This window comes from Miscanthus floridulus, chromosome 16, assembly GCF_019320115.1.
Source record: "Miscanthus floridulus cultivar M001 chromosome 16, ASM1932011v1, whole genome shotgun sequence".
NCBI classification, from domain to species: Eukaryota; Viridiplantae; Streptophyta; class Magnoliopsida; order Poales; family Poaceae; genus Miscanthus; species Miscanthus floridulus.
Window position 1 is genome coordinate 15,914,748 of NC_089595.1, and position 144,179 is coordinate 16,058,926.

At 45.5% G+C, this 144,179-nt stretch overlaps 3 protein-coding genes across 3 annotated transcripts; all 3 read left to right on the forward strand.

Annotated features, from left to right (window-relative positions):
* Positions 1–10,299: 10,299 nt before the first annotated feature.
* On the forward strand, positions 10,300–90,612 carry LOC136512678 (glycine-rich protein A3-like). Its single transcript, XM_066506653.1, has 4 exons — positions 10,300–10,313; positions 86,481–86,519; positions 89,254–89,558; positions 90,060–90,612. The coding sequence occupies exons 3-4, from the start codon at positions 89,270–89,272 to the stop codon at positions 90,365–90,367; spliced, it is 597 nt and encodes a 198-aa protein (XP_066362750.1). The 5' UTR covers positions 10,300–10,313; positions 86,481–86,519; positions 89,254–89,269; the 3' UTR covers positions 90,368–90,612.
* LOC136510327 (uncharacterized) lies at positions 62,378–63,004 on the forward strand. The gene has a single exon (XM_066504817.1). It carries the CDS (start codon positions 62,378–62,380, stop codon positions 63,002–63,004), a length of 627 nt encoding a protein of 208 aa, XP_066360914.1.
* A 13,255-nt stretch (positions 90,613–103,867) lies between the features above and the next one.
* On the forward strand, positions 103,868–104,457 carry LOC136510328 (protein argonaute 14-like). Its single transcript, XM_066504818.1, has 2 exons — positions 103,868–104,148; positions 104,241–104,457. The coding sequence occupies exons 1-2, from the start codon at positions 103,868–103,870 to the stop codon at positions 104,455–104,457; spliced, it is 498 nt and encodes a 165-aa protein (XP_066360915.1).
* Positions 104,458–144,179: the final 39,722 nt, after the last annotated feature.

Genomic DNA, 144,179 nt, shown 5'->3' on the forward strand with positions numbered 1-144,179 from the left:
AATTTAATAATTTCAATTAAAGTCTACATTTTTGCATTAACGAAAATAGTGAGTATTAGTTGCATTATGTTCAACATTTATAATAAAAAACACAATAGTTTAGGTCACATATTTTTTTTGTGCAGTAAATGAAAATAAAGTTTATTACTTTTTCTAAAAAAAATTATGCCGAGTATTGAATTTACTGCACAAATAATAAGACTTAAACATTTAAATACAAAACATATATAAAATAAACTGATCTGCTTAAAAGTTGGCGGAAAATGAAAATGTAGCCCACCTTTAGTCCCGGCTCCTGCCAACAGCCGGGACTAAAGGTGGGCTGCATTTAGTCCCGGGCGGTGGATGGAGCCAGGACTAAAGGTGCTTTAGTCCCGGGCGGTGGATGGAGCCAGGACTAAAGGTCTCCCCTTTAGTCCCGACTAGTGGCAGGAGCCGGGACTAAAGATGCTTTAGTCCCGGGCAGTGGATGGAGCCGGGACTAAAGGTCCCTCTCGTATAAACCGCCGCCTCCCTTCTCTCTTCCTCCTCATCGATCGTCTTCGTCTTAAGCGTGTCCCCAGAGCTCCGCCGCCGCCGATTCGCCTCCCCGGCCACCCCCGATGCCGCCTTCCTCACCGGAGGGCACCCCGAGGCTCGCCCACCTCGCCGGAGTAGCCCCGACACCACGCCCATCACCGAGGAGCCCCCAACCGCCCTCGACGCCACGTCGCCCCCGACGCCGTGCCTTCTTCCTCACCGGAGGGCATCGTCCCGACGCCCCCGACGCCGCGCCTTCCCCGTGACATCCTGTTGCTCGTAAGCTTGATCATTTTCCTAGTCGTAGCCCAGTCACGTCAGAGTGTGTCTCACCACCGTGGCCGCCATGGCTAACGTAGAGCTTCCTCCGGTGCGTCTGCTGCTGTTCTGGGTGTCGGGGTAAGTTCACGGGGTGGTGTTGGTCATGCTGGTGCGGTCCGCCTCGCCGGAGCCTCGCCGCCGACGAGTTTGGTCGGCCAGAGTCGGCAGCACCGCTGTGCGCTCTGTTTGGGTCGCTGACATGCGGGGCCGGGTCGTCAGTGAGAGAGAGGGAGAGAGAACAGGGAGATTTCTTATTTTCTAGATTTTGAATAGTGCAGCAACTTTGGAAATTCATAGGAAAATAATTACAGCTCCAAAAATTCTGAAAATTTGTGTGTAGCTTCTGTACATGTTCTATTATGGTTTAAAAGTATGAAACTTGAAATTTGAATAAATTTTTAATGTTCAAAAATTCAGTCAATTAATTGATAAATGTAATTTCCATGATTTTTGTAAGCCACTATATAACTCCAAAAATTATGAAATTTGTTTTGGTACACTAATTTGTCATGAGGAAGCTTACATAAAATTTTGAGGTCATTTGGAACAAGTTCGTTTTAAGCTTATTTCCAAATTAATTCAAAAATGGATAAAAGCAAACCCTAAGTGTTAGGTTTAGGGTTTGATCTTGTTTTGGTCATATTTCATGCACCATGAAAGCATCATGTTTACATTATCATCATGTTGAAGCATATGTTATTATTTCGTGTAGAATCCAAGAGTGAACCGATTCTAGTTGAGCAAGTTGTGGAAGAATCCCCGGTTGTCTCGGGATTCGATAATTGTGGTACTGATCCGGAACCCGAGATCGTCAACGAAGTCAAGCCCCAGTTTATGCATTAAACCATTACCTTGTTTACTTTAAAAAGTTTATCACCTATGTTACCTATTGCATTAAGTTGATTAATTCAAATGTTACCTACTTGATGCATTGCCTACCTTGTTAATTGTTTACCATCCTTGAAGATGATTTCATTTACAAAGACGTAGAATTGCTTAGTATGCTTTATGGTAGGCTTTCAAAGTAAAAGTTTCGATACAATCAAAGATGGCATACTGGCCAAAGAAAGAAAGAAAATAAAATCAATTGTGTTATATTCTGATACCATGTGGCCTATACCCTAAACCCTAAACCACCCTAAACCCTAAACCACCCTAAACCCTAAACCCTAAACCACCCTAAACCCTCCCCGGCCACCGACGCTGGCCGGCCGCCCCGCGCAGGCACCACCGCCCCGAAATGTGTATGAAATGTCTATGAAACCCTAATTGCATAATTATTGTTTTATAATTGTTTAGGCTCTCTATGGCCGACCCAAGAGACGATGACCTAGAGGTGGAAATGATGGATATTATCAACGCTGGCACTGAACATTGTGCTGATGTTGATAATGACCAGCAGGAAGACGACGGGAGTCAATTCTTGAATCTCGATCATGAAGATAATTCCGGCGAGGTATATATTTCTCAATATCTAGCTCTCATTTATTTATTATGCATACATGTAGCCCACTGGATCGACCTTCATTTTATAATACTTTTTGTGTTTCTATGCATACATAGCCGTCTGGATCGACGACGACGACGGGGAACACAAAGAATGTTCGAGGGGCCAAAAAGCCGTTGGAAGGCCGCTACATCATCTCAGAATTCAATGTGGCTACAGGCGAACCACTAGGACAATATGCATAGAAATTCATGTACCACTGTGGGTACCTTGTAAGGGACAAGCTCCCGATCAATGCCCGTGAATGGAAAAAAAATAACAATGCTCCTCATATTAGTTATGTCTCTGATAAGGACAAGGAGCTGATTTGGCAAGATGTTCTTGCACATTTCATGCTCCAAACAGATGATTATCATGAAGACATCACCCACGAAAGGTTGACAGAGCGAGTTAGGCACTGGACAATGAAGAAGATGGCCACCCAATTCCAATCTTGGAAGAAGCAGCTGTACAAATCATATGTCAAGAAGAACAAGACTCCAGATTGGAACGATAAGGGCCCAATCGCGAAGGCAAGGCCCTACTAGGAGGAATTTGTACAGTACAAGACATCAGAAGAGAGTGCGAAACGGATGAGAAGGAACTAAGAGAATTCCAGACAAAAGCAATACCACCATAACATGGGATTAGGTGGCTACGCGACTTCTGTTCCCAAGTGGCAAAAAATAGAAGCAGACCTTATTGCCAAGGGGGTCGTACCTGAATCAGCACCATGGCCTAAACACACAAAGCTTTGGTTTTTAGGTCATGGGGGAGGATTGGACCCAGTCACCGGGAAGCTCGTGCATGGCACAAAACTTGAAAGAGCAACAGAAAGGTTGATTCAAATTCTAAAAGCTAGAGATAGTGGACTATTCTGGCCCAACAGAGAGAAAGATGAACTGACATATTCCATCGGGACCGCTGAGCATTCTGGACGAACTAGAGGCAAAGGGGCCATTCCGTGGGTGCAAGGTTTCCCTGAATGGGTCGATTCATACAGAAGCCGCTAGAGACGGAAGGATGAGGAGGCAAAGAGGATCCGCATCTTGCAGCAATATGTTATTGAGTCACGGGAAGCGGTGCTTGAATCACAAAGGCGAGAAAAAGAAATGCAAGCGAAAATGCAAGAGGAAGTCACAAGGCAAGTGCAAATACAATTGAGTGCCCACGGGATTACAACAGCTCTAGGAATCAACATTAGCCCCCCCAATCAGTTGAGGAGCAGTTGTGCTTCTACGGAGCTGCCTGATGCCATAAAAGATGCAGAGCTACGCTTCCCCGTGGATGATGTCACTGAACCTTTTACATCATGCGAGCTGCACATTCCAAAAGATAATGGCACAGTGAAGGTGGCTATTGGTGTTGTAAACCCTATCGACCGTACCAAGACACCAAGAATCCATGGGGCAGTAGTACCAGCTGGATATGCTACCGTCTTGGTGGATAAAGCTATTGAAGGTTTTAGCGATGTGCCTCTTGACATTCATGGAGGTGACGGGGAGAAGACCGTGGGAGAAGCAGAGAAGTCATTCATTGCATGGCACAAGCGCTACATCAATATTCCCGGGAAGCCATTGCTGCACAATAGGTATGGATGAAAGTGAACAAAACAAATTTTTTTATTAATTTTATATTGCCTCTTAAATAACAATTGACTCATTGTCTTCTGTACGCACACAGCAGGGCTTCCCCCAACCTAAGTCCAATAGTACAATCACCAGACAAGCATAGTGCTCCGGGCAGCGGTTACGATGGGGTAGAAAACACGGCTGCATCCCCACCATCTCCAAGACGGTCTCCACCGCCACCGCCACCGCCTCCAAGGCGTTCCCCAACGCCGCCTCGAAGGTCTCCAACGCCTGTTCCCCCACCTCCTCCCATGAACCCGGGAAGACGGCTGCAAACAAATAAGCCATCCGCCCCGCCGGCGAAGATGACCAAGAAGGCCCCCGTGAAACCAAGGCCAATTCCACAGAAATTGCCTGGTGAAATGAGTAAAGAGGAGTTAGATGATGAGGTTAAAAAAACCGTCAAAGCATTCTTCTCAGGCATAGGGAAGAGAAAGCAGCAGGAGCAGAAGCACTTCCACCTATCTCCAGCTAAAATAAGGCGGATGGTGGAAGCTGAGCAGAAAAAGAGGCGGCAAGCTCGTAAGCCCTCGCCACCATCAGACTTTGACCACACTCTTAGCAAGGTAATCAAGAAAGCTGCTAAAGCAGGGAAAACTGTTGCACAACTCAGACAACAAGAATTGCAATCAGTCCCTCCTCTAGTTATTGCAAATGAATATGGTTCAAACATAGATATGCTGGATATGATGGAAATACCTGCTGATAAAGAAGTGGATATGATGGAAATTGCTAACTTTTATGCTATGAGAGGTATCGACCTTGGCGATTTCCTCTTCGAAAGTGCGCCGGTAGCGGATGAATGGCAGAAATATGAGCATGGCAGGAGTCTATGGAATCCTAAGACCATCAATGAACTGGGTACACAATTGTTCAAGCTAAACACCTTGTACCTCGACGCGTGTCACCGAAAAGAGTTCTATATTTCTATCAGAATAAAAGACGACCATTGGTTCCGTGGCGATGATGTTATGTACATTGAGTTTGCTGAATTACACCAACTAGTCCACCGGAACTCTCTCAACAAGACTCTCATCAGCTGCTATTGTCTGTAAGTGATTCTTTCTACTAATTAATAATAAGTCGCTACATATGTACATGTCTGTGTTTATTATCCTCACTTTATATATATGATGCAGGTTTGAGATGGGAGAGTGCAAAAAGAGAGGGTGTACTGATATTGGTTTCATTGATCCACATATCGTATTCAAAAACCCTAAACTCCATCCAACATGGAAAGCAGAAACGGAGGCCAATATCAAGATGTTCTTAGAGAAGCAACGTGACAAGAAATGTATACTCTTCCCCTACAACTTCAGGTAAGTGTTCATAATGTCGACGATCGTGTATCCATATATATATGTTCACTGTACCTGTTAGCTAATTAATGAGTGTTAATGGACATGGCAGTGAACACTGGATATTGATGGAACTCGATCTGGAGAAAGGTCATCTAGGCATCTGGGACTCGATGAGAAAAGAGCAAAAAGAGTTCCAAGAGATGATAGATATTATTCAGAGGTAATTGCAGTCTCACTAGCAAAACTATTTCAGTCTCTCTGCATGCAAATTAATGGTCCAAATATTTTTTATGTTATTTGGTAGCTGTTGGGAAAAGGTCTGTCAGGAACACCATATGAAACGCAAAGTGCCACTGAAAGTAGTGCTATACAAAGTAAGTACTATATACCTACCTTAGTTCAATTTCCCTATGCTCGGATGATGACGAATCTTTTTCTCGTAAAGTGGATTCTGCTGCAGCCCCAGGGGACCAATCTCTGTGGATACTATGTTTGCGAGTTCATGAGAGTGTGCTAAAAAAGAACTAGTCTAGAGGAAAAAAGGATAAGTGTACACATATATATATATTCTTCATACATATATATATATATATATATATATATATATATATATATATATATATATATATATATATATATAGAACTACTATCCTGTAGCTGGCTACAGAATAACTTATTCTGTAGCCACTTTGAGTTATGATAATTACTATGTTAATTTACGAGATTATAGTAACTCCTTACTAAGTGGTTTAATATAACGTTATGGTAAATATCCCCATGTGTTATAGTAACCCAACTATCGTAAATATGTATTGACATTATGGTAAATTAGTATATAAAATTATAGTAAATGGAGGTGGCTACAGAATAACTTATTTTGTAGCCGGCTACTGAATAGCCTCTCCATATATATATATATATATATATATATATATATATATATATATATATATATATATATTCGTGATAGATACAATTTATTTATCATTATTCTTGATACACACATATATATATACATACTAATATACTTTTTCTTTATCTCATATCTCAAATTGAAGACTCGTTGGTTGAAGGAAAAAACCCTGGACACACACCATCTCAAAGCAATCCAAGAGACAATAGGTGGATTTCTGAATGATCAGGTCTTAACTCCCGGCGGCGAGTTTTACTATGACCCAAATATGTGATGATGAAAGCCAAATTTCATATTGATCCAAAGAACATGTGATGATGAAATGTACAATTAATGCAAACTTTACATGTGATGATGAAATGCAATATTATGTTTTAGTTTACTTTTACTTATGTTGCTTGCGTGCATTGATCGAGCGAAAACTTTACAGTACGTGCGTGTATACGTATATTACTTTGCAGCGAATATTGCATATTCGAAAACCAAATTAAAACAAAAAAGAATCATCAATTGAAATAAGCAGGAAAAAAAAAAGACCCTTTAGTTCCGGTTGGTAATACCAACCGGGAATAAAGGGGCCAGCCCAGGCACTGGCGTGGCTACCTTTTTAGTCCCGGTTGGTATCACCAACCGGGACTAAAGGTCCACTTCTATTCCCGGCTACTAACCCTTTATTCCCAAACTCCTATTTCCGGCTGCGTAACCGGGAATAAAGGGGGTTGGCAGCCGGGAATAGAAGCCCTTTTTTTACTAGTGCACCCAAATTAGTATGAATGATATATGAGTCACATGTTTGACTACAGTAATAACAAACAGATATGTTATAATACTATACACAGTAGCATAAACAAATCTCTTGGTGTAGCACATAGACACAAACTTCTCTTACAACAATACAATATTCGGCTTTTCACGTAGCTTACCGAGATACTAGGATCGGCCGGAGCCAATCGGCCGAGTACCTCTCACTTTTGGCACTTACTATAATCCAGCAAATTATCATACATCAGAGATGAATTCACTTTTACACAACCTTACAATCATACATTTCAACCATTTCAAAGCCACACAAGGGCCACAAAGAGCCGAGGTATAAATATCCAATGCTAGCATGCGTAGCTAAAACTGGCTACTCTACTCAACTATAAATGCACAAGTGTAGATAGCAAATCAATGGGGCAAGAGGTAGACACAAGATTTATCCCCGAGGTTCAGTTACTTGCCAACAATCTACGTCCTCGTCGAGGTGAGTCTCAAAGTAAATGACTTTTGCCCTCTAATAAGTGTCTTAAGCTTGACCCACAACTCAGGTGCCACAAGAATCAACTCAACAAAGAGCACTCCAACTAACCTCTAGAATTTTGCTAAAGTTGCTCTTCGTGATCTACCGCCGGAATGAGCATAAGAGCCCCTCACAAATCAATCAATCGGAGGCACCCAACAATCACCAATAGGGTCCTCAACAATCCTCTAATCACCGAGCCATTTAGGTGGTGGCAACCACCAAGAGTGTAACAAGAAATCCAAGGCTCCAACGTTGAACTAGTGCAACTAGATGCCAAACAACTAACCAAATGAACTTAGATCTCTTCCAATCTCACTTTGATAAACAATCAAGCTACAGCGTGAGTAGGAAGGTTGCTTTAGATCTCAAAGGGTGCATCAATCAATTAGGGTGACCGGCTAAGATAGTGCGCAAGCCTGAGCAACTACTATTTGCCAATGTTAATCAGAGATGCCATGTGTAAAATCGAGAGAGGTCACCCGTCACAATCATCAGCTGACAGATCGATCCTTGACACATCGACAACTAACTATTTGCCGATTTTAATCAGAGATCAGAATTTAAAAATTTTATAGGCCCTCAAAGGAAGTCAAAGAACTCGATATTTAATCGTACCAACATTGATATATTAAAATTATTATATATTTACGAGTAAGAATTTTTCCTCTTTGCAAGGAAGGAATTTATTTAATTTAAGGTTGGTCCAAACTCAGTCAAGCAAATTTGACAAAAAAAATAGCTAGCACCACATAACAAATTGTAAGTACGATTGTAATGCACAAATATATTTGTTAGTAATATAAGAAAAAAAAGAGAGCCCTTACTTTTTCGTCTGTCAATGCATCCCACCGCACCTCACAGGAGTCGAGTCGAAAGCATCGCTGCCAACCAGGGGGCACGAAGCCACCTGCCGAACCCCCCCCCCCCCACCCCCCTCCCCCCGAGCTCCCCCGGCCTAGTTTGACCCAGTTGCTCCCTCGAGGACTCCAGGTTCTTGAGTTTTTGTTTTTTCTATTTATTTTTCCTCTTTCTTTTTCTTTCCTTTCTACTATTTCTATTTCCTTTTTCTTTTCTTTTTAATTTTTGTTGTATTCTATTATTCTTGTCATCTTTTATTTTTTTTATTTTTTCTTTCTTTTCATCTTTTATTCCTTTTTTTATAATTCTTTTATTTCTTCTATTTCTTTTTTCCTTTCTTTTTTTCATTTTTCTTATTCGGTGGTCTTTTATTATTCTTTTTATTTTCTTTTTCTATTTTCATATTTATTCTTTTTTATTTCCTTTCTTTTCTTTTATTTATAATTTTATGTTTCACTTTTTTTATTTACAGACACACGCGATGTTTATGTAGTATACATGTAATATTCAATGATGTATTTTTTGATGCCCGTAAGTAGAAATGTGATGTTCTACGATGTATTTTGTGATGTCTAGTAAGCATACATTGATGTTCTAGGACATATTTTGTGATTTTTTATTAGCATTTTTTCTTCTTTTTATTTGACTCTAATTAATTATTTCGCTAATTTTATTATTTTATTTTACATTTTCATGATATTTGTGATGTTTACGTAGTATACATATGATGTTTTATGCTATATTTAGTGATGTTCGTGCAGTGTTAATGTGGTGTTCTACGATGTATTTGTAATGTTCGGTAGTATACATTGATGTTCTAGGATATTTTTTGTGATGTTCGGTAGCATTTTTTCTTCTTTGTATTTGACTATAGTTAATTACTTCACTAATTTTATTTTTTAATTTTTTATGTTTCATGATATATGTGATGTTCACGTAGTATACATATATGTTCAATGCTATATTTAGTGATGTTCGTGTAGTGTTAATGTGGTGTTCTATGATGTATTTGTGATGTTCGGTAGCATTTTTTCTTCTTTTTATGTGACTATAATTAATTACTTCACTAATTTTATTTTTATTTTTTACTTTTGACATTTTATGATACATGTGATGTTCACGTACGATACATATGATGTTCTATGCTAGATGTTCATGTAGTGTTAACGTGATGTTCAATGATTATCTTTAAATATATATTCATCATGAGATAAATGTTCGTTAAAAAAATTTATCAAAATGTATCCATGAGGGGTTTTGTTTTGAAGAATTTATTGCAGGGAACACGATGGTGCAATCAGATTTTAATTTGGATACTTGGTATAGGAGCTATGACTTTTTTACTTCAAAAAGCATGGATATGTGATGATGTCAGCAATTTTGGATTTTACTACATGGCTATTGCCTAGTCTGCTGTTTGGCCCAAGAAAACAATTGAACTCGGCCCAATTTAGTAAAGCAAGTGAGGGAGGAAATTATTTTTTGGGAGGGGAGGGGGGTCGGCGGGATGCGCCCCTACCACCTGGTCGATAGCTAGGCGTGCCCATTCAGTACCTGGATAACAAAGTGTACTTTCTCTTTTTATTGCAAAAAAGGCATGCATGAATTCGTTTAGCACAATGATAAATGTGTGGTCTATGTAATTTTGAACAACAAAACATCGTGTTGATTAGAATGAGGCCTAACTCGGCTCATCCGGGACCTGCCCAGCAAGTCCACACAAAGAGGAGAACCCAATGGGTCTAGCCGATCTAGTCCGGCCACATTATGACCGACGCATGGGGCCCTTGACACATGTCAACACATGTGGATACCACACAAATATTGCGGTCTGTTAGCCTACCCAGGTCACTATGAGTTTGACCCCACTTGAATCCTCCCCCTCCTACCTTCTCGCCACGTTGCCTTCATCTCCTCAGGTATATAGCCACCAGTCGGGGAAGGGGAGCAGCCAAACCAACACCCGTCGCCCACAAGAACATCATCGAGATCGGCTACTTCTAGGCTACCATTGGGGTAGGGGCGGCTATGCCTAACCCCTGTCCACATAAAAAGGCTCAGCACCTAATTAGTTCGAGACCTTTATGTAAATTTGTGAACCAAATGGGGTAGGGAGGAAGATTGCCTCCTCCCACATCCCTTATAAATAAAACCCAAGGGGCAAGGGCAAAGAGGGTTGTGCTGATTTTCCCTTAACCCTAATCTTTTGGCACTTACTCTCTTTCATGTGCGGGCCTAGTTTCTGAGCTTTCCTCTCACCCCGGTGAAGGAACCTTCATCCTGGTTGGTGAGGGTCCAAGCGAAGGGTTATAACCCCACATAAAATAAAATTGATGTTCTGAGCAAGTTAATTTATGAAGAGTTAGATAAAATCATCTTATAGAATGTATATGCTGCAATGATGTAAGCTCCAATTGCTTCCTTCTAATATGTTTGTGTAGCATCCGGTTTTAAGGACAAAACCAGATACACACCATATGTGAGCACAGGAAGTCAAATCTCACATATAGCTACAAATAAGGGTAATATCAATAGACAATGCTCAATATATAACGTATTTAGTATAAAGAATATAACCTTAGATAGCAAACAGCAGAAAGACAACTCTGATCTTTGGGTGAAGACTCCAATTCCACAGGGACAACTGACTGGTTGATCACAAGCCTAATTTCTTCAAACTCTAGCAATATGGTACCCATCCGGGATTTTTCCAAAGATTTTAAAAGTAAAGCAAGCATAAGTACATGTCGTACGCAACAAATATAACATGAGTGTCGACAGAATATGCTCGGCAGTCCATTGAGGGGTATCCCACAATGGTAGATTTATCGGTGGGGGTGCGCGTAATCAGGAACCAGATGGTGACACAAGGCGCAGAGACAACGATTTAGACAGGTTCGGGTCGTCTGATCGACGTAATACCCTACGTCCTGTGTCTTTGGTGTATTGTATTGATCTAGACGCCCAAGTAGCTTGATGTAGCCTATCCGCTAGGGGACCCCTGCCTCTCCTTATATAGTCTAGAGAGACAGGGTTACAAGTAAAGTATCCTATCTGGTACTATACAATGTCTTACGGTGCACGCCGAGCAGCGCCGTACACGCCTTGATCTTGTGGGCTGGGCCACCTCCGATGGTGTGACCCATGTCTTGGGGGCCATACCCCCACAGCTAGTCCCCGAGCCTGATAGTAGGTGACGCAGTCACATGGTGCCAGGGTCATAAAGTAGAAGACTAGCTGAGCAGGTAGCTAGTCCCCGGGCGTAGCCTTGAGATGAGAACAAGCACATTCATCGCAAGGTGAAGTGTGCCCACTTAGTCCCTGAGCCTGCTGGAAGATGAAGAATGAATCTTGTAGTAGGGTTGAAGAAGTCTGAAAGCTTGCCAACGTCGTCTAACATGCGCGTATCAAGACCCTAGACGTGCTGCCCAAGATCAGCATCTTGATCTGAACAGCATGGAGCAGCTTGATAGCACATCAACGAGACATAGCAAGATCTGAGCAGCAAGGGAGTCCTCGGCGTTCCTAGCGATGACCGAGCATTGAGGAGTGAGGAGTCCCCGGCGTAGGCGGTGATGACTGAGCACCGAGGAGTGAGGAGTCCCTGGCGTCACTGGCGATGTTCGAGCACCGAGGAGCGAGGAGTCCCTGGCGTCGCTGGCGATGACCGAGCACCGAGGAGCGAGGAGTCCCCGGCGTCGCTAGCGATGACCGAGCACTGAGGAGCGAGGAGTCCCCAGCGTCGCTGGCGATGTCCGAGCACCGAGGAGAGAGGAGTCCCTGGCGTAGGCAGCGATGTCCGAGCACCGAGGAGCGAGGAGTCCCCGGCGTCACTGGTGATGTCCGAGCACCGAGGAGCGAGGAGTCCCCGGCGTCGCTGGCGATGACCGAGCACCGAGGAGCGAGGAGTCCTCGGCATCATTGGCGATGACCGAGCACCGAGGAGCAAGGAGTCCCTGGCATCGCTGGCAATGACTGAGCACCGAGGAGTCCCTAGCGTAGGTGTCGATGTCCGAGCACCGAGGAGTCCTCGGCGTAGGCGGCAAGGTCCAAGCACCAAGGAGTCCCCGGCGTAGGCGGCGAGGTCCGAGTACCGACGTAGCTGACGACGTCCGTGCGGTGAAGTGTGCCCACTTAGTCCTCGAGCATGAAGTATCCATGCGCCGAGGAGTAACTAGCGTAGCTAGTGATCAGTTCGATCAACTGGTCGACGACAGAGTCCATGAACCAAGCGGTCCGACTAGTTGATCGGTGGAGAAGTCCGAGCACCAGGTGGACAATGATCCTACAATACAAACATGTAGAACGTGTAGTACATGATGTAAAAATAAATGAACTCTGGAGAAAAATCAGCAATGGTGATGAAACGGCGTATGTAGTTCGGCGATCAGTTGGCGTGTAAATATATTTATGTTTAATATAAACTGCCCGAAAAGTTAGTGTGTAGCTGAGTCTCCAGCCCTAGCTAGCCCATAGTCCATAACGTCGAGCGCGGAGCCCGTGCACGTGTAGGAGGAACAGGCGTGACCAAGGAGCCGCTGCCGACCACCCATAACACAGAGGGCAAATGCTCGTGCACGTGTAGGGAGGAGCCGGAGATAGGGCCGTCTCTGGAGATGTCCGAGCATCAACAGGACTGTTCGGGTGTTCAGAAAATCGTTTGGAGAGCAAACATGGACAAAATAGTTTAGAGAAACATTATGGCGATATACGGAGATTGGTGAATATTTAGAAAAATATTAAAGCATGACTTAGCTTTGGACGGAGCGTCTGGTCGGCGACGTATGGCGTTATTGGGTCGACGTTGGTGGCGAGCACCTGGTGGGCAGTGAGTTGTTGGTGAAGATGACCTCGGAGGTGGTTTCGAGATTGGATCTACTGTCGCGGGTGCTGACGTAGCCAGCGATGAATCGTCGTCGTGGACCAGCATGGATCTCCATGAGATTGATGACGAGAACGCGTTATTGATTTGAGGTCCATCTGGCTCACCATGGATCAAGCGCACACCCCTACCTGGCACACCAACTATCGATAGAATATGCTCGCCAGTCCACCAAGGGGTATCCCGCGATGGTAGATTTGTCGGTGGGGGTGCGCGTAATTAGGAACCGGATGGTGACATAAGGCGCAGAGACAGCGATTTAGACAGGTTTGGGCTGTCTGATCGACATAATACCCTACGTCTTGTGTCTTTAGTGTATTGTATTGATCTGGACGACCAAGTAGCTTGATGTAGCCTACAATGGGGTTTAACTGCGATTAGCTTTTAATGGTCACAATTTTAGCAAAGGAGTAGCAACAAGTTTCTCACAAGCCCATATAAACACATGATCAGGTAAACATAAATAATGAATAGCATAAACAGTAATCATTAATCAACATCTTTATCATCAGTATCATCAGTGTTCATCATCTATTAACCATTAATGGTCATCTATTCTGTAAATGTTCCAAGGCCGCTCATGACCATGAGCACGGTTGATATACCAGTTTTACGCTCTGCAGAGGTTGTACACTTTCACTGTAAGTCATGGTTTATCCTTTCACCCGAGGTGATCAACCTCTTGACCCACTACCAAGGAAGGTCGGTAGGGTTCACTATGAAGCCTTTCAAAGGTTCGTCTAATAAGTTAGGGCCGCTAAAGTTTCCCCATCAATAAGCATGAACCGCCCTCCAAGGAGTGACTAACAAAATACAAAGAAACCAAAGTGCACCATCTTGGCTGGTCGAGATCATACAAATTGGAGCCCCACTTGTGCCGTAAAGGTAGCCACTAACAAGCTAGAAAAGGTCATCATACTAAGCTAAAGCTAGAGCCATATAGCCCGCACAGCTGTACTGTAAGTCCCGAATGATCACTTACAGATAAGTCCTTAGGGAGAGGAATCTAGAGCACCATAAAACAGCCCAATGCTCTAGCCCCCTTGTTCTATGTTGCTAAAAAGCATCTTTTAAAGTTTATTACATATACCATTAGCCAAGTTACATGATCATGGTTGTAGTTGAGCACTAGCATCATGCTACCCAATGCAATACCCCATAGGTATCAAGGTACAAGATATAAAATATCTAGGATATCCTTATTGGCAACATGGTAGACACATGCAATATGAATAAGTGATTAAAGGTGAATAGGTAACAAGGATGGTCCCATGCTATACTTGCCTTAAACTTAGATCCTTCTTCAAGTCTAAAACTTCAAAGATCTGCTTCTTGATCAACACGTAAAGCTCACCAACTAGACATGATCATAAAGCACCACACAAACATCCATGCAATCATACACAAAGCAAACAATGGATCTAAATTAGAACAATACATCAATCATAGAAAAATAAATAAAAGAGTTTGAAACATGATTCTACACATCACTATGAACACACAGTCACGAAAATCACTCTAATCGGAGCTACGGTTAAAAAGATACATCTACCGATAGATTTGCTTTATACATAGAAAAGAAAACTATAGGCTTCATTTATTTTAACTATATAAATTCATATATAAGATATTTTATAATTAATATAAATTTAATTAAGTCAAATTTAGATTTGAATTATAAAACTAAAGTAAAACAAATCATATTTTATTTAAAAAATCTAGTTGCATAATATTTATTCAAATTAGAGTTTAAACCATGAAATGCCAGAAATAGTGACATGATAGACATTGTTACTAATGGGTAAATCTCGTCGTAATGAATCTAGCACAACTTGAACAGATCGATTTGGAGCTAAAACGTAGAAGATATGAATTAAACAAGATTTCCTTTAGTAAAATAATAGATTAAATCTAACCTCAAATTGTAAAAGTTAAAAACATATCTAACAGTAGTATGAACATGTAGACAACATAAATATGAACCTAACGCAATTTGAACGGGTCAAATCAGAGTTAAAACAGAGATTTTATGGCTAAAACAAGATTAGTGGCAAAACTGTAAATATGTGAAAACGTATTTTGGATCTAAACCGAAGAAACTACGCTTTCAAAAGAAGAAAGCGCATCCTGAAAATACACTTTGGACCATGGGTTTGAAAATAGAAAACTGGAGGGGCTCTTTAGCAAATGTTCCAAGCCGAAAGGGTATCATGCAATCTCGATCGTCGGATCTAATTTGAATGGCTGAGAACAGAAGCAAGGGAGAGAGGGCACACGCCGGCCGCAATTGAGAGAGAAGACGACGACGCCATGGCCGAGGTATCGGCTTCTTGCTAGAACAGTGACTCTGGAGTCGGTTGTTTCAACGAAAGACTTGGGGAGGTGGAGAAGAGAACGGCGAGCTCACCTAGCCGCTTCTCGCGGACAAGAGCGGGTCCATGGCGGCTTGCGGCTCCATAGGACGATGGCAACGATAGTGCTAGGGTACGACAGCGGCGGTAAGGCTTGAGGCAAGGCGACTCGGTAGTAGTGGCTTTGATATTTATGAGGCCAGCTACTTGAGGTGCAAGGCAAGGCGCAAAGACGTGGTAGCGTGGGGCTCTCGGCCTGACGCGAAGGCGGGACAGACACGGCGGCGACGAAATAGTCCGCGTTGGGTATAAGCGGGAGGACAGGGATGGAGCTGATAGGGATGGCCCACCTATCGGCGAGTGTAGGAGCGGGACCGGCTTATCAGACAGAGAGAAGTGAAGGGAGCGGCGGGCGACATTGGTCCGGTGCGTGGCTGCGCAGGCTTCTGCTGGGCCGAACACGGAGAGAAGTTGGGCCTACACGCAGAGGAAACAGAAGTAGGCCGAGGAAGTGAGAGCGGTCGAGCTAGGCTCACGCGGGAGAAAAAGAAGAACGATGGGGAGAAGCAGGCCGACTGGGAAAAAGGAAGAGTTGGGCCTCAGGCTAGATTGAGAGAAGAGGGAATTTTTCATTTTCCAAATCTTTTTCCATTTTGTTTCCAAATTCAAATCCAAATACAAACCAAATCAAATTTGAATATGATTTGAAATACACTTTTTAACTCAAATAAAATGGGAAATTTTGGTAGGCTTTCAAAAATAAATTTTACAACTTTTTAAATTATTTTATTTTCTAATTTTCTTTTCTTTTATTTCAAAGCCATTTTATAAACATTTTAAATCCTTTTAAGTTTTAGTCAAAACCACTCATCTCCAAGAATCAAATGCAACAACATGAATGCACATCCATGTTGCTACCTTATGATAAATTTTAAATTAATGAAAAATTTTATTTTCCTTTGTTTTCATGAGCACATAAATTCCAAATTAAATCATTTTAGCTCTATTTCCAAATATTCAAATTTTAGGGTGTTACAATTCTACCCCCTTAAGATGAATCTCGTCCCTGAGATTTGGAAGATAGTGATAAAAGAGATATGGATACTTTGCCTTTATTCGAACCACATTTTTCTAAGTTATATCTTTCATTAAGAGCCATTCTAAGATCCTGGTTGGCTAATCTAAATAAGCATGATCGTCTCTCGTATTGAGATCCTCTAAGGGTGTTTGCTCCTTTACACTAACATCTGAAAACTCACAGTCCACATTACTATCCTCACAGGATGCACTTTCTAATAGGTTATTCTCGTATTCCTCAGGTGCAGGTTGAATACCCTCATACTCAATTCTTTCTCCTAACGGTGTGGTTAGAAGCACTGAACGCTGGGCATACTTAATCACTCCTTTACAAGCAGATAACCATCTATTTCCAAGGATAACATTAATGTCCCTTCACTCCAAGACTATAAGGTTTGCCTCAAAGTTCTTCCCTTTTATGTGAAGACTAACTTTTGGGCAAAAATGGTTTGCCTTCTTTTCTTCTCCTAGAGAGTTAACTATTAGAGGTTTCCTCATTAGAAGCATAGTTATCTTATGTTCTTCCACATATTCCCTAGAGATGAATGAATGTGACGCACTGGGGTCAAATAACACCATAGCAGTGTCTGAGCTTACTGCAATCAAACCATAAACGACCTCCTTAGCTCCATGAGTGGTAATCAGATCCACATTGTTCAACCAGCCTTGAATGTAGTTTCGCTTTAACTTATTGCATTGCACCTGCTCCTTATGGGCGTTCTGTTCTGACTCCTGCAGCTGTTGATTCTGGCTTCTATTACTCTCAGCAAACTTCTCAAAATAATCGTTCTTATAGTGTCCAATCTCACCACAATCATAACCTTCCTTACTAGTAGAAGTATTTGTTGTTATCAAGGTGATAGTGGTTGATGACAGACATAGCTCTTGAGAACTAAAATGCTACACTTCATCGTTAGGTTGATGATACTGATCTTGATCATTACTTACAAGCAGATTCATAGGGGGTGACTAACATTCTGGTGGTGTAGCAAAACAGAGACGAGTATTTCTTAACTGGCGTGGAAGGTCATGCTTTCTCTTCTTCTCTTCCATCTCTTGACGCTTGTTCTCAATTACAATTGCTCTATCCACTAATGTTTGATAGTCGGCATACACCACGGTCATCAGCTGTAGTTGCAAACCATCATTCTGTCCTTTCAAAAAGCGTTTTTGCTTTTTAGCATCACTATCCACCTCTTTTGGAGCATAGCGTGATAATTGAGTGAACCGGTTATGATACTCACACACTGACATAGATCCTTGCTTCAAGTTGAGGAACTCTTCTTGCTTAAGTTCTACCTCACCTAATGGGACATGGTAGGACCTAAAATTCTCTTTGAATTCCTACCAGGTGATAGCAGGAGCATTGTTGGGTCGCCCATACTCAAATGACTCCCACCAATCTTGGGCAGCTCCTTACAGTTGACCAGAAGAATAAAGCACCTTTTCATGGTCATCACACTAAGCTATGTCTAATTGTCGCTCCATAGCTCTAAGCCAATCATCAGCTTCTAGTGGTTTGCTTGTATGGGAGAATGTCGGTGGGCGTCCCTTCATAAATTCACTACACTTGTCAATAGGTGGTGCTTGATGCAGGTTGTTCAACATACTTTGGGCAATAGTCTGTAATAATTGTGTCTACGTCATCAAAGCTTGCTCTATAGATAGGGAATTGGATGGCGATGGACTAGGATTGGTAGGATTCCTTCTAGCACATTATGAAGCACTTCTCCTAGTAGCAACCATCTGTTATCAACATGTATGAATTAGAACTTAGTCGTTCATAACATCCTTAATTGTAGCTTCAAGAGATGACAAGATAGGATTGATGGCAATTGAGACCAGAGAACACCAAACCCTAGAGATAACTAATACTTCCAAATGAAGCTCTAGAATGTAAGAAACTTCATCTTATAAATTCTTCAACTTAGCTACCCCCTTAAGAAAAGATCACCTAGGGGACACAAAAAGGGTAGCTTGCACCTTCTTCCAGATGATCTAACTAGTAACAAGACGTTCTGACATCCCAATGATACTCTTGTGTATGGGCAAGAATAAGAAATCTGAAATTCCTCACAAGCAGGAAAACTATAGCGTAGTAAAACAGCTGTAACTCTCATGCTGTTAATCCAATGAAGTTGTAGATTATATTGTTAGAAAGCTTATAAAATTCTCCACAACTTCCTTATAGAACACTTTTCCAAATTCTGTAGTTTAGGTAGTAAAAAATAGTGCACAACAGAAACGGTTCTAGGTTCTAAACAGTACAGATGCATCGCCTTGTGATTTTCTTCACTCCATAATCCAAATAGCTATCAGGCTGATTCTTGCGCTTAGAGAAAGATATTGAAGTCTACTATTGTCTAGAATTTTCTCATGATTTATGATCGTTCAAAATCAGATATATAAGCCAAAGAGTGCAGGCTGCTCCGAAAAGACAGGATAGGGAGAATAGAAGAAAACTATAACCCAACTATTTATTTCACTAATCCTTATACCTTAGGCCTATAAGCTAAATGAAATTGTGGAAACACACAACAAGGTCATTGCAATCATTACAAAGATTCAAAGCAATCATTATGACAATTCAACAAGCAATAAAGGTGCACAACTCAATCATTGTCTCGACTTGCAATACTATCGTCCTTGTTGTACTAGGGGTAACAATCCTAAGACTCATCTTCAGATTACGTAAGAAGGTGATGAGGAGCAGTTCTAAAAGCATATCAAACCAAGGAGTGAAGATGAGAACAAAGACTTTAAAATAAATACCAAGGTAGAGATGAATAGCAAGGGTAGAGATATAGTAGAGAAGAAAATATCAAGGTTTATAGAACAAGGGTTTTTGTAGCAACTTCTAAACCTTAGAACGACTAGTTTCTACTAGGCTTGCGTCCTATAGTCAGCATTGCTCTGATTTCACTTTGTAGCACCTGGTTTTAAGGACAAAACCAGATACACACCATATGTGAGCCCAGGAAGTCAAATCTCACATATAGCTACAAATAAGGGTAATATCAATAGACAATGCTCAATATATAACGTATTTAGTACAAAGCATATAACCTTAGATAGCAAACAGCAGAAAGACAACTCCGATCTTCGGGTGAAGACTCCAATTCTACAAGGACAACTGACTAGTTGATCACAAGCCTAATTCCTCCAAACTCTAGCAATCTGGTACCCATCCAAGATTTTTACAAATATTTAAAAAGTAAAGCAAGTGTAAGTACATGTCGTACTCAATAAATATAACATGGGGTTCATGAGGCTCAAAAGGCTAACACTGGTTTAACTGCGATTAGCTTTTAATGGTCACAATTTTAGCAAAGGAGTAGCAACAAGTTTGTCACAAGCCCATATAAACACATGATCAGGTAAACATGAATAATGAATAGCATAAACAGTAATCATTAATGAGCATCTTTATCATCAGTATCATTAGTGTTCATCATCTATTAACCATTGATGATCATCTATTCCGTAAATGTTCCAAGGCCGCTCATTTCCATGAGCACGGTTGATATACCAGTTTTACAGCCTACAGAGGTTGTACACTTTCACTGTAAGTCATGATTTACCCTTTCACCCGAGGTGATTAGCCTCTTGACCCACTACCAAGGAAGGTCGGTAAGGTTCACTATGAAGCCTTTCAAAGGTTCATCTAATAAGTTAGGGCCGCTAAGGTTTCCCCATCAATAAGCATGAACCCCCTCCAAGGAGTGACTAACAAAATACAAAGAAACCAAAGTGCACCCTCTTGGTAGGCCGAGATCATACAAATCGGAGCCCCTCTTGCGCCGTAAAGGTAACCACTAACAAGCTAGAAAAGGTCCTCATACTGAGCAAAATCCAGAGCCATATAGACCTCACAGCTGTACTATAAATCCCGGATGATCACTTACAGATAAGTCATTAGGGAGAGAAATCTATAGCACCATAAAATAGCCCAATGCTCTAGCCCCCTTATTCCATGTTGCTAAAAAGCATCTTTTAAAGTTTATTACATATACCATTAGTCAAGTTACAAGATCATGGTTGTAGTTGAGCACTAGCATCATGCCACCCAATGCAATACCCCATAGGTATCAAGGTACAAGATATCAAATATCTAGGATATCCTTATTGGCAACAAGGTAGACACATGCAATATGAATTAAGTGATTAAAAGTGAATAGGTAACAAGGATGGTCCCATGCTATACTTGCCTTAAACTTAGATACTTCTTCAAGTCTAAAACTTCAAAGATCTGCTTCTTGATCAACACGTAAAGCTCACCAACTAGACATGATCATAAAGCACCACACAAGCATCCATGCAATCATACACAAAGCAAACAATGGATCTAAATTAGAACAATACATCAATCATAGAAAAATAAATAAAAGAGTTTGAAACATGATTCTACGCATCACTACGAACACACAGTCGTGAAAATCACTCTAATCGGAGCTACGGTTAAAAAGATACATCTACCGATAGATTTGCTTTATACGCAGAAAAGAAAACTATAGGCTTCATTTATTTTAACTATATAAATTTATATATAAGATATTTTATAAATAATATAAATTGAATTAAGTCAAATTTAGATTTGAATTATAAAACTAAAGTAAAACAAATCATATTTTATTTATAAAATCCAGTTGCATAATATTTATTCAAATTAGAGTTTAAACCATGAAATTCTAGAAATAGTGACATGATAGATATTGTTACTAACGCGTAAATCTCATCGTAATGAATCTAGCGCAAGTTGAATAGATCGATTCAGAGCTAAAGCGTAGAAGATATGAATTAAACAAGATTTACTTTAGTAAAATAATAGATTAGATCTAACCTTGAATTTTAAAAGTTAAAAACATATCTAACAGTAGTATGAACACATAGACAACGTAAATAACCTAACGCAATTTGAACGGGTCAAATCAGAGTTAAAACAGAGATTTTATGGCTAAAACAAGATTAGTGGTAAAACTGTAAATAGGTGAAAACGTATTTTGGATCTAAACCGAAGAAACTACGCTTTCAAACGAAGAAAGCGCATCCTGAAAATACACTTTGGACCACGGGTTTGAAAATAGAAAACTGGAGGGGCTCTTTAGCAAATGTGCCATGCCGAAAGGGTATCATGCAATCTCGACTGTCGGATCTAATTTGAACGGCTGAGAACAGAAGCAAGGCAGAGAGAGGGCACATGCCGGCTGCAATTGAGAGAGAAGACGGCGACACCATGGCTAGGGTCTCGGCTTCTTGCCAGAACAGTGACTCTGGAGTCGGTTGCTTCAACGAAAGACTTGGGGAGGTGGAGAAGAGAACGACGAGCCCACCTAACTGCATCACGCGGACAAGAGCGGGTCCGTGGTGGCGTGCGTCTCCATAGGACGATGGCAACGACAGTGCTAGGGTACGACAGCGGCGGCACAGCTTGAGGCGAGGTGACTCGGTAGCAGCGGCTCTGATATTTATGAGGCCGGCTACTTGACGTGCAAGGCAAGGCGCAGAGACGTGGTAGCATGGGGCTCTCGGCCCGACGTGGAGGCGGGATGAATACGGTGGCCACGGAAGGGTCCGCGTTGGGTACGAGCGGGAGGACGGGGATGGAGCTGACGGGGATGGCCCACCTATCGGTGAGTGTAGAAGCGGGACTGGCTTGTCAGACAGAGAGAAGAGAAGGGAGCGGCGGGCGATGCTAGACCGGTGCACGGCTACGTAGGCTTTCGTTGGGCCGAACACGGGGAGGAGAAGCTGGCCTACACGCGGAGGAAATAGAAGCAGGTCGAGGAAGAGAGAGCGGTCGAGCTGGGCTCGCGTGGGAGAAAAAGAAGTTGGGGTGAAGCAGGCCGACTAGGAAAAAGGAAGAGTTGGGCCTCGGGCCAGATTGGGAGAAGAGAGAATTTTCCATTTTTCAAATCTTTTTTCATTTTGTTTCCAAATTCAAATCCAAATGCAAACCAAATCAAATTCGAATATGATTTGAAATACACTTTTTAACTCAAATAAAATGGGAAATTTCGGTAGGCTTTCAAAAGTAAATTTTACAACTTTTTAAAATCTTTTATTTTCTAATTTTCTTTTCTTTTACTTCAAAGCCATTTTCTAAAGCATTTTAAATCCTTTTGAGTTTTAGTCAAAACACTCATCTCCAAGAATCAAAGGCAACAACATGAATGCACATCCATGTTGCTACCTTATGATAAATTTTAAATTAATGAAAATTTGCATTTTCCTATGTTTTCATGAGCACCTAAATTCTAAATTAAATCATTTTAGCTCTATTTCCAAAAATTCAAATTTCAGGGTGTTACAGTTTGGCTGACAGGAAAAAACACTGCTTAGTTAGCTATTTTTATGTTCAGAAGGTCATGAAGCGAGAATAATAGGTTAACTTGGCAATTATATTTTGGCTACGGAGCATTGCAAGCTTATATGTCGTTTGGTTTCATCATTTCAGCTATATAGGTTTTTGTAGCCCCTGTAAAATAAATATTCCGCTATCACCTATAAGGCAGATACATAAATTGGTAACAAAAATATCGTTGTTTTTGTACTGGTATGAGTACATAAGTTAAATTTGAAGGGAGCCAATCCTAGAAAAAATAATCAGAGTGTGTCCCCATTGATTGTATTAGCTTATACAGTAGTTGTCCCGCAAATAAGCCACATATTGGAAGGTTTAGAAGACTACTTAAGGGTTGTAAGGTTAACCAACATTGCTGGAGGGACCTCGCTAGATATTTTCTGGAAAGGCTCTCCTGATTTTCATGGCGATGCTCTAACCTAAAATGAGCTTCTGTGCCGAACATGCAATAAACTTGGAAAACAGGTGAATATCGTGCTAGTCCATCTGGAGGATGAGCCATAAGTGAAGAAGGTTCTTATAGCCTTTCCTGTAATATCATGTGTGTAACACTCTTTGCAATGTCCTCATTTGATAGGAATGATTGATCGTGTTCTCAAGGTTTGTGCCAAGGTGGACAAACTCATCCTAAATATTGAATAGAAGGGATCCTTGCTTTGAGATGTCCGGACCTAAAGGAGGCCATTGCCTTCATCAAACCACCAAACATTGCATAGATGTACCTTCGCACTATGTTTAAATGAATAGTAAACAAAGAAAGTGTGTGATATCTAAAAGGTCTGTGCTACCTATGACCTGATATTCATATGCTCTTGTAGCGCGTTAACAATCATTTATATTTTAATCTGTACTAGTACAGAAACAAGGTGTACTCCCGGTTGGAAAACCCTTTCAGTCCCGGTTTTCCAACCGGGAGCATGAATCCGGGACTAAAGAGCCCCTCCTTTAGTCCCGGATTCTCGCCCGGGACTGGACCTTTTGTCCCGGTTGGTAATACCAACCGGGGCCAAAGAGGCCTCCCGGCCTGGCCACGTGGGCTGGCCCTTTAGTCCCGGTTGGTATTACCAACCGGGACTAAAGGTTTTTTTTTCTTTTTTTTTGTTTCTATTTTCAATTGATGATTCATTTTGGTTTCCGAATAGGTTTTCAAATACGCATTCTACGCTGCTAATAATATACGTATTCTACACGCTTATAATGTTCGAACATTTTGTACAAACTAAAGTATGAAACTAACGTATATATTACGTACATATACATATATTGTACGTTGTTTTATATACATATAATATGTATATATATATTACAAATAAAGCTTGCATTGTATATTCTATCATATCCTTGGGATAACAAATTCACTCCATCTGGTTTGGCTTCCATGTTTCGTTCATGTTATTGTAGAACTCGCCGGCGGGGTTTAAGACCTGGTCATTAAGAAATCCTGCTATGGTCTCTTGAATTGCTTTCAGTTGGTCACGTCGTTTGACTTTTTCCTTCAACCATAGAGTCTTCAATAAAAGTTAAAGGAAAAGTATTAATATATATATATATATATGTGTTGGTCACGTGATTACTTATATATATGAGCAATAAAAGAAATTGTGAATATATGAATATATTTATATACTTTGAGGATCTCTTCAGGAGTTCTTTTTTAGTATGCCATGATGAACTCGCAAACATAGTATCTGCAGTAGTTGGTAGTTGGTCCCATGTTCTTGCCTCAGAACCCACTTTTATGATAAAAAAGATTTGGTGAATTGAAAGCATGCATGGTGTTAATTGAATTATATATATAAATGTAGCTAGTACTTACTTTGTGTGCGATTACATCCAGTGGCGCTTTGCAATGTTTCATGTGGTGTTCCTCAATGAAACTTTTCCAAACACTGCGCCTAATAAAATAAAAAATTAATTTGACCTTTAATAATTGTTGCAGTTAAGAGATCAGGGTATATATAGTTGCTAGAGAGACTAAATTACCCTAGGATAATATCTATCATGTCTTGGTACTCTGTTTGCTCTTTTCTTAACGAGTCTAAGATGCTCAACCGACTATTGACCATATCGATGACCATCAATATCCAGTGATTGCTGCATATGTTTTTATACACAAATATGATCGACATTAACTAGAGTCAATATATATATATATATATATATATACGGGAGATAGCTTAGCTAGTAAGCAAATAATTGAACAAATGTCCATATAATCGACATTAATTATTTAACACTTACTTGAAGTTGTAGGGGAAGAGTATGTCCTTGTTTTGTGTGTTCACTAAGAACCTCATGAGATTTTTCTCGAGTTCAGCTTTCCATTCAGGCGGGGGATTAGGGTGTTTGAATACGACATTTGGATCAATAAAACCAACATCATTATCCTTTCTCTTTCTAAGTTCTGTCATCTCATATCTGCATATATAAAAATATAGTGTGAGGATATATAATTTATATATATACATGTAGCTTTATATATATACACTTTAATAGTAGAAAATAATCACACTTACAGACAATAGCAGCTAATGAGACTTTTGTCGAGAGAGTCCAGGTGGCATAGTTGGTGTAATTCTAAAAACTCGACATATATAACGTCATCGCCACGGAAGTAATGTTGGTTTCTAACTCTGACAAAAACAAAGGTCGTCTCTCCCCATTCACACGCCTCCATGTACCACTTGTTTAGCAGATATATTTGCGTACCCAGTTCACCTAAGGCCTCAGGGTTGTATAGACTCTTTCCATGTTCAAATTTCTTCTAAGGATCCACTTTCAGAGCAGATGGTCCTTCAACGAGAACTTGGGCAAGGTCCAAACCAGTATCCTCGTAAAACCGAACCAGGTCCTCAAAAACGACGTCTAGTATGTCTAAGTTTGAACCATATTCATTACGAATGACAAGAGGGGGACTGATTGTTGTGATTGTTGTCCGAGTTGTGCAACACCTTTCCCTGCTCTAGTCTTTTTCTACGCGCCTCAAATGACTTGGTGAGAGAGCGGTCGTAGTCCAATTTTGGCAGGGTCTTTTGAGATTCCCGCTTTTTCTGGTCCACCTTCTTTCTTAGAAGATCTGGAGGTAGGTAGAAGTACGGTTTCTCCGAGTTCTCCGTCGCTTCTCGTTGCTTTCTTACTTTTTCGAAGAAACTGTTCACATCTTTTTGTACTGCAGCATTTAATTCCTTTTCACTTTTCTCATAAGATAGTTTTTGGGGAATAACTGGATTAGAGGAGGCTTTCTTCTTTACCGGTGGGTGGGCCAATGGCTTCATTTGTGGGGCAGACCTCTTAGGAGCTGGCTGCTTCTTGGTCATCAAGGGAGGTGGGGCAGCCATTGGAGACATCCTCGGAGGCGTTGGAGACCTCCTTGGAGGTGGCGGCGGTGGCGGCGTTGCATAATCATTGCCCGGAGCACTATGATGATCTAGAGATTGAATAATTGGACTTAGGTTGGCGGAGGCCTTGCTGTGTGAGTATAAAAAAATAATTAGGTATAAGAAATTGTTATTATTAATCATGCATGTTAATAGAAAATAAGTGAAAAAATTGTTTCGTTCACTTTTATCCGCACCTATTGTCTAGCAGTTGAGGAAGCGGCGGTGGACTAGAGACCCCGGGAATAATGATGTAGCGCTTGCGCCATAGTATGAATGTCTTCTCTGCTTCTCCTAGAGTCGTCTCCCCATCACCTCCTGGAATGTCAAGAGCTAGATCACTAAAACCTTTGTTAACTCTATCCACTGAGACGCTAACATATCCAGGTGGTATTATTGCCCCATGGATTCTTGGTGTCTTGGTAGGATCTGGAGGAGAAAAAACATTGAGAGCCACCATGATTGTGGCATTCCCTTTTGGAATATGTAGCTCACATGATGTAAACGGTGTAGTGATGTCATCCATGGGAAAACGTAGCATTGCGTCATCTTGATTTGGCAACTCTGTGGAAGCGCTGCTGCTTTTCAACTAATCAGGAGGGCTAATATTAATGTTGATTCTTGGATCTAATGCCTACCTTTGGGCACTCATTGCTATTTGCACTTGCTTTATGATTTCCTCCTGCATTCTAGCTTGCATGTCTTTTTCGTGCTCCTGTGCTTGAAGCAACGCCTCCCATGACTCATGAACATATTCCTCCAACTTGCTGATCCGCGCTGCTTCTTCATCCTTCCTTCTCTGCCAGCTTCTGTAGATATCTCTGTCGTTAGGGAAACCATGATCCCAAGAAATGTTCCATCCTAAACCTCTTGTTCGGCCACTGTGTTCAGTAGTCCCAATGGCATACGTTAGTTCATTATTCTCTCTATTGGGCTTGAACGCACCAATAGCTTTAGCTTGTAGAGCATAAGAAAATCTTTGTGTTGCTCTTTCGAGTTTTGGGCCATGAACCAGCTTCCTGGTCTCTAGGTCTAGTCTTCCCCCATGAGCGAAAAACCAATTCTTCGCGCGTTTGGGCCAATTGAGTGATTCTGGTGTGATACCCTTTGCAAGAATGTCCGCTTTCATTTTTTCCCACATGGAAATGGCAATCGCGTAGCCACCTGATCCCATGCCATGGTGGTATACCTTCTGTCAGGCATTCTCTTGGTTCCTTCTCACCCGTTCCTCACCCTCTTCCGATGTCTTGTACTGTATAAAATCATTCCAGAAGGGCCTTAACTTCACGAGCGGGCCCCTAGTATTGAAATTGAGCGTTAGGTTCTTGATGTATTTTGTGTATAGGGATTTCTTCCAAGTCTGGAATTGTGTGGCCATCTTCTTCATAGCCCACTTTCGAACTAGCTCCTTCAATTCATCATCGTTGATATCTTCATAATCATCCGCTTGCAACGTGAAATGTTGAAGGATATCATCCCAAATTAAATTCTTATCAAGATGAGAGACAAAACTAACATGAGGCTCATTGATCTTTTGCTTTCATTCACGGGTCTGATCGGAAGTCTGTCCCTTACAAGGTACCCACAGTGTTGCATGAATTTCCTTGCATGTGGACCAAGTGGTTCGCCTGTCTCGATATTGAATTCCGATATTATGTAGCGCCCCTCCAATGGCTTTTTCGGGCCTCAAATATTTTTGCTTTTCGCCGTTGTGGTCGTTGATCCAGAGGGCTACATATAAAAAAAGAATAAATAAATATCATGTGTACACATAATAGATGATAGACATTCAAATATATATATAAATATATATACCTCGCTAGTATTTTCTTGCACAATATTTTCTTGCTTATTTTCAAGAGCCAGGTATTGACTCTCGTCATCTACATCCTGCTGGTCACCATCGACAAATTGAGTGTCGATGTTGATAATATCCATCATTTCTTCATCCATGTTGTCTCTCGGAGCAGCCATCTAGCTTTTACACCACTAGATATATCTATAAAAAATAAAAACCATATATCTATAAAATGGATCGAGTCATGTGCTTAAAATTAATTAAATAACTACACTCGAAATTCAAATCTCTAAAGCATAACTTTGATTTCTTATTTTCTAGAAATATTTATTGGCAAGTGATATATATAACAAATTTATATATATAACAATATAAATTGAAAACTCTCTAATATGTATAACAAATATATATATATATATATATAACAATACAAATTTATAACTCACTAATATGTATGTATAACAAATTTATATATATAATAATATAAATTTATAACTCTAATATATATGTATAACAAATTTAGCTATATAACAATATAAATTTATAACTCTCTAATATAGATGTATAACAAATTTATATATATAAAAATACAAATTTATAACTCTCTAATATATATATAACAAATTTATATATATAACAATACAAATTTATAACTCTCTAATATATATATATATAACAAATTTATATATATCAATACACAGTACGTTGGGACCGGTGGCGTTGGTGGCGCACGGGGCGGCCGGCCGGCCATCGCGGAGGAGGCGCATGGGGTTCTGCGGCCGCGTTGGTGGCGCGCGGGGCGGCCGGCGTTGGGTTGGCCAGCCGACCGTCACAGAGGAGGCGCACGGGGTTCTGCGGCGGCGGGAGCCGCGTGGCATCGAAGAGGTGGCCACGGGCGATGGTGATGAGGGCGGCGGCGGCGGTAGTGGCGATGGGCGACAAAGATGAAGAGTGAGGAGGAAGATGAAACGACCGCCTTATATAGGGGAGGGACCTTTAGTCCCGGCTCATGTAAACGCCCGAGACAAAAAGACCTTTAGTCCTGGCTGGTATAACGAGCCGGGACTAAAGGTGTATTTTGGCGGGCCGCAAAAAATGCAGCCCACCTTTAGTCCCGGGTGAGATCTACCTGGGACTAAAGTTGGGCTGCAGTTTCACTTCCCGCCCGTTTCAAGCTCCATTTGTTTTTTTTATATATTTCTTTATATAAAATGTTAAAGTTTTGTTAATTGCACAGTAAATTAAATACAAGTCATAAAATTGTTTTAAAAGAATATGGATTTACTTTTGCTTTATTGCACATAGGAAAATTGTGTGACCTAAAGTTTTTTGTTTTTTCTTATAAATATTGAAACATAATGTCATTAATAATTACTATTTTGTTAATGCAAAAATGTAGTGTTTAAATTAAATCATTAAAACTTTTGTTTTCGATTGGAAATATGTTTTCACATCATTTTAACGTAAATCTTTTCATTTTTTTATCACTCATTGTCCAAAAGCGACATGGAAATCCCACCATCAAACACAATTTTAATCTGAACATAGAAAAAAAAGGAAACACCTAATAAACATCTCTGAAATCACAATTATTACATAATACCTCTAATACACACTATTAAACATCACTATATATATCAAGTGGGCACAGTAGTGAACTTCTTAATGTATATCCCTTGGTTATGATTGCGCCGTAACCATGGAGTGTCCTCATCATTTAGCTGGATGCTTGGGTCTTTGTTCACTGTGAAGGGTGGAATTTGGTCATCCTTTTCATAATCTTCTGATATGTCTGACTTGTCTTTAATTCCGACGATGTTTCTTTTCCCTGAAAGAACTATGTGGCGCTTTGGCTCATTGATTGGGTCGTTGTTGTTTTTCCCTCTCTTTGGTTTTGTAGACATGTCCTTGACATAGAACACCTGATTCACATCCTTGGCAAGGATGAACGGTTCGTCTTTGTACCCAATATTGTTGAGGTCGATGGTTGTCATTCCATACTGGTTGTCGACTGCTACCCCGCCTCCAGTCACCTTTACCCATTGGCACTTGAACAATGGTACCTTAAAAGTAGGTGCATAGTTTAGTTCCCATATCTCCTCTATGCGACCATAATATGTTTGCTTATTTCCATTAGGGTCGGTGGCATCTATGCGGACACCACTATTTTGGTTGGTGCTCCTTTTATCTTGGGCTACTGTGTAAAATGTATTCCTATTTATCTCGTACCCTTTGTATGTGAGGATATGCCATGATGGCTGCCTAGCCAGCAAATACAGTTGCTCATCAATACTCTCATCACCCTGACATTCTTTTCGCAACCAGTCGCTGAAAGTTTCCATGTGCTGACGCGTAATCCAAGCTTCAGACTTCCCTAGAAACTCGGATCGGAGTAACTCTTTATGTGTCTCGATATACGGATCCCCCAAGGAGGAGTTTTGCAGAACTGTGTAGTGTGCTTTATTAAAATAATTGTCCTGCGTACCAATATATGGTTTCTTCCCTAGTGTCCCCTTTCCACTTAGTCTTCCCTCATGTCATGATTTAGGAACACCAATCGGGTCAAGGTTGGGAATAAAGTCAACACAAAACTCAATGACCTCCTCTGTTCCGTAGCCCTTGGCGATGCTTCCTTCTGGCCGAGCACGGTTGTGAACATATTTCTTTAGGACTCCCATGAATCTCTCAAAGGGGAACATGTTGTGTAGGAACATAGGACCAAGAATGCTAATCTCCTTGACCAGGTGAACTAGGAGGTGTGTCATGATATTAAAGAAGGAAGGAGGGAACACCAACTCAAAGCTAACAAGACATTAAACCACATCATTCTGTAGTTTAGCTAGATCCATTGGATCGATTGCCTTCTGAGAAATTGCATTGAGGAATGCACATAGCTTCACGGTGGCTAGACGTACATTTGGAGGTAGAATTCCTCTTAATGCAACTGGAAACAATTGCGTCATGAGCACATGGCAGTCATGGGACTTTAAGTTTAGGAATTTCTTCTCTAGCACATTTATTATACCCTTTATATTTGAGGATAATCCAGATGGTACCTTGATGCTTGCTAGGCATTCAAACATGCTTTTGTTCTCTTCTTTGCTAAAAGTGTAGCTGGCAGGACTTAAGTAATGGCGTCCATCATCTGTCTTCTCTGGATGCAGGTTGTCTTGTTCTTTCAAACACTGTAGGTCCTGTCATGCTTCAAGTGTGTCCTTAGGCTTCCCATACACACCCATGAAGCCTAGCAGGTTCACACAAAGATTCTTCATCAGGTGCATCACGTTGATCGTGCTATGGACCTCTAGGACTTGCCAATAGGGTAGCTCCCAAAATATGGACTTCTTCTTCCACATGGGTGCATGATCGTCGGCGTCGTTCAGAACAGGTTCGCTGCCATGTGCCTTTCCAAATACTACTTTCACATCCTTGACCATATTGAGTACATCCTCACCAGTTCAGTTGCCCGGCTTGGTCTGGTGGTCTGCCTTACCTTTAAAATGCTTGCCTTTCTTTCTTTGGGGGTGATTCGCAGGAAGAAATCGACGATGGCCAAGGTACATGACCTTTCGACATTTTTCAAGAATATACCTTTAATGTCATCGAAACAGTGCATGCATTCATTATATCCCTTGTTTGATTGTCCTAAAAGATTACTTAGAGCAAGCCAATCATTGATTGTTACGAACAACAATGCTCGTAGGTCAAAGTGCTCCTATTTGTGCTCATCCCACACATGTACACCTGGTCTGTTCCACAAAAGTAGAAGTTCTTCAACTAGTGGCCTCAGGTACACATCGACGTCGTTGCTAGGTTGCCTTGGGCCTTGGATGAGCACTGGCATCATAATAAACTTACGCTTCATGCATAACCAGGGAGGAAGGTTGTAGATACATAGAGTAACAGGCCAAGTGCTATGACTACTGCTCTGCTTCCCAAAAGAATTCATACCATCCGTACTTAAAGCAAACCTTAAGTTTCTTGCATCATTTTCAAACTCCGAGAATTCTCTATCGATTGCTCTCCACTGGGACCCATCAACAGGGTGTCTCAACATATTGTCTACCTTACGGTCTTCTTTGTGCCATCGCAACAACTTTGTATGGTCTTTGTTTCTGAACAAACATTTCAAGCGTGGTATTATAGGAGCATACCACATAATCTTGGCAGGGATTTTCTTTGTGGGACGTTCACCCTCAACATCACCAGGGTCATCTCGCCTGATCTTATACCATGATACATGACATACCAAGCATGCATCTAACTTCTCATACTCCTCGCCATGGTAGAGGATGCAGTCATTAGGACATGCATGCATCTTCTAGATTTCTAACCCCAAAGGGTAGACTACCTATTTTGCTTCGTACATAGTGGCGGGCAATTCGTTATCCTTTGGAAGCATCTTCTTTTTGGATTTTCAGTAACTCCCCAAATCCCTTGTCAGATACACCATTCTTTGCCTTCTATTGCAATAATTCCAGTGTGGTACCCAACTTTTTCTGCCCCGCATCACAAGTTGGGTATAGCAATTTCTTGTGATCCTCTAGCATGTGCTCGAACTTGATCTTCTCCTTTTTACTTTCGTATTCTCTTTGTGCGTCATGAATGGCCTGACCAAGATCATCAGCGGGCTCATCTTTTCCCTACCTCTTCTTTAGCTTCCCCCATTGCAGTATCATTGAAGGCACCATATTCAGCAATAATGTCATCATCGTCCCATTGTTCTTCTTCACCTTCTTCCATTACAACCCCGATTTCTCCATGCTTCGTCCAACAAATATAGTTTGGCATGAAACCCGACTTCAACAAGTGTGAATGAAGACTCCTTGAGCTAGCATATTCCTTCAAATTCTGACATATGGCACATGGGCAGCACATGAAACCATCGTGTTTGTTTGCCTCAGCCACACATAAGAAAGAATGCACGCCCTCAATGAACTCTTGGGAGCGGCGATCAGCATTGTACATCCAATGTCGGCTCATCTGCATTACATGACATACATACCATATTAAAACCTAGAACATAATTAGTTAATTATACGATATGCATGCCACCACACAAGGTATTAATTTATGAAAGTCTCGCTACAATGTAGACAATCCCAACTACCACTAAAAAAACTAAAGCTAAAATGCACTTTAGCAGCATAAGGATTTCGCGACCAATCCTAACTAAAACAGATAGATCATGCGTTTGTTCAACATCTATGGGCTTCTTCCACAAGATCACTGCCTCATCAGCCGCTGTAGCCGCCTGTGCAAGAGAGTTTTGCACATGTTCAACATACTCTTCCTCCCAGTACCAGCCTGAACATCCAGTGCCATCCCACTGAAATTAAAACCAAAAATTAGAACTTTAATCACAATCATCATGAAAATAAGTATAAATTAACCATAATCATCAAATGCGACAAAATAACTCACATTGCGATCCGGACACTTGTAAAAGATACGGCCCTTGTTGGGACACTCCTTCCTCACCTGGTACTCCATCACAATCTTCTCCTCACACTTGCCACATGCAATGAGAGGGAGGTCCAGCCTCAGTCGCTTTGGAACCTAATGAGAGGCCGAGGACCCGGAAGCAGTTGCCATCTACTCTCTATACTCATTTTTAATATAATATAAATTTCTCATTTTATAAACAAATAAAATTAAAAAAACTCTAAAATTCTCTATATCTCTAAACCATGAAGTGTGCTATGCATGCTAGAAATGAAAGCTGAATACTAGTTTTGAATAACTACTTTAACCTTCCTTCATCCAAATATGCAAACTTTAAAGTGATTTTGAGCTTAAATGGCTTACAAATAAAAAAATCCACCATAAAAAACCACATATATCTAGTCCACAAAATGAGATATGCTACTAATGAAACATGAGAGTATAAAGTTGGTAACCTTTAGAACCGAAGAATCGATGGAGGAATCGAAGAAATCTTGTGATTACCGGTGATGAGGAAGAAGAGAGGCCGGCGATGAAGCAAGAACACTGAGCTCGAAGTGGCTTGGGCTCAGGGAGGAAGAAGGGGTATATAGGAGGGGATCTTTAGTCCCGGTTGGAGACAGCAACCGGGACTAAAGGTCCCTTTCTAGTCCCGGACGGAGCCTCTAGCCGGGAGTAGACTTTTACTCCCGGTTGGAGGAACCAACTGGGAGTAAAAGTTAACCTTTAGTCCCGGTTGGTAGCTCCAACTAGGACTAAAGGTCCCCTATAGCAAAAGTCTGCCGCAGTAGCCGTTGGGCAGGGACCTTTGGTCCTGGTTGGAGCTACCAACTGGGACTAAAGGTTTCTCTAGTCCCGGGCGTGAAAAATACCGGGACTAAAGCCAAATTTTGAAGTGGATCAAAAGTCATTTCTCTACTAGTGCTGGTTAGAGAAAATTGAGTGTTAGTGGTATGAGGAAAGGCAATAGTTCCTGCCTTTTTCACCAATTGGAATTTGATTTTTAAACATTGTTTCATCAATACATTCTGTTGTTTGATATACAATTTCACTGATTTGTAATCTGGCCTTGAGTGTTTTGTTCTTTTATTACTATTCATGTTGTTCGCATCATAGATATGTGCCCTATGTATGAATGGACAACATATTTCTCATGTGCTATGAAATCATAATCTTTGATGTCAAAATGTCTATCAAGCAATGTTGTTGACAGTAGTTAATGAAAATTATAAACCGTCAATATACCTTGCATAAATGACTAAAACGGATCATCAACATAGACTTAGAGGGTTAAACTAACAATTTCCATGAATTTTGGTAAATCTATGTTTTCAGCAGGATTTAATCAGAAAACCATCAAGGAGGACCTATTCATCAAAGGAAATCATGTTTATCCATGACAGTACCTACGTGGGAAGACTCTAGAAGATAAATCACCGAAGCAAACCCTGAGGCTCTGACATGTGGGGCCGTCCAGCCTATGGGCCCCACCTGGCAGCCCCTCCTCGCTATGTTGGTTCTCCACCGCCTTAAGGATTGCATCTACACCATTCTTTTAAGTCAGTTTGGTCCGAGGGTCCAGGATTGATGTACCCCCCTATATATACCTACTTGTACCCCCTCCTCTAGGCAGATCCTGAAACCCTAGAAACCAGAGCTACAATTCATATCCTCTCCATCAGGATCAGAGTTAGCAATCAAGAGAAGATTAGTCCTCCAAGTTAGGATCTAGTCTTGTATTAGAAATAGAGAGATAGAATGTGAGGGAAGAGTTTGGAGAAGTTCTGGCCTATCGGTGCTCTCTCTACAGCCTGTACCCTGGCGGAATCAAGTTTTTCTTGAGCTTGCTTCTGAGATTTCTCTAGTAATCAACTTATAATTCAAGTAAGCATCTTGTTTATATTGTTCTTCAAGTTTGCGACTCTCTTTTGAGTACTTTAATCCTTGTCGCTCCTGGGTTAAAGTAGTATTCGTAGTGTAAGCGTGGTGCTTAGACTCGGTTACTCATAGATGTACCCTATATTCCGGATCGGTGGTAGCTTGCGAGGGTGACTCTTATAGCCTCGTTGAATCCTTTGTAGTCCACCTCCCATTTGTAGGCCAAGTAGGACCTTGTTACTATAGAAAACATACTTTGCCTATGTTTTCCTTTGTAATATTCCCATAATTGAACAAAAGAAGACATAGCTTACCAAAGTTAGAACTAGAAGACCTTAGCTATCTCCTTTATACTCCTATTATCTTAAGTCTTGTTGCTACTCCAGGTTAAGTTAGACTTAGTTATTCTCATATATGTTTCCTTGACTTTGATATTCTAGAATACTTTCTGGTGAAGTGCTACATCAGTATCTATGCGCTTGCAGATTATTCTATGTGCGTTAATATATACCAACAAGCATTGCTGGCGCCGTTGCTAGAGAAATAGTTGCTGAGTTAACTTCGAACCTAGCTTAACCTTGTATCATTATTCTTTTATCTTTTTATTCTTTTATTCTTTTCTTTTATCATGGATCTAGAATCCACTTCTATCTACAAATATGCTACACCTATAAGCGCACGCCTAGAGCCACCAGAATCTTCAAAGCCTATCCTAACACCTAGTTATGAGCTGCGCCCGTGTTTAAACAACATGATCCAGGATCAATGTTTTTCATGCAAAGATGATGAAAATTCATACTCCCACCTAAATGAGTTTGAACAAACCTGTGCATGCTTACGCATTGCAGGCATGTCTGATGAAACCTTATGATGGAAGCTTTTTCTATTCTCTTTGAAAGGAAGATCTAAACGTTGGTATAAGCAAACCATAGGGAGTAGACAAGGAGATTGGGAAGCTTTGTGTTCTAGCTTTTGCTTGCATTTCTTTCCTGTCTCTAGAGTAGTCAACCTTCGTTCAGAGGTTCTAACTTTTAAACAAAAAAAGAATCTCTAGGCACATCATGGGAACGCTTTAATCCTCTCATTAATATTGGCCCTGACCTTGTCATTCAAGACCTCATTCTTCTTCAACACTTTTATATGGGTCTTGATAGGGAAACTTCAAAGTATCTTGATACAGCTTCAAGAGGATCGTTCTTGCATGTCTTTGCCAATTCAGGGAGAAGTATTCTTACTAAAGTCTTAGAGAGCACCCCTAAGGAAGTAGAAGAGAAGCCACTAGAGAAGGAATCCTAGATAGCTAAACCAGAATCTTTACCTAACCCATCACAAACCTCAGCTATCCCAAATCCCGAACCACCAAAAAAGGAGGAAACTCCAATTTTGGATTTTATGCTTGAATTCGAGGATGAACTTTTTGCCGAATATGGAAATACCTCAAATTATCATACGATGAGGAGACCCAAGAAGCGTAGGACATCATCATTTCAAGAAGAAATTCTTGACCCTTCTGAGGAAGCTTTCCTTAAAAAGACTACAAAAGAGCTAGTATCTATTATAAGCAATGAATGGTTAGAAGAATCAAAGCTTTCCTCTGATGTGATTCATCTAGATTCACCTTCTATTTCCATTTGTTGCTAAATTAACAAAGCTCCTTTCGATGCCTTTATAATCCAGTTGTGGATGTTAATATCATGTCTCTATCTTTTGCTCGTGATTTATTGAAACACATGCCATTAACCTCAAGAACAAAGTTGTTGAAAAGTCTTTCAGGACACATTCTCCCAAGTTTGGGAATACTTTATGTCCTCCCTATCTAGGCAAAATGAACCATAATTCATTTGAGCTTTTATACCTTTTGATATCATGGAGTTCGACCTGTTGATAGGACAACCAATTCAAAGACTCATCCAAGAAGGACAAACAGGGAATTTGAAAATAAGCCTCAGGAAAAACTTTAAACTTTCTTTACCCATCACTCATTCTCTAAATGCTGAGACTAAGCCAATTCCCAAGCAAGACCCAATGGACGAGGTTAAGGTTGCATCTCTTGAATACTTGATCGAACCTAACCTTGAAGATGATGTTCAGTTCTTCATTGAGGAGGAAGATGAAAATCCCATAGAACCTGAACCCTTAGATGAATTGTTGGAACCACCTAAGCCCTCCATTGAGCTTAAATCCATGTCTTCTAGTCTTAGATATGTTTTTCTCAATAATTATCAGGATTCACTTGTAATCATAAGTGATAAACTTTCTCAGGAAGAAACCCTCTGCTTGATAACTATCTTAGAAAAGCATCATTCTGCTTTTCGTTACTTGCTCCAAGACCTTAAGGCAATTAACCCTACTCTTTGCACCCATCGCATCCCTAAAGATCTAGATTCTATACCTTCTAGGAAGCCATAGCATAGGCTTAATAATGCAATGAGAGAGGTTGTTAAGAAAGATGTTTTGAAACTCCTGTACACCAGGATCATCTATCCCATTCCGTATAGTGAGTGGGTAAGCCCTGTTCAAGTTGTGCCTAAAAAGGAAGGCATGACTGTTGTTAAAAATAAATAGAATGAACTAATCCCCCAAAGAACCATCACTAGATGGCGGATGCGTATTTCTTACCAAAAACTTAATAAGGCAACAAAGAAAGATCATTTTTCATTTCCCTTCATTGATGAAATGTTGGAGCGACTGGCAAATCACTCTTTCTTCTATTTCCTTGATGGGTATTCAGGTCATCACCAGATACCGATCCATCCTGATGACCAAAGCAAAACCACTTTTACATGTCCAAATGGAACTTATGCTTATCATAGAATGTCTTTGGATTATGTAATGCTCTAGCTTGTTTTCAAACATGCATGATGTCTATATTTTTGGATATGATTGAGGAAATCATGAATGTTTTCATGGATGATTTTTCTATTTATGGAAAAACTTTTGATGATTGTCTTGAAAATTTAGACAAGGTTTTCAAAGATGTGAAGAAAAGCACTTAGTCCTTGATTGGGAAAAATGTCATTTCATGGTTAGAGAAGGCATAGTGCTTGGACACTTGGTGTCCGAACGAGGGATTGAGGTAGATAGAGCTAAAATTGAAGTAATTGAACAATTACCTCCTCCTAGAAATATCAAAGGGATTTGCAGTTTCCTTGGTCATGCGGGGTTTTATCGCTGTTTCATAAAAGATTTTTCACATATTGCTAGACCATTAACAAATCTTTTGGCCAAGGTGTACCCTTTGAATTTGATGATGCATGCTGATGAGATCCTAACATATGGGTATGTTAAGCCTCGGGTCCAGTGGTTCTCGAACAAAGAAGACCCCCGACCGACCTCTTTAGGATCACTCGGAGGCTCAAGGGCTATACCCATCGGGTATGCACACGCGCACCCTCTGGAGAATATACCTAGCCGAGCCTGACTCTGCCATGAGTTCCAGTTGGGGCTCGAGGGCTTGCCCGAGCCTCGAGGCTCCCGATCTATGACAATGCTTTGGCCCGGCCCTTGGCTCCTGCCCCACCAATGATGCCAGTCAAGGCCCAGGCACAAGAAGGTGTGCCTCAAGCTACCGAGGCTTGAGGGCTCCTCGATGCTACCCCTTGGACATGACATTGCCAGCCAGTTTCCTGACAAGGTCACGCATAGGTCATGACACAAGAAGACAAAGCTTTCTCATGGCCTCCAAGGGCTCGAAGGCCCCTAGGCCTATGTGTCAGGCCCTGAAGCCGACCTCCTTCACCGCCAAGAAGACTCTGGAAGGTCCACCCGTGGGAGGCTAGTCCAAGCAGACACAGCCTGACACGCAGAGTGTCAGAACAGAGCAGTCGGACGGTGCCTAAGGCTTCTTCGGCTCCCCAACACCACCATGGTCCACAGCGCATCATTACAAGGCCCTCCTAGACTCTGGCCATGTAGACCGTAGACTAGTTCCCCCAAACCACCATGTACCCGACCTATCTTGATATATAGGGGATAAGGTCAGACCTAGGAGGGACGATCAAAATAACTCAACCCAGACAGATCATTCCATTCCTTGGCCTCCGCTCAGCATCAAGAGCAAGGCAACCCACTGAGGGGAACCGAAAGGTCCTCCATTGCATCCCATCATCTTCCTCCTTTTTGACGAGGGGAAGGCACCATCGGTGGCGATGCAATCTTAGGATTAGCACCAAGCTACCCCCCTACAAAATCTCTCTACAACCCTGTTGTAACCCATCGATTTTGGGTGCTTTTGAGTATAAGGATCATCAACTGCTGGATGTACGGCACCGATTGGCTCGAACTAGGATAAACCGTTGCATCCTCTCTGTGATTCTTGTGTTCTTGAGTCCACCTGAGCCACCAAAGACCCGTACTCTAACACCAACAAAACAATGCTTGCCGCGGTTCTGACCCCACAACAGCTGGTGTGCCAGGTAGGGGGCAGCGTCAAGTGTGATTCCAGCTCTATGGTGGCTAGAGCCACCTGCCTCATTGCGGGAGCAAGCGGCATCACCCCAGATGGCGATGTCCGCTTCCCTAATGAGTTCTCCATCACGGCCGACGCCTTCGCTCCGAGCCAGGTTCTCAACTTTGGGAGCCTAGCCTACATTGCTGACTGCTACGGCGAGCTTCGTCCACTCCACGGGGCTACGCCGGTGGGTAGCGAGCCCCTGGTGTCGCCCACTCCACTAGGACTTCTAGGAGCAGATCTCGAGGTCCTGGCCTGATAGATCCAGCACGGTTTGGGCCCAAAACCCACTGTGTCGAACCATCGCCAGATGTTTTACATGTTGGCCAACATTCACCACCCGAATGCCACTGATGAGGTGCTCCCACCGCCTGACTGTTTCTAGTACTACCTCCTAGACCTGCCTTTTGGGATCCACAACACGGCGATGTCCTTCTAGATGGAGCTAGAGCACCTTGTCAATCACGAGGTGCCACGAAGCGCCATCCTTTATGGCATGGCAGGGACCGATGTCCCATCATTGTGCACCTTCCTCGAGATCCTTTCGAAGAGTGACTCAAAGTATGACTCTGATGACATCGACTACAGCGCCCATCGACGCATGTGCCACCACATCGATGGTGAGGTTCTTGCCAAGGAGGCACCCAGGCTCACGCCACTAGACTAGAGTCCCCGTAGCCATGTGGCCTACCTCTAGGAGAAGGAGGATCGCCTTGTGGGCTCGGTAGGTGGACTTGAAGGCCTCTAAGGTAGACTTTGCACAGCAGCGAGCCACGCACCCTCTCGGTGACAACGACAACACCCGCATAGGGGCACCCAGCGGCCTCTTGTTTCCCCATGTGGCATACAACATGGCGGCCATCGCTTGCCGCTTGGAAGACATCTAAGACATGCTAGACCCAAAGACCAATGAGTGGTTGAATGAGGCAAAGCAGGCTCCTTCACATAGCCCTCGAGCAGTAGGCCAAGAGCTCGGCGTCTCGGTGTTGTGCCATGCTCTCCCAGCCATCCCAGATGATGGCCACTCCCAACAAGGACCACTCCGATGCTCATGCCCCATAGGTAGAGGGAGCAGTGGTGATGCCTCTGGTAATAGCTCCGATCGGCCATGGACTCAGGGCACCAAGCCTCGGCTAGAGCGAAGGTGTCCCCCGCATGCCACTGGATCGATGATGACCGCGACATCTACGACACCATCGAGGCTAGGTGCCACACTTAGGAGCGGTCCTGTACCCCTGAGCGCTGCCTTGGATCACTTTGCCCCCCCTAGAGTTTAGGGCAGTGATCCGGGTGGCTCCGTACCCTAGGCGTTTCCAGCCACCGACGCACATCTCCAAGTATGATGGCGATACCAACCTAGATCAAATGAATAATATTAAATTCATAAACATGTGACATGCTAAACTTTACTGCTAACAAGAAGCTTACATTGTAACGAACGCAACGCAACAAGAACAGGCTAAAACGGAGCTAAAACGCAGAAGATACAGCTAAAACGGTGCGAGTGGCAAAACAACGATTTTTAGAACTATTTTCAGATTTTAAAATAAATAAAAATAGAATTTCTTTTTGTAAACTAAACTTTGGGTTAATTTAAGAAGAAGACAAGGGCCTTTCTACAAAATAGCTAGGGGCTGTCGGTGGGATCTCATGGACCAAACCAGTGGGCCAAGTCCACAGGTCCACGATGAACCGGCGGTGCTTGGGCGCAGCGGCGGCCATAGGAGGCGGGTGGCGAGCTCGGTAGGGAGGCATTACTGGCCTTCCCAGCCTACACGGCTAGCTTAGGGTGGGTGTGGGCAGCACGGCGAGTCTAGCGGGGTGCTCGACGGTGGCTAGGAGCGGCCGGAGGCTGCAGCGCGAGTGGCAGGTGGCTCGACCTTACCGGAGTAACTCCGACGAGTTATGACAATGTGCAGAAAGGGAGACTGAGGAAAGGGAGGGTACCATTGGATACCTCACTTCGAGGCGAAGCTTGTTGGTGAACTTAGCATGGCTAGAGTGCGGCGGAGAGGGATATCGAGAGTGGTGGTGCTTCTCGACGGCGACGAGCTCGGGCGCAATGAGCGAGAGAGCAAGAACAAGGGAGAGCGAGTAAGGGAGTGAGGTGGCAGTGAAGGCCACCATTTATAGGGGCTTAGCTACCCATGTGAGTGAGAGAGCGAGTAAGGTGGGGCGCGGCGATGGCGGCATGGCTGACCGTGCTCAGGCGGCATGCGGGCGAGCGTGCCTCGCAGGATTGGGTGGTGAAGGCGCTACATGGGTGGGCATGCGCTGTGACGCGTGGTGGAGCGGCGCCGGCTGTGCGGGGATGAGCATGAGGCGCGGGGAGAAGACGACCCTGTAGCTGGGGTCGCCGACAGGGGGCCCCCACCTATCGGTGGTGCTGGTGCAAGGCCCCGCCCATCAGCAGGCACTGAAGAGAGGGGTGGGAGGGTTGTGGGCTGCTGCTAGGGCTAGGCCTTGGGCCAGAGCGCTACTGCTGGCCTGAGCGAGAGAGGAGAGTGGGAGGGGATAGGTCCGGCTAGTCTGGGCTGGCTGCACTACTAGAGTGGAAGGAGGAAGGGGGAGGGAGGACCTGCTGGTCTGGCCACTGTTGCTACGGGCCATAAGCCAGGGACGGGTGAGGGCAGCAAAGAAAAGGATTTTCAATGTTCTAAATGGGAAATTTTGAAAGGGGTTTTCACAAAATCTAAACTAAGCACACATAGACAAACAAATGAAACATGCAACGACATGCATGCAACAAACAAGTCACATTAACTGTCGGTGCAGAAAGTGACCAACACGTAAATATTTATAGTTTTATTGTACGTTGTGATTGGATGTGGCCTAGCACTCAATGACACATGGTTTATATTGGTTTAGGCAATGTGCCCTACGTCCAGTTTGAGTCGGTCATTGACTTTATTCCTGAGCCCAAGTGCTCGAAGTTTGCTATGGGGTTACAAATGGAAGGGAGAAAAATGGGGGGTACAATAGGTCCGGTCAGACTCTGGTCTGAAGGGCCAAGAGTGACGGGAGCTCTGCTATGTGCTAAGTGTTCCAACGTTTGCTGTTTGTTGGGATCCTTGGTCATTCGAATCATGTGTGTTGTGTGAGTTGTTGTGTACTCTAGGGTCATTCTCCTTTTGTTGGGAGAGAGCACATCCCCTTTTATAGATGAAGGAGATGGCCTTACAAGTGAGAGTGGGAGAGTGTATGTATGCTAAGTGTTGTTGCCCACGCCGTCGGGTACAAGATGATTGTAGGGCGCCCATAACACTGTTAATGTCAGATGCATGTGGGAGGTTGCATCGCCTTCTTCTAGTATAGCAGATGTTAGTGCCTGCTATACTGTTGATGCCCAAAGGCATGTAGGGGGTTTTACCATGTTCGCCTAGTATGGTAAATGTCGGCACCCACAACACTATTGATGCCCAGAGGCATGTGGGGGGAGCCTTACCGTGTTTGTCTGGTATGGGGAGTTGATGGCGCCTACAACACTATAGGGCAAATGTTGACGCCCACAACACTTCTTGGGTTCTAACATGCTAGGAAGGTTGCAAGGTACCCTTCTGACATGCCCTGTTGGTACTATCCTGCAGGTGTACAGGGTACGGTCCTCGGTATTGCGGTTGACTTGAGTGCCCTGCCTTACTTGCTCCATCTATTTCATGGTCCTCACCGAGTGGGCGTCTGATGAGGACATCACTCCTTTGGATGTACCCTCTGATCCTCCAACCGTCATGCAAGGTCCAATGACCCGGGCTCAAATGTGTCAACTCAATTTAGAGGTGAGCTCGTTCTTAAATGATTCTTTTTATACTTTTGAGAATAGACTACTACCTAATGATGTTATCTTGCTTAGGAACATTGGAGAGGGTCATGAAGGACTTAGAGGACATGGTGGAGGCGAAGATGACCAGCAAGGACGTCCAACACAAGCCGGAGGCCCAGTCCAACATGAATTCGAGTCTATCTCGGCCTCCAGGACCAGTCTGCCTTAAACTGGTCACCCAGGACGCATCCGGACTCTGTTTTTGATGATCTACATATGGATGGAAAGCTAATTTGATAAGGAAGCCAATCCAAGTGGTTTCATGTTAAAACCTCTTCGGAATCAATAGGAATCGTCGAAACTAATCAGCATCCAGAATCTGCCAGGGTGCTGCGACACCTTTTGGTCTGTTGGACCGTGTATCGTGTTTGGGCCCATTAGAGGGCGTATCTAGGGTAGGCGACGACCCTAAGACCTTTATAATCATACGCCGCCGTTGTCATTAGGTTTTGTGTTTTGCTTAGATTATTCTGTCAAGAACAGTTTCACCGTTCATCGGTTTGTGAGACCCCAACTTCGTGAGATAATCATTCATCTGTAATTTGGTTGTGTTCTTTCTTGTTCTTGCTTGTGTTCTTCGTTGCGCAGGCAAGGATTAGCCTTCTTGGCGAGATCAACCTAGTCTGTGACTTAGTTGATAACCAGAGGAGCTGTGGTGCTAAGATTGCAGGGTTCGATCTTTCGATCTAAAGCCGGATCGGTGTGTCATTCTCCGTCACAACAATAGTTACCATCACCTGACGGAAGATCGGGATCCCCATCTCCATTAAGTGGTATCAGAGCTATGGTATACCATCAAGTTCACTTTTATTCCCTAGTTTTGAGTGTTTTGATTCTGTCCCATATTCCAGTGCCATACTCGTTTTCCCTGTCCTAAAACCTTCTGCGCCATAGCCTTTGCATATTTCAGTTTCAGAGTCCGTCGTGTTGAGTTTGTGTCCTGGTCGAGGTCTTGTTGCTGGTTAGGTTGTGTTAGAGTCCAGTTCGTGTGTTTTCCCCCATCGTTTCCATCAAATCTTTGCTGTTGTGACCAATTTTGCGCACATTGTTCCCATTTTGTCCTCTAATTTGGAGCCAATTCTTAAAACTGGTCTAGTTTTCGCATACAAACTCTGATTTCGACGTTCCATATATCAAAATCGATCAGAAAAAAATTTCAGATCCGTCCATCCCCCACTTTGTCGGGGTTAGAGATTTTTAAATTGGTCAAAAAGTGGTCACAAGATCCTTTTTTCGTGGTCACAAGGTTTGTGTCGATTTTGTGCTCCTAAGTCAAGGAAAAATATCAAAAAAATAAAATAAAAAAGTCAAAATTTCCCAAAAAAAACAACGACAGCCAAAAAAATAGAAAAAAAAGAGAGGCAAAAGAGGAACAATATCTAGAGGAGCACATAGAGAAGACCAAAGTGAGCTGTGTTTGCGTGTGTTGTCTGGTTCCTTGTTTGTGTTACTATTTCCATCCATCATACTTGTTTTTACACACCTGTCATCTTGCTATCCACCATACTTTTGTCACACACCTGGTACTAGGAACATTTTAGACCAGCAACGAGAACAAGTACTTTGGACTATAATTCAGCATTACTTTCTGTTACTGACTTGTGTGCCAGATATATATATTACTTTTTGTTTGCCTTCCAAGCTCCACAAACTCTTCAGATCAGTACAAAAAAGGGCCTTGCAATCTTAGTACCACTACCTCACAGGTATCACGAACCAGCCACCAGTTGTACCGCCCACTGCTTGTGTTGGTAAGAACTTTGTAAGAGCTTGGTAAGACGCTTCCACTTGCTGTGAAAAGTGACACCACTGCAACCACGTAGTCATTTGGTAGGGATAACTTTCACCTGTTTATTCCTATTTTTGTGTTTTCAATGGCAGGAGGTGAACAGACTGGAGATAACAATCCTAAGGGTTTCAACGAGTGTGTCAGTCAAGAGCAACTACAAGCTGTTGTAGAGGATGCCCAAAAAAGGATGAATGAGGCCGTTAGGAAGGTCATCACTGATGCACTCATTAAACTCAACATTGGCAATAGCATGGAGAGATTGGACAAGCGAATTTCCACGCTAACCGACAAGGTTACTGAGTTGGAAACCTTTGTGGCGGGCAACAACGACGTCTCCGGCAGCAACACCGATGGTCAAGACATGGTGTATGATGCCAATGGGAACATAGGTTGAGCAGCTTTCCGACAAGAGAGATTACGACAACGTCTTCACCGCAACACGACAGGTATGGGTGGTGTCCACCACCACCATCAAGGTAATAATCACCGTGTGCTCGATGATCCTTATGCTAAGATTAAGTTCACAATACCATCTTTTCGGGTCATTATGATGCTGAGGGATATCTTGATTGGGAGATGACGGTAGAACAAAAGTTTAGTGCCCACCTTGTACCTGAGCAGCATAGAGTTAGACAAGCTACTAGTGAGTTTAAGGATTTTGCCATTATTTGGTGGAATGGGCTAGCTGCACAGAATGCTTTACCTGGTACATGGGAAGAACTTAAGGTAGCTATGCGTGATCGTTTTGTTCCTCCTTCTTATCATAGAGACTTGCGTAAGAAATTGATGCGTTTAGAACAAGGAGATAAATCTGTACAGGATTACTATGGTGAGCTCCAAAAGGGATTGATGCGCTGTAGTGTTGTGGCGGGAAACAAAGATGTCATTTGTCATTTTATTCGGGTTTGAGGCGTGAGATTCAGGAAATTATTGATTATAAAGAATTTAACTCTATCAACCAGTTGTTTCAGTTTGCTATGCTTGCAGAAAAGGAATTGCAGGGGCGTGAACAGCAGGGCAAGAGCAAGGTCAGCACCAGCACAGACACGCCACGCTCGGCACCATCTTCGGGCTGACCAAGCCAACCACTTTTCAGGCACCTCCACCAGCGAGCAAGCGACCAGCAACCTCTGGAGTTTCCGCTACACCTAAGGCACCTCCCGTATGACCTTCAGATTTAGGTAAAAATTCTTTGCAGGTGCCTACCAAGAGTTCCTCATCCGTTACATCGACAGGATGCACTTCGGGTATTCAGTGACACCGCTGCCATGGCATTGGCCATGTGCAGAAGGGCTGCCCAAGTTAGCGGGCATATATTGCTATAGAAGATGGTTACATCAGCACCTCTGACATTGAGGATGAAGAAGACCAAGATGCAGATGAGGAGGACGTCGAAGTCCTTGGTGACGAGGCCATGGCGTCCTATAGGAGCATCATTGTACAGCGGGTGCTCAGCTCACAAGTCCAGCAACCTAAGAAGCTACAACGTCATAACTTGTTCCAGATTTTTTTCGTCATTAGCGACCATTGCGCACGTGTCATTATTGATGGAGGTAGCTGCAACAAATTGGTGAGTTCTGATTTGGTCAAGAAGCTTGGCTTGACCACATGCCCACACCCACATCCATACCATATTCAGTGGCTAAATGATTCAGGTAAAGCAAAGGTAACACAAACTTGCAGAGTATCATTTACTATTGGTTCTTATGTTGATTCTGTTGATTGTGATGTGGTACCTATGCAAGCTTGTTCACTCTTATTGGGTCATCCTTGGGAACATGACAATGATGCTACACACCATGGTAGAAGTAATAAATACACTTTTGTGCATAAAGGAAAGAAAATTACTTTGGTACCTTTGACTCCTGCTCAAATTGTATAAGCTGATAGAGAACGCACTGCTAGTTTGAATGATGTCCAATCTGAAAATCAGCAAGTTGCTAATTCTATTTTCCCACCTAAAAAGGATAACTCTACATCTATTTCTAAGGCTGAGGGGATTAAATTGAAGGGTGGTGTTATGCTTGCAACAAAATGTGACTTTGCTGAAATTTCTGATGATGATATTTGCTATGCTTTGGTATGCAAACGAGCTATGTTTTCACTTGATGATATTGTTAGCTCGGTGCCTCCTGCTGTCACTAACCTTTTGCAGGAGTATGAGGACATTTTTCCAGCTAAGATACCTCCGGGGCTGCCACCTATGAGAGGAGTAGAGCATCAAATTGATTTGATTCCGGGAGCAACCTTGCCCAACCATGCTACCTATCGAACCAATCCCAAGGAGACTAAGGAAATTCAGCGGCAAGTCTAAGACCTTTTGGACCACGGGTATGTACATGAAAGCCTTAGTCCTTGTGATGTTCCTGTACTTTTGGTTCCTAAGAAAGATGGAACTTGACGTATGTGTGTTGATTGTAGATCCATCAATAATATTACTATTCGGTATCGTCATCCTATTCCTAGGCTAGACGACATGCTTGATGAGTTGTGTGGTTCTATAATTTTCACTAAGATTAACTTGCAAAGTGGCTACCACCAGATTAGAATGAAACTTGGAGATGAATAGAAAACTACGTTTAAAACCAAATTCAGGTTGTATGAGTGGTTAGTTATGCCTTTTGGTTTGACAAATGCACCTAGCACTTTCATGCACTTAATGAATGAGGTTTTAAGAGCTTTTATTGGTTATTTTGTGGTAGTTTACTTTGATGATATATTGATTTACAGCAAGTCTTTTGATGAACATATGGATCACTTGCGTGCTGTTTTTAATGCTTTACGTGATGCACGTTTATTTGGTAACCTTGAGAAGTGCATCTTTTGCACAGCCTTGAGAAGTGCATCTTTTGTACAGATCGAGTTTCTTTTCTTGGCTATGTTGTAACTCCACAAGGAATTGAGGTGGACGAGATGAAAATTGAAGCCATAAAGAGCTGGTCGGTTCACCAAACCATCACACAGGTGAGGAGTTTTCTTGGTCTTGCAGGATTCTACCGCCGCTTCGTCAAATATTTCAGCACCATTGCTGCCCCATTGCATGAGTTGATGAAGAAAGGGGTGGTGTTTCATTGGGGAAAGGCACATGAGGAGTCCTTTGACACTTTGAAGGACAAGCTTACACACGCACCATTGCTGCAACTTCCAAACTTTGGTAAGACTTTTGAGCTAGAATGTGATGCTAGTGGAGTTGGCATTAGAGGTATTTTGATGCAAGATGGTAAACCCATTGCTTACTTTAGTGAAAAATTGCATGGCCCTTTTCTTAATTATTCCACGTATGATAAGGAATTGTATGCACTTGTTCGTTCTTTAGAGACGTGGCGTCATTATTTGTGGCCTAAAGAATTTGTTATTCATTCTGATCATGAATCACTTAAGTATCTTCGCTCTCAAAATAATCTGAATCGTAGGCATGCTAAATGGGTTGAATTTATTGAATCTTTTCCTTATATTATCAAACACAAGAAAGGGAAGGATAATGTGATTGTTGATGCTTTGTCTAGAAGATATACATTGCTGTTCCAACTTGATTGTCGGATCTTTGGTCTTCAATCAATAAAAGAACAATATGCACTTGATCCTGATTTTAAGGATGTGTTGCTTAATTGTAGAGAGGGACGTACATGGAATAAGTTTATGATCAGTGATGGGTTTTTGTTTAGAGCTAACCGCCTATGTATTCCAGTTGGTTCCATTCATCTTTTGTTGTTGCAGGAGGCACATGGAGGCGGATTGATGGGACATTTTGGTGCCAAGAAGACGGAGGAGGTGCTGCCCACACACTTCTTTTGGCCAAGGATGAGGCGAGATGTAGAGCGGTACGTGGCTCGGTGTGCCACATATCAAAAAGCTAAGTCGCGGTTGAACCCACATGGTTTGTATATGCCTCTTCCTGTTCCTTCTACTCCTTGGGCTGATATATCTATGGATTTTATGTTGGGTTTGCCAAGGACTAAGAGGGGGAGGGATAGCATTTTTGTGGTGGTTGATCGTTTTTCTAAGATGGCACATTTTATTCCTTGTCATAAGAGCGATGATATTGTTCATATTGCTGACCTTTTCTTTCAAGAAATTGTTCGCTTGCATGGTATGCCTTCTACTATTGTTTCATATCATGATGCAAAAATTTTGAGTCATTTTTGGTGCACGTTGTGGAATAAATTGGGGACCAAGCTGCTATTTTGTACAACATGTCATCCCCAAACTGATGGACAAACTGAGGTTGTGAATCGAACATTGTCCACCATGTTGAGAGCAATTTTGAAGTGCAATTTGAAGATGTGGGAAGAGTGTTTGCCGCATGTGGAGTTTGCATATAACAGGGCGGAACATTCCACCACCAAGGTAAGTCCTTTTTAGGTAGTGTATGGTTTTAACCCCCGTGCTCCTATTAATCTTTTGCCTTTACCTACCACTGAGAGAATACATAGTGATGCTAGAGAGCGTGCTAATTTTATTCGTAAGTTGCACGAAACAACTAAAGCAAATATTGAAAGAATGAATGAACAGTATAGAATTGCTGGTAGTAAAGGTAGAAAAGACATTAAACTTGAACCGGGCAATTTGGTGTGGTTACATTTGAGAAAAGATAGATTTCCTGAGCTGCGTAAGTCTAAATTAATGCCAAGAGCAGCTGGTCCTTATAAGATAATTGAGAAAATAAATGATAATGCCTACAAACTTGAGTTGCCACCCGAGTTCGGGGTTAGTCCCACCTTTAACATTGCAGATTTGAAACCTTATTTGGGAGAGGAAGATGAGCTTGAGTCGAGGATGACTCCATTTCAAGAGGGGGAGGATGATGAGGACATCACTCCTTCGGATGTACCCGCTGAACCTCCAACCGTCATGCAAGGTCCAATGACCCGGGCTCGAATGCGTCAACTCAATTTAGAGGTGAGCTCGTTCTTAAACGATTCTTTTTATACTTTTGAGAATAGACTACTACCTAATGATGTTATCTTGCTTAGGAACATTGGAGAGGGTCATGAAGGACTTAGAGGACGTGGTGGAGGTGAAGATGACCAGCAAGGACGTCCAACACAAGCCGGAGGCCCAGTCCAACATGAATTCAAGCCTGCCTCGGCCTCCAGGACCAGTCTGCCTTAAACTAGTCTCCCAGGACGCATCCAGACTCCGTTTTTTATGATCCACATATGGATGGAAAGCTAATTTGATAAGGAAGCCAATCCAAGTGGTTTCACATCAAAACCTCTTCGGAATCAATAGGAATCGTCGAAACAAGTCAGTATTCAGAATCTGCTAGGGTGCTACGACACCTTCTTTTGGTCCGTTGGACCGTGTATCGTGTTTGGGCCCATTAGGGGGCGCATCTAGGGTAGGCAATGACCCTAAGACCTTTATAATCATACACCACCACCATCATTAGGTTTTGGGTTTTGCTTAGATTATTCTGTCAAGAACAGTTTCGCCGTTCATCGGTTTGTGAGACCCCAACTTCGTGAGATAATCATTCATCTGCAATTTGGTTGTGTTCTTTCTTGTTCTTGCTTGTGTTCTTCATTGCGTAGGCAAGGATTAGCCTTCTTGGCGAGGTCAACCTGGTCTGTGACTTGGTTGATAACCAGAGGAGCTGTGGTGCTAAGATTGTAGGGTTTGATCTTTCGATCTGAAGCCGGATCGGTGTGTCATTCTCCACCACAACGATAGTTACCATCACCTAACGGAAGATCGGGATCCCTGTCTCCATTAGCATCCCTGGTCGGTTGGTCCCAGTTGGCTCTGACTACACCAGTCGGAGAAGAGATGTAAGCAGGGGTTCGGTGCGTCCCCGGTTGAAGACGCGGGTCGAAGTTGGAAAGCGATGTTTGGCTAGGCCTTCCGGTCAAAGAGGCGGGCCAGAGTTGGAAGTGAGGATTGTTCCTCCTTGGCTAGGCCTTCCAGTCGGAGAGGTGGGCTAGAGTCAAAAGCGAGTGTTGTTCCTCTTTAGTGAGGCCTTTCGATCAGAGATTGGATAGCCCTTCTGGCCTATCATTTATGTATTTGGGCCGGCCCAGGACTTTGCACATCATTCACAATGTCGTCTGCCAGGCCGAGCTTTTGCTAGGAAGCCGGTCCATGAGGGACCCTAGGTTTATGAACCCAACAGGAGCCCCCGAGCCCCCAGGGGATTTGGGTAGCATCATCTGGGGGATTTTTGTCTTGTCGGCGGGTGCGCGCGAAAGCACCCGTGGGTGTAGCCCCCGAGCCCCCGGATGATTCGGGTGGAATCGCCTGGGGGTTTTTGTTAGCGGGCGTGAGTGTGTGTACTATAGTGGGTGTAGTCTCTTCTTTTTCACTTTCTGACTCGTTCTTTCCGGGAGTGTGGTCCCAGGCGTTTGGTCATGGTCGAGGGATCGGACGAGACGGAGTCACGGATCCAGACGTCGGGCGGGATGAGGGATCGGGCGAGTTGGAGTCATGGATCCAAGCATCAGGCGCAACGAGGGATTGGGTGAGTCAGAGAAGCAGATCCAGGTGCTGGTCGGACTGAGGGATCAGACGAGATGGACTCGCGGATATAGGTGTCGGGCGCGTTGGGGGGTCGGGCTAGTCGAAGTCGTGGATCCAGGCATCGGGCATGCTGAGGGATCGGACAAGATAGACTCGTGGATCCAGGCATCGGGCGCACCAGGGGATTGGGCAATTCAGAGTCATAGATCCAGGCATCGGGCGTGTCGTGGGATCGGGCAAATTGGAGTCACGGACCCAGGTGCAGCCAAGGCCTTTGGGTGTCTTGAGCCCCTGAGCCCCATTGGGCTTGGTAGGGGTCAGTTGAGTTTTGTGTGTTACCCTGTCCATGGTTTCTCACAACCGGAGGGGCTAAGCTAATGTCACTTGCCTCGATGGCTCGAGTGACGCGCTCGGTGAGCTCGCTAACGGGTACGTTCAAGTGAAGTCCAGGTCCGTCGTTCGTGATGGGGTTAGCATAGCCCTCATGTGCCACTCCACTTCTCCTTAACCTGCAACCCGATCGATGCCTGGGTCATTCTAGAGACTGACCCAGGTGGCCCGCTAGCCTCCCCTCAATGGAGATTATGTGGGTTTGGTGGGAGGTTAGGATTGAACAAGAAGGTTGAGATGACAATGACTGCTTCGGGGCTGACTGGGTGAGGGCCGCTCGGGGCTCATCTACGTTTTCTCCCCTGGCTCTTTTTGACGCGAAGCAACCTCGAGTCCTTGGTGGGCTAGCCTTTGAACCCCGGTCGATCGTTGCTCATGTTGAATGAGGCAACTCCCGCTTCATGACGCAACACGGAGTGTTGTGATGCATCTAACTGCATATGTGATGCTTTTGGATGTATGGAATGAATGAATGTGTGCATGGATGAATGAATGTTCATAAAAAGAAATGGTGGGGGTTGGTAATGTTACCTTAATGACTCGAGTGATGGGGTTTGAGGAGCTCCTATCAGATATGTCCGACTAGGATCCGTGCTCGTCGTTCATGATGGAGTTGGCATGGCCCACATGGGGCATCCCTCTGCTCCTTACCTATCTCTCAGCGTTTGCCTGAGCCATCCAATCAACTTAGGAAGCCCATTGCTCTCTCCTAGAGGAGATCCTATCGTTTGGGCCTTTCCAAGTCCTGCCTGGGAAGGCGGAGGGCCGCTTGTGCGAGGTGGTGCTTTGTTTCTTGTGCTCGGCGTGCGGTAGTGGTGGGCCATACCCAGGCCATGTCCCATCTGACTATGCGCCATTCCATCAGGCAAGGCACATCCCATCGGTCAAGGCGCATCCCATCGTATCCCATTCGCATTGAATGGGGGAAGGGAGAGGGTTTTTTGCCCCTGTCATTTTGCCTTTCCCCAATCGTTGCACCTTTCCCAACTGTTGTGCCTCTTTCTTTAAGTAGGGGAAGGGAGAGGGCTTATGTCCTATTCCTTTGCCTATTCCTCATCTGCCACCTCTTCTCCTTCTTCCTTCTCGCCCAGAGCGTTTGAGTACCATGGTGGTCCTAGGAGAGAAAAGGGGAGAGTGAGAGAGAGGAGAAAACTCACAGATCTATTCATGAACCCGGAGCATAATGTCGAGCAGGAGGTCATCTATCATGAGGGAGTCGGTGCTTACTACTTTTGCTGAGAAGGGGTTTCTACCACCGAAGGAGATGGCGCACTGGAGGGCTCCTGCAGGGGAGGATTTCCTGCAACCTTAGGCCGGCGTGGTTGTTTCCTTCCTCGCCTTTCATGAGCACGGGTTAGGATACCTCGCACATGGGTTCCTACACGGGCTCCTCAATGAGTGGGGACTAGAGCTGCAACACCTCAATCTGACTAGGGTGTTGCATATCACCGGCTTTGTCACTATGTGCGAGGCCTTCCTTGGAATGGAGCCACATGTGGACTTCTTCCAGCGGATGTTCTTTGGGCAAGCTTTGTCGAATGGGAAGTCACTCATGATTGCGCCGGTATGGGGCTTCACGCTATAGAAGAAACCAAGCGCATCAGGCTCGTACCCCATGTATACCCCCTATGATTCCAATCAGGGGTGGCATGGGGAATGGTTCTACATCAGGAACCTGGCAGAGGTGCCGTTCCCGCCTTTCACCGGTAGGAGGCCAGAGAGGTAGGAGAGCTGGTCATGGGGCCCCGCCAGCCGACCAAAGAAGGTGGAGATTATCGAGGTGGAACTCCAGAAGCTCATGTGGCGAGGCCTTGATGGGGTGAGGGTGTTCCACACCCTCTTCCGCCGTCGGGTCGCTCCGCTGGCGGAGAGGACGCGAGTGATGTGGAAGTACAACAGCTCGACGTACCCCGACCGTGCATCGTCGGAGGAGCTTCCGAACGACAAGGTCTAGAGTCGCCTTGACCAGGTGCTGCAGCTGAGGCCTAAAGACACCCCTGATGGAAAGCTCGGACCTCTCAACGCCACGATGGTGTCCAAACTGGTATGCTCCCTTCTCTTTACTCTGTGGTCTTTTCTCCTTTGATCTTCTATTTTTTTTATTTTGAGTCACCTGTTTCGTAGGGACTTGGAGTTTACAAGTCCCGGCCACACCTCCCGAAGGGGCCGGAGGGCGTGGCATGGTAGGCTGCCCTGAAGGAGGTGGCGGTTGAGAGGAAGAAGAAGAAAGCCGAGGAGGCTCAGCGGAAGCATGAGAAGGAGATGGAGATCGCCCGGCATGTGCAGGCTGGGGAAAATAGGAGCGACATCGAGTCAGAGCTCGAGTCAAAGGACCCCACAGAGGTGGGTGACGATGTGATCTTCTTCAAGGAGGAGGAAGGCTGGGAGGTCATTGTGACCTTGGCGGAGCGTCGCAATCTGATGGCCACGTCCGCTAGCGGCGAGTAGGAGGCAGAGAGGCACAACGATCTTCCTATGCCGAGGAAGCATGCTGCAAGTGCGGACGCCGTCGGCGAACGGGAGGCGAAGCGGACGCGGTCACTGTGCCCATCTGAGGTGTCGCTGGCCTTGTCCCCACCTGCTCTGGGTGTGGCAGAGCAAGTCAGGCGGTCATAGGAGCGGGTTCATACCCGCGTGTCTTTGGGGCCGGGGCTAGCGTGCGACCCACAACCGGGGGATGACCCACTGGCTGCTTTGGTTGGCACGCCTTGAGCCGGTGGTTGTGGCAACGCACGGGCTGAGCTGGAGCTAGTCAGGTCGACTCTCCCCTTGATTGAAGTGAAGGGGCATGGGTCATGGCCCGGGAGTGGCCCTCGCCTGGTGGGCACATTGCCATTGGGTTGGGGCTTCAGAGTCCTACTGCTTTTGTCTTGGTATGCCTTCTTTGTTTCTTTTCGATCTTGCTGTTGAGTTTTCTAGAGTGCGACTGACCTGTATTTTTTTTACAGCGGCCAGATGCTGACGGGGCTGAGCATCGCCCCAACTCCTGTGCGGGAGGATTGGAGGCCCACCTTGCAGTGCACCATGGTGAGTGGCGGGGAGAGCAGGGTGGTGGCAGCGGGTCCTTCCCTTTTGGGGGTGGCGCCCCTCGAGTCGGTCGATAGTACAGCGGTAGCAGTGGCGATGATGTTGGTGGTGATCCCGGTGGTGACGGTGGAGGCCGTGTCAAAGGTAACCCTTGCGGGACCTGCTCCACCACCTATGGCAGAAGAGGAGAGGGAGATCGGGCTCCCTTTCTTGCCGGGCGGAGGGCCGCATGGCTCACCCTCCCGATCGGAGCTAGAGGCACCGGGGGGAGATGCAGCCAGGCCAGAGCCGGAACATCTATCGATGGCCCATGATATCGAGGTGGTGGAGATCCCCTCCGATGGCGAAGCAGGTGACAAGGTGGAGCCACTGGCACCATCGCAGGAGCTGGCGGTGGTCCAGTTGTCGGCTGGGCCTTCTAGTGGGCTGGAGGCTACTGACCTGGTGTGGCCCTGCCCCGAGGACCCAAGGAAGGTTTGGTTCATCCTTCGAGATGCACAGGAGTGTTAGCTCTAGGACGTGCTTGGGGGGAGAGGACTTGCGATGGAGTTCGATCTCACCCATACTATGGTGAAGCTGGAGGAGGCCCTGGAGCGGGTCAAGTCCATCTAGTAGGCGGTCTCGGTCGACCTGCCTTGTGTCACAGAGGTGAGTTTTTTGTGTTTGTCCTTGACTCCTTGGTCTTTCATTTATTGCCTCAGCATGCTTGTTTCTAGTTCTACAGGGTCTGGATGAAATGTCGAGCAGCAAGTCTCATTTCCTCTAGATAGAGCATGCTTAGGTCACCAAGCTTGAGCGCGAGCTAGAGTCTACCCGCTGTGAGTCCCAAGACCGGGTGGCAGAGGTGATAGGGGCGCGGGCGATGGAGTTGCTCGCGGCAGAGCGGGCAACCGCCGCTGAGTGGGGGCTTGAGGCAGCGAAGGTCTGCCAGGCGGAGATCAATGCGGCGCTACAGAAGTCCCTAGTAGACACCGAGGCGGTGCTCCAAAGTTCCCTAGAGACCCTGGAGATGGAGCAAAAGGCCTTGGAGTCGGAGAGAAAGGCCCAATAGGAGGCCGACCAGGAAGTGCCCGTGCTTCGGGGCTAGGTGATGGGGACGGAGGAGGTGAACGCCTGGCTATGCGAGCATGTGACTCGCAAGAGGAGGGACTCTCCATCCTCGACAGCACCCACCTCAGTTGTACCTTTTCTACTTTTCATCATGTTTGTTTCTTCCTTTAGCTTGATTCTAAGCTTGTCGCCCTTCTTCCAGAGCTGGGTGGAAGGGTGGAGTTGTTGGAGTAGGACCTAGAGATGGCCAAGGCGATGTTTGGCCAGAATGCGAAGGCGCTGGCCATGTCCCTTGAACAACGACGTGCTCTCGAGGGGGAACTTGACCAGATATGCAATGTTGCCTAGCTTGTTATCTCGGAGGTCTTTGGGTCAGCACCAAGTACAAGCACGCCCACCATTCGGCTGGCATAGGTTCCAGATGAGGTTTGGGCCCTCAACACCGATGGGCTGTTCTATGGGACGTCAGGGGTGTTGACTTTGGTGGTGACATAACACCCGGACCTGGACTTCGCCACCATCTGTAGCAGGTATGCCGACGGCTGGAGCACGGAGGACATCCACTCACTCAGGGAGAGCTTGCTGCCACACGCAAAGTTGGTGGCCAAGCAAGTCTCCGTACAGTGGGTGATGGATGCTCGCCATGCAGACTTTACCGAAGGCGCACGTCAGGAGGACATTGCCCAGCCTGTGGATGGCATGGAGCCTAGGTCAGAAGCAGACGTCACCCCACCTCCGACTGGGCCGAACATTGCCCAGTCGGAGGACGAGCAGCCCCTACCCTCGTTGGTCGAGCCGGTAGCCGATGCCACCGAGGAGCCACAGTAGAAGTTTTAGAGTAGAAATACTTTAGCAGATGTAAAAGATAATGTCGTGAGGGAGCCCCCTATGTAAACTGTTTTTGTGTAGGAACTACTTCGTTCGGGGAAGCTTGTCCCGTTCGTTCCTTATTTTTACCTTGGCATAACTTTGTTTTTTATTCTTTCTTTTTCGCACCTGCCCATTCGTCCCATAGGTTGCAACCTTAAGAGCCCAGGCGTGGCCCGCAAGGCTCAGCTGCTCGTAACCGTAGGTAGAGGCGGGGTGCGATCAGTCGGAATATTTAAAGCAAAGTTACATAAGGTAATTAAAGGAACGGACTACCCTTTCATTTGGGTAAAAAAAGGTATTTACCATATGATAGTAAAAAGAAAGAGGTGGTATTCCACCCCCATGGAGCCCCCGAGCGACCTGGGCCAAAAGTGTTCGGCTCGGGGCGCTTTATAGGAGCAAATGTTAAGGAAAAAATGGTAAGACTGAATTTTAGGAGAAGAAACGACGTAGTTGTTCGCTATTCCAAGTGTTGGTGAGAACGTCGCTGTTGTCGTCCTTCAGTCGGTAGGTGCCCGGTCGGATCACCTCGGTCGCCGTATAGGGACCTTCAGTCATCTGGATCCTTGCCTACCACGCCCCCTTTCTTGACTGCTGCCTCCTTACCTTTTCCTTCCTTCGGCCCACCGGCCTGTCGCAGAAAGCGCTTGAGGAGCTCATAGTCCTTGTAGAGGTGTTTGATGGGTAGGCGTGGTTGGTGCATGGGCTCTCCATGAGCTCATTGAAGTGGTCCGAGAGGCCCTACTAGGGCTGCTTGCTCGTGTGATTAGCCACGGCGACCAACATGGAGTTGGCCGATCGGCGACAATCTTTCTTGTTCTTTTTGCCCCTCTACGTGGAGGGGCCCTCATCCTGATCCTTGCGCTTGGCCTTGCCTTTATCCTGGCCTCATTTGAAGACCGCTCCAACCGCCTCCTCACTAGAGGCATGGTTCGTGGTGACGTCGAGCAGGTCACAGGTGGTACGGGGCTTCAGGTAGCCAAGCTTGTGGATTAGGGACTCACAGGTTGTCCGGGAGAGGAATGCGCTGATGACGTCTGCATCGACGACATCTAGGAGGGAGTTGCATCTTTTGGAGAACATACGGATGTAATCCCGTAGGGGCTCGCTAGGCTCCTGCTGGCAGCTCTTGAGGTCCTAGGAGTTCCTAGGGTGGACATACATCCCCTGGAAGTTCCCAACGAAGACCCTCTTGAGGTCCGTCTAGTCACGGATGCTGTTGTGCGGGAGGAATTCAAGCCATGCTCGAACATGTTCCCCCACATAGATAGGGAGGTACTGAATGATGAAGTGGTCATCATCCACTCCACCGGCTCGGCAGGCGAGCCGGAAGTCTTCAAGCCATATACCAAGATTTGTCTCCCCAGTATACTTGGTGATGTTGGTAGGCGGTCGGAAGCGCTGTGGGAACGATGCTCTCTGGCTACGTCGGCCAAAGGCCCATGGTCCCGGGCCATCCGGGCTGGGACTCCAGTCATCCGGCCGGTGACTACGCCTGGGGTGCATTTCACCACCCCCTACGATGGTCCGACTGGGGTCTGTGTCGCCTGCCCTCACTACCGCTCGATGGATGTCATCATCATGTCGGTCCTGACGTCAGTTGCTGATGACGCTGTGAGCGTCTTGGCTCAGCCCGAGCTGCTCGCACACAGGGGCCTGGTGTGGAGTAGGCACTAGGTCAGACCATGGCGTGGCTGCAGCCTCTTACACCGCGCTCGGTGGCCATAGGGGTGAGCAGATGGGGCGATTCATCTAGTGTGTCCCTACTCCCCTAGTGGGGAGAGAGGCCTCGAGCCAGTGTTGCGAAGTGAAGCTCGCCGCCTGTTGAACAGCGGCGGTTTCCACCAGTGCCTGGAGGTTCTAGTGGATCTCCTATTCCTAGGGGTCGTTCGGCTCACGAAGGACGCGTAGAAGCATTTCTGTGGCGGCGATGTTCTAGCTAGCCCGAGCGAACTATGGGGGATCATCCCCCTCGTCCATGATGTTGCGCTAGACCTAGCGGGCGAGACCCCGAACGCCGCTCGCCGAGTTACACGCATGGGCCACAGCATGGTGCGCCGAGCGCACCGGCATAGGTGGTGGTTGGTTCTGTCACCTTTGACATAGCTCTTCGCCATTCTTTTGTGTGAGTGCGAGGCCCCCCACATGAGGGTCCAGAGGGGTGTGAGTCTGCAAGGACTCCACCACCACCGGTGGCTGTCCCAGAGCATCTGCCATAGTGCACTCCTGGACAGACGGTGGCTAGGTGCCACGTCGCTGATGCTGGAGCCGTCACTCTCAACCTCGTCATATATGAGTTTGTAGAAATAGGTGGGAGCATAGCTCGCCATCCCTATGAATTCAGATGTGAGAGGAGGCAGCATCAGTATTATTCGAAGCCCTCAGGTGTATGCGTCCAAGGGGGACGCGAGGCCATAGGGGAGCCGGTCGTACGGTGGCTGCGGTGCGGACAACGCGGTCCCTTCGGATAATCGGTGGAAGATAGTAAATAGCGAGTAAATAATAGTATGTACATTACTTATAGTGGGGTTTGAGCAGAGCATTTGCTCAGAACGAAGCGTAGGCACCTCATCATTGAAGTTGCCGGGAGTCCTGGAGCTGACGAAGGGCGCCCCTCCGATGGGCGCCAGGACAGGTACCCCTTGTGGAGGTGTAGTACGCCAAGCCAGTCGGCGACGAAGTCTAGGCTTCCAAAGATGAAGGCCTAGGATGGCTCAAAGATGGGAGGCCCCCATATCCTAATAGGTGAGAGTGCGGGGAACTCTAGTGAGCTGAAGTGAGTCATATTGCTTGAGCCCGCCATGGCGAAGGTGGCAGAAAAGTGGGCCATCTGATAACCAAAAGTATGAACGTACAACATCTTCCCCACAGACGGCGCCAACTGTCGGTGCAGAAAGTGACCAACATGTAAATATTTGTAGTTTCACTGTACATTGTGATCGGATGTGGCCTAGCACACAATGACATAGGGTTTATACTGGTTCAGGCAATGTGCCCTACGTCCAGTTTGAGTCAATCGTTGACTTTATTCCTGAGCCCAGGTGCTCAAAGTTTGCTGTGGGGTTACAAATGAAAGGGAGAAAGATGGGGGCTACAAGAGGTCCGGTCAGACTCTGGTCTGAAGGGCCAAGAGTGATGGGAGCTCCGCTATGTGCTAAGTGTTTGAACATTTGTTGTTCGTTGGGATCCTTGGTCGTTTGGATCATGTGTGTTGTTTGAGTTGTTGTGTACTCTGGGGTCATTCTCCTTTTATTGGGAGAGAGTGCATCCCCTTTTATAGATGAAGGGGATGGCCTTACAAGTGAGAGAGGGAGAGTGTACGTATGCTAAGTCTTGTTGCCCACGCCATCGGGTACAAGATGATTATAGGCGCCCATAACACTATTAATGTCAGATGCATCTAGGAGGTTGTGTCGTCTTCTTTTGGTATAGCAGATGTTGGTGCCTACCATACTGTTGATGCCCAGAGGCATGTAGGGGGTTTTACTATGTTCGCCTAGTATGGTAAATGTCAGCATCCACAACACTGTTGATGCCTAGAGGCATGTGGGTGGAGCCTTACCGTGTTTGTCTGGTTTGGGGAGTTGATGGCGCCTACAACACTATAGGGCAAATGTCAGCACCCACAACACTGCTTGGGTTCTGACATGCCCGGAAGGTTGTAGGGTACCATTCTGACATGCCGTGTTGGTACTGTCCTACAAGTGTACAGGGTATGGTCCTCGATATTATGGTTGACTTGAGTGCCCTGCCTTACTTGCTCTGTCTATTTCCTAGTCCTCACCGAGCGGGCGTCCCTGGTCAGTTGGTCCCAGTTGGCTTCGACTGCACCAGTCGAAGAAGAGCTATAAGTGAGCGTTCAGTGCGTCCCCGCTTGGAGGCGCGGGTCAAAGTTCGAAAGCGGTGTTTGGCCAGGCCTTCTAGTTGGAGAGGCGGGCCGGAGTCAGAAGTGAGCGTTGTTCCTCCTTGGCCAGGCCTTCCGGTCGGAGAGATGGGCTGGAGTCAAAAGCGAGCGTTGTTCCTCTTTAGCGAGGCCTTCCGGTCGGAGATTGGATCACCCTTCTAGCCAATTGTTTAGGTATTTGGGCCGCCGAGGAGTTTGCGTGTCGTTTGCAATGTCGTCGACCGGGCTGAGCTTTTGCTGGGAAGCCGGTCCATGAGGGACCCCGGGTTTATGAACCCGACATTAACTTTATAAATTTTTTATGAATCTATATTTTCTCATTTTAAATTAGAGGCTAAACAAATATATCTTGGAAACTTAGAAAAAAAAATATTAAATCCTTTATTTTATTTAGTATTTCTATTCACAACCCAAGATAGAAATTTTGGGGTGTGACAGCTCCCCAATATCACTGACACCGACATCATCAACGCCTTCATCTGCGGCATGACCTACGAGGCGCTCGAACATGCGCTCGGTCGTGAGACCCCGCGCATGACGCGGGAGCTCTAGGACATCGCCACACAGTACGCCATCGGTGAGGAGGTAGTCTAGGCCAACTTCAGCAGTAAAGCCAGGCCATCGGTCCCCTCCGCGGAGGCGATGACGATGACCCCGCCTTGTCCCAGCGATGCCACAATAGGAGGAACAAGGACCTCAGCCCCACAGACAAGGCGCACGCCAAGAACACTTCAAGAAAGCACTCGAGGCCCCCTACCCATTCCACAAGGTGCACGCAAAGCACCTCGTCAAGGACGGCGCTACCATGAATGGCTACATCCGTGGCACCCTCGGCCAATAGGGCAAGGCCCAGAAGCCTGCTCTGAAGGCCGGCGCCCTAGTGGGAGGTTCCTAGGAGGAAGACACCAAGTTCCAAGAGGCTGAGCACTGCCTCATGATCTTCGAGGGCTCCCACACCTAGGAATCCTACCAATAGTGCTGCATCACCGAGCAGGAGGTGAAGGCTGTTCACACCATCACCGCTCCGACACAGCTCAGATGGTCCCAGACGACCATCACCTTCAACTAGGAAGACCACCTCGATCACGTTCCTCATTCAGGGTGCTACCCGCTGGTGGTCAGCCTGATCGTGGGCACCATGCATGTCACCAAGGTGCTAATGGTTGGGGGCAGCGGCCTCAATATACTCTATGCCAGCACCCTCAACAAGATGGGCATCCCCTATAGCAACCTACACCCTAGCAATGTGCCGTTCTATGGGATCATGCCAGGGAAGGAAGCCATGCCCCTTGGGCATATCTGGCTCAATGCCGCCTTTGGCCAGCCCGACAACTTCCGTAAGGAGCCACTCACCTTTGAGGTGATTGACTTCCCCAGCGTCTACCATGCCCGCCTCCATCGATTATGCTTCGCCAAGTTCATGGCCATCCCCAACTACACCTACTTGAAGCTCAAGATGCCTGGCTCAAATGGTGTCATAACCATCGAAGGGAGCTTCGAGAAAGCCCACTACTACGAGCAGCACTGTGTCGCCCAAGCGGCCGCACTCATCACCTTCTGTGATCCCGATGGCTCTGGCAGCGACATCGGAAGGGCGTCGACAGAGGAAGCAGCCAAGGTAGCAGCGGTGCTCGATCGACCGAGAATCGATGAGGCAAACAAGGTTCCTAGCAGCAATGGTGGCTCGGCTAGCCCCTCCATCGAGGCGCTTGGCCCCCGAAAAGGGGTTGACCCAATCAAGGTGAGTTCTAACCTTTTCCAATGAGGGATGGCCAACCCCAAGCCATCTGCCTAGAAGCATCATCTCCTGAGCCATGACCCGCTTGCCGACCTCCTTCGCCGGCCTACCTCTCCAACAACAAAAACACAGATAAGTCCCATCCTCCTAACCCTCTTGCTTCGCTTGTCTATCTGATTGTCACCTTCAACCTGAGCCACCTAAGCGGTAGCTCGGCTGCATTAGAGGATCAACTGAGCTAACCACCTACAGACCTTTCTAAAGGATGACCACTACAGGAGGCCCCCAAGTGAGGCAAGGATAGGATAGATAGAGCAAGAGGACCGAGCAAGGGATCGGCAAGGTGCTAACAGAACATCCCCGACTGCCGCATTACCAGCTGTCATCTTTCCCTTCTCTTGTGTCCATTCTGTTTTCTTTGTAGGTACTTGCCTATTTTATGATCCTTCGTTGGATCATGCCACCCCACTGCACGATGGTTTGGCACCCCCCAGAAGGGCATCACCAAGGGATCTAAGGCCAGCCCACTAGGCTTCAAGGCCATCCAGAGCACCTAAAGTGCAAGGGATGCTCAAGAGACGAGCCCACGCAGCTATAGCCGGGACGCCCAGAAGCGTCCCAACTGTCTGTATGAGCGATGTCCAAGTACTGATTCTGAGCTACTTAAGGTGACCCTACGAGGGAGGCAGCGAGTCCCGAGTGCCGATAGATGGGCTCGGGAACTATACGAGTGGCTCGATCAGAAAGCTGAGCATCTCCCGTCTAGGGGACATGACCAGGGCATGGAACGACCATAAACCCAGGGTTCTCATGGACTTACCTGCTAGCAGCACGGGCATGGCGATCTTAGCCAACGAGGACATCATCGTAACAGCCTATCCCAACAAGGGATAAAGTCTTTGAGCATGACTTAAGAGTGGTGGGATTACAAACAAAAGTAATTTCATTTCATTAATTAGGAATGACCCGATTACAATATACGGTGGCAGAAACCATGATCTACTACTGCCTATACGGCAGTAAAGACTATAGGACGCACCTGACCCCTGGGTCAGGGCCCTGTTGTATGCATGGCTTGGGCTAGCGGGCCACCCTTAGGGCTTCCCTCGAGGCCTGAGGACAGGCAATGTCGACCATTGCACCATCAATAGGGGCGGGCCCTCCTTGCTATCACTGGGACAGAGGGGCAGCGATCGGCGCATCGCAGTCCCCCTCCCCCATCAGAGGTCGTAAGTACTCCAGTGACATCATTGGTGTCCTTGTAGCTTCTAGGGGAGGGGAACGCAATAGATGCCTCTAGCATCGTGTCGTTGCCCCTCCTTTGTTGGAGTCCTTCCACCCTCGAAGAAGCAATCGCCCGATGCACCAAGACAGGCTCACCTAGAGGAAAGTGTCACACTTCATCATCATCATCACCACCAAAGAAGATGGATCTAAGAGGAAGAAGAGAAGGGGCTAGAGGAAGGGATTGAAGATGCCACGTCCCCTAGGGCTCCCCTTTATAACACAGATGTTGCGCTATGAGTGGCGTTGGGCCCTTTGATCAGCCATCAATGGCCTAAAGGGGCCCTAGGGAAATAGCTAGGCATCTCCTCAATCCCCGTAGCACGCCTCCGGGCAGTTGCATGATGACAGTAGTGCACTAAAGGCAGAGTCAGGAAATCATTAACAACAAGTCAAGTCTCTGCTTCACTTTCCACCAGCGCGCCACCCACTCCGCGCATGCCTCCTTGTGGGACTTAAGGGGATCTGACTCCCCTCGGGCCCATCAGCTACCATCAACGACCTAGATACACACACACCTAGTGCCATGGCTCCCCCTCCACTAGAACTGATTCACGTGGCCTCGACACCCCATCTCCCATATGAAGTGGGATGGCGCAGGGGTGCACACCTTAACTCCTCCACCAGGCACAATGGCCCAGACGCCATCAACCGCCTGCACAAGACATCAGCAAAAGGGACATGCCTAGAAGCCACCACTCCCGTTGACAGGGAGGCCCCACAATAGGCTCGGGTGCTATGCTAGCTCCCCTGATAGAGCAACCTAATCTCCTGATCGACGGGCACTTAGGTGATGCACCCCCAAAAAACTAACCAACTCCCTAGAGTTGGGGTGGGAGTAGCTGAACAATGAGACCAATGAGGGCGCTCATCTAAGGCTTGGCACGCTCCTCGTACCCCAATCTATGGCCATAGAAGGTTGGCCCTAGAAAGCCAGCTTGAGAGGATCAGGACCAGCTACAGTAGCCTTGAGAAGGGCGTGGCGGACCTGATGATCAATTGGCCCCAAGCTAGAGCCCAGATGTTCTCGATCACCTAGCCCACGGTAGGCTTCAATCAAAAAGGAGGGTGCCCTCGGGCCTAAGGTTGGCAACTCCTAGATGAGTTCATTGAGCCCCTCGCTCGAGTCAAAGACCTATGCAACATAGACTCATGAAGGGATCTGCACCATCATTACCCAGCCTTGATAGTCGAGCAACACCCATCACATTGGGAGAAGAGGGCCCCAAGTAGGGCACCACATCCATGTCAGCGGAAGCCATCCCCACCAAGGAGGGTTCGGTCACCAGAAGTTCAAATTCATCCCTTTGTCGCCATCATGACAAGTGAGGCCACGAAGGGCTCGGGGGCTCCTAACGAGATCCTAACATATGGGTATGTTAAGCCTCGGGTTCAGTGGTTTTTGAACAAAGAAGACCCCCCGACTGACCCCTCTAGGATCGCCTGAAGGCTCAAGGGCTACACCCATCGGGTATGCTCGCACGCATCCTTTGGAGAAGAAACCTGACTGAGCCTGACTCCACCACGACTTCTGCTTGGGGCTTGGGGGCTTGCTCGAGCCTTGAGGCTCTCGATCTATGACAATGCTTCAGCCCAACCCTTGGCACTTGCCCCACCAACAACGCTAGCCAAGGCTCGGGCGTAAGAAGACGTGCACTGAGCTACCAGGGCTCGGGGGCTCCCCGGTGCTGCCCCTTGGGCATGGCATTGCTGGCCACTTTCTCGACAAGGTCACTCATGGGGTGTGACACAAGAAGATAAAGCTTCCCCATTGCCTCTAGGGTTTGGAGGCCCCCGAGCCCGCGTGTTAGCCCTTGAAGCCGACCTCCTTCAATGCCAAGAAGACTTCAGAAGGTCTACCTGGGGGAAGCCGATCTAAGCCGACACAGCCTGACACGCAGAGTGTTAGAACAGATCAACCGAATGGCACCCAAGGCTTCTTTGACTCCACGACACTGCCACGGTCCACACCACGTCACTACAAGGCCCTCCTAGACTCCGACGCATGTAGACCATAGACTAGTTCCCCAAACCTCCTTGTACTTGACCTATCTCATGATATAAGGGATAAGGTCAGGCCTAAGGGGGACGATCAGAAGAACTCAACCTAGAGAGATCATTACATTCCTTGGACTCCGCTCTGCACCGAGAGCAAGGCAACCCACCAAGGGGCATTGAGAGCTCCTCCACCGCATCTTGTCGTCTTCCTACTTTTCGACGAGGGGAAGGCACCACCGGCGGTGATGCAACCTTAGGATTAGCACCGACACTACTACACAAACTTTACTGGAGGCAGGCGTTTTTGATTTTCCGCGGCGGGCAAAGCCATCCGCCGTGGCCTAGAGGCCACGGTAAATCGTGGCTTAACTGCGGCGGGCGGCTTTGCCCGCCGCGGTTAACCGATTTACCGCGGCGGGCGGTGTAACGTGCCCGCCGCGGTAAATATACTTTTACCACGGCGGTCACGTTGCACCACCCACCGCGGTAAATTATTTTACCGCGGCGGACACCTTTCGTGGCCCGCCGCGGTTATGTTCGTTAGCCGTGGCGGGCATTATTATTTGCCCGCCTCGGTAAATTATTTCCTGGATTAAAAAAATACAGCAGGAATATAAATTCAAATTCAAATTCAAATCACATCCAGATTTCACAGATTAAACTTAAAAAGTATGCAGGCATTACACATAAGATAATATACATATATATACATTCACTTAGTCGTTCTTGTCATCGTTAATTCATTACATTTACATATTAAAGTCGTTATACATGCCCTAAGGAGTAATCCTGCGGACGCATCATCGTAGGCCATTTCCTCAGCCTCTCGTACTCCAGTAAAATCGCTAGCTGGCTGTTCTCATTGAAGAATGTGCTCCCTTCAAGCACGCATTTGTCTAAGACAAACTTACATATGTCCGCCTTTGTCTGCTTGAAGGAGTGTTGGGTGCTCTGCACATCTCTCCACCAGTTCAATCCATTCTTGAGCACCCTCCAACTGCTGTTGTACTGCTTGCACTCCCTCAGGTACTCACAGACGTAGAAGCCACAGGTTTGTGATCCTACCGGTTGTTTGGCACACTGCATGATCGATACACAAGCATTAGAATATAGGCATTAGAACGCTTATGAACAGAAAGCACAATTAAACCTTTCAAATACTTACCGGAAAGTTGCATCTGATTTTGATGCGGTTCTTATGCTTAGCCTTAAAATTCTCTGTTCTTCGATCATAGCATTCAGGATCCTTCACATACTCCTTATAAGCGCTATACGAAATGTACTAGTATTAGGCAGGGCATTAGAACGCATATGAGAAGACAGTTTAGTCACTTATACTCTAAGGCAATCTTCAAAGGCCTTGTACCCTTTTAAGTTTGGCATTCTCAATGAATCAAATACGCAGACCCTGCCATCCTGAGGGTAGATGATAAATGCAACCCAGTGACCCTCGAGGCCTTGGCTGCGCCATTGAAACAAAATACAGGTTACGATGAGAAATAATAATATTAGCTAGCTACCCACTTATCTCTACAGGCATGTCTTCGACTTACCCAAAGTGGTAGGCAGCTACGATACACCCATTTCTCCTAATCTTCTTCATTGCTCCTAGTATGTACCTTGAAATGTTCAACTTCTCATTGTCCATCAGTTTCTTCCTGTGTGCCTCTCTCTGTCGCTTGGTCAAGTCTTTCATGGTTGGATGATTGTCATCTAGGTGGTAACCAATGATGAATCTTTGAGCAATATGCATTGGAGATAGATAGATAACATCAAGTTTTAGTTCCTTGGATATATAGGCCATCAACCTGCAAGGACAAGCCATCGTGGCATATATAAGTAGTCTTGACCAATTCAAAGGCAGGTGATATGTGAAACTCGCAATTCATCACTTACATAGAGAACAAGGTGACTTGGGTGATGTCAAGGTCTTGTTCCCGTAGTAGTCTGTACATGTCATGGAAGTCCACGGGGAGTTCTACATCATTGCCGGGCAAGTGGAAGTACTCCGCCACAATCTTGACTAGAAAACCATGCAGGCCAGCTTTTGCCACTTCCATGTACCAGAGATGAAACCTCCTTGTCTCCCACCTTTCCTCATCGACGAGCTGGGCCTTGGTTATCATGAACTTCCCATGCTCGTAATGGCCGGGGCAGTCATCTGATTCAGGAAATAGATGGAAAGGTGATCTCGGCCTGGGATAGAAATGTTAGTACCATATTATGGCAAAGAAAAGTTATTAGCAAATTATGCTCGCCGCTACCATACCTTTCGAACTCAAGTGAGTATGTGAGATGCCCTTGGTCGCCTTTAGTCTTCGCCGGCGGTGGAGGACAGTGGCTTGTGCTCGCAATGGCAGTAGGCGGTGTCTTTGCCCCCGGTTCCTCCGTGCCTCCCGGTCCTTTGCTTGTGCCCTTAGACGGACTGTCGGGAGGTGGAGGTGGACTTGTTGTTGGAGGAGGAGAACGAGGGTGAGGGCTTGTGCCTCGGGGTGACTTCCTTCCCTTGTCATCCCCGCCATTGCCTTCGTCATCGCCGTCACCATGATCCGGATCATCGGGGGGACAAGATCCGGCAACGGATGGTTGTGATGCTGGTGTCACCATCGGCGTAGAAGTCGGCGTCGAGAGAATGATCTCTATGTCGTCCTTGTTCCACAGGACTTCAGAACCAATGGCAGCTCCAAGGATCGTTACCCCTTGTGCAGTTGGATATTCCATTTCAAATTCTTCATATTGGGTCGCATACCATGTAAGTATCATGGCAGCATAGTTGGCAGGGATCTGGTCTTGGTTGAAATCTTTGATATCTTCTTTGGGGTGCATGTTACCCTCACCCACGGTCAACTTTTTCGCCCTGCCGAATGGGATGTTGAGGTGGATGTGCATGGGTTGCCGGATGTCGTCGACGGGGTGCCTTGGGTGATCCTCGATCATCGGCAGTGGCTGCCCTTGTGTCTGCCCTTGTGGAACTTGAGGCATGGCCATGCCAGCCTGGTGAAGCATCTGTGACCTCATCAACACCATATCTGGGTCATTGCTCGTGAAGGCTTCTTTTATGGACCGACTAATCATTTCGGCCACGCCTTGATCATAACCCTTCTAAAAGATGCCCTCCTTGTACCTCTGCCTTGACCGGTATGTGGCAGCGTCGGATTGCCATGACTCCACTGAGTTCTAGCTCATCTTCAACGACATGCCACGGACGCGGCCATGGTGCTCGGGGGTTCCCAGCGCCAGGGTCAGCAAGTCCTGGCCCCTGCAAACCTCGAAGCTGTCCTTGGATTTAGCGGCCTCGATGAGAGCCCTCTCCACCTCCTCGAACTTGGGCTCATTGACCTTGCTCGCGCCCTCCTTGAGCTTCTTTGGCTTGCGGGCATAGATGAAGTCCTTAGCCCTCAAGTCTACACCGTCATATGGATCGGGAAGCCCGGCGGCAGCTCTAGCCCTTTCTTCCTCCCGCCACTAGGGCCTCTTACCAGCAAACCCAGTCATGCCCAAGTGGTGGGGGTGCAGGTTCTTCTTCGTGAGTGCGCTGAACTTGGCACTCTTTGCCTTTGCTTCTTCTGTTGTTCTTTGTTTGCAGAACTCTTCCTAGTGATGTTCCTTCACCATAGTGTATTTGACACAGGGTGACTTGCCTAGCTTCAGGTAGTACCTGGTCAGCATGGACTTGAAGTTTCTAAAGGCTCTTCCTGCCATGTGCATGACCCACTCCCTGCACTTGTTCAGATCGGCGTCCTCGGGATAATGGAAGCTCCTCGTCACCTCACCCCAGATATGTGTCTTGTAGTCGACCGGAACATTGTTCCACTCCTCCCAAGTGATCTCCACCTTGTCCTTGACTATACATGCCACCTGGTTGCTGAACTTGGCAAGGACCGTGGGTGGCAACAATGGGTTTCCCTCTGGTCCCACCTCATGGATCACATGGACTTCACCGTGGATTTCCCTCCGGTGCCTCCCGTGTTACCCCCTTCTCAGCTTTGTCCTCTGACCACTAGACTTGCCTGAAGTGGTTGGAGATGGAGCGGGGGGTTCTTTGTCACTGACTTGTTCCTCCTCAAAATTCAATTCTCGAGGCACCACCGGTATCTGTTCAGGGTTTGGAGACCGCGCACTTTCAACTTCGTCGTCCCTCGGTTGGTAGGTCGGATCATCTTCGTCCTCTGTACGACGTTTCTTTGTTGGCCTCGGGGTCACGGACACTTGGCTCTCAAGGCTAGTTGATGATGATGCACTAGGGGTAGGGTCGCGCCATTCGCTTATCGGTTCCTCCGCCATTGGAAAGCTACAATGAATACATATTTTAGTTGTATAGACATAGTTATAGAGTAGTAAAGTAGAGTAGTACTAGAGTAGTAAAGTAGAGTAGTACTAGAGTAGTAAAGTAGTAGTAGTTGGCTCAGATTTGCCCCATTGTCATCACATCGTTTTTAAACTGGTTGCTTGTATCAGGTATACAAGCCATCCTAGTTTAGCGGGGGCACTCGATCATCATCGCCGCTGCCTCAGCATAAAAGGGTTCACATCATTACATATGCCACTGCCTCAGCAATAAGTTTAAAAGTTCATCATTGCATATGCCAAAAAAGGAACCAGCCCCATTAAACAAAAACCTTTCACAAATCAAAAACAGGAGCAGCAGTAGTAGAATAGTAGTATAGGAGGGAGTAGAGGAGTAGAGGAGGAGGGAGTAGTAGTAGGCAGTAGTAGTAGTATAGGAGGGAGTAGAGGAGTAGAGGAGGAGGGAGTAGTAGTAGTATACTAGTAGTAGTATACTACTAGAAAGTAGTAGGCAGTAGTAGTAGTATACTAGTAGTAGTATACTAGTAGTAGTATACTAGTAGTAGTATAGGAGGGAGTAGAGGTAGGCAGTAGTAGTAGTATACTAGTAGTATAGGAGGGAGTAGAGGAGTAGAGGAGGAGGGAGTAGTAGTAGGCAGTAGTAGTAGTATACTAGTATTATAGGAGGGAGTAGAGGAGTAGAGGAGGAGGGAGTAGTAGTAGGCAGTAGTAGTAGTATACTAGTAGTAGTATACTACTAGAAAGTAGTAGGCAGTAGTAGTAGTAGTATACTAGTAGTAGTATAGGAGGGAGTAGAGGTAGGCAGTAGTAGTAGTATACTAGTAGTATAGGAGGGAGTGACCAATTCATCTCAAAATTCTCACAAATTTAGCTCAGAATTAGTTTAAAGGCAAGGTGCATCATAGGCAGTGGCATATGCTCAGAATTTTGTCATAAATTTCTTTGGCATCATAGGCAGCAAAAAGAATTGAATTCAAATTCTATCGTTCACCAAAAGCATCATAGATCAGTAGTATAGCAGTTCAAAATTCACCAAGTGTAGTATAGCAGTTCAGTTGAATTCAGAGTAGCAGCAGCAGTAGTAAGACAACAGTGGTAGAGAGAAATAGGTAATACAAGTACCATTTTGCATCAAGCAGTAGAGTACCAGTAAGGGGATAAGTAGTAGCTAGCCATCTCAAAAAACTTTCACAAATCAAAAAATTTGCATCAAGCTATAGAGTGTAGGCAGTAGACAGTAGAGTGTAGGTAGTAGAGTGTAGGTAGTGGATTAATGTACAGCAGAGTTAAAACCTGTTGCTCACAGAGGTCCCATATACTATTAGGCTCGGTACCGACTGTACCACAGTGTCGATGGGGATGGCAAAGTTCACCCCAGATGAGATCCCAGATGTGGGGCATACATCAAATGGCACGGCCTGTGCTGTGAGTAAAAGGACTGCTCATATGCCCCTAGCCCGGCCATCATGGCAATTGGCAATGCCAAACTGCCAATGACAAGCAAGAGAGACAGGCAAAGCAGCAAGCTCATGCATGTCCTTGTCCCTCCTTCCCCTTCCCTTCTCTCTAAAAATTGTACTGTAGGACTGATTGCTTTGCCTCCCTCAACAACTCTCCTCCTATCCACTCCAACTCCATGACCATACATACCAATACCATGCATGTGTTATTAGAGGAGAGGACAGTCCTGCAAACGGCCTGTGCCTGTGATCTCACACAGAAAATCAAGGTTCCCCACAAACCAAGGCAAAATAGAGACTAGATCACCCAATCCAACATGGTCCATGACTCCATGGGTCTTGACCATTGGGTAATAGCAACTTTGCCTACTGCTTAGGTCATACTAGAGTCAAAATGCGTCGGTGTGGTCGACCAAGGTCAGCGAGGGCGACGGCAGCCCTCGGTGTCGGCGGCCGGCGCTAGGGTTCCGGGGATGGGGCCCAGCGCGGAGGAGCTCAGCGGCCGGAGCAAGGGTTCCGGGGATGAGGCCTAGCGTGGAGGAGCTCGGCGGCGGCGTGAGACTTCTCAGTGGCCGGTGCTAGGGTTCCGGTGACGGGGCGCCAGAGGAGCACGGGGGCGGGGCGTGGGCAAGGGAGAGGAGGACAGGGGCGTGGACCGGGCACGGGGAGGAGAACGGGGGCGGGGGTCGGTGCGCGGAAGAGCTCAATCGGCGGTGGAGATGGCGGCGGCGGCGTGAGATTTTGGCAGCCCTTCGGGGTCAAACTGAACCGCGCAAAAGACTTAGAATTTTGAGGGTGGGGACGGCTTATATAGGTTGCGATTAACTACGGCGGGCAACATAACAGCCCACCGCGGGAAATGTTTACTGCGGCGGGCGGTTACGTTGCCCGCCGCGGTTAATTTATTAACCGCGGTGGGCGGGTTATGTTGCCCGCCACGGTTAATCGATTAACCACGGCGGGCTCTATTATATGCCCGCCGCGGTAAAGATTGTCAGCAACATTGAGTAACATCAGTTCAGGATTCAGTAGCAGCAGTTCAGTAGCATTGAGTAGTAGTTCAATATTTCAGGATTTCAGTAGCATCAATTAGAGTAGTAGATTGAGTAGTAGTAGTAGATTCAGTAGTAGATTGTTGTAGTATTAGAGTAGTAGAGCGAGTAGTAGTAGTAGTAGTAGAGCGAGTAGTAGTAGTAGTAGAGCGAGTAGTAGTACTAGTAGTAGTAGTAGAGTAGTGGTAGTAGATTGATGCATGCATATAGAGTATCTGGGATTGTTACATATAGAGTCTCTAGGATACATTATTACATATATGTCTCTGGGATACATATAGAGTCCACTACATTATTACATATATATATATATGTCTCTGGGATACATAAATCATTTTGGTGCAGGTGCTTTCACCGTTCTCTTCTCACCATCGGGGCGGGCCCACGGCATCATCCTGGACTTGTTGAATCGGTCCTCGACGGCCTTGATCTTCTTTGGATGATCGGTAAAAAGCTCGAGCTCTGCGTAGTTGTTGTATTGTTCGGGACTCTGCACCCCATCAGCTCCCACAATCCGCTGCTTTCTAGACACAACCACATGCCTTTTTGGGTCCTCTACATATATATAGTAGGCCACTTGTGCGACATTGGTTGCTAGTACCCACGGGTCATCTTTGTAGCCGATACTTTTGAGGTCCACGGTGGTTAGCCCATAACTGTCCACTGCAACCGCATTCGGTTTGACCCACTGGCAATGGAAGACGGTTATGCGTAGGTTCTGGCCGTAGTCAAGTTCCCATATTTCTTTGACTTGCCCATAGTATTGCCTCCTCTGGCTCGTGTACTCTTCTTCGCCCTCGTATTGAACACCGCAGTTCTATGCCGAGCTCTTCTTGTCCTTGTCTTTCGTGTGGAACCTATAGCCCTGGATGTCATACCCTTGCCACGTGGTGATTTGGCTGGATGGGCCTAACACAAGCCTCTTAACGGTCTCCGTATCTTCATCAGGGCATCCTTCAAGGGGTATGTGTTGCTCTTTGAGCCACTATATGAAATTGCTCTTGTGATGGTTCTGGACCCATGCCTCCGTGCGTTGTCCATCATTAGCGGCGCGGATCTCTTCCAGGTTCTTTTTAATATATTTCTCCATGCTCACTAACTGATGAAGGATGCTGTAATGAGCTTCTTGCACCATTCGGTTTGCCACATCGGTGCGCACTTTTCGGCCTGTGCACCCCATCCCAGAGGTTTTGCCTTCGTGGTGATGGACAGGCAGCCCAATCACCCTCCCATCTCTTATGTACCTCATACACCAGTTCATGGCCTCCTCCGTTGTGTATGCCTCGATCATAGAGCCCTCCGGGTAAGCGCGGTTATGGACGTATCTGTTGAGGGTGGACATGAACCGCTCGTACGTCCACATCTGGTGTAGGTACACGGGGCCTAGTTGATGGATCTGATCGACCATATGCATCATTAGGTGTGGCATAATATCAAAGTAAGATGGTGGAAAGCACATCTCAAGCTGGCAAAGGGTCTCCGCGATGAACTCCTTCAGGGCAGGCAGCTCAGCCTTATCAATGACCTTCTGGGTGATGTGATTAAAGAAGTATGATATCCGTGTGATGACCATCTTCACGTACTCTAGACGGATAGCCCTAATCACAATTGGTAGGAACACCGTCAGTATGACATGGCAGTCGTGTGAGTTGTAGTCGGTCATTATGAGGTCTTTCATGGAGACCAGGCTCTTGATGTTGGAAGAGAAACCAGTCGGCACCTTGATACCCCGAAGCAACTTAAGAAAAGCCATCCTCTTGTCTTGTGTTAGGTTGCAGGCCGCACCTGGGATATCGACTTTACCGTTCTGAGGCGGTCCCGGGTGAAGGTCCGGCCTGATGCCCAGATTGACAAGATCCGTCCATGACTTGATACCATCCTTTGTCTTGCCCTTGATGTCCAGCAGGACACCGATCGTGCTTTCGAAGACATTTTTCTCCAGGTGCATGCAGTCGATGGCATGGGGTGTATTCAGTGTTTTCCAATACAACATGTACTTGAAGAAAATTGACTTCTTCTTGAAAGGAACGGCAGCGGGGACTTCCTCCGTCTGGTCCCGCTTTCGCTTCCTTGTCTGCTTGCTCCCCTCTTCAGGAGGCTTCTTCTTCTTTCCAAACTCCACCTGATCCATGTCCTTGACCATCTCATACACCTTTGTCCCCCAACTAGTCTGCGTCGGTTGATCACGCTGCGGCTCGTCCTGATTGTCAAAGTATTTGTTCATAATACTTCTTCTATACCTATGATTTTTTGTGAGGAACCGTCTTTGCCTCGTGTACACCATCTTATTGGATCCCTTAAGGTAAGTGTAGCAGGTCCCGTTGATGCAAATTATGCAGCCGGTCTTCCCTTTGATCTGCCCTGACAGTGAGAAGAGACCGAGGTAATCGGTGATGGTGACAAAGATGATTGCTTTTAGTGTGAACTTCTCCTTGCGGGATGCATCCACCATCTGGACCCCAACATCAAATAGTATCTTCATTTCCTCCATGAACGGCTCCAGGAACACATCTATATCATTGCCGGGCTGCTTCGGTCTGGAGATAAGCATGGTCAGCATAAGGTACCTACGCTTCTGACATAGATGGGGAGGTAGGTTGTACATGGTGAGCACGATGGGCCAAGTGCTGTGCGAGCTGCTAAGCTCACCGAACGGGTTCATCCCGTCGGTACTTAGCGCGAACCTAACATGCCTGGGCTCCTTGCCAAACTCCAGGTAGGCCTCGTCGAAATCCTTCCACTGCTTGCCATCGGATGGGTGCCGTAGCTTGCCATCGTCGTTCAGGCGGTCAGCTGATGCATGCCAGGACATGAGCTTGGCATCGTTTGGGTTCCCGAATATTGCACGCAGGCGATCGGTCACGGGCAGGTACCACACCGACAGTGCTGGACTTTTCCTGTGCGTGTAACCCTCTTCTTCATCGTCCTACTGAGCCGAGATCTGTTTGGCCACACTGCTCTTCTTTGCCCCCTTCTTGTTCTTCTTCCGACCACCCCACAAGCCTCCCTCGTCTTCTGCATCCACGTGACAACCAGCATTTTTCTTGTACCGACTAAAGCCGCAGTGCGGACAACTCATCAAATTCTCATACTCATTGCCCCGATACAGGATGCAGTGGTTAGGGCATGCATCAAACTTTCTAAGCTTCATCGCCACTGGCTGGATCAGCTTCTTGGCCCAATAAGTATTGGCGGGCACCTTGTTAGCCGTTGGGTACGTGGTGGCAAGGTAGCTTAACAACTCATTGAAGCTAGTGTCAGACCAACCACGATGAGCCTTCAACATCAACATATGGAGGTTAAAACGGAGCGCCGTGCACTCCTTTGGACAATCGCCGCCGTCCTTATAGAGAGGATCAACTGCCGCCTGCTTCAACTCTCTAAAATTCTCCAACCACTTTGGGCAACCCAACACAACATCGTCTTCATCGAAATGTTTGACTAGATCTTCAACAAGCTGCACATCCTCGGGTTGGCTCACAGTATCCTGACCATCCCCACCGTCGCCGGCTTCATCGGCCATGTCTTGCATTAGATCATCCACCATGATGTAATCATGACAACTTTTGTCACTATCGGCTGGCGCAGCTGCAGCTGAAGATGATGAGGAGCCGGGTGCTCCTAAAGGATCTTTATTCACCGATGGTGCTGTCGTCGTCGGCGTCAAAGAGCTCACTCCAGATGCACCGCCACTCACACCAACTCTTTTGCCATGGAATGTCCAGACGGTGTAGCCCTCGATGAAACCATACATGATCAAATGAGTTTGCACCTCGCTGTCTCGGTGGGCTTTCAGGTTCTTGCAATGAAAACATGGACATATGGTTGTCATCTGCTTCAGTCTCTCACGGTGAGCTTTACCAGCAGCAATAAACTTCATTAATTCAAAGAGGTACCGCGGATCATTCACTCTATCGATCCAGTACATCCATTCCAACCTATCCATCATACCTGCGAACATTATCCGTCACAATCAACAAATAAAGAAGAATTAGGAGAAATTGATGATTTTTACGTCCAAAATCATGAAAAAGAGAGGAAATAACGATGTGAAAGATGAAGCATGCATCTATGATGAATCTAAGGTTAAAGAAATACATGACATCATTTTTTCCATTAAAATTGATCTAGATCTAGATATAGATCTAGAGAGAACTTTAGGTGATGGAAATAGAGAGAGAGGATGGAAGGAGAGAGGGGGAGCCTTTATGAACCTCTTATGATGTCCTCCTCCCTCAAATCCAAGTCCTTCAACTCAAATCAAAAGTTTCTTCAAATTTTAGGGCAAAACCTCCCCCATGAGTTTGAGAGAGAGGAAGACTCGTGGAGAAGACGAAGGGGCGGCGGTGATTATTTGTATAGGCTTTACCACGGCGGGCAATATAAAGCGCCCGCCGCAGGAAATGAACTCTTTACCGCAGCGGGCAGTTTAAAGAGCCCGCTACGGTACATCGTATTAACCGCGGTGGGTGATTCATACTCCCCGCCGCGGTAAATAATGATTTCCTGCGGTGGGCAAATAAGGTGGCCCGCCGTCGTAAACCATTTTCCCGCAGCGGGCGCCTCGGTGGCCGGCCACCGGTTAACCGTGGCGGGCAAAAGAGGTGCCCGCCACGGAGCCCATTTTGGCCACGCTGCGCAAATTGATTCCTGTAGTAGTGCGAGCTAACCCCCTACCAAATCTCTCTACACCAATTGTACCCCCCCCCATTTTGGGTGCTTTTGAGTATAAGGATCATCAGTTGCTGGACGTAGGGCACCGATTGGCCCGAAGTAGGATAAACCGTTGTATCCTCTCTGTGATTCTTGTGTTCTTGAGTCCACCCGAGCCATCGGAGACCCGTACTCAGACACTGACTCGAACAACAATGCTTGTCACCGTTCTGATCCTATGACACATGCTTAAAATCTTTTGAAATTCTTAAGAAATCACTCATCTTTGCACCAATCATTCAACACCCTGATTGGTCATTACCTTTTGAAATCATGTGTGATGCAAGTGATTATGCTATGGGGATAGTTTTGGGACAAACAAAAGATAAGAAGCATCATGCAATTGTTTATGCAAGCAAAACTTTGATAGGACCTCAACTTAATTATGCAACAACTGAAAAAGAACTCATGGCTGTTGTTTTTGCTATAGACAAATTTAGTTCTTACTTAGTACGTGCCAAAGTGATTGTTTACACTAATCATGCTGCTTTGAAATACCTGCTCACTAAGAAAGATGCTAAACCCTGACTTATAAGATGGATTTTGTTACTTCAAGAATTTGACTTAGAAATAAAAGATAAAAAGGGAGTAGAAATTCTGTTGCCGATCACTTGTACAGAATGCAATTTGAAAATCCATAGGAATTGCCCATCAATGATTCGCTTCGGGATGACATGCTCTTCAAGATCATAAAATCCGATCCCTGGTATGTAAATATTGTCAATTTTATGGTTGCGGGTTATGTACCACTAGGGGAGAATAAAAGGAAGCTCATCTACGAAAGGCATCTCCACATATGGGATGAACCGTACCTCTTCAGAGTCTGCTCTGATGGCCTACTCAGAAGATGTGTACCAGTCGAAGAAGGCATCAAAATCATAGAACGATGCCACTCATCACCATATGGAGGGCATTATGGTGCATTCCGCACTCACTCAAAGATCTAGCAAAGTGGATTCTTTTGGCCAACCATGTATGAAGACACGAGGGACTTCATCTGGAGGTGTGGAGCATGTCAGAGGTACGGGAACATCAATTCAAGAGATGCCATGCCGCTCACCACCAACCTCTAGATCGAGCTCCTTGATGTCTAGGGAATCAACTACATGGGACTGTTTCCAAAGTTGAAGAATTATGAGTATTTCTTGCTGGCAGTTGACTATACCTCCAAGTGGGTTGAAGCCATGCCATGTAGAGTTGCAGATGCAAAGAACTCTAAGAAGATGTTTGAAGAAATAATATTTCCATATTTTGGAGTTCCGAGAATGGTGATAAGTGATGGAGGCACTCACTTCATTGATAAGAACTTTCACAAGTACATGTCAAAACATGGGATCTATCACAACGTTACTACTCTGTATCACCCTCAGACAAGTGGCCAAGCAGAAACATCAAACAAACAAATCAAGAACATTCTACAGAGGACGGTCAATGAGATGGGGACTGCATGGAAAGATAGACTACCCAATGCTTTGTGGGCCTACCGAACGGCCTATAAAACACCTCTTGGGATGTCACCATATCAACTTACCTATGAGAAGACCTATCATCTACATGTCGAGCTAGAATTCAAGGCTCACTAAGCCATCAAACGATGGAACATGGACTTGGAAGCTGTAGGAACCAGGAGGAAGATGCAACTCTCTGAGCTTGATGAATGGCATAAAAAAGCATATCACAATGCCAAGATATACAAGGAGAGAACAAAGAGATGGCATGATAAAAGGATCAAGAAGAAGGAGTTCGCCCTAGGAGATAAGGTATTACTTTTTAATTTCAGGGTGAAATTATTCAGGCACAGAAAACTTTGGAGCAAATGGAAAGGACCATTCAAGGTTATAAGCACCTCGTCGCATGGAGCAGTAACACTTTAAAATGATGAAGGTACGTTATTCAAGGCAAATGGTCACCGTCTCAAGATCTTTCTAGAACCTAAAAAAACAACTGAGGATTTGGATGAGATGAATTTTATTATTTTCCCATAGATTTACACCTCTACCCTCCTCCTTACGATTCATAACACGGTGATATATTTTTCACGGTTAGATAAACATTAGAACCTATCGTGCAAAAAATCTCCAAGAGGTGGTGACATTGGGGCCGGCCGGCCCCACCTATAGGCCAGTCGGTACACCTGTCTGTCTCCTTGCCCTCGCTCGATTGGATCACGAACCTTCCAGAGTATTCTTGTGAGAATATCCAATTTTTCGAGCCATTTGGTTTTTCCTCGTTACAAGACTCATAATGGATAGATCTTGACCCCTGCTGTAAGTTTTTCCCTTATATAAACAAGCCCCTGCCTGCCTCCATAGCCATTCCAACAAGCCTCTCATCTCCAGTAGCACCAAAGCTCTCCTCCTCCTAAGTTCCAATGGCCGGTAGAGAGATCATCCCCTATGGAGTTAATCTGAACAAGGAGCCCGATGCTCTAGCACTGAGCGTCATCCCACCAAGAGAGATGGTTCCCGTTCCCTCCAATCAGTCCTACTTTGCCCAAGCCATCCATCGTTCGGCTATTGCTCCACCACTAATGTGTCTACTTCTTCAAGATAAACCACGCCAGCCGAAGGCACCGAAGATCAAGGTGCCAAAGGAGATCAACCTCCTTCCTCCAAGAGTGAATGAGACACTGATGGGGGTGAAGACCAACAAGTTTGGAGACGTCACCTGCGTAAAGTACAAGTTGGTCACACCACATGTGGCCATAGAAGTAGTTCGTGCTACGCCTGAGCAAGTCAAGATCGTCTCGCCAAAGAAGAAGAAGAAGAGGGCACTGCCCACTACCCAAGAAAATGAGAAGCATCAACGGATGACCATCACACTTCTAAATGACAAGATAAAAACCCTCACCGAGTACATCCATGCGTTGCAACATAGGATCGATAAGGAGCGCATCCATCGCAGGAACCTAGAATACGAGCTTACTATCTTAAACTGCTATGTTGTGAATCAGGACAAATTTAAGAATTGATAGTTAGGTTGTTGGTCAATAAGGCATGTTTAGGTCGTTTGCTTAGCTTAATTGTTAGGTTGATTAAAGTTTGTGTTAGATTGTTTAGCTCAGATTGTAATAATGTGCCTTATGATATCAATAAAATCTTATTGTCATTATCTACTTTCTATTCTTTTGTATATGTGTTTGCCTCCACATGTTGTGCATAAAGGTACATAGGAAACAAGTGTGAGGGAAGCACACGGCGACAATGAAACAAGATCTAATCGTGAAAATCATGAAACTCAGAAAGCAACGGAACAAGAACCATGCTCGCCAAAGTTGGACATAAATGGGCACGAGAGTGGGCCGTCCAGCCATCCCTATGGGTCGGCCGGCCCAGCCTAGCTCCGCCTCGCCTCGTGCTTCGTCCACGGTTAGGTTTGAGTCCCGTATGATATATTTTCACCTATCTCACTTCTGTTTTGAACCGAGTTGAAAATCCTTTGATAAAGAACTTTAAAACATGAAGGAAAGATTATTTCAATAATGACTTGAAGGATAGACTCACATAATACTTTTTCTAGAAGTCTTGCTACTGTTTGGAACTTTTTATTAGGGACCCCATGTTACTTAAGTTGTTGTGGGATTAGATATAGTAGAAAAATGAGAACATGATCCTTGATGTCTCATTATTGGAGAATTTTATTTCAAAAATTAAAAAAAATAACTACACCTTTCTTTTGTGGTATAGCAATGTCCTACTAAAGCCATACATGATATGCTACACTAGGAAAACCTTCTACATATATTACTTTCTATTGAATTGAGTTTGGTCAAACTTTGTGACCCTTGTTGAGAAACTTATCATGCTCTCATGCTCAAAATCATGTACACTCCATATATATCTGCTGCTCCTACACTAGGAATACGCAAAAACATATTTTCCATCCACCCAAAATTGTTTTACTCCTACACTGGGAATAGACACAAAAATATGTTTGTTAGGATAAATGCTCCAAGTTCTTGCAAATATCTCTCTTGAAAGTTTCAATTGCAGAAGAAGAGGCATGGGCTATGCAAGACTTATTCATAAAAGAAAAATAAAGTATTGGAAAAATAAACAAGTGTCCGAGATATAAAAAACAATGGGTACTTAGATGCCCGCTTGAAAAAGAGAAAAGAAGAAAAATGAATAAGATAGCCCATGTTTCCTTGCAAAAGTGTTTCAAAGTTTCAACAAGAGAGATATGTTTCAAGGAGCATAGTAGAATTAAGTTAGCCACCATATGTACGCTCATGCACATACACATCTTGATCTAAGAGTATGACATTTTTCTTCTCGGATCCTTGTTTTGACTTTACAATATATGCAATGCAAGTACGTTCTCATATTTATCCCTACTTGAAATCCACGTAAGCTTTTAGAAGTAGGTAAAAAGATGGCAAGAACATCAATGCCTTGGTAAGGATCCAAAAATACTACATATATTGAGTGATTTGAGAGTACCACAAAAGAAGAAAGTGCGCTATGTTTTGTTTTAAAAAATCTTTAAAATGTTTCTCCACTGACTTGACTGAAGGAAGATGGTGATCTGTTTCAGGCTGTTCCATTCTTCAACCATCTAAAGTTTCATGGTAGACACATTGAATCCTGTAGTGCATGTATGACTAGGAATAGTTTTATGTTGATGTCTTGTCCCAAGGTTATATCTTAAGTAATCCATCCATTTATCGAGAACGAGTAAAAGCCTAAGTGTGGGGAAGTTTATTGACGGTAGTTAATGACAATTATAAACCATCAATATACCTTGCATAAATGACTAAAATGGATCATCAATGTAGACTTGGGGAGTTAAACTAACAATTTCCATGAGTTTTGGTGAATCTGTGTTTTTAGCAGGATTTAATCAAAAACCGTCAAGGAGGACATATTCGTCAAAGGAAATCGGGTTTATTCGCGACGGTACTTACATGGGAAGACTCTAGAAAACTTTAGAAGACAAATCACTGAAGCAAACCCTAAGCCTCTGACATGTGGGGCCGGTAGGCCCCACCTGCAGGACGGTCGACCTATGGGCCCCACCTGGCAGCCCCTCCTTGTTACGTCGGTTCTCCACCGCCTTAAGGATTATATCTTTGTCGTTCTTTTAAGTTAGTTTGGTCCAAGGATCCAGGATTGATGTACCCCCTATATATACCTGCCTATACCCCCTCCTCCAGGAAGATCCTAAAACCCTAGAAACCATAGCTACAATTCATATCCTCTCCATCATGATCAGAGCTAGCAATCAAGAGAAGATTAGTTCTCCAAGTTATGATCTAGTCTTGTATTAGAAATAGAGAGATAGAGTGTGAGGGAAGAGTTTGGAGGAGTTCTGGCTTGTTGGTGCTCTCTCTACGGCTTGTATCCTAGCGGAATCAAGTTCTTCTTGAGCTTGCTTTTGATATTTCTCTAGTAATCAACTTCTAATTCACGTAAGCATCTTGTTTATATTGTTCTTCAGGTTTGTGACTCTCTTTTGAGTACTTTAATCCTTGTCGCCCCTGGGTTAAAGTAGTATTCGTAGTGTAAGCGTGGTGCTTAGAATCGATGGACTCGTAGATGTACCCTATATTCCGGATCGGTGGTAGCTCACGAGGGTGACTCTTATAGCCTCGTTGAATCATTTGTAGTCCACCTCCTGTTTGTAGGCCAAGCAAGACTTTGTTACTATAGAAAACATACTTTGCCTGTGTTTTCCTTAGTAATATCCCCATAATTGAAGAATATATGACATAGCTTACCGAAGTTAGAACTTGAAGACCTTAGCGATCTCCTTTATACTCATGTTATCTTAAGTCTTGTTGCTACTCCGAGTCAAGTTAGACTTAGTTATTCTCACACACATTTCCTTGAGTTCTATATTCTGAAATACTTTCTAGTGAAGTGCTATATCGGTATCTGTGTGCTTGCAGATTATTCTATGTGCGTTAATATATACCAACAAATGTATGAACAGTGCCTTCATTGTATAGATATGGTGGAATGCTAGAAACAACAATATAATTAGTACTTTCATTTTCCATGATGTTGAAACTGAGCCATACTTATTTCTCCATGGCATGAATTGTAACTAGAAATTGGGCGTTTAGCATGCTGTGTGCAAGGAACCTGTGCTGCATTTGTTTTAGCATGTATTACACATAAATTGCTACAAAAATGAAATTCATCGAAACATATGTAAGTGAGGTCTAGTTTTGTTTGTATCGTCACGTAGAACATACCGGTACAGACAAATTTGAAAACGGATACAACGTTCAAAAGTTATAGCAATTCAAAGAAAAATATTTTGCTTTTTTGGTTTTGCGTCAGCCTAACGCCAGCATGGCAGGCTGGTCGGAATTTTGCAGCCAGACTGACGTTGCGCGCGGGAGGCTGGGATAACGCTGTTGTCTGAGAGTTGCACACGCGGGCCTGGGTCGCACGCTATCGTCCGAGCGCGACCGGTTGCGGCTTATCCGCGTCCGTTTGTTTTGCTGGTAGTACTAAGAGGAATCGGATTGAAAAGAGCTCACCAATCACAGCTTAGAGCTATGGAAAGCCGAAAAGGTTACCGTCCAGCATGTACACTTATATACTTATATAGTAGAGTGGTGATTCTAATATATTAGAACGGACGACATAATCCGTACATTTAACTAATAATGACAAAAAAAGAGACAATTTTCTTCATAACTTTTTGGGAAAATTGTGTTCTTGCCCTTCTCCAGTAGTCCAACTGTGATTTTATCCTTGTTTTTTAAACTTTATGATTTTGCCCTCGTTATTTAAACAAATCCTCCATTTGCCCCTGCTTTGGATGTCCGTAAGATAAGAATAGAATAAATGGTTTAAAAAATACAAAATCTGTAAACACAAAAGGAAAAAGACCAAGCTGCCCCTTATCAGCCTCTCCCCCCAATCCGACCAGAAGGACAACGCAGGCGTAGGCTTTCTCGCGGGCGACGACTGCATCGGGGGCGCATCCGAGGCGGGGTCTGGCGGCGGCTGCGTCAGGGGCGCTTCCAAGGCGGGGTACAGCAGCGGTGGCGACGCAGGCGGCGACAGACGCGCGGGGCGGAGGCGGTGGCCGTAAGCCCCATCGCACGAAGGACGCGGGGAGACCTCTCCTGCCGGCGCCCGAGACCAGCTGCTGCACTGCCCCTCACGCAGAGGACGCAGGGTGGCCTCGGTCGGCGGCACACCAGCTCACTCGCCTGCGCCTGCCGTGCCGCCCTTGCCTGGTGCCCCGCTGGAGGAGCGGCGGTGGGATAGGAGGAGCAGCCTACTGGAGCCACCGTAGCAGGGCAGGTGCTGGTTCCTCGCTGGAGTTGCCGGTGACGGAGGGGCGGCCCTGGGCCAGGCGTAGCTTCCTACTGGAGCTGCAGTCGGAGGGGCGACCTCTGTAGTTTAGGCTGACCCATTCGTATTCGTATGAATGCTAGCTATTGCCTACTAGTAGTAGATAATTTCTGTAAAGATTAGTTTGATGAATGTGACTATGTCTGTTGCCTGCTGGCTGTGTGGAAATGTGGATTTCAGTAGCAATCACTACATTATCGTTCAATTTGTTAGAAGCATCCACACCTCGATTGGCTCCTGATGTAGACCGCATGGTTCATTTTATTTGAGGATGAATTAATTTGAAATCATGCAAATTGTGCCAAACATATTTGATAAAATATAACATTTTTTTGTTAAAATACAATATAAATGTCTTATTCCAAATCAGGAGTAAAATCACAAACAACCATAAAAACTAGGGGCAAAATCACGTGGGCATAGTTGTCATTTGTATAAAAGTTAACATCGTTAGGTGAGGATGACGGAACAGGGGCAAAGCAGTGCTTCGTTTTAAAAACGCAGGGGCAAATTCATAAAATAAAAAAAAACAGAGGCAAAATCATAATTTCGATACGAAACAAGGGTGTAAATGCAAGAACCCCTGACTTTTTCATCTGTCAGCCTATCCTACCGCGCACGTCAGTCTCCCCTGTCTGCATCTCACCATTATCATTCGTACGTTTGTAATTCAAATTCAATATGAGACCACATTTGTAATCCAAAACCAAAACAACAGGGTGTGTCTAGCCACACCGTGGAGTCAAATTTTAATATGCACAACGTATTAAAATATGCATAAATCCCTGAAGTTGTTGAGTGACTGCGCACCACGTTGTAGAACTTAATAACGCCTTTTTTTTTCTGCCTTGCGTAATTTTCAACAAAAAATAAACATCGCATTGAGTAGAAACAGGCCCAACTGGGCTCACCTGGGCCTGCCCGGCAGGTCCACACGAGACGAGCCCAATTGGTCCAACCAGGCCAGTTCGTCCGCATTCCGGCCGACGCGTGGGGCCCTGTACACGCGTGGATACCACGCAAATATGGCGGTCCGTTCGCCGACCAGGGTCACTGCGCGGTGGGACCGGCCCGTGGTGTGGTGTGGGATTCGGTTTGCTTTTCTTCCTTTCCTCCCACTCCCACGCGCTGGCGACGCGCAAGTCGCACAGGCGGCGCCTGCAGGTGAAAGCCTATCCGCCCGCGAATAGCTCCTCCCCGGGCCCGCATGTCAGCCTGACTCGCCGCCACGCGTTTGCCCCCACCCGAATCCATCCCTGCCTCCTCGCCGCGTTGCGTTTTGCCTTCGTCTCCTCGGGTATATAGACGCCAGCCGGGGGAGGGGAACGGCCAAACCAGCACCCGTCGCCCACAGGAACATCGCCGCCCGAGATCTGCTGCTTCTGGGCGCCGGAGTTCGCGTCGTCGTTCGGTATGCCCAACTCTCCTCCCACCTTGTTGTCTCTCTAGTCTCTATATAATACTTGCGCGTAATTCGGTTAGATTTTTTTTTTGTTACATAAGTTTAGGGATACATGTGGTGTGTGTAGATCGTTGCTTTTTGCTTATCATCATCGTGGTAGAGTTCTGTGGACTGTGTGTGATCTGTCGATCTGAAGTGCGTGGCTGTACTTGTAACTTGTAAGGATCCTCCAAATTAACCCTCCCCTGTTCGATCGAGCTGGAGGTGGAGGGGAAATTTTCGTGCATAGGGGATTTTATATGGATCCAGCAATGATTAGGGTGGAAGAGTTAATAGTAAATTATAATGTTTTTAGGGCTGGAATTTGGGCAACAAGTAGATCCTACTTTTGGTGGCGAAAAAAGGTAACGCTTAGGGTCTGTTCTGCTTGCCAAGACGAGTATAACATGTAATATTCAGTTACCTAAGGCCGGCTGCAGTGATGTGCAGTAAGAAATTGGAATGATACTCGACCACTATTATAGACATGCAATTCCATTTGTAATTCTTTTTATAGGAATCGTTTGGCTTGCGTGTTGCAATGCACAATTAACTATTATGTCTTGTTAGCCCCTGGATCTCTTGGAACGGGTGAGTCGACCACTCACAAGCGTTGTCGACCACACACTATCGTTGCCGACTACACACACTATGGCTAGAGGTAGAAGAAGGGAGGGAGAACAGAGCACACACACAACACAAGCACCAGAGTTGACCGGAGCTCTACAGAGGAGATGACAAACTGAACTCGCTCTCTTTACTGAGTTGCAGTAGTAAACTATATATACAACTCTACCCATCTAATCCTAGTAGACAGACATGTCTGGCTGTCATGCTGCTACAGTGACTAGATGTGACAGCAGAACTGACTTTGGCGTCTGACCCTGCTGTGGCTACAGTGCGGCAGGAGAGCCATTCGGCGCCTGCCCCTGCACTGCTGCAGTGCAACAGCAGGGAGCCCTTTTCGGCACCGCCTGTCCCTACCGTGCGTTCACACAAGGGGAGAAGCAGATTACTTAACAATTCTTCCCTTAATCCTGCTGCTAACCCTTGAACCCCCTCCATGCCGATCATCTTCTTCAGCTCCGTGAGCTGAAGACGGCCAGCGGCTTGGTGAGGACGTCCGTGAGTTACCGACCAGTTTCAACGAACTCGATGACGATCTGCCCTCCATCGATACAGTCCATGAGGAAGTGGAACTTGACGTCGATGTGCTTGCTCCGGTCGTGGAGAACTGGATTCTTCGCGAGGGCGATGGCGGGCTGGTTGTCGACCAACAGTGCTGGTGGGTGAGCTTCCACACCGGTGATCTCATCCAGCAGCCGGCGCAGCCATACAGCTTGGCACGCCGCTATGGCTGCCGCCACGTACTCTGCTTCGCATGTGGATAACGCCACCACCTTCTGTTTCAGCAACAACCATGAGATTGGAGCTGACCCAAGGAAGACGAGCACGCCAGAGGTCCTCCGCCGTCCGTCGATGTCCCCCGCCATGTCTGCATCGCTGAACACATTGAGCTGCAGCCTACTCCCGCCGATCTTGGGGGAGACGATCCTCTGATTCACCGTCCCCTTACGTAGCGCAGCAACCGCTTCACCGCAGACCAGTGATCCTCTCGTGAATCCTCCATGAAGCGGCTGACCTGGAGGACGGCAGGGACAGGCTTGGTATGCCTTGGTACCTTCCGCGTAGCCCAGGAGCACCAAATTGTTAAGTAATCTGCTACTCCCCTTGTGTGAACGAACGGTAGGGACAGGCGGCGCCGAAAAGGGCTCCCTACAGTTGCACTATAGCAACTGCAGGGGCAGACGCCGAATGACTCTCCTGCCGCACTGTAGCCACAGCAGGGGTAGACGTCAAAGTCAGCCCTGCTGTCACATCTAGTCACTGTAGCAGCATGGCAGCCTGACATGTCTCTATACTAGGATTAGATGGGTAGAGTTGTATATATAGTTTGCCACTGCAACTCAGTAAAGAGAGAGAGTTCAGCTTGCCATCCCCTCTGCAGAACTCCGGCCAACGCTGGTGCTTGTGCTGTGTGTGTGCTCTGTTCTCCCTTCCTTCTTATACCTCTAGCCATAGTGTGTGGTCGGCAACGACAGTGTGTGGTCGGCAACGCTAGTGAGTGGTCGACTCACCCGTTCCGAGAGATCCAAGGGCTAACATGTCTTAGACGCATTGTCTTTTTTCTTCCTTTAGCAAGTATACACAGCAAGCTGCTCTGTTTTATTTAGCATTCTTCTGATCCCCCAGTGGAACATCTAATCTTGGATCGCAAATTGTGTAAGGAGAGAGGAGTAGAACTGTAGAAGCAGTATTCAGAAAGAAGCCAACCTTTTTTTTTCTATGTGTTTGTGTTCATTGAATGCGGTGTATGGATCCCAAATGTTCTTATGGAGAGGAAAGGCCAAACTTCATTAATAAAACTGCCTTCATCTAGAAAAAAAATGTTCTTACAGTATTACTACATCCGTCCTGTTCCAATACGTACCGTTCAATTTCATGAGTACACTGCCACATCCAAACCGAAGCTAGTCTACTTTTGTCCCTGCATCACCTGTTTCATTGCCGTGCACTCTGTTGCTGATATATCGAATTTGCTCACTGCATTCTTCCATCTTGTTTCAGTCTACATTCATCTTGTTTCAAAATACACTTCAGCTGGCTCACAGTTTGATATATACTCTGCATGTTCTTTCTTCAGGTAACTTGGGGAGACAATGGGAGGAGGGAAGGACAAGCATGACGAGAGCGACAAGGGGCTCTTCTCAAACATGATGCATGGTGTTGCCGGTGGCCATGGGTACCCACAGCAGGGATACCCTCCGCAGGGCTACCCGCCACCATCAGGAGCATACCCACCTCCCCCTGGGGCGTATCCTCCTCCGCCAGGGGCATACCCACCTCCACCTGGGGCATACCCACCACAACATGGGTACCCTCAGCCGGGTGGCTACCCACCGCAAGGTGGATATCCTCCTGCAGGCTACCCCGGCTCATCTCATCAGGGTATGATCTCTTCTTCGTCAGTTCCATACTTAGCTTTAAAGTAGAGTGAGATCATAATGACTAGTAGTAGCTTCGGTACTAACTCAACATTGTATGAATTGCTCTACAACTATATGTTTTACCTCCTAAATCATAGAGCCTCAACCATGACAATAGCTAGCAAAACGTTCCTTCCACAAAAACAAATGACCACGAGAATAGGTAATAGTTCGTCTAATTCCTACAAATACTTGTGCATTTTCTATTTACAAATAATAATGATATTTAAACAGTTTATATACTACACTGTGGGGTTTGAGATTGTTTTGGATTGCTTTGTTTTATTGCTTATATATATATATATATATATTATTGTTCAGATTTAGAGCTGTACTGTTTCATACACTTGCACTAACATTTATATATACAATTTTATTGTTGTAATGTTGGAAATTGGTATTTCTATTCTGCTGACCCATTCAAATGTTGAAGCTCGTAGCTAATGTCTCTTGTGATTTTCAGGTTATGGAAGCAGCCATGCCGGGAGCCACATGGGGATGGGGACAGTTCTCGCTGGAGGTGCCGCGGCCGCCGCAGCTGCTTACGGAGCAAACAAGCTTTCTCATGGCCATAGTGGACAGGGTGGACATGGGGCCTTAGGAGGCTATGGTCATGGTGGCTACGGCCATGGCTACGGTGGCCACGGTGGCCACGGCAAGTTCAAGCACGGACAAGGCCACCACGGCAAGTTCAAGCACGGTCACGGCAAGTTCAAGCATGGCAAGCATGGGCACGGCATGTCCGGCGGCAAGTTCAAGAAGTGGAAGTGATGCGCTCTCCATGGTTGATCATAACTGAACTCGTATGCAGGCTTCCAGCACATCTGTTGCCTGGAATGCCCTAGCAGTGTATTTAGCAGGGTGATCGCTTACTCATCCTTCATCTATATGTAGTAATCTAGCTTGTGGCGAGTGACATGATTTCTAATAAGTGACATAATAACCATTTGCTGTCTTGCTGGTACGCTGTACTATGTTCATGTTGTGCATGAAGCGCTCTGAGCCTCTGAAGATTATATCCTGTGTGTTGGAATGGTCGTACCCTGCGTTTACCACTTTACCCTGCATGAGTAGGCACTGAATTTTTGTACTTGTTGCTGGTGTTGGAAAAGATGTGTGAATATTATGCTCTGGTAAGATCAACTGTAGGTTCTGCAGCACGAATCCGACGACGGCCGGAGAGAGATGCAGAAAGGGCGGCCAGCGCGATGGCTGTAACCGTAACGGCGGTGGCGGCCACCAGCGATGCCTTGGTCAGAGCCTATGAAGTCTCCAGCAGAGGCGAGAGTGCTGGAGAAACGTTTTTTCATGCATGGCGCGGGCGTTTTCTTTTCTGTTTATTTTAACCATTTTCAGCGAATGGGCCGAATGACGGCGTGGACTTTAGCAGTAGGCCCACCATGGCCCAAGCGTCTCTCTCTTTGTTGTTTCTTTAACAGGCCCCACCTAGAGCAGGTACAAGTTTATGTCGAGCCTAACAATGAAACGTACTTGTGGCCCAATTCAAGGATAGCGATGCCATGCATTTTCTGTCGATAATGTCTTGGGTCAGGACGGACGTCCGTCCCGTCCGTCCGGACGCCTTCTTGCTGGGCATGTGGACAGGCGGGCCAGACACTGTAGCGGTCCATCCCGTGACTCCTGTCCAGACATTTCAACGGCCCGACTCTTCCATTCCGGATTGTTCCACCGCCCCCACACGTCTCTCCCATTCCCTAGGCCTCCACGGCTCCGCCCCCTGTCTTTGACCCATGCAATAAACCCGCGATGGCGCGCCACCCTTCTCGCGGCGTCGCTCCGAGCTCGCCTGCCTAGACTCCACCTCGTCACCGTCTGCCACCACCGCGGCTTCCCGCACGGCCTGCTCCTGGCCAAGGCACGTGCCTACATGCTCGACGCCGGCTCCGGGGGCTTCGCCATCGACCTCCGTTCCAGCTGCCGCATCGTGCTACTCGCGGGGAGCTACCTCGCCGCTTTCAGCGACCGCCTAATGGGCTCCCTCGACGACCGCCACATCTCGGGCCTCAATGACCGCCACGTTAGGGCCTTCTTCCGCTGATGGTCCATCGTGGGCACTGGCGACCTCCTTTCACTCTGTGTCATTTAGCTCCGCGCAAGCGTCGAGCTCCACAACGACGAGCTTCATTCGTCCAAGCAGCAAGGTGACATTGTGTTGAAAGCACATGTTGCAAGCGTATGTTTCAAGTGCTTCAGTTGTTTCAGAGGTATGTTGAAGTGTTTCGTATGGATGTTACAAAAGTAGATTGGGATGTTGCATATTTTACAGTGGTTGTACACCTATGTTGCAAACATTTATTCCCAATGTTTTTATCTGTTTTTCAGACATATGTTGCAAGTGTGTTTATCTGAATGTTGCATATGTTTCACACATTTGTTGCAAGTGTTTTATCTGGATGTTGTGTATGTATTGCAATGGTTTTCAAGTGTTTCGTGTGTTTTTTGTAAGTATTTCAGATGCATGTTTCAAATGTCTCATGTGTCTTCGTACGTATGTTGCAAGTGTTGTATCTAAATGTTTCAAAAGTAGATCGGGTGTTGCATCTCTCTCCTCACCTTCTGTTACCTTGCCTTGGTGCCTTCTCCTCTTCTCGATGCTAGTGATGTTCGGGTGGCGTGGGCTCGCGTGGGGGCGGGCGGATTGGGTGGGGCACGAGACGTTCGAGTGGCGCGGAACCCGAGCGAGCGGGGCATGTGGCACGGAGCAGGGGCGGGGCATGGGGAGCAGCGTCCGTACGTGGCCCTAGAGCCGGACGACCGGGCGCTAGCCTGTCCCATTTCCTTTTTGTTTTAATTTTCCTCTGCAAAAATGTTACCTTCTTAGTTCAAATTTGAAATCCAGTCCATCATTACGGTTACATGTAATTAATCATTAAACCTGCAAAGTTATCAGACAACGCAATTACAATCAGTTATGCGGACATTAGAATATATCCCATCAGCTATGAACTTTTGCAACTAATCCATAGGATTCAGGGGAGCTTTTTACCATCAACTCCTTTGAAATTTAATGGAACCTTTTTATAGTTAAGGAAAAGTCCAAATTAATTCTCTAAGTCTGGACGACGTCTAGATAACTCACTAAGCTAACATTTGATTTGGCTTATTTACTCCCGGAACTGTGTCAGTTGGTCCAATTTACTTTCTAATAAACTTTTTCTTTTCTCTCCATGTTCAAGTTAATTTTTAGTTTCAAATTTGTGAGGTGATCATACCTAACACCATAACTTATGTTGGAAAAATGAATCATAAATTTTTATCATTACTTTTACAGGTTAGGACATCTAACAACAAATTAACACTAGATATAGAAATTTTATGAAACATAATTATGAAAAAATGTACATTTCAAAATAAGTTGTGATTTCACTATCACTTGTCTAATTACGAAATTAAAAACTCAACTTGTGTATGGCAAAAAAAAACTTTCGCTAATGGATATATGGTATTGTGGGCCGACTAAAATAGTTAGCGAAATAAATGGAACCAAATGTTAGTCTAAGAGGTTATTTGGGCATTGGCCAAATTTGAGGGAGTAATTTGGCCTTTTCTTTTTGAGTAATGTATAAGGTTTTCACACTCGACATTGTTGCGCCAGGCTTTCAGCCATTGTGAAAAATTCCCCACACCTACCTGGCTTTAGCTGGGCCTCGGGGGTATTTTATGAGGCAGGCCTCTATTTTCGAAGGCAGACTTTTTAAGAGGCCCGCTTCCGTAAATTAATTTTACGAGACAGGCAATTGTAAACACCTCTGTAAATAAAATGACTGCCTTGGTAAATAGATTTTGGGAGGCGGATAATTGTAAACGCCTCCGTAAATAAAATGACTGCCTGGGTAAATCGATTTTGCGAGGCAATCATTTTTTGGTGCCTTGATAAATAAAATGACCACCTCCGTTAATCATTGAGCATTTTACGAGGCGGTTGGTTTTTGTGACCGCTTCGGTCAATAAAAGAGTACCGCCTCGCAAAATCATTTTCGTAGTAGTGAACTACTAATCATCGTCTTGGTAAAGCTATTGCCTCACCAACTAGCTAAGCAGATGCGAGCCCCTCCTCGGACGGATTTCTCCTTTTGCTCAGCCTACGGAGTATTAGCAACCATTTTCAGATGTTGTTCCCCTCCCAAGGGTAAGTTCTTACACGACTCATCCATTCATCACTAGAAACACCGTATCCCGTTCGATTTGCACATGTTAAGCATGCCACCCGCGTTCATTAAATAGAGATACCGAGATTGAAATTTGAAAAGGCTCTTGGAGCAACTCTTAGAGCATCTCCAAGACTTTCAAAAACTCACTCCTAATCTTGATTTTTTTTGCAAGATTGAAAAAAACTGCTCTCCAACAACTCTCTATCTCAACTCTCAATCTTTCCGCACTTGGGAAAATCGATCCAATCGCACGGAATATACACCTGTGCGTATCGATCAGCCAACCTGGAAGTGGAAGGACACGGAAAGAATGAGGAGCACGATAGGATTGCCAATGCAAATGTACAATAGAAAAAGTATAAAAGTGGTCGGAGTGATTTGGAAATAATTCGAGATTCGTAATGTAAAATTGTTTTCTATATTTGAGGAGCGATATTTTTTAGAATTATTGGAGAAACCCAACAAATATGCTTCTAATATTTTTAGCCACATGTAAAACTTATTGATTGACCAATTTTTTTGGAACTATTTGAGACGCTCTTAGATGGTTAGCTGAGTGGGTTCTACATCACTACCGGAGTCAGTAGGTAAGCCGAGTGCAAGAGGGTTTGCCGAGAGCAATCCATCGGGCACTCGATAAACAAACTCTTTGCCGAGTGCCGCAAAAAAAACACTCGGCAAAATAATTGCACTCGACAAACAAGGCAAAAAACACTCGGCAAAGTTCGACACTCGACAAAATAGAAAAAAAAACACTCGGCAAAACTAGGCACTCGGCAAAGAAATACGTTTGCCGAGTGTAATTGTCTGGCACTCGGCAAAAAAAATATGTTTGTCGAGTGTAATTATTTGGCACTCGGCAAATAATTTATTTTTTCTCTTCTGACCTTGAAACACGTTATAGAAAAGAAGGAAAATAAAAAAATGGGTTTGTCGAGTGCCCCCGATCTGGCAGGCTTTGCCGAGTGTCCCGATCCGACACTCGGCAAACTCACAACGTTATAAACTCGCCCGGCCAGCGCCCCTCCCTCCCACGGGCCACCCCTCCCTCTCCCAGCACCGTCGCCTCCTCCCCTCCCTCCCTCTCCCGGCGCCGCCGCCCACTGCCCTCCCTCCGTCTCCCGTCGGCGCCCCCTCCCTCTCCCGCCGGTGCTACCCCCTCCCCTCCCTCTCCTGGCGCCGCCCCCTCTCATCCCTCTCCCGGCGCTGCCCCCTCCCCTCCCTCTCGAGGATCCTGTTTCTTGTGGAAGCGCACGAGGATCTCGAGGATCCGGCCACGGGCTTCCTAGACGAGGCGGCGGCTCTTGCCGTAGGCATGTTCGAGGCGCCGCTGCAGCTCGGCGGTGTGTGCCTACGCCCGCTCCAGCTCTGCCAGCGCCTCCACCAGGTACGCCCACGCCGCCGCCATCTGCAGGTTGTAGAGCAATGCCGCCCGTCACCTTGCTCGCGCCGCCAGCGCGCGACCTGGCCTCGTCCTGCATCCCTAACCCCTCCGCGTCGCTGCCATCTGCAGAAAGCCACCCCCGCGCGAGCTCGGCTCAGACTTCCAAGTGCTGGCTGCAAGGTCGAGTGCCGCCGCCGGGCGGCCATGGCCCTGTCCCAACCCCCCATCTCCCTCCCTCTCCCTCTTTTTTTGCACAGGTGGTGGCGGCGGCGTGGTGGTAGCGGCGGGCGTGGTGGTGGCGTCCTGGTGGTGGTGGTAGCGGCGTGGTGGTGGCGGCGGGGGGGGGGGGGGGGGGGGAGCCGCGGGCGCGCGGCGGTGGTTTTTTTATATTTTTTGAAAAGTCTTTGCCGAGTGTCGGTTTTAGCACTCGACAAAGTCTTTGCCGAGTGGCCGATAAAAAAACACCAGGCAAAGAAACGTTTGCCGACTCTATGTACGCCGAGTGCCGTTTGCCGAGTGTAACACTCGGCAAAGGCTTTGCCGAGTGTTTTTTAGGCTTTGTCGTGTGCCGTGGACACACGGCAAACCTGGGCATTCCGGTAGTGCATGCTATACACACGGGTCTCTAAATAAAGATATAGAGATCAAATTTTTGAGAGGCTCTTGGACAATGGAAAAAATAGTGGGCTATAGCGGCGCTATAGCGGCCGGAGAGACTCGACGCTAAACTATTGCTCTTTGTGCCGCTATGCCAACTTTGACCGCTATTGCGCACTATAGCGCCTCTAAGTTGCATAGCTTTAGTGTTAAAATAGCGGTGTTATATCATATTTTGCCAACATATCATTTGCTTACTAATTTAATTAGTTATTTCCTACTTATTATTTGTTACTAATTTGGTATGTTAGACATTTAAACACTGGAGTTTGATGAACCCTGTTGTAATGTCATATTGGTAATGTTACCTAGACTCGTGGAATCTTAGAAACATATTTGTGTTCATCAAATTTCATATTTGCCATGTTTTTTCATCAATTACTTGTGTTTTCATGTTTTTTTTATAAAAAACGCTATCTGTCGTAGCATCGCTATAGCTTCATAGCTGCTGAAAAAAGTTGTCTATTTTCAATAGCCCGCTATTTTAAACCATGCTCTTGGTGTAGCTTTTGGATGATTAGCTAAGCATGTTCTCGATGCTATACACATGGGTCAAGCCTTAAATTTGACACCATATGTCTCATTATTGTGGGCTATCTGCCCTCGTGATAGAGCGTGTATTCGTCTCTAGAAAAATAACAATTAATATACTAATAATATCTAGGTCTACAATGCTCTAGGTCAAGGTCAAGCATAATCACAAAACAACCACGGCGTTGCTGTCCCAGTTGCTGTGAGATTCTCATCATATTCTTCGCCAGCGGAGGAGGATAAAAAGGGAGATTTTATTTTACTGTGCTGGCCGAGCTTATCTTTTCTGGCATCTAATGCCATTACCATAATGTGAGCAGAGCATCAAATAAAAAATGCAATAATTAACTCCACCAGTGATGATGATCACAACAAATGAAACAGGCAAACTACCCGGGTATTGATGCGGCCGATAAAAGTTGTTTCTCTTGTGCATTGACGCTGACAACGAGTTTTGTTACCGCTGGATGGTGTAGTATTGGATTGCGGATTAAGCTCAAATCGGCTTACTCCCTCCGTATTCTCCCCTCGTGTGAGCATTTTTTTTTTGTGAGACTAGTTACAGACGCAGACGCTCACGTACACGAGCACACACACCTACCATCTCCACTACAAGCTGGAGCATTGTGTATGACAATAGGAGAATCAACGAAAGGGCTTTGGACTGGCCTAGACATTTCGTGTGATAAAATAGACAGAGATCTTTTTTACGCATCAACAGTGGTCATAGTTGGGAAAGGAGACATGGCAATTCTGGTTATTGGCTTGGTTGAATAGAAAGTAATCAATAAACATTACACCAGATTTATATACTAAAGCAATAAGAAAGCTCGTGTGGCAAAGCTGCCGGTGGTGCTGCGGCCGGTCGTGGGTTCGAGCTCTGCTCGACCTATGATTTCCCACCGGGGTTTTTTCCCATTTTAACAGGGCCTCTTGCGTGGAGCTACAAAGGGAGTACGACGCGCCCGTCGTCTACGGAGCCTTGGATGGTTTCGGTAATCTCTTTAAGGACGCGATCTTGGAATCTAGGTGTAGTTGTAGGATCTGTTTGTGTACTTGAGGTGTGTGTGGGTGTGAGTGTGTGTGGTGTTGGAGTGTGTATCTGGTCATGAACAGATACTACAGTTGTACCTAGATGAGAGGCGCAAAAAAAAAAACAGTTCAAGAAGCTCTCAATAGCAACAGATGGGTTAGACACGTGCTGCCTATCGCGTCGGACAATGAGATTAAAGAATATATAGAATTATGGGAACCGATATTGAACATCCCTCGGAATATTGAAAACGAGGATGAGATTCTTTGGAGATGGACTTCAGATGGTGATTACACAACCAAGAGTGTTTACATGATCTAATTCATGGCGAACTATAACAAACTGAAGATGAACCCTATTTGAAAGCGACTAGCTAGTGTTTACATGATCTAATTAGGTCCTATGTTGTTGGAGCGACAGTGTGATCCACCATCGGCATCGGTGTCTCTCATCGTTTTCCTTCTTGGAGGTGTCGTTCTGGAAGTCTTTCTTCACACAAATTCGACTAGCGGATTGGTGCAAGGTTTATTGTGAATTGCCTTCACTAGGGGAAGGCAGTAGCTTGCTTGAGGCCTTGATGCTGGAATTTTGCAGCAAGTTTGGGTTAGGGACTTAAGTCTCATTCCTTTGTATGTCTTAGCTTTGTGTCACCTTCTGGTGAAGACCTGAGCATTTTGTGGGCCGGGTCGGGTTCGTGCCGAGCTAAAAAAAGCTATTTCGGGCAAAAAAAAAGTCACATCCATGACCGTCCCATTGGGTAGGTTGGGCCTAATTTTTCAGGCCAGGCCCGGGTCTGGGCGGGCCACGCGTGCATTCTATAGCGTAAATTAGCAACAAAAAAAAGAAGTATTTCGGGCCAGGCTCGGGCTAAGAAAATTTTTTCTGGGCAGGGGATCTTTGCCTAGGCCCTGTCCAGTAAGGATCGTGGGCGAGCTAAAACTCATCGGGCTCGGTCCGGGCTCAATTTGCTCAGGTCTAGGTGAAGTGTATGTGGTCTACTAAGCACTAGGGATGAAAACGGATCGGATATGGACGGATATCACTGATATTACATTTGTTTTTATATTTCTGTCCGGATTCGAATTCGAATACAGATAGTGTCAACCATATCGGATAGGATATGATTTAATATCGACATCATAAATATGCGATTTAAGTATTCGGATACGGATACGGTGTCGGATGTTGAATACCCGGACTTGGATATGGACAGATTTAAACCCCTCTAAACGAATTTGGTCTCGAATACGGTCGGAAAATATCCGTACCATTTTCACCCCTACTAAGCACCATGAGTCTGTTCTAAATGGCTACACTCATTCATTTGTGAATGCGTAGGGGGCCGGAATGTAATATTCCTTTATTAAAAAAATCTGCTTTTGTTCCTCTGTTATCCTTTCATGTTGCTGTTTATTCGATAATTGCACACGCTACAAATTTCTGATATAATGTGACGTTGTTTCTTGGGAGATCACCGAGAGGGAGAGGTACGGTGGGGATAAATACGAGTCTCACCTGGTTTTATTTGTTTCTTGGGACTGGAATGATGCGTGGTTTGTTCTCATCGTGGTCGCTATTCCAAGAGAAGGCAAGAACCCAATCGTGTCGAGGTGGTGATTCTTCCGTTTCTTGGTGCTGTATTGCCTATTCATAAGTGTCGTCGTCGTTGATATTATATTCTTGTCTATATATCCATCCCTTATATTGCAAGGCGTCCAAATCTGTAACACAGCAAGCTCACAGTGGATGCAGGTGATATCTTTAGTCGTTGAGATTATATTATTAATTAATTAGCTAATAATTGCAAGCTCGACGACACGTGATTCAGTTTGCTGGTGCAGGGGTCGGTCTTGCATTGATGCCCCAGCCCATATATTCGCATTCGGTCTTGCTACCCTATCCACCCATTGCAAGGTGAAATCTTTTTGTATACACTTGTCTGAGGCTGTGAGGCGTCGTCGATTGCACGCAAACTACTATAAACTCCAGTGGACAAGATGACAGCAGTAACTGATATATTATGATGAGATTATTCCCGGTGCAAGGCATCATGCACATTACTAAAGGAAAGAGAGTCAGGTAGTATCACTCTTGAAAGTACTACTACTTTGGATAGCTATATCCAAGACTAAAAACCACGCTCACATTTTAGGTGTATTCCTTGAGTTTTTTTTAAAAAAAAATTGAATTCAACTTTATAGACACAAACACAAATCAATTAACTGCGACCTACGAAATAATAAAAGGATAAAATGCTACTCTGATAATATAGCAGTATTATAAGATACTTTCTCCATCCTATAAAGGATGCAATTCTAGAATAGTCTTAAGTTAAATGATGTTAAGATTGACCAAATCTATATTAAAAGATACTTACATTTATCACACTTAATAAGTATCATAAGATTTGTCATGAAATATATTTTCATAGTATATCTATTTGGAGTCACACATGCTGACACTATTTCCATAATATTAGTCACACTTAAGATAGATTGGCTTTGACCAAACGTCCTTTGACGCGGTCATTGCCATCCTCGCTGATGTGTCTTACAAAATTTCTATCAGAGAACACGAGATGTCCATCTTATGGACGAAGAGGCGGCGGTGGATGAAGACCATCATTGGCGATGAATTGCCAGCAATAAACTTGCATTCACGAAGATTTGATGCTGAAGATCAAACTTAACAAAGACTTGGCACTGTAGATGCATTTACAGCTTGAGATACACTACTACAGAAAAGATCTGCAGAGACGGCTGGGAAGCCTCTGTAGGTCCAGCCGCCTCTGCTTTTCTGCCTCTACAAATCAGAAATCCTATTTGTAGGGGCGGGTAGTGGCTACTCCAGCCGCATCTGCTTTTCTGCCTCTACAAATTAGAAATCCTGATCTTAAACGAATTCAAATGAAAAAATTGTCAACTACAAAGTTTATAATTTTTTGACATCTACAATTTTGGTTTTGGTCGTTTATCTAGATGAGGTCGTTTGAAGAATTTAAATTTCAAATGCTAGAAATTCAAACGTAATTTTTCATAGATAGATGATTACAAATGAAAAAAATTATCAACTACAAAGTTGTTCAACTTTTAGAGATCTACAACTTGTGTTTTGCTCATTTCTCCATCCGAGGTCATTTGAAAATTTTAAATTTCAATTGTGAGGAAATTCAAATGTAATTTTCTTTAGATACATGGTTTCAACTAAAAAACTTGTCAAGTAGAAAGTTTATTAAGATGTCATTTGAAAAATTCGAATTTCAAATGTGAGAAATTTAGACGTAATTATGCATAGATGATTTCAAATGGAAAAGTTATCAATTACAAAATTACACAATTTTTTTTTAGATCTACAACTTTCGTTTTGGTCATTTCTTCATCCAAGATCGTTTGAAAATTCGAATTTACTATATAGCTCCTATTTGTAGAGGTGGCTGAATAAATAGAGCCTCGTCTAAAAATTGATTCCTAGAGGCCGTTCGAAATAGAGCCATCTCTAAAATTAGGGCATTTTTAGAGGCGGCTGAAAACAATAGCCATCTTTAAAATGTATTATTAGAGATGAGTTTGGAGGCCACTATAGAGACAGCTCCATATTGACCCGTCTCAGAAAAACTTCCGGTCTCTAAAAATCGTTTTAAGTAGCAGTGATGTTCGATTGAAGTCTAGCATTCAATTATGCGCCATATATACATCCGTACATGGAACATGCACATCACGCATGCATGTACATGGCCTCACGGTTGCACTCCTGGCCGCTGCTGCCGTGTCTGGCGTGACGAGATGCTCCCTGCTTCTGGTACTGTCTCGTCGATGGCTCGATGCCACCTAAATTATTCTCGTATATGAACTTGCCGCAGGTGCGGTGCTAGATTTGAAAAAAAATACTAATCTCATCTACGAATGATTTATTGGAGATAGGCTAATTCTCAGCGGCCTCCTAGTGAGCTTACAGATTGATCTCACTAGGACAACACGAGCGGAAGATAGGATCGAGCGACGCTAGTCCATGTGAAAAATAATTAGAACGACTTTGCTTACCTTAGGCTACCGCATGTTTATTATACAGTCTGGTTCATACGTGTTTGTTCCAAGTCAATGAAGAATAGGATGGCCCCAACCCTGTTCTAGGGATAGGACCATCCTCGTCGCGTGTTTGGTTGCAAGGCTTGGGATCATCCTCGTTTTGTGTTTGGTCCCATGATATTTATCATGAGATGAACCATCTAACAGGGTCCATTCGTCATTCTCTTCATCCCCTAGTGGGGCCCACTCATCCCTCTTCGTCCCCATGGTTCCTTCATTTTGATGGAATGGGGTTGTCCCCTTTTTTAAGAATATGCTGTGGATATTCCCTAGTGGGATATCTCCATCCCACTTGACTCTCAACCAAACACTATCATAACTGGGTTCGTCCCATCCTATCCCACCAACCAAGAACACAAGATATCTACTTGCAGAACGATACTTGGCCTAAACCTATCATATCTAGGATTCTATCTCTGTGACTAATCATAATCAGTACTTCTTTTTTTGGAAAGCTAGGTTTTTTATATGAAACTCAGGCAAGAAGACGAAAAGACGTTCACGTTACCAATTCCGTCTCGTCTGATCTTTTATTGGTTTTGTTTTTTCTCTCGTGCCCTTCTGGGTGGTACAAAGAACATATGTAGGGGTTGCCGCTCCTTAGTTCATCTCTCGGTAGAACAAGGCACCTATGCGGTGGGTTCGACTCCCACAGGAGCGTACATTTCCAATCGATTTGGTACTTTTCTTGATTCAGAGTTCTACTTCTAGCAGTAATATACTTCACTATTAATACATGGTCCAATTTTCTCTTTCTCAAAGTTTTTTGGAGCTCGTGCATGCAAACTTATAGCCCACTGCTCTCTTCTCTCCTCTAACTCAGCATAAAACACACTTAGGCCCTGTTTGGATACAAAGTATTTTTGAAGTTTTAGAAAAATACTTTGGTTTTATGAAATACTTTGGTTTTAGAGTGCCATGAAGTGTTTGGGTGCAACAAATTTTATGGTTTTGAATATCATGGTATTGCTGAAACTGTAGTTTTTTTTGGAGTTTTAAAAACGCCACTCTAGAGACCTCTTTTTTTTCTTTCTAAACCACGGTTTTGTACGTGGTTCTAAAACTAGGCCTTAAACTTATAAACACATTTCTCTTCTCTCTCCTTCTCTCTTCCACCTCACCATAAAACTCACTTTATAGCTCTTTATTGTACTTACTCTCAGTTGCATACTCGTTGGACTGCACACACACGCATTGGCAGCCTCCTCTGGCCTATATATAGCTCGCTAGGCCGTGCTCCATAATGGCATACCACAGCATCCACAAAGCTGTAAGACGACCATAGAAATTAAAGAAGTCCTTCTCTCCATCGGTACCTTAGCTTTTACTTGTCTAAATCCATCTATTTCTCTAGCATCATGTACGTAGCTAGTCGTTTCCTTGTTCTCCCGTCTATGGTTTTATTGACCGCTATGTTTCTTCATGTTGCAGTATTTAGAAATATATATTGCTCCCTTCATTCTAGATTATAGGTTGTTCTCTCTGTTTTTGATGTATATAGTAAAAGCTATATATCTATATAGCGTATATCTAGATTCATAACAAAATATATGTACATAGAAAAACCAGAAAGACCTCTAATTTAAAATGGAGAGAATATAAATGTATGCATGCATGCTGACGGTTTAAGGGTTGTGGGTGAGAAATCAGCATATATGTCTTGTTTAAACTTAACTTCTTGCACGAAGCAGCAACTCCAGAGTTATTTCTAGGTGTTCAAAGTCAAACTAACTTTTATAAGTTTGACTAAAGGAAAGAATATCAACACCTATAAGATCGAATAAGGACATTATAAAAATATATTTCATGATATATCAAATAATACTGACTTTGTGCCACAAATATTTGAGTTTTTTCTACAATTGGCTTAAGACAATTTTACAAATTGATATATTTGGAGAACGGGCATTTTGCCAAGTAATCAAAGAACAGAGAGAGACATATGTAGAAGCAGAGCTTGAGCACGAAAAACAACTTAACATACGTTTTGAGCCCATCATCAAAGCCACAGTTCATGCAAAAAATTAATCAGTTAATGATTGAATCATGACATGACTCGTGAATTTGTAGTGCCTGTAATCTGTGTCTGATGTTTCTTCAGTAGTCTGTCCAGCGCGGGGAGAGATATGAAGAAGGAGAAGAAGCCGAAGGACGTCAACATCGAATTCATCGGAGGGACTAGCTACAACTAGTAACAGCGGTCAGGCGGCAAGCAATGTGAAGGGCGATCAGAAGTGGGGCTGGGGGCGCAAAGACCAACAACAACCGCCGCCGGCGGGGACGGGGACGCACCACCATTCCGCATTCTCATCGTCATTCACCACTGGATACAACGTGCCACCGCCGTACCCTCCTTACGGTTACCCACCACCATACCAGTACCACCACCCACTCGGACTCGGTCCTCGGATGCCGCAGCCCATGTACGGCTATGGCGCTGCTCCTGCTTGGCAACAGGACGAAGCGGCGGCGGTGGCGACGGCGAAGGCGGCGGCGGCGGCAGCGCAAAAGCTGCCGCCCAAGACTGAAGCGGAGCCAAAGCCAGTCGCAGCAGCAGCAGCAGCTGACCCTCCTCCTACTGCTGCAACTGCAACATACCAGCAGCAACCACCTGGAAAGGAACCGCCGGCGGCGGCGGCGGATGGGTATCCGGGTTGTGATGTTGCTGCAGGCGGCTACCCGCCGCCACTGTATGGGTACCCTCCTCGACATGCTGGCGGCGGCTTCCACGACAGCGGCGGCTATCCTGTGCAAGGCTACCCTACACATCATGGTCATGGAGGCGCGGCTACGGCTACTACGGGTACGGAGCGCCGCCGCAGCACATGGGCATGGGCCGCCTAGCAGCCGGAGCTGCAGCTGTTCACGAAGCACACGAAGCGTACCACCGCTACAGACATGGTGGTTATGGCCACCATGGCAAGTTCCAGCAGGGACACCACGGCAAGTACAGCCATTACTATGGTCCTCACCACGGTGGGAAGTTCGCTGTCAATTAAGGTCAGTCGTCGAAGGGTTGCAGAAACAAGTGAGCTAGCTTAGCTAGCCAGATCCAAGCAAATGGGTTTTGAAAGAAAGGTTAGACCAAGTTTTAAAACATTCTTTTTAGAATCATATCTAAAAACAAGGTTGCAGAAGAGATTTTTTGAAATAACATTGTACTTGAAAAAGGTGGTTGTTCCATAGGTTTACGGAATTGATAGGATTAGGCTAGCCGGACCGCTTCAATCTCTGGACACAACGTGGCTGGGCCCGAATGGCCTTACAACTTAACATCTCTACCCATGGGACATATTCTTATCGATATCGGCTTCTCTCCCAAATCTCTGCTGTCCTCTCTCGTGCTTCACCCAGCATCGCTCGCTCCGAGTTCCTGCTCATCCTCCGCCCGACGCCGGTCACCCTCTCCACCGCGCCCTACTACAAGCGCCAACCTTCCTCCCTCTCCATGGCGTCGTCCCTCGCCCGCTATGCTCCTTCTCTAGGGACAGCTCCCATCGAGAATGACGAGCAAGCAACATCCTCTCTCTCATGTCCGTCCACCTTCCTCCATCGGTAAGCCAGCATATTATGAGCATGTCTGTTGCTGCTTTCCTCATGCTCTAAGCTGGACACTTTGTGCTGCTCAAAGGGGCCAGATCTGCATCCTCCTTCTTGGATCTAGGGTCGCTGTGTTGCTCAGCATATTCTTTTTGGGATGTTGCATTTGTTGTTTTTGTGTTGCATCAGGAGATTTCTCATGTTTCGATAATAAATTCAGATGTTTCAGTAGATGATCTCTCATATTGCTACAACAAAACTAGCATGTTGTGTCACATGATTGTTTGGTGTTCTCATGTTGCTGCAACAAACTAGCATGTTTGGTGTTGCAGTAAGTGATGATTTCTTGGTGTTGCAGTAAGCAATGATATTCTTATGTTGATTAGAGATGTTGCATCTCTATTATTTTCATGTTTCAGAAGTTTGATGTTGCATTCTGCTTATTGTCCATGCTGCGGCAAACAGACTAGGATGTCACAATGATTGATTTCTCATGTTGTAGCAATAAAACTGAGTTGTAGTAACCGATGATTTTGCCTATCAATTAAGAATGTATCATATCCTTTGTAACTAAATGTTGTATGTTGCACTTTGTTGATTTCCCATGTTGTAGCAACAGACAGGTGTGGTGGGTATAGGGCATAGCGTTGCACCACGCGCTCTTGTTGCGGGAGGAAATCATGTGGATAAATGAGCGTTGTGGAGAAAGACGCAGGATTTGACGATTCCGCTCGCTTGTATGGGACAGCTAGTAGAAACGTCCGGACATAGCCAAGGGCCGGATGTCCGGACGCTAGCAGCTCCGATAGGTTTAAGCTAATCGGCACATGCTAGATCAACACCTTTCAAATGACAAACCACAACACATATGCACAAAACATAGTTTTTGTAAAAAGTTTAATCATGTGGAGACGACATTGCATTGTCCTAAACGGTTGCCTAGCTAGTAATAACGACATGTGGCTAGCACTTTCTAGGCCAGCGCACTACTAGCCCAACATGCCTACTCCCCTCTATCTTCCTTCATGGTTTCTCCAAAAAAACAACGACATTTCTCAACTTGCACAGCCATCGCAGCGTTCCCCACCGCTCGTCTGTTGCTCGCCTTCTCTAGCACAGTTGTCGCTCGCCGCGACCTTTCTAGTGCGGGAGCGCCTCACCGCAGACACGGCACCCGCCCGCCATGACCTTCTCCAGCACGGGGGTGCCTCGCCACATGAGGCCACACCTGCCCGACCGCCGTTACCACCTCCACTGCGGGTGCTGCTCACCGGAGGCCGCGTAGCCGCCTGTCCACTGCCATTCTCCTTCTCCACCACGACCTAGCGCCAAATCTCGCTCTGCAGTGCTCCCCACCTGCCAGGTTTTGCTGAAAGCGCATACATTTCAGATGTTTATTAAGAGGTATGTTGCAATTGTTTCATATGGATGTTGCATAAGTAGATCAGGATGTTGCATATGTTGCAATGGTTTGTACACGTATGTTGCAAGCGTTTGTTCCAAGTGTTTCATTTGCTTTTTAGACACATGTTGCAAGTGTGTTTATCTGTATGTTGCATATGTTTCACACATATGTTGTAAGTGTTTTATCTGGATGTTGTGTATGTTTTGCAATGGTTTTCAAGTGTTTTTCATGTGTTTTCTGCAAGTGTTTCAGACGCATGTTTCATGTGTTTCATCTGTCTTCTTTTTGTATGTTGCAAGTGTTACATCTGGATGTTTCAAAAGTAGATCGGGTGTTGCACATATTGCTATGGCTATACATACATGTTTCAAGCGTATGTTTCGAGTGTTTCATCTGTTTAAGACATATGTTGCAGGTGTTTCATTTGAATGTTTCGAAAGTAGATCTCGGGGAAGTACATGTTGCTGCTGCTAGTGTGCCGCCGTGGGTCACCGCGCGCGTCTGTGCATGCGGGCGTGTGAAACGGAGTGGGCTCGGGGTGGTCGATGCGCATGCATGGGCCCGTGCATAGGATGGGCGTGGGGACAAGGGAGCTGGATGTATACGGCGCGGGCGCGGGAGCACCGTCCGACGCTAGCGCCTTGAATCGGACGTCTGGGTGCTAACAAGTCTAATAAAGGTCTATAATAGGTTTAATTACTGAGATCACGTACCCGATTTGCATGACCTTACGTATCTATTCAGCTCCTGCCCATAATTTCATCAGGGGGCCGATAGTCCATGTATGGTTCGATTACACGTGGTTGGGTGGTTAGTCATGCCTATCCATACCCCATCCAAATAAAAGGCTCAAATCTATGGTCCAAGAAATTGTTTCTAAACTGTAAGAGTATCTCCAAGAGACTAGCCAAATCATTTTCTAAAGGTAAATTTGGATATTATTAAAGAAAAAAATGTCTCCAACAGATTCTGTAAATAACATTATAAATTTAGTAGCTCTCCATCCCACCTCATTGCCTCTCTACTTTTGAATAGCCTACGTACCTAGCTATCCAGCCTCTTGGTGCAGTCGGCGTTTCCTCCTTGCATGCTTTGTTAATCAGCTGCCCCTGCATGCTTCGTTGACTAGATGCTAGTTGATGGCGTGGCATTTTTGAATATGGACAGTCCAAGTTTTAGAGAGTCTGGTGAAGTACTCTAGTATTTTTTTTATGAAATCTATTTTAAAGAGTAGCTAAATCAGTCTTTTTGGCTAATCTCTTGGAGGATTACCTCCTCCCATTTTTCTATAAATAGAGTCCCGGCTGGCTTCTTGAGCTATATATATCAACAGATGCTCGAAAGATGAAACCGGCGACCGGAAAGCAGGAAGCAGAAAGGGCCGGCGACAGCGACCAAGAAACTCACCTCCAAACGCACAATATATAAAATAACCTCCAAGCAAGGTCCGCCGGAGACGATAGAGGTGAGTGAGATGCAAAGAGCAACGTCGTCGTCGTCGTCCAAAGATGCCGAGGAGGACTGGAGGAGCAATAGAGCCGGTTGGTATGGGCACGTAAGCAAAAGAGCTGACTGACGTCGTCGCCCACGTATGGAACTGTTGTCATCCACTACGTAAAAAACGATTTTTAGCAACAGTTCGAATTTTTTGTAGGGGCGACTGGTGATGGAGCCGCCTCTACAGTGGCGTGCTCGGGTGCCCAGACACCAGCCGCCCCTATAAATGGAACGGCAGGGGCGGCTGGTGATACGAGCCGCCCCTACAAATGGGGTCTGATTTGTAGGGGTGGCTCAATCACCAGCCGCCCCTGGAGTTGCTATTTGTAGGGGCCGCTGATGATTGAGCCGCCCCTACAAATGCCCCCGTATATATAGATCCGATTTGTAGGGGCGGCTCAATCACCAGCCGCCCCTACAAATGACCCACATATAAAACAGTTGCAGCATCTTCTTCCTCCTCGGGTCACTCACTCCAACCCGTGAAAAAAAGGTGGGGAGGCCTTATGCACCTCCTAAAAATTGCTCTACTAAGGGGGAAGGTTTTGGTCTCAAATCCTTTGTTGGAGAGGTTGTAGAAGGTAAGAAAATGCTATTTCACACTTTTTTTTGAAGTTTTAATGGTTGGTTAGTTTTGTTTTTCTCTCTCTTCTATGGTGTTTAAGCTACTTATGAAGCAAATTAGACCCAAGTTTTAAATGTACTAGGGTAAATTAGGGAGGGGAACAAGATCATAACCTTATTTGGTCTATGTTTCTTGATTTTATTGAACAATTAGTTAGTTTTATGGATGTTTCATGTGCATGTGGATCTAGATCTAGGGTTTGGTTTTTTTATTAATTTTGTTTTTGTAAATTTATGTTTGATGAAATTGGACTATGGTTTGTATGAAAGATATTGAGTAAATTATAATTGTTGCTAATTGTTGTCTTTGAAATTATTTATTGTAATCAATAAATTTGTATTTTAATTATTTATGGATAAATGGGCCATTAATTAATTTTCCTCTACCATGATGTGTTTGTATGCTTCATGTAATTATATTTGATTTATATTCATATATATCTGAAGTATATACAATTATTCTCAAGTAATTATTAATTTGTTTTATTTTTATATATATCTGAATAAGTAGTCCTTTAATGTTTGTTTTGTTGTTGTTGTAAAAGATGGAGTATAGGAACTCTTGTATGTATGGTTCGTTAAGGTTCAAGGCAGGTTTTCGTGAAGAGGTGGATAAATTTATTGAAGCCGCAAGGAAGCATGTATTGACATTGAAAGAGAATAAGGATATAATTATTTGCCCATGTAAAGATTGCAAGAACCGTATGGCATGGACAGATCTGACTATCATCATATCACATTTGATTATGCGAGGATTTGTTGAGGACTACACAGTGTGGATTCATCATGGTGAAACAGTTATTGTTAACGACGAGGATGAGAATGAATACGACGACGAAACCATAGAATCCCTGTCCCAATATTCAGCAGAGCTTGATGCACGAATGAATTTCAAGTTTGGCAATGAACAAGGTGGTGATGCTGGTGGTTGGGATGGTAACGACGAAGGTGGTGCCAATAATGATGGTGGAGCACGTGTCGGGGATGAAGATGATTTGGAGGACATGATTCGAGCCCTTGGACCAGAGATTTTACTAAATAGCCCGAAAGGTCTAGAAAATTTGGAAAGGGTGACAAAAGCATCGAAGGAGACTGTGTATGGTGTTGAAAAGGGGTGTCCGACACATTGGACTTTGCTACGTTTTGTGCTTGAGCTGCTCATCCTGAAGGCTAAGTACGGCTAGTCAGACTGTAGTTTCAATGATCTATTGTATCTCCTGTCATGGGTGCTGCCACAACCAAACTTAGTTCCCGCCAACACGTACCAAGCGAAGAAGGTCATAAGTCCACTGACAATGGGGTTTGAAAAAAATCCTTGCATGCCCCAACCACTGTATACTTTTTTGTGGCGAACGTTCAAGTCACTGGATAAATGTCCCTGGTGTGGGGCCAACCGATATAAGAACAATGACCTTTACGGTGGGGACGAAGCCTCCACAGGGAAAAAAGAGGAATAAGAAAGGTATAAAAAGGTGGTACAAGAATCTCATCCCCCAGAGGACACTCCATTAGGCAACGATGCAAAGTAGAGAATAATTCCTGCCTTGGTAATGTGGTACCTGCCAGTGACCGACCGCTTGAGGCGTATCTTCCTAAACCCTAAAGAAGCCACACTCATGACATGGTGGGATGATGAGCGCAAGGTGGATGATGATAAGATTGCACACCCGGCTAATTGTAGTCAGTGGCAAAGGTTTGATGAGAAGCACAAAGAATTCAGCGATGACCCAAGGAATGTACGGTTTGGCTTGAGCACCGATGGAATGAATCCCTTCAATGAGAGGATTAGCGACCACAGCACATGGCCAGTGATCTTGACCATGTACAACATCCCAACATTGTTGTGTCAGAAGAGAAAGTGCCTTCTCCTCACTATTCTTATTTCTAGCCCTAAACAACCAGGCATTGATATAGACGTGTTCCTCGAGCCTTTGATGCAAGAAATGGAGAGGCTATGGAGGCATGGGGAGCAGATGTACGATGCATTCCGAAAGGAGGACTTCATATGTAGAGCAATAATATTTGTTACTACCAATGATTACCCCGCGCTGTTTGCTTTGTCTGGACAGATCAAAGGAAAGACGGGATGCTTGGTTTGCTTGGATGGTACTACATGGGTGTACCTGGATGCATCCAAGAAGATAGTTTACCTAAGGAACCGACGCTTCTTAAATGCAAGTCATAAGTACCGCAACAAATTATTCTTTAGATTTTATTACAACGCCCCGGAGATTGAACCCCCTCCGGAGAGATGTCATAACGGAGAACACGTGTACAGAATGGTGAAAAACATACGCATCGTCTATGGAAAGAAGAATCCGGATGAGACGAACAGAGATAGAAGCACACCTCCTGTCGAAGGAGTACCTTTCAAGAAACAATCGATCTTCTTTCAGTATCTACCTTATTGGCCAAACTTGGAGGTCCCCCATGCCATTGATGCTATACACGTGCAGAAGAATGTCTTCGAGAGTCTCATTGCTACCTTGATGGACACAGGCAAGTCAAAGGATGGTCTGAAAGCACGGAAAGACATGGTGCAGCTAAACGTGATGCCACAGCTTCACCTGGTACCTGAGGCTAATGGAAAATACACTTTGCCCGTGGCGTGCTTCAACCTAACACCAGACAAGAATAGAGCTATATGCACTTTCCTGAGGGGGATCAAAGTTCCAACTGGGTTTTCAGCAAATGTGAAGAAGCTAGTGTCGATGAAGGACTTGTCAATAACACACTGCAAGGTTCACGATTGCCATGTGATGCTGACAGTGTTTCTACCTATTGCAATCAGGGCTATAAAGCCAGAGTTCTTAAAAATGGCCATCACCCGCATGTCCTACTTCTTTTCGAAGATCTCACAGAAGATGATTGGCAAGCAAGAGCTGAGTGACCTACATGAATTTGTGGTGGAGACACAAAATCAACTAGAGATGTGTTTACCTCCTGCTTTTTTTGATATAATGCCACATCTCATGATTCACATGGTTCATCAGATACAGACGCTGGGCCCTTGCTACTTGCATGAAATGTGGTCCTACGAGCGGTTCATGTCGGTTCTAAGTCGATACGTGCATAATCGAGCATACCCAGAGGGCTCCATGATAGAGGGTTACAGTACTAAAGAAGTCGTCTAGTGCTGTCAAGAGTACCTAAAAGTACAGAAAGGGATTGGTAAACCCGATTCTCATCACAAGGGTAGGCTGGCTAGGAAGGGCACCAGTGGTAGAAAAGTGTTCATCGACCATGATTACAAAGAGGTGAGTCGGGCGTATTACAGTGTCTTGCAGAGTACACAATTGATGCAACCGTACATTGATGAACACATATCATTATGGCAGAGAGAAATAGTCGTTCGGATGATTGGGTCATGAAACAGCACAAGCAACAACTAACTACATGGTTGAAGGACCAAAACATACCGCCTGGAGAAACCATAGACTCTATTACCATCAGTAGGTTAGCGGAGGGGCCATCGAGACAAGTGACATCTTGGAATGCTTATGACATCAATGGGTATACGTACTATACCCACGCAAAGGATAGTAAATATGTGAACCAAAATAGCGGCATTCGAATAGAGGCTCTCGATGGATTGGGGCGAAAGATCCAATACTTTGGCATCTGAAGAGATATGGGAACTTGACTATGGAAGAGATATAACGGTGGCCTGTTTCGATGCCGCTGGATCAAACAACACCAACTGAATGAGATCGGATTGAGAGTCCTGGACCTCGAGAATCTAGGCTACCAAGATGACCCTTAGGTGCTTGTTTCACGTGTCGCACAAGTTTTCTATATGTCTGACCCACAAAGTAACCTCCCCCCGAAGAAGAAGACAAAGCACGTGGTTGCCTCTAAGAAACAGCACATTATTGGAGTTGATGGCGTGGACGATGTTGAAGCTTACAATAACTACGATGAGATGCTGCTATTCATAGACTTTCCTAAGAAGATCAGTGTTGTGGAAAAGAACCTCCCCAAAGATATATTGCCATGGGAACGAAAAGGTGTCAAGGGAAAAGTCGTTACAGCGGGCTAGCTATTTGTTGAACGTGGAGTGTTTATGTAAGTGTGTGTTTGTAAGACTTCATTTATGGATGCGTGTGAGACTATATATTTATGTACGTGTGTAAGACTACATATTTTTGTATGTGTGTGAGACTATATTTATGCATGTGTGTAAGACTACCCTTTGCAACATCCAGATGACTCTATTTGAACATCCACTCTATTACTACTAAAACTTTATGAAATCATTTAACACTTTATGAAATAAAGAAATGACTAAAATAAAAGTAGGAGATCTTGACGAGTTATACAACTTTTATATTAATCACCTTTACAGCTGAAATCATTTAGTGTTTGAAAATCAGGTTTGAAGCTGCCATTTTCTGAAATTTAAAATTTGAATTGTTCAAAATTAGTGACAAAGATAGATGACTAGACTAAAATGATAGAGCATGATTTTAGAAAATTTTAGGAAAAAACCATCATATTTGGAGTTAGTATGAGAAAGAAAAACTAGTTACAGGTTTCTGCCACAGATTAAAAAGAGAAATCACACTTGTTCATCATTGATCATCATGAACAGTTATGCTTTTACTTTTTAATCTCTGAGTAAAATTTGTTACTAGTCTTTCTCCTTCATACAAACTCCAAATATGATGATTTTTTTCCTAAAATTTTCTAAAATCTTACCCTATCAAGTTAATGTGTTGATTTGGTTATTCTTTTCATTTGACAAAGTTTGAGCACTTCAAATTATCAAATTTAAAAAAATGACAAGTTCGAACGAGATTTTCAACCATTAAATGATTTCAGCTGAAAAAGTGATGAATACCAAAGTTGTATAACTCATCAAGATCTACAATTTTTATTTTGATCATTTCTTCATCTGATAAAGTGATATTAAACATTGTTCACAAATCAACATGTTTCTCGTATAGTTCAGGAAACTATGAGTCATATGTGAATTTATAAACAATCTTTACTAATACTTTGTCATATGAAGAAGTGACCAAAATAAAAGTTATAGATAGTGATGAGTTCAATAACTTTTATGTTCACGACTTTTATTGTTGAAATCATTTAAGGTTTCAAAATCTTGTTTGAAGTTGCCAATTATTGAAATTCAAAATTTCAACTATCCAAATTTAGTCAAATGAAAATATGATCAAAATAAAAGTTGTACATATTGATGAGTTCTACAACTTTGGTATTCATGAGTTTTTCATCTGAAATCATTTACTCTTTCAAAATGTTATTTCAAGTTAAAATTATTTGAATTTCAAAATTTGAATTGTTCAAACAAAGTCATATGACAAGAATAAAAGTTGTACATGTTGATGAGTTATACAACTTTTATGTTTACAATATTTTCATTTTATTTCATTTAATGTCATAAAATTATAGTCGAAGTTTTAAAATTCAAGTTTTTAATTTTTATTTTTTTTGTTTTCTATATTGTTTTGACTACAATTGTTTATATATATATTTCTTCATATATAGAATAATACAAAATATTATATTTGTGCATATACACAATTGTTTTTATATTACTTTTATTTTGGTCACAATTGCATATACACAATTATTTTTATAATACAGAATTAATAATTTTAAAAAATAAAAAAATATTTGTAGGGGCGGTTGGATCAGGAACCGCCCCTACAAATGCATTTGCAGGGGCGGCTGGATCAGGAACCGCCCCTACAAATGCATTTGTAGGGGTGGCTGGATCAGGAACCGCTCCTACAAATCATCCCGACTATAAATCCCAGGGCGCACGGGTGTTGTCTGTTGTTGGGCGCTCTCTTCTCCTCCAACACTGTCAGGCTGCCCCGCCGACGCCGCCTCCCGGACCTGTCCCGACGTCGGCCCGCGCCCCTTCCCCGCACCCGCGCGCCCCCTCCCCGCACCCGCGCGCCTGCTCCTCCCCGCCCTAGGGTTTCCACCGGCGGGCGGCCTCCGCGCAGCTCCACCAGCGGCCGGCGGCACACCCGCACGCCCCCTCCAACGGCTGGGCGAACCTACGGCCTCCGCGCACCCTACGGCGATATTTGACCAGGTATGCTGCCAAGAGTCCAGCCCAACGCAATTTTCTTTGGTCTTTTTTACTGTTATATGCACTGTATTTGTTGTTGCTCCTTTTAAGTGTAAAGTGTTCATCGATAGATTAGTTAGACAATTTTGATATAGATTGTGACTGATTCCTTTAGCTTGATACTCTGATGTTAGATCCAAGTGTCTGATATATGCTGCTGGTACTTTACGTGTTATATCTGAAGAAACAAATGTTAATGCATCTTTGGTCTGTTTTATGCCGAAAAATTATATTGTCATGTGACTGTTTTGCTTCATGGATGAAAAACCACTACTTATTGAGCTACCAGGCAAGGCTAGAACTTTTCCCCCTGCCGAAATCCAGGAGCATGTATCCTTGATCTCTGTGAAGACTGTCTGCACCGATCTCCCCACTTCTCTGAAAAACCACGGCATTTCTCTGCTTCCAAATACACCAAAGGGTTAGGATTGCTGATGTGTGTGCCATTTTAGTACCTGAGTTGGTCAGCTGGTAGAACCAGTCCTCCATTTATTGATCAGCCGTCCATTGTGAATGATGCAAGTTTAGGCAGCCGGCCCAAACCGCAACCAACTTATGAGAAGGAAGGACTGCTCTAATGTACCAGGAGTAGCTGATAGCAGCAACTAATATGGCCTATGGGAGCAGAGAGAGGATGTAAAATGTTTGGTATCGTTGAAATTTGAAAATCAGACCTTGACGATAGGTGGCACCAAAACACCTGGAAAAATCTCCAGAAGAGACTAAACATATTTTTCACGCATCTCTTGGATGACGTGAGGCCTTTTCTTGTGTTGAAAGGTTGCCATACCATACCATACACACTGTCGTCAAAGAATATATAATATAGTAATAACCACAAGTTGATTGCTGCATCAGCAGTGTTGTGTGACAGAGAAGCACGGCCGGCCGAAACGGAAGGGATCAAATCGCGTGTCTTGCCAGGAGCTTTCAGCTAGTCTTTCATGACGTAGACCTTAGTGTGGAAAAAAGAAGTTCAGTAATGTCCTCAGCCCTGTCATCCATGCCTTTTCTCTTGTACTTGGTACAGCAGTAATGCATCCAAGTGTCTGTTTTGCCTTGCCTGGTAGCTCAATAGGTACTCCAGACCAAGTTAATGCATCCAAGTGTCTGTTTTGCTTCATGGATGAAAAATTATTGGTGCCAGCCGATCCCAACACCATGCTTAGTTTTCAGAACTATAGATAGCTGCTGCTCAATCATTTTTCAGTGTGGCTATTTTTTTTGTTTAGCAGTTTTGCTTGATTCAGTGTTTCACAACTAGAGTGATCCGTTATAAGTTAGTTTTCTTTACTATTAGGATTATTTTTTTAGTTTTGAATCTAGGTTCAGTTTAGTGGAATTTGTTCCGGGTGTTCTAACCTCAAAACCGAGCCCAAAATGGATGTTTTCCGGTGAAATCTTGGGCCAAATCAACCCCTCCCTGCAAATGGGTTCCAGTTCTGCAAGGACCTGGGGGAGCAGTGTGAGATTTTCTAAGACGTGGATAAAAGATTATAATCCAACTATGTTTTATTCGCTGTAAAGAAGATGGTTTGCTACTTCATTATGATTGTACAGGCAATTATATATTATTCATCATTGGTCTATAATTTGCTACTTGTACCATTATACATGCCTTAGGGCTTTTCTAATCCGTTCCAACACACTGACAATAATTGAGTTGAGGCTCTTTGAAGTGAAGCAGTTGGCAACCCTCCTTTTAGCAATTATATAAAACCACTCTTGGCCTTGTGGGGCACATTTGTCTTCCTGTTGCTCGAATCAAAAAGGACCTCCAGTTTATGTAACCCACAACACTAGCAATACAATAACAATTGATTCAAATATACACGATTTAGTTTGTACAGTTTTTTTTTGGCAAAAAGTGATGCTTGTATTCTATCACATTGTTCTTATTAATGACTTTATTTCCTGGAACACATTGGCTGCTGCTCTTAACTACACTGTTGGCTTCTACTTCTATACTATTGTCCTACTGCTGTTCTACTACTACTCTATACTACTCTAGTGTTGGATGCTGCTCTGTCCTCTTCCCTATACTCTTAGAAACTACTACTGGTACTAGCTGGCTGCTAGCTACTCTACTTGCTGCTAGCTACTCTCCTACTACTACTAGCTGGTTATCTAAGTTACCAGATTTTGATCTGCAGGGGTCTTCCAACCATGTAGCAGCAGTCAACTGTTTTTTGACTATTTTTCTATCCTCTATGTTTGCTAAGCAGCAGCTGCTTGTTTTTACACCTTTTCCTCTCTATGTTTGTTAAGCAGCTGTTGCTTTTTTTTGCCAAATCTCCCCTCTTCTCTCCTCTCCTCTCCTTTATTTTGCCGATGATGAAATTGTCTAAGTCCATACATTATATGGAATATGAGCTGATGATCAAGAACTTGTGAGGAACTTGGCATCATTAGAAGCCGCCCCTACATTACCTTCTTCTCTCTTCTCTGTTATGATGCCTTAATGCTCCAAGTTCAAGATCAGATGATGATTGACATGTTTCTGAGGCCTCCACTACTGCTACTTCTTATTTTTTATATATTATTTTTTTACAGGACTACTTTGGTTTATAGACCTTTTTGATTTCTTATACCTTCTCGCGTACCTAAAGCACACTTTCTTACATTTATTAGAACAAAGCGCGAAATAATGTCGCGGACACCAGACAGTGCAGCCCGATGCCCCGAGCATGATGAGCGGCCAACCTATGAAGAGCAAACACTAGATGACCAGCTTACTCAAGAGCAGTTCGATAACGAGGTAGAAAAGGGTCTAGAAGTGATGCTTACTCAGGAGTTGTGCGATGAGGAGGAAGGGGGAGCAGAAGGAATAGCAGGAGAGGCTGCTGAAGGCGAAGAAGAAGAGGATGATGATGATGACTCAGAAGAGGGATATGTAAGTTCCGAGGATCCTTTCCCACGTGAAGCTAGAAGGAGGCCAACGGAGGAAGATTTGGACAAGGATTTCGACCCGAACGAGGAGGTAGGGAAAAAGCCTTAGCTTGTAAATTTTGCTAAAGCTTTGGCTGTGTTACCTCTGCTAACACTTTGACCTGTCGTATATATAGGTCCCTCCTGAAACTTGGAAAAGACGACGTCGACGTCCGCGACATCTCGCTGGACAAGACGGAGTAGAGGAAAGGAGAGCAGAGGCAACAGCCACAGAGACGGATCACGATGCCTCTGCTCCACAACCTCAAGACACAACCACGACTACCAAGCCTAAGAGAAAACGAGGGGATAGGAAAGGAAATCTATATCTAGATAAGGCATGCTCTGTGATAACGGAGGTCGGGCCAGCAGGGGAGATCCTTGAGCCGAAGGAATTAAGAGGACGATTCCGTAATGCTATCGGGGCCCTAGTGTGGCAGAACCACCCGGAATAGCGTACTTACGGAGGCGCTCGTCTTCCACCAGACACTAAGCACCCCGAAAGCCACTACCGCGAGCGGTATCCGTCGGACACACCCCGAGGGAGAGCCCGAAAGATCCACATTTTTCCCCAAGGATCCAATAATGAAAACGAGTTACAACACAAGTCTATCTCATACATTAGAGTTTCTGAAAAGTACATTATTACAATACCAAATACAGAGTTCGGAACGATAAACAGCGGAATAATAAAAGATAACATCTAGCGATAAGATAACGAGGATTCCGTCTGAGCCCACCAGATGGATCCTCCACCCAAGACACTCCTCAAGCGTCACCTGCAACAGGGGTAAATAAACCCTAAGTACACAATGTACTCGCAAGACTTATCCGATAGTGGGAATACTTTCCCGACTCCAAGGAATATGCTAGGCTTTATGGTTGCTGGTTCCCTTTTAGCCAAAAGCAGTACTAATAGTGAGTCCTTATTGATATATTATTATCATTAGCCGTATTAAGTTTTTATCCAGTCAGTCTATATAAGCACCTATACTACTTTCAAGCAAGAGTTGAGCAATCGATACTGTTCCTTCTCCTTTTCCACTTCCAGTTCTTACTACGGTGCTAAACCGCAGACAAGCCATACCGGGTAACCCGGCGATTCGCGAATCAATGTGCCCAGCTGGGTGCCCCGAAGACACACGCCCCGCTTGTACCCCAGGCACAAGCGGGACTAACCCACCACTCACCTGTCCCGGGTGTCCAGGTCCCCGTCCAAACTTAGACTCCAAGCCCCCGCCTCTGAATCCCGGACTCAGTGCGGCGCAAGGAGCTCCACCACCTCCTCTTCCCATCAGTCGGTCCAGAAAGAGCCAGATCCGCGACAAGAGAGCAGCAAGTCTTCCCTACGCCCATACCCAAGTATGTGCTCGGGACAAAAGTCTGTGACTTGCCTAGAGTCATATGCAACGACCGGTCCTTAATCGACACAGACAGGGAAAAAGTGTAACCGGGCTATGCCCTGTTGGCTGCAGGACACAACCCCTCACACCCACCAGTATCAAATCCACATCCCTGTCCGGTCACCATTTTTCCTTCCCATTATTTCATCATGATATTAAAGTGTAATCACCTATTTGTGAGTAATGTCAGGTTACCCACGCTACCGACATCCTGAGCATAGCAGCTACTCGACCTGCACTAGTATGACTCAGGGTGGATATATCTATGCATATAGTTTCCATAAAATGCCTGTAACGTAAATGCATATCATATAAATATATTCAGTGATCATTTAAAAATAGGGGTTATGCACCGGGGCTTGCCTTGGGCAGGTGCCGAGTCAGCAAAGTCAGTACCAACAGGCTCCTGGGCTCCCTCCTGTGTGAAAAGCTCCTCCTCGTACTCCTCGATCACCTCGTCGTACTCCGGATCACCGATGGGTACGAAGTCTACCTGTTCGTGATCTACATGAAATGACGATGCAATGATTACACTATGGCAACAGCAATTCTCAATGCAAAAGTACCTCTATTACATTACTAAGCGAGGTCTTCCTACTAAAGTCTAAGCTATATACCAGTACTACTAACATGTATGACCGCGTCCTACATCCTTACGATGACTACGGATATTCATACTCCTAATGTCAGTTTACGATAAAGCAAGGATCATAACTACGTCATTAAACGACTCGTTCAATGATTACCATTTTTACAGCAAGTATATAAATGCCTAAGGAACCTACGGTAACGATTTCAAAGCTAAAGCTATCGTCGGTTTATCACAACAAATCTTGCAATTAAAGATCGATATACCGCTAAGCTTTCTACTTCAAGCTTATGAGCCTACCATCCTAACAGCTAATGGTGAACTAACTGCACTAACAGGTAGGCGACATTTTTGCGAACCTAACAAACTTTGTTTCGCTATTTTTGGACAACCATGCAATTTACTACTAATTATTGAAGTTCAGTTCATAACCTAAATAGATAAACAATTTCTAATACAATGAAATAGAGAAAACCGAAACTTCCTTGGCCGACCCACAACGCGCGGCCCGATCCAACTCGTCATCCCGCCCGCGCGTGACAGAAAGCCAGCGCGCGGCCCACGCAGAGGTGCGGCCCAGCCGGCCAGTGGCCCGCGACGGTGACGGCCTGCGCGTGGAGTCGATTATGCACGGGCACCCCCGAACTACAACGAAATCGCAGCAAATCCTAAGACACTATTGAAACAGTCAGCGCTTTTACAACAGCACCCTCCGAATACTGCGTCTTCACCGCGGTGAAGTCCCTGACCATCCAGAGCACGCACCGGCGCGACGGCGCAGCACTGGACGCCTACATCGGCCACCCCGGCCCTCTCCATGCTAAAATAAAGGGCCGATACTCACCTACGTGCGAACGCAAACCACCGGGCGGAGACACAAGCGCCGAGACGTCGCATCGAGCTCGGACCACGACGGTGGGCAACCTGCAAGGACGGCGATGCCGTTCCGGTGAACAACAGCACTGCCGGGACAAAACAAGGAGTGGACGAGTACCAGCGACTCACCACGGAACTGGAAGACGTGCAGCAACGATCGGAGATGGCTCAGGCCAAGCCGGCCACGTGCGCGCAAAGAGTGCGGCGGAGCACGGCAATGGCACGACCGCGCCATGGGATGCACTATGGCGGTAGGGTCTAGGATATGGCGAGCATGGGGACAACCGACGGAAGGGGAGGCTAGTGGTGCGAGGAATTTGACCGAGCTGCTTTGGTGGTGAAGAAAGCCGACGGCGCAGCACTCCGGGTCTTAATGGCCCGAGAGCTCGGCCCTTCAAAATTGGCGCACAGGACTGAGCTACAGGCTGCTATGAGGGGCGGGAAGGGTTACCGGCTGCCCAACGGAGCTGCGGGCAAGACCAATTGGAACAGGGTGCAACCACTACGGCGAACTGGAAGGAAACGCTACGGCGGCAAGGGGACAGCGGAGCCAGAGGAGCTCACAGCGCGGCATGGCTCGACTGCGGTCGTCAATGCAAGGTACCACCGTGCTTGGCCATGGGGAACCCCAGGGCGTGCTCCTGACAGCCATCCGCACAGCCGCTGCAGCAAACGACGAGCCTTGGCATGGCACGTCCGCGGACAGCGCCAGGCAAGGACACGGCGGACGCGACGCCGAGGCGACAGTGCAGCGGCAGTCTTCTAACGCGCAAGCGGCCAAGGAGTCAACTGAGCGGTGCCGAGCGTAGCCGCTAGCGACGCGGACGTGGGACCCCCGCCCGACCACGGCCATAGCAGGGCAGGGCAAGGTGCAGGCAGAGCATGGCCGGCGGTCCGGGCGCCACGCGTCGGTTGGCGAGGCGAGCAGCAGTGAGGCAGAGCGCGCAGGCGGCAGCAGCGAGCAGGTGGTCAGGACGCGCGGGTCGTGCGCGTGAACAGCGCAGCGAGCGCAGCCGGGCGTGTAGTGGCTCAGGCCCGCGCAGCACAGCGCGCTGGCAAGCCGACCGGGGTGGTGACCACGCCCAGCGCTCAGCCAGGTGGCGTGCATGATTTTTAAAGCAGCTAGAAATTGTGTACGCCATGTTCCAAACGCTAATCTAATTTCTCGATGCGAATAGGAGTACACCTAACCATCACCATCAGTCGCGACATTGCTCTACTTCTTAGGCCAATTGTTCTACAACTAATGCCGAAGATGGCCTCGTCGACCACTTCAAAGACTTACGCGGAGAACGTCGATCTGAAAGGTTTCGCGACGAACCCCAAACCCGATCCCTGGGACGTACTCGCTAGCCCTCCATGTCACCGACCACAACTTTTTATCGCCATTCACAAAACGTTTATAACATTTTGTGTTAACAAAATTTTGATTCAGGTAATAAACGCGTTATGTGACATGAAACATAACCTTTTTCTTTCCGTTTTGTAAAAATGTTTCCAAGCCAAACATGGATTATAAAGCCTATCATACACCAATGCACATAAATCAGATGCTTACGAAATGTTTCAGCAAAACGTTACAATGTAACACTAGGGTGTTACAAATCTACCCCCCTAAAACAAAATCTTGACCCGAGATTTCATGTGCCTAGTGTGAGAAAGGGTATGGAGTACATTTTTGCGCAAAACTAACTATCCGACCCAGAGAGGAGATGGGGGGTAATGCTTTGTTAAGTAGTTCTTTTGCTCCCTGGTGGCTTCGTCCTCTGAATGGTTTTGCCATTGTACCTTGTAAAACTTTATCACCCTGTTCCTTGTCACTCTCTCCTTCTCATCCAAGATTTTTATAGGATGCTCCACATAAGACAGATCAGGTTGGAGCGGAAGTCCTTCTATTTCCATAGATTCTTCAGGAACTCATAGGCATTTCTTCAGTTGCGAGATGTGAAATACATTGTGAACTACCGAGAGAATTTCAGGGAGTTGGAGACGATAAGCAACGGGACCACACTGCTGCAACACCTTGTATGGACCCACATACCGAGGGGCTAACTTGCCATGAACACCAAACCGATGTACCCCTCTCATAGGAGATACCTTGAGATACACATAATCTCCAGCTGCAAATTCTAAAGGCCTTCTTTGCTTGTCTGCGTAAGCCTTCTGTCGACTCTGAGCTGACTTCAAGTGTTCACGAATTATATCTACTTTCTCTCGAGCCTCCTTTATGAAATCAGGCCTAAAGTACCCACGGTCTCCTACTTCAACCCAGTTTAATGGCGTCCTACACTTTTGTCCATATAAAGCTTCAAATGGCGCCATGCGGATACTCTCTTGATAGCTGTTATTATAAGAAAATTCGGCCAGTTTCAAACACTGATCCCACTTCTCAGGAAAAGAGATTGTACAAGCCCGCAGCATATCCTCGAGCACCTGGTTCACCCTCTCAGTTTGACCATCTATCTGTGGGTGGTATGTCGAGCTCCTGAGAAGACGAGTACCCAAACACTCCTGGAGCTTCTCCCAGAAACGAGAGACAAAAACTGACCCTCTATCAGAGATGATGGTGAGAGGAACTCCATGTAGGGTCACAATCCAATCAAAGTATAACTCCGCATACTTCTTGGCATTGTATCTAGTGTCCACCAGAAGGAAGTGGGCAGACTTGGTGAGACGGTCCACGATGACCCAAATAGAATCAAAACCAGAGGAGGTGCGGGGTAAACCCACAATGAAATCTAGGGAAATATCCTCCCATTTCCAAACAGGAATGGGCAAGGGCTGCAGATATCCCGGAGTACGCATATGATCTGCCTTGACTCTGCCACAAGTGTCACATTCCGCAACGAACTGGGTGATATCTTGCTTCATATAAGACCACCAATACAGCTTGCGCAGATCATGATACATCTTGTTGCTACCAGGGTGGATAGACAGCTTGGAATGATGGGCTTCTTGCAAAATCTTTCTTTTCAGCTCTTCATTGGATGGAACTACCAGTCTATCCTTGTATCTTACGACTCCCTGCTCATCAATGCTAAAATGAGATCCACGCCCTCCTGCTAGCAACTTCTTGATGTGAGGAATCTCTTCATGATCTCCCTTCTGTTCCTGAATAATTTGCTCCAGCAATTCTGAGGTCAAAGCAATCTGAGCAAGCACCTCAGTGTGGTGGAGTGACAAGGGTATTTCCTCAACCTGATGCGACTTACGACTCAAAGCATCAGCCACCACATTGGCTTTTCCTGGGTGATAGTGAACTTCCAAATCATAATCCTTGATCAACTCTAACCATCTCCTTTGTCTCATGTTTAACTCAGACTGAGTGAAAATATACTTAAGGCTCTTGTGGTCAGTGAAGATATGCACTTTGTTGCCCAACAAATAATGCCTCCAAATCTTCAGAGAGTGAACTACAGCAGCTAGCTCTAAATCATGGGTAGGGTAGTTCACCTCGTGCTTCTTCAGTTGGCGCGAAGCATAAGCTATCACACGCCCTTCTTGCATAAGCACACACCCCAATCCCATCTTTGAGGCATCACAGTAAACATCAAAGGGCCTCTCAATATCAGGTTGAGCCAACACAGAAGCAGTGGTCAGAAAAGTCTTCAGGGACTGAAAAGCTTCTTCACAAGCTAGACTCCAAACAAACTTAGCTTCTTTCTAGAGCAGCTTAGTCATGGGCTGGGCTATCTTGGAGAAATCAGGGATGAAACATCGATAGTATCCAGCTAGCCCAAGGAACTGATGGATCTAGTGCACAGACCTTGGAGACTTCCAATCTAATACATCTTGCACCTTGCTGGGATCCATAGAAACGCCCTCAGGTGTCAACACATGTCCCTAAAAACTGCACTCGATCAAGCCAAAACTCGCACTTGCTGAATTTAGCATACAGCTGGTGCTCCCTTAGCCGAGTCAGTATTATCCGGAGGTGACGGGCATGCTCTTCCTCATTCTTGGAATAGATTAAGATGTCATCAATGAAAACTACCACAAACTTATCTAGCTCCGGCATAAAAACTAAGTTCATCAGGTACATGAAGAAGGCCGGGGCATTGGTGAGGCCGAAAGACATCACTAGGTATTCATATAGCCCATACCTAGTAGAGAAAGCTGTCCTTGGTATATCTTGTGGCCTGATCTTGATCTGATGATAGCCCGATCAGAGATCTATCTTTGAGAACACCATGGCACCAGCTAACTGATCAAACAAAGTATCAATGCGGGGCAAGGGATACTTGTTCTTAACTGTTATCGCATTAAGGGGGCGGTAATCCACACACATCCACAGTGTACCATCCTTCTTCTTCACGAAAATCGCTGGGCAACCCCATGGTGAAGAACTTGGGCGGATGAAACCCTTGTCCATCAACTCCTCCAGTTGCTTCTTCATTTCTGCTAGTTCTCTTAGGGCCATGTGGTACGGACGTCTAGAGATAGGAGCAGTACCAGGCTCAAGTTCAATGGAGAATTCTACCTCACGGTCTGGTGGCAATCCAGGAAGATCCTCAGGGAAAACATCTGGGAACTCACATACTACTGGAATGGAGGTAAGATCAGGAACGGCTTCAGCATGGGCAGCAACAGGTAAGACCGGTTCTGAGGGTATGATGAGAGATATCCTATCCTCAGAAGATGGAAGCCGTAACTCTACACTTCTTCTCTTCATATCCAATACTACCCCATACACCCGCAACTAGTTCATCCCAAGAATAACATCAATGCCTTGCCCAGGCATTATCATGAACTGTAGACGGTAAGTGTGGGTGGCTAATACCAAACTTACTGTATCCGTGCGGGTGTTGATGAACATCTGAGAACCCGCAGTACGGATCTTATAGGCATACGGTATAGCCACAAGTGATAAATTGTGCCGCTCTACAAACCCCATGCTCATAAAGGAATGCGATGCACCAGAATCAAACAACACCAAAGCTGGATGGGATTCGATGGTAAACATACCAGCCATAACTATCTCCTGATGCACAACCTGCTGAGCATCCGTGAAGTGTACCTGACTAGATCTGCTGGGCACCTTCCTCTTGATGAAAGTCCTCTTAATCAGCCTGGAATTTGTAGATGGCTGAGACGGCTGAGCTGTCTGCTGCTGAGGACACTCCCTGGCATAGTGGCCCTCCTTGCCACACTTGAAACAAGCACCAGGCTTGTTCCCGAATCCCTGACGAGGTGGGACCTGCTGTCCCTGAGTCTGCTGGGGCTGCACCTGCTGCTGAGGTGCCTTGTACTGAGTAGCGGACGTCTGTGAGGTCTGCTGGGGTGACCGGAACGGAGGCCCGCCAGATGGTTGATAGGACCCCCGCCTCACAATTTGCACCTTCTGAGTATGAGGGTGGCTGGAGGATCCAGCTGCCACCCTCCTCCGCTTCCAATCCGCCTGAGATGCCCGCTGAAAACCCTCAAGAGCAATGGCGGCGTTCATCAGAGCCCCAAAGGTCTAATAGTTTCCCAGGTACAGTTTCTCCTGAAGAACAGGAGTGAGACCACGAAAGAAGCGATCCTTCTTCTTGTCATCCGTGTCCACCTGACTACCAGCATACTGAGCCAAGTGGTTGAACTGATTCACATACTCCATTACCGTCCTGCTCCCCTGACGCAACTCCATGAACTCGGTCACCTTCTGGTGGATAACGCCAGCAGGTATGAAGAACTCACAGAAGGCGGTGGAGAACTCCTGCCATGTTGTCGGATGATCCAGTAGCTCCGTGGCCAGGAAAGTCTCCCACCAGGCACCTGCGGACCCCAAAAGCTACTGGGACACAAAGTGCACCTTCTGCTCGTTGGCCACTCCGAGCAGCCGAAACTTCTGCTCCAGCGTGCGAAGCCAGTGCTCCGCCTCCAATGGATCGTCCAATGGCGTGAACGTGGGTGGGTGGGTCTTTAGGAAGTCCTGGTAAGAGGACTGTCCCTCAGGACGGCGAGCACCACCCCCATTCCCACCGTTGCCTCCGGGGCCTCCATGGGCGAGACCCACGACGGCCTGTGCCATAATCTCCAAGGCATGAGCAGTCTCCTGTCGAGCCGTGGCTGACTCCTGACGAGCAGCCAGCAACTCCACCATGACCTCCGTGGCGGACAGCGGCGGAGGCGGTGGTGGCGGCGGGAAAGGATGAGGAACCAAAGGTGGAACCTCCCGAGCTCCCTTGTTGTCACGCTCAAAGGCCCAAGCACTGGCACCATGGCCCTCGTTGGCCGCTCCCGAACTGGTGCTCCCATGTCCGGACCTCAGATTCATCTGTAAGAGAGACGAACCATCCATTAGGACACCTTCCCGATTAGAATATAGGAATTAAAGAGATGGTAGCACATTTATTAAAGTATTCATTAAGTTAGTCCTACCCATTTACTACTTTCATTATACATGAAGGGGGAATCCTAGTTCAAGTAAGATGCTATTATATGATGCATGTTTCGACCTATACGTTCACTCAAGCCGGAATATAGCGGCGTTCGTAACATTTTCGACACATCGCACACTCACTTTCCGTATACTAAGCGATTTCTCACGCAACGTAAGTCAGTGTACCTGCAGAAAACTGATTAGGTAAAACCAGTGCCGCTATCCTAGATATACCATATAGCTAGGGCTTATACTTACATAACTTACTTAATCGCATCCTACTTTTCGCAAACTTTTGTTGGTCAACTTTTAGTTTTGTAAAAGAGTGAGGAACTCGTGACCATTATTGGCTCTGATACCAACTGTGGCAAAACCACCCGGAATAGCGTACTTACGGAGGCGCTCGTCTTCCACCAGACACTAAGCACCCCGAAAGCCACTACACGTGAGCGGTATCCGTCGGACACACCCCGAGGGAGAGCCCGAAAGATCCACATTTTTCCCCAAGGATCCAATAATAAAACGAGTTACAACACAAGTCCATCTCATACATTAGAGTTTCTGAAAAGTACATTATTACAATACCAAATACAGAGTTCGGAACTGATAAACAGCGGAATATAAAAGATAACATCTAGCGATAAGATAACGAGGATTCCGTCTGAGCCCACCAGATGGATCCTCCACCCAAGGACACTCCTCAAGCGTCACCTGCAACAGGGGTAAATAAACCCTGAGTACACAATGTACTCGCAAGACTTATCCGATAGTGGGAATACTTTCCCGACTCCAAGGAATATGCTAGGCTTTATGGTTGCTGGTTCTCCTTTTAGCCAAAAGCAGTACTAATAGTGAGTCCTTATTGATATATTATTATCATTAGCCGTATTAAGTTTTTATCTAGTCGAGTCTATATAAGCACTTGTACTACTTTCAAGCAAGAGTTGAGCAATCGATACTGTTCCTTCTCCTTTTCCACTTCCAGTTCTTACTACGGTGCTAAACCGCAGACAAGCCGTATCGGGTAACCCGGTGATTCGCGAATCAATGTGCCCAGCTGGGTGCCCCGAAGACACATGCCCCGCTTGTACCCCAGGCACAAGCGGGACTAACCCACCACTCTCCTGTCCCGGGTGTCCAGGTCCCCTGTCCAAACTTGGACTCCAAGCCCCCGCCTCTGAATCCCGGACTCAGTGCGGCGCAAGGACCTCCACCACCTCCTCTTCCCATCAGTCGGTCCGGAAAGAGCCGGATCCGCGACAAGAGAGCAGCAAGTCTTCCCTACGCCCATACCCAAGTATGTGCTCGGGACAAAAGTCTGTGACTTGCCTAGAGTCATATGCAACGACCGGTCCTTAATCGACATAGACAGGGAAAAAGTGTAACCGGGCTATGCCCTGTTGGCCGCAGGACACAACCCCTCACACCCACCAGTATCAAATCCACATCCCTGTCCGGTCACCATTTTTCCTTCCCATTATTTCATCATGATATTAAAGTGTAATCACCTATTTGTGAGTAACGTCAGGTTACTCACGCTACCTGACATCCTGAGCATAGCAGCTACTCGACCTGCACTAGTAGGACTCAGGGTGGATATATCTATGCATGTAGTTTCCATAAAATGCCTGTAACAGTAAATGCATATCATATAAATATATTCAGTGATCATTTAAAAATAGGGGTTATGCACCTGGGGCTTGCCTTGGGCAGGTGCCGAGTCAGCAAAGTCAGTACCAACAGGCTCCTGGGCTCCCTCCTGTGTGAAAAGCTCCTCCTCGTACTCCTCGATCACCTCGTCGTACTCTGGATCACCGACGGGTACGAAGTCTACCTGTTCGTGATCTACATGAAATGACGATGCAATGATTACACTATGGCAACAGCAATTCTCAATGCAAAAGTACCTCTATTACATTACTAAGCGAGGTCTTCCTACTAAAGTCTAAGCTATATACCAGTACTACTAACATGTATGACCGCGTCCTACATTCCTTACGATGACTACGGATATTCATACTCCTAATGCCAGTTTACGATAAAGCAAGGATCATAACTACGTCATTAAACGACTCGTTCAATGATTACCATTTTTACAGCAAGTATATAAATGCCTAAGGAACCTACGGTAACGATTTCAAAGCTAAAGCTATCGTCGGTTTATCACAACAAATCTTGTAATTAAAGATCGATATACCGCTAAGCTTTCTACTTCAAGCTTATGAGCCTACCATCCTAACAGCTAATGGTGAACTAACTGCACTAACAGGTAGGCAACATTTTTGCGAACCTAACAAACTTTGTTTCGCTATTTTTGGACAACCATGCAATTTACTACTAATTATTGAAGTTCAGTTCATAACCTAAATAGATAAACAATTTCTAATACAATGAAATAGAGAAAACCGAAACTTCCTTGGCCGGCCCACAACGCGCGGCCCGATCCAACTCGTCATCTCGCCCGCGCGTGATAGAAAGCCAGCGCGCGGCCCACGCGGAGGTGCGGCCCAGCTGGCCAGCGGCCCGCGACGGTGACGGCCTGCGCGCGGAGTCGATTATGCATGGGCACCCCCGAACTACAACGAAATCGCAGCAAATCCTAAGCCACTATTGAAACAGTCAGCGCTTTTACAACAGCACCCTCCGAATACCGCGTCTTCACCGCGGTGAAGTCCCTGACCATCCAGAGCATGCACCGGCGCGACGGCGCTGGCACCGGACTGCCTACGTCGGCCACCCCGGCCCTCTCCATGCTAAAATAAAGGGCCGATACTCACCTACGTGCGAACGCAAACCACCGAGCGGAGACACAGGCGCCGAGACGTCGCAGCGAGCTCGGACCACGACGGTGGGCAACCTGCAAGGACGGCGATGCCGTTCCGAGTGAACAACAGCACTGCCGGGACAAAACAAGGAGTGGACGAGTACCAGCGACTCACCACGGAACTAGGAAGACGTGCAGCAACGATCGAGATGGCTCAGGCCAAGCTGGCCACAGTGCGCGCGAATGAGTGCGGCGGAGCACGGCAATGGCATGGCCACGCCATGGGATGCACTACGGCGGTAGGGTCTAGGATATGGCGAGCATGGGGACAACCGACTGGAAGGGGAGGCTAGTGGTGCGAGGAATTTGACCGAGCTGCTTTGGTGGCGAAGAAAGCCGACGGCGCAGCACTCCGGGTCTTAATGGCCCGAGAGCTCGGCCCTTCAAAATTGGCGCACAGGACTGAGCTACAGGCTGCTATGAGGGGCGGGAAGGGTTACCGGCTGCCCAACGGAGCTGCAGGCAAGACCAATTGGAACGGGGTGCAACCACTACGGCGAACTAGAAGGAAACGCTATGGCGGCAAGGGGACAGCGGAGCCAGAGGAGCTCACGGCGCGGCATGGCTCGACTGCGGTCGTCAATGCAAGGTACCGCCATGCTTGGCCATGGGGAACCCTAGGGCGTGCTCCTGACAGCCGTCCGCACGGCCGCTGCAGCAAACGACGAGCCTTGGCATGGCACGTCCGCGGACAGCGCCAGGCAAGGACACGGCGGACGCGACGCCGAGGCGACAGTGCAGCGGCAGTCTTCTAGCGCGCAAGCAGCCAAGGAGTCAACTGAGCGGTGCCGAGCGCAGCCGCTAGCGACGCGGACATGGGACCCCACCCGACCACGGCCACAGCGGGGCAGGGCAAGGTGCAGGCAGAGCACGGCCGGTGGTCCAGGCGCCACGCGTCGGTTGGCGAGGCGAGCAGTAGCGAGGCAGAGCGCGCAGGCGGCAGCAGCGAGCAGGTGGTCAGGACGCGCGGGTCGTGCGCGTGAACGGCGCAGCGAGCATAGCCGGGCGCGCAGTGGCTCAGGCCCGCGCGGCACAGCGCGCTGGCAAGCCAACCGGGGTGGTGACCACGCCCAGCGCTCAGCCAGGTGGCGTGCACGATTTTTAAAGTAGCTAGAAATTGGGTACGCCATGTTCCAAACGCTAATCTAATTTCTCGATGCGAATAGGAGTACACCTAACCATCACCATCAGTCGCGACATTGCTCTACTTCTTAGGCCAATTGTTCTACAACTAATGCCGAAGATGGCCTCGTCGACCACTTCAAAGACTTACGCGGAGAACGTTGATCTGAAAGGTTTCGCGATGAACCCCAAACCCGATCCCCGGGACGTACTCGCTAGCCCTCCATGTCACCGACCACAACTTTTTATCGCCATTCACAAAACGTTTATAACATTTTGTGTTAACAAAATTTTGATTCAGGTAATAAACACGTTATGTGACATGAAACATAACCTTTTTCTTTCCGTTTCGTAAAAATGTTTCCAAGCCAAACATGGATTATAAAGCCTATCATACACCAATGCACATAAATCAGATGCTTACGAAATGTTTCAGCAAAACGTTACAATGTAACACCAGGGTGTTACACCTAGTAAGGGATAAATTGAACCCAGTAATCCCTAACTGGAAAGAGGTACCAGAGAATACAAAGAATGCACTATGGGATAGGCAGCTGAAGCTCAATTTTAGATTTTCGGATGGTAAGCACGAACTGGTAAAAACATGCTTTCAGGATGATGGGAGAGTCATTCCGACGTTGGAGGTCGGAGCTCAACACGAAGTATATCCAAAAGGGGTTAACTCCCTTCAACGAGTTCGGCAAAATAACTCCTAGTCAATAGGAGGAGCTCATGGCTCAGAAGACTTCACTGGAGGCATTGGAGCTCAGTGCCCGTAACACCGAGCTGGCGAAGAGGAACAAACACCACCATCATCTAGGCCCCGGTGGCTACTATGCCAAGGAAGAGCAGTTTAGGAAGATGGACGAAGAGGCCGCAGCTACTGGGAATATCGATGTGACGAATTTGAAGGTACGCTCAAGGAACTGGATATATGCGAGGAGTATAGAATCATCTGATGGTAATCTTAAGTTTGGTAAGCCGGAGACCCAAGAGGCAGTATTAAGGATACTGAAATATGCTGAAGACAAGGAGAAGGACTCATTCAATCCTTCTAGAGAGAGGGACGAGCTTAGCCTTGGCTTGGGAAATAAGGAGCACATAGGCCGCACCAGGGGGCTAGGGAAAAGGACGACCTGAAAGCAAGGATTCGAAGAGGATAGGCACATGTACAAGAAATATGGCAGAGACCGGAAGACAAGTCTTGAGCTCCAAGTGAAGGCTCTAGTTGCGAAGGCGCTGGAGGAGCAAGGACTGTCTACGGAGCCACGGATATTAGTGACGCCGTCAGGAGAACTGGCATTAGTTGATAGCCCTCCGAAAGTTCCTAGCAGCCAAGGTTCCACTACAGCCACAACCCCCATCGATCGCATACGGGAACCAACTAGTTGCACCTTGGTGTTTCTCAGCGGCCGGTAGAACACTGTGATGGAGGTGGCAACTGGTGTGGCACATCCTCCCAGTAGCTTACACCACAATAATAAGATACCGCCGGACTACACTAGGGTCGAGGTGCATACAGTGAAGCCCGAGTTCATGCAGTGGGGGATAGACTACGCAACTCCCGAGGGGCTGGTGTTACTCGAAGATGTTATGGGGCAGTTCATCCTCTAGCACAAATGGGATATTATATTGACTGCTTCTTCGTCGCCTCCCCCTCTCCCAAATTTGAAGCGAGTTGTTGAGGTCGGGGAGATATTTTCACCATCTCGTGACCCCCACATTCCTGAGATGCCACATTCTTCCCCGCCTCCTAGCGAGCATGTGCCTGATGAGATGCCACAACCTTTTCTAACTCGTACCGAGCAAGTGCATCATGAGATACCACAGTCTACTCAACAAGCACAGCCAATACATGAACAACGAGTGCCTCCTGAAGAAGGTGATGCACAAGAAGATGAGGACGTGCCTAAATAGGAACTTCGAAAGAAGCATCCAATCACCATAAGGACAGTTTATGTTCTGATCAAAGACGTCTCGTTGGTGTCCAAGTGGTTTTCCCATGACCAGTTCAAGCCTGAGAACCAAGTTAAAAAAGTCCCATCACGGGGTTCGAAGGAGGCCGTCACTAGCAAACTCCACCAAATTGCAAAGCAATATCCAAATATTGATGCCATCGAATGGTCAAAGGATTGCCTGAAAACATATGAAAGAGGCAAGCCCTTCCTACCAAACCGGGACATCCAGCGCCTACCACTTGGAATGAGAAGGTTCCATGATTGGTACTTGCGTGTTCTCCCAACGAGCATAGATCTCATACAAGCATGCTTCCCCACCGGCACATTTAGAAGCCCAGCCGAGAAAATTGTCTTTGACTTCAATGACATACACACATGCTTTCACCTGGGAGAAATGAAGATGAATCTAATTCGCACGTGGTGCCTGTAAGTCCTTGTCGTCCCGATATGATATGAATGTAATCTTTGAATTTTGTTGTAACTAAGCCACGTTGCGATTTATAGAATGCAAGTGCACATTGTCAAACAAATGCCAAGTGTGAAAGCCGGGTATGTAGACCCTCAACCTATAGCCCAAACAAATTTTAATTACCCTAAACGGTGGACACTGGATGCCAAAGAGCTAGCTGCTGCAAAGACCCTTCGGGAGAAAGAGCGCATCTGTACAGCGAAACTAAGGGAAGAGTCCCTTAAGGTTGCGGCATATATTGCCCTGGCTTTCAAAAATCTCCAACAACACTCTACTATATGGCTACCATATAATTTTGAGTAAGTTCAACTCTATACTTAAAGCATTATTCGATATATTTTATTTGATGCAAAAGAGCTTATCTAGTTCTATGATTAAATCCATGCAGCAACCACTGGATTTGTATAGCCGTCGACGTCGGGAGGAGCATGGCATGAGTCTTTGATTCATTAGATAGGGACACGGTGACATACAAAGATTTCATATCGATTCTCAAGACGTATACATATCGACAATCATCATTAGCTTATATGTTTGTATACATACTTGTAACATTCGCTTTTGGATACTAACAAGTTGTATTTGCTAAAATAATTCGAACAGGGCATTTAGGTTCTATGTCACTAATCATCACGGAAGGCATGATCCAGCAAGGAAGGAAAAGCTGGCTATAAAAACACTATGTGTGGTAAGTGTAACTTACTTCTTCAGTACTCTGTTACATGGCTGTCAAAAGCATTACTTAACATTTTCATATGCAAAACACACAGTGCCCCAAGCAGAAGCCTGAGAGTGTACATTGTGGATACTATATATGTTCTATGATGAGTAACACCGGTGCCTAAAGGAGACACCCCTTAAGGGTAAGTTTGAACATCTTCACCCGTAGTATAAAAACTTCGTACATGGTATGAAATATTAAACCGAAACTTGTTCTCTTGTAGTGGAGAGAAGAGAAAGGAATAAAAAGAGATACATACAAGGATGACCAACTCTTAGAGCTCGTCGGTGACCTTTGCAACTTCATATTGGACCAGATTTACACGTCAGAGATGCCTACCATGACCGAGAGTCTGACTTAGGTAGAAATCCTCAGTACCAACACCTTCGTGAGACTGAAAGGCTAGCTCTAGGACGTTGATAACAATGTGTATGAAATTTGTATATTTAATGATGGATTGTATATATTCTTGTGAATTGGACTTGTAATTGTACTTTATATAATACTCTTGTGCTTGTAGTCGCGGTCGCGGGGCGTTCGGCAACGCGAACGCGGTTCGGAACGTTGGTCGCGGGACGTTCGGCAACGCGATTTTGAATTGTAAATTTTATTTTTTTTGCGGGAAAACGTATTGTAGGGGCGGTTTTAGATTGAACTGCCCCTACAAACAGGTATTTGTAGGGGCGGCTGGTAATACGAGCCGCCCCTACAAATCGATTTGTAGGGGCGGCCTGAGAACCGCTCCTACAAATGCATGATTTGTAGAGACGGTTTGGTAGGAGCGGCTGGCCAAACCGCTCCTACAAAGACTTACCAGCCGTCCCTAGAAATGCTTTTTGTAGTAGTGATCAAGTCTATCTGGGTCGTCATCGGTTATGTACTTTTTCCCTCCTCCGTTGCAAGATTCCGTCTATAATTCGCAAAGCCTTCATTCTACAGTCTGAACTTGAATGGTTGCGTGGCTACTTCTTGGGACGGAATCTTCAACTCTCTAGTCAGAGATTTCCATACAAGGTCCACAGGCCGGAAACACATTGGAATCGACACATGAAACAGCTACCTTATTCATCACGACCCATCATCCTCTTTTCATCGCTTTTGCAGCTGGGCAGGTCTAGTAGCAGCAGCAAAGGAGGACTTCAAGTTGACGGTGAAAATGATGTTGATGAAAACGATTTCTGTATACTAGTATTGGTTCTTCTAATTCTAAGGAGAAAAAATCCCTTGGTCTAACTGGTTGTACGTGACAATGGTTTTTCTTTCCATAAATTCGACAAGGGGAGAGGATTCCCACCTGGATATATTTCATTCGCCCCGCTGGCCTAGATTGGATCGAAAATACAACAGTTTTGTTAGCATGATGCTCACGGCAAGTACATTGTTACACGTCAGTGGTCTCATGCTCCGTATCATGCAGTGCCACGTAGAACTTTTACTCATATGAAGGAAATTAAGAGAGAGGTGAGAGAGAAAGAGGTCGTTGTTTCGTGAAATAACTGCGTTATAAGCTAATATTTAGGACTATGAGATGATTATAGTACCATTGTATGAGTTGTTACTATCGTGCAACTCACAACTTTACTTTTATTTTATGCATAAATTAAAGAATTATAAGCTACTACGAGACAACTTAAGGCACAAACCATTTTACATGTTGTATATTAAATCGTCTTAAAATTATGTGGCGCTACATGAGACCTACTACGAGACAACACCAATGTAATTGCCCTCAGTTATTCTTAGTTACAAATCATTTTGAGTTGCATCATTATATTAGTTGGCTGATGCCCCAGTGTTTAGTTAGTTTGGAAACAATGACAGCTAGCCTGACGGATGCCTCGCGGAGAAGTCGATGCTGTCTTGTCGATGAGGACACGTCACATGGTTTATCTTGCCGGTAGTTATATGCTTGTCTCAAAGAATAAGCAATGTATACGCAAGTATATATGAACTAATTCGAGATGCGAAGCTTTGAATGGTTTTTCAAGTTGACGGTGAAAATACTGCTGACAAAAACGATTTCTGTATACTAGTGATTGGTTCTTCTAATTCTAAGGACGTCCGTCGGGGCGTGCCCGTCCGAACGCCCTGGTCCTGGGCCTGCGCAGCGACTGGGCCCAACAGCCAACGGGCCTGCTCCAACTACGCTTTCTCGTCTATCTCTGCATTGTGCCAGCCGAGAAAACCCCAACTCCCGACTCGCTTCGCTCGTCACGGCTCACCGCGCCGTCCACTCGTCCCAAGACATCTCACCGCTGCGCGGCGCCCCCATCCCGTGTCGCGCCATGCCGTGCCCCATCCCCGTCCCTGCACGCTGTGCCCCATCCCCCGCCGCGTCGAGGTGCTACGTACCGATGCTGTCGTTCCCCTCGCTGGTGGAGGAGCTTCATGGGACGCAGCCCCGCTGATGAGTTTCCCGTGCCGCTTCCACACCGGCGAGCTCCATGTGCCGCCATCGACCTCCATGCCGACATCGAGCTCTGCAACAACGAGCCTCCATTCCTCCAAGCTGCAAGGTGACATTGCGCTGAAAGCGCATGTTGCAAGCTTATGTTTTAAGTGTTTTAGATGTTTCATCTGGATGTTGCATGTGTTTCATCTAGATGTTGCAAAACTAGATCAGGATGTTGCACATGTTGCAATGGCTATACGCGTATGTTGCAAGTGTACGTTCCAAATGTTTCATCTGTTTTTTTCAGACGTATGTTGCAAGTGTGTTTATTTGGATGTTATATACGTTTCACACATATGTTGCAAGTGTTTTATCTGAATGTTGCATATGTTTTGCTATAGCTTTTCATGTATTTTCAGATGTTTTTGCAAGTGTTTCAGGCATATGTTTTAAATGTTTCATCAGTCTATAGACATATGTTGCAAATGTTTTATCTGGATGTTTCAAAAGTAGATCGGATGTTGCACATGTTCCAATGGCACTGGTGGTTGGCGGACAGCGGCCTGCTGCAGGGCTTCGTCTCCAACCTTGTGCGGCGCACCTCGCCATCTCCTCTCCTCTCCTCTCCCTCCCGTCCCTTCCCTTCCCTCTATCTCGCCTCGGTGTTAGCGTTGGGGTGGGGGTTGTCGAGGGTGCTGCGTTCGGACACAGGTGCTAGCGTGGGGTGGGATGCGAAGTGGGTGCAGGTGCCAGAGCAGCATCCGGATAAGTCCTGTGGCTGAACGTCTGGGTGCTAGCTCTTCTGTTTTTCTAAACACCTAGGGTAGTGTTTCGACGGCAACTAGGCTTCTTTCTAAACACCTAAACCGATGTATTAGAGCGATGGATGGACTTGAAGACTATGTATCCACGTCCAGATCTTGCTAATGCAGATCTACATCAAGTTTTTCATCAATAAGGAGCAACAAGCCTCTAATTTAAACCGGTGAGCATCTAAGATCTAATTTTCCCAACCGGTGAGCATCTAAGATCTAACGTCAGGTCTAAAATCAAGTCAATACAGCCTCTACTTGTATTACTTGTTTAACGCGTTCTCTATGTTGCATGTTAATGGCGGGTTACATTTTCTCTCTCTCCCTCTGTCTCTCCCTCTCTCTACCAGGAGGTCACCGCACGAGATGCATGCTGCGCTAAAGATATGAATCCCATTAATTTCGAGGTTGCTTCTTAAGGATGGAATAATGATGCGTGGTTTGTTGTTCACACATGCATATGGTGTCTGTTCCAAAGGTTGAGGTGTGTAGGTACGTACGTCTTGCCGTTTACCGGTGGCCAGTGTAGGTCTTGATGCTGTATTAGTTAGTATTCGGTCGTGGTCGGCGTCCTCGTCCTCGCCGTATCATATTCTAAACAATTCATCCATACTCACTTTGTCTACGGTTTGCCGCATTGCACGCAAAAACAAATACTCCCTCTATATTGATAATTTAAAAAGTTGTTTTGGACAATGACACGGTCTCCAAAGCATAAGTTTGACTTCTTATTTTTATAAAAATATTTATTGAAAAGTGATATATGTATATTTTTATGAAAATACTTCTCAAGGCAAATCTATTTATATAGTTTTCATATTTTCAAACTCAACAACTTAAAAATTATTCATGATTTATATTCTCAATGTTTGACCCAAGTCTTGCTCAAAACGACTCGAATTACCAGTATAGAGGGAGTAGGGTGTTTGGTTCTAGAAATAAACTACTATTTCGATATCCTTTTCACTTCTTATTAATTTTTTTGTTTGCCTTAGGGAGTCAATCAACGCATAGGGGGCCACAAGGCAGTTGCATGCATTCAGACTAACTTGTCAATGCAATGACTCAACTACACCTGACTTAAAGTTAGAGAGAACAGGATTGCGGTTGCCAGACTCCCCGCCTATAAATAGCTAGCTAATCTCCCTTCTCCACGGCACAGCTGGTTAATCGATCTCTCCTCGCTCGATCGGTACGTCTTAATCCCTGTCTAAATGACTAAATCTATGTATATCTCTTTGTGCACATAGACTTTGTTCATTCCCTCGTATTAATAAATAGGAGTCATCGGGGTTTTTTCCCTTGTAATGCAACACATTGTATTTCAGCATGCAAGCGTGTATATTTTTTAGTTAATTTTCTTAGTGATAATAGTGCATAAGAGTAACTCCAAGAGCTTCTATAAATCCTTCATTTTTTTATAGGAATAGAGATTTTGATTAAAAAAACTCTCCAATATCTCTTTTAGTTAGATCTTCAAATATTGCTATCCCCTTGCTATTCCGGATTTCTCACTAATCAAAATATAGAGAACCAGATTGGCTCTCTAGAGTGCATGTAAGATATAGAAAAGTTGTTGGAGGATAAAAACATATATATAGAGAGAGAGAGAGAGAGAGAGAGTGAGAGACTTTTATTCAAATGATTGTTCAAATGATGATTTAGAGAGTGAATTTAAGAAAGATTCTTGAAGATTATCTAAGTCATTGTAATTAGATATAGCAATGTTTTGAGTTAATATTTTTGTAATGATGATAATGGTGGGTATAATTTACAAATACATATAGGCCTAGTGTATTTTTGGCTTTGTTTTTTTAATGGCAGTTGTGGCACTACTACACAAACAGATTTTTACATATGATTTTTCCGTGATGGTTCACTTAGCCAACCATTTCTAATTAGTCCTAGGAGCACTATAGCTAACAAATCGCTTCTAGAAAAAATATTTGCAGGGACGGTTCTACTAAGTAAACCGATAATATACATATTTAGAGACAGCCGGCTTAAAATAACCATCCTATTTTTTAGGGAAGGTTTGCTTATGTCAACCGCCATTAAAATTAGGTGATTTTTAGGTGTAGTTGACTAAGTCACCCATCTTTAGAAATCAATTTTCAAGGGTAGTTGACTAAGTCAAATGTTCTTAAAAATAGCTTTAGAACAGAAAAATTCGTAACTTTTTCAAAGGGTAGTTGACTAAGTCAAATGTTCTTAAAAATAGCTTTAGAACAAATAACTTCGTAACTTTTTCAAATAAAGTCGGATGGAGATAAAATTTATGTAAAAAAACATAGAGAATGACAATATTTAAAACTTTGTAGTTGGAGACATTTTCATTTGAGATGGTTTTAGATCTCATATATTAAATTTGGAAATTCAATTTTTTTTTATTTTTTTCAAATGATCTCAGATGAAGCAACACCACTCTTATACAAGCTATTGTGATTATTGAGATCTAAAACTTTATAGATGAAACCTTTTCCATTTAAGATTGTTTAGAAGCCGAGATATTCAATATAAAATTCATACGTGTGAATACAAAAGGATAGCACCCATATACTTGGCCACATGTGACTGCACGGTGTGGTGGTAGGAGAAGATACGTATGAGGCAAAGGTCCTAGGTTCAGTTTGAATCTCCCCTGATGCACTTATTCAAAATTTGTAATAGTTGCACGGCAACCCTCGGATTCAATAAAATGTTTTTGTAACTCTAAAAAATTCTAAAAAAAATACTTTTAGAGGCGGTTGAGATAGTCAACCACGGCTGAAAATCATTTTTAGGGGTTGGTTGACTTAAGAAAACCATTCCGTGAAAGTCGATTGTTAGGGGTACGGTGAATTAAAAAATGTCCCTGAAAATACCTAATAATTTTTGTAATCGATAGCCTACGAATTTTTTGAAAATCGGTCCTGAATATCGATTCTAACCATTTCTAAAAAAAAATTGTGTGGTGGTGTGGGTTTATTGTCACTGTCAAAGTTCTAGTCTTTGAAATTAAAGTGAACATAGAGGCCTCTTTTCTTTTGTTGGCCACATGTATACCAACCTTGCATTGCATGCATGCCGACGGTTTAATAGTTGTTTCTTTATACAATTTGGGCAGAGGCGATGGAGGAGAAGGATACAAACATTGGGCAACTGATAGTCAACCTCTATCCCGGTCCCGGCCAGACGAATGAACCACCACAGCAGGTGACGTATGGCGCCGGGTACCCTTACCCTCATCAACAGCTGCATCAGCCTGGGCATTGGGGCGGAGGAGACCCATACTACTGCCCCCCTGCACCTCCACAGCAGCCGTATGGAGGAAACGGATACGGATACGGATACCCATACCCTCCTCATGAGTCTGCACACTACGGCGGCGGTGGAGTCTGCAAGGTCATGGAGTGCGCCAGAAATGCAGTCCGTCGATTGTACCATCGTTTCAGCTGTAGGCGTCGCAGACATGGTCATGGTTACGGCTATGGCCATGCGCATGCACCACGGCAAGTTCAAGAGTAATGAAGCATGCATGATGGGCAAGACAAGTTCCCATGTTCGATCGGTGCCAAGTCCCCCGTCACAGTATTGGTGGCTTGATGATGATCGAGGGGGTTTCCAAGAACATCATTTAATATCCATCCTGATGGATACCATAGTACTATTTGACACACACACACACACACACACACACACACACCAGGATTATCACCGTGGGTTGCAACGGAATGTAATAATAAAGAAAGATGAGCTGAGTTCTAATCTTTGTATTATCTAGTAAATTGTCCCTATTACATGAAGCAATCACAATCCACATATAAGTACATAATTCAAGTTTTTATGTGGCTTCAAAAAAAAAACCCGTACTTATACCAGACCTTGCTCACTACAAATCTATGTTCTACCACGTCTAGGGGTGGACAAAAATAACCGAAAACCGAAATAACCAGAATAGAAACCAAATTAACCGAAACCGAAAAATTCAGTCACAAATTTGGTTCCGAGTTCAGATAACCAATTTATTCCGGTTAATTCAGTTCTTGCCTCCGGTTAACCAAAACATTCGAAACGGCCAGAGTTAAAGCCCAGCCAGACTTTCCGCCCATCTTTGCAAGCCGATTAATCCGAAGCATAGGTATATATGTCGACCAAACATCCATTCCACCTAGTTCCCTCCACTCCCAGGCCACCAGATGCTTCTGCTCTCAACAGTCAACACCGACCTTCCTTACTAGTTCCCAGCTGTAGTCGGACGCCTCTACACCCAGCCATTGCACGCGGGGGAGTTGCAGATGCTGTAGCTGGCCAGCGGCATAGAGGCGAGGCACTGCGACATGCCGGGCCACGGCGGTGTCTAGGGGAGAGAAGGCGGCGGGCCAGTAAGCACTGCGGCACGCGGGGCCAAGGCCAGCGCGACGACCCACGCGACCGATGCATTACGGCCTCCGGTGGCTCGGTGAAGAGCATCATCTAGGAGCGATCGACTAGCATGCTTTTTTTCTTTTTTCCTTTGTCTTTCTTATATAATCTGTTGGCTCGGTTAGTTCGGTCATGACCAAAATCGAATTAAATTAACTGAAACCGAATTGTCTCAGTTCTAACATTTTGAACTAATCGACCAGTTCTTAATTTCTGGGTAACCAAAATTCCAAAAAAATCGAGAAACCGAACCAATCAGTTTCGATTAACAGAATGCCCAGCCCTACAAAATGAACGTCTTACCTGTGATGAGGTCTAGTAATCCTGCAATAACTATAAATCTTCTCAAATTGCCATCATAAATCAATTGCTGGATCAATATCTAAGATCTAATTTCCGCAATAAGTCGGGTTAGTATGATCAGGGGCGGAAACAGGGGGCGAGTAGTCCCCTAGAAATGTGAATTTTTCATTGATTTTTTTGAAATTCAAATAAATTTTGAAAATTTAACACTGGTACCCCCTAACATTCAAAAAATCAACTTTCTGGCTCCACCCCCGGTGATGATACCTACTATATCTCTAAAATCAATTCGTCAACAAAGGCCTCTCACTAGTAGAGAAACGACATTTGATCCTACCTCAAAATTTGGCTTTAATCCTGGTATTTTTCGCGTCCGGGACTAGAGAGACCTTTAGTCCCGGTTTGTAGCTCCAACCGGGACTAAAGTCCCTGCCCAACGGCTACTGCGGCAGGCTTTTGCTGCAGGGGACCTTTAGTTCCGGTTGGAGCTACCAACCGGGACTAAAGGTTAACTTTTAGTCCCGGTTGGTCTCTAAAACTGGGAGTAAAAGTCTTCTCCCGGCTGGAGGCTGCGTCCGGGACTAGAAAGGGACCTTTAGTCCCAGTTTCTGTCTCCAACCGGGACTAAAGGTCGCCTCCTATATAGCCCTTCTTCCTCCTCGAGCCCGAGCCACTTCGAGCTCAGTGTTCTTGCTTCATCGCCGGCCTCTCTTCTTCCTCATCGCCGGTAATCACAAGATTTCTTCGATTCCTCCATCGATTCTTCGGTTCTAAAGGTTACCAACTTTATACTCTCATGTTTCATCAATAGCATATCTCATTTTGTGGACTAGATATTTGTGGTTTTTTATGGTGAATTTTTTTTATTTGTAAGCCATTTAAGCTCAAAATCACTATAAAGTTTGCATATTTGGATGAAGAAAGGTTAAAGTAGTTATTCAAAACTAGTATTCAGCTTTCATTTCTAGCATGCATAGCACATTTCATGGTTTAGAGATATAGAGAATTTTAGAGTTTTTTTAATTTTATTTGTTTATAAAATGAGAAATTTATATTATATTAAAAATTAGTACAGAGAGTAGATGGCAACTGCTTCCGGGTCCTCGGCCTCTCATCGGGTTCCAAAGCGACTGAGGCCGGACGTCCCTCTCATTGCATGCGGCAAGTGTGAGGAGAAGATTGTGATGGAGTACCGGGTGAGGAAGGAGTGTCCCAACAAGGGCCGTATCTTCTACAAGTGTCCAGATCGCAATGTGAGTTATTTTGTCGCATTTGATGATTATGGTTAATTTATACTTATTTTCATGATGATTGTGATTAAAGTTCTAATTTTTTGTTTTAATTTCAGTGGGATGGCACTGGATGTTCAGGCTGGTACAGGGAGGAAGAGTATGTTGAACACGTGCAAAACTCTCTTGCATAGGCGACTACGGCGGCTGATGAGGCAGTGATCCTGCGGAAGAAGCCCATAGATGTTGAACAAACGCATGATCTGTCTGTTTAGTTGGATTGGTCGGAATCCTTATGCTGCTGAAGTGTATTTTAGCTTTAGTTTTTTTAGTGGTAGTTGGGATTGTCTACATTGTAGCGAGACTTTCATAAATTAATACCCTGTATGGTGGCATGCATGTCGTATAATTAACTAATTATGTTCTAGGTTTTAATATGGTATGTATGTCATATAATGCAGATGAGCCGGCATTAGATGTATAATGCGGATCGCCGCTCCCAAGAGTTCATTGAGGGCGTGCATTCTTTCTTACTTGTGGCCGAGGCAAACAAACGCGATGGTTTCATGTGCTGCCCATGTGCCATATGTAAGAATTTGAAGGAATATGCTAGCTCAAGGAGTCTTTATTCACACTTGTTGAAGTCGGGTTTTATGCCAAACTATATTTGTTGGACGAAGCACGGAGAAACCGGGGTTGTAATGGAAGGACGTGAAGAAGAACAATGGGACAATGATGACATTATTGCTGAATATGGTGCCTTCAATGATACTGCAATGGGGGAAGCTGAAGAAGAGGTAGTGGCAGAAGATGAGCCCGCTGATGATCTTGGTCAGGCCATTCGTGACGCACAAAGAGAATGTGAAAGTGAAAAGGAGAAGATCAAGTTCGAGCGCATGCTAGAGGATCACAAGAAATTGCAATACCCAACTTGTGATGCGGGGTAGAAAAAGTTGGGTACCACATTGGAATTGCTGCAATGGAAGGCAAAGAATGGTGTATCAGACAAGGGTTTTGGGGAGTTACTGAAAATCCAAAAGAAGATGCTTCCGAAGGATAACGAATTGCCTGTTACTACGTACGAAGCAAAATAGGTAGTCTGCCCTTTGAGATTAGAAATCCAGAGGATACATGCATGTCCTAATGACTGCATCCTCTACC

Excerpts from the sequence above, each read along its gene's own strand:
- LOC136510327 (XM_066504817.1), top strand. The coding sequence starts at position 62,378 with ATGCATGTCACCAAGGTGCTAATGGTTGGGGGCAGCGGCCTCAATATA.
- LOC136512678 (XM_066506653.1), top strand. The coding sequence starts at position 89,270 with ATGGGAGGAGGGAAGGACAAGCATGACGAGAGCGACAAGGGGCTCTTC. Across the intron at positions 89,559-90,059 it reads CCCCGGCTCATCTCATCAGG|GTTATGGAAGCAGCCATGCC; the intron begins GTATGATCTCTT and ends TGTGATTTTCAG.
- LOC136510328 (XM_066504818.1), top strand. The coding sequence starts at position 103,868 with ATGCCGCAGCCCATGTACGGCTATGGCGCTGCTCCTGCTTGGCAACAG. Across the intron at positions 104,149-104,240 it reads GGCGGCTACCCGCCGCCACT|GCGCGGCTACGGCTACTACG; the intron begins GTATGGGTACCC and ends ATGGTCATGGAG.